Below are 144,179 nucleotides of genomic sequence, written 5' to 3'. Positions count from 1 at the left end.
CGCCCCAAGAATGCACTAAATATATAGACTTAGTGGTCCAATTGGATCACAGGCTGCAAAACAGAAAAGCAGATCTGTCCAAGTTTGAAACCCGGGTGTTGGCCAAGACCCACGCTAACCCCAAGGGGGCTGATGGCTCGGAGCCTATACAAATCGGAGGGGTTAAAGGACGCCTAACTCAAAAAGAACGGGAAAGAAGACGACAGATGCAATTATGCCTTTATTGTGGGTCCTCTGGACACTTTCTACGAGATTGCCCGGTTAAGCCGCCCAAGAAGGTGGTAGGAGCCACTGATAAAATCCATGGAAACTCTGTATCGGGAAACGACCATGCCCGGCAAGCGTAGGGGTCCGCTTGCCGAGCTTGAAAACTAACTCTCAGACCTTGCATTTCATTGTGCCAATGGTCCTCGTAGATCCGGAACAGCCTAAACGGTTGCATGCTATAAAGGCATACATCGATAGCGGGGCTATAGGAAACTATGTGGATCGAGAATTGGTCTCTAGGATAAACCTCCCTCTGCGTCCTAAAACCAACAAAGATGTTATCACCACAGTAGATGGAACCGAAATTGCCTCTGGACCGGTAACACATTCCACAGCTGAGGTGACACTTGTAGGTCCGGATGGCCATCAGGAGGCAGTTGTGTTTGATGTAATCAAGGCTCCACAGTTTCAGCTTATTCTCGGAATCCCTTGGTTAGAGACACATAATCCTCGAATTGATTGGCGAGCGAAGAGAATAACCTTCCCGGATTGTGCACAAACCTGCTACCCAGAAAATCCAAAGATTAATCTAGCATCAGTAACCTCTGTCCCTGTGCAACTACCTCCAGAGTACCAAGGCTTTCAGGACGTCTTCCAAAAGGAACAGGCCAACACGTTACCTCCCCACAGATCGTACGATTGCCAAATCGATCTGGTGCCCGGTGTACAACCCCCTTGTAGCAGGATTTACGTCCTTACTGAACCAGAGAATCTGCATTTGAGACAATATTTAGATCAATACCTCGCCAATTGTTTCATTCGCCCGTCAAAGTCCCCGGCATCCTCAGCTTTGTTCTTCGTGCGTAAAAAAGAAGGCGACCTTAGAACTTGTATCGATTACCGCGCATTGAACCAGATAACTGTTAAAAATCGTTACCCTCTGCCTCTGATCCCTGAACTCCTTGACCAGCTGAAGGACGCTTGCGTATACACCAAGTTAGATCTCCGGGGGGCTTATCATCTGGTACGAGTAAAAGAAGGTGACGAATGGAAAACGGCCTTCCGTACAAAATATGGACTATTCGAATACCAGGTGATGCCTTTCGGGTTGTGCAATGCGCCTGCAGCCTTCCAATTCTTCATGAACGATGTCCTTCGGGAACTCATAGATGTCTGTGTTGTCGTGTATATCGATGACATTCTTGTGTACTCCTCTTCGGAATCTGATCACAGAAAGCATGTCAGGGCCGTCCTAGAGAAACTGCGCCAGCACAAACTGTTTGCCAAGCTGGAAAAATGTGTTTTCCATACCACCGAGGTTGAGTTTCTCGGATTCATCCTGACACCTAAAGGGGTCCGAATGGATTCACGGAAAGTGGATGCCATCCTCAAATGGCCATCACCTAGTTCGGTGAAAGGTGTCCAAAGCATGCTTGGTTTTGCCAACTTTTATCGCAGGTTTATCCCGGAGTTTTCACGTGTGGTGCAACCCATCACTGCACTCTTGCGAAAAAATGAACGTTTTGAATGGACCGAGGAAGCCGAACAGGCCTTTCAGGAGTTGAAAGCTAAGTTCACGTCCGCACCTATTTTGAAGCACCCGCGTCCCGATCTCCCATATATAGTCGAAACCGACGCGTCCTGCTTAGCCATGGGAGCTGTCCTGTCTCAGAGAGACCCTGAAACCAACCAACTGCACCCAGTAGCATTTTGGTCCAGAAAGTTCTCGCCGCCGGATATAAATTATGCGATCACCGATAAGGAACTTTTAGCCATTAAGTCCGCCTTTAAGGCTTGGCGGCATTATCTCCTCTGCGCCGGGCATACCATCATCCTGATCACTGATCACCGAAATTTACAATATTTAAAAACTGCCAAGGCTCAATCGTCTCGACAGCTCCGATGGGCTTTGTTCTTTGCTGAGTTCGATTTTGTAATCACCTACCGCCCCGGCTATAAGAATGGTAAGGCGGATGCTCTATCCCGAATTGGAATGGAAGAAATAGACACAAACTCAGAACCTGTGCCGATAATTCCCGAAAAAAGAATTTTGGGGATAACCACTTTACAAAACCTTGAAGACATTCAAGCACGAGTGAAACAATTCCTGGACTCTTCAGCCTTGCAGGATTGGATCAAAAGGGGGTCTAGCTTTTCAGTCAAGGATGGCTTACCTTACTTCCAAGGATGCTTATTTTTGCCAGAAAAGGAATTGCAAGAACTGGTTATTTCCCGTCATCATGATACCCTGAAGGAAGGACATCCTGGCATTGCCAAAACAGAGGAAAAGGTTAAACGACAATTCTGGTGGCCTTCCTGGCGAAAGGATATTAAATCTTTTGTGATGTCCTGTGGAGTTTGTGCCCAAAACAAAGGTCAAAAGACAAGACCCGCTGGTCTTCTTCAGCCCTTAGACATTCCACCAGCACCTTGGCACACCCTGTCACTAGATTTTATCACGGACCTGCCCTCTTGTAATGGTTACAATACTATTCTGGTCGTGGTGGATTTATTTTCCAAAATGGCCCACTTTATTCCGATGAAAGGATTACCTTCAGCCTTTGTTCTTGCCAAGGAATTCCTCGAAAATATCATCCGTTTGCATGGATTCCCGTCCATACTAGTCTCCGATCGGGGAAGCCAGTTTATTTCTCATTTTTGGAAAAAGTGTTGTCAACTGGCACAAATCGACGTAAGACTCTCGACCAGCCACCACCCACAGACCGATGGGCAGATGGAGAGAACGAACCAGACCCTTGAACAATATCTGCGATGTATGTTGCACCAATCGGAGGGTAATTGGAAGGACATTTTATGGGTGGCTGAATATGCATACAATAACTCGATACACTCTGGAACTGGTCAGAGCCGCTTTTATACCCTATATGGACATCACCCTCGTACTTCAGACTTGGACTCACCTCTGAGCCTTGAAATGCCGGCAGTGGACCATTTGCATTCTACGATTACTCAAGCCTTCAAGGATGCAACTGCACATTTGCAACATGCGAAAGGGAAATACAAAAAGAATGCGGATCTGCATCGAAGAGAGGCGCCTCCTACCAAATAGGGGATCAAGTATGGTTGGCTACCAAACACCTATCACTCAAGGGGCCTTAAACTTTTAATCCAAGGTATTTAGGCCCTTACTCAATCAAAGCTATAATCAACCCAGTGGCAGTCAAGCTCGATCTACCAGTTAACATGCGGATTCACCCCGTTTTTCATGTGTCACTTTTGAAACCAGTGCACCCAGGAACCAGATTAACAAAGCCACCAGAACGGATTCAGATAGATGGGGAGCCTGATTTCGAGGTGAAGAACATTTTGGATTCTAAGATCTCAAAATCAAAACTTTTCTATCTAATTGATTGGAAAGGGTACGGGCCTCAGGAAAGGTCTTGGGAACCCAGTGATCACGTACATGCACCTCGGCTGGTAAAAAGGTTCCATCGGAATTTCCCAAACAAACCGAAACCTCCAGAAGGAACGACCTTGGGAGGGGCCTTTGGGGGGAGTGCTGTCATGATGCCTACCCCCGGAGCACCAGGCCAGGCCCAGCACCCCCGGAAGCAGGCATCATGCCCTCGGGTAAAAGCCCAGCTGCCCCTTATAGGGGCTCTTTGGACTCAGTCCTGGCGCCTTTGGCACCAGGCTCATGTTGGACATCAGTCCTGGCGCCGTAGGCGCCAGGCTCATAAAGGGAGGTGTTTTGTGCACTTACCTGATGGAGACCATGCTGCACGCTTCAGGCCTCCCTGAGACCTGTAAGGGACTATTTTTTCATAGGGACTATTTTGTCACTCGGGCGTGGCCAGGGAAGGATACATACCTAGTTGGGGAAGGATACATACCTGGGACTTCTTTGGAGGCTATTTAAGCCACGCCCAGACAGCAGCTCATGCTTCGCGTTGTTCTGCTTCCTGCAGCTTAACGCTCACCGTGTCTGCTCCTGCTCCTGGACTCCAGCCACGCCCGCCTCGAACCTGGAAGACCTGCATGGAAGGAAGAGAAGGGAAAGGCGAAAACCAAGGACTATTTCAAACTTCTTACCTGCATCCGGAATCTTCTCGCTAGCATCCCTGAAGAAAGACTTCCATTTAAAAGCATTGCGTTGCTTGCTGCAATGCCACGCTTCACTCACCTGTCCTCGAGACATCTCCCGGCTCCATCGCGGCTGTCAGCATCGGACGCCACATCTCTGCACCTAGGGGAGAGAGGATGAAACAAAAGGTGAGCAGAAGGAACACAGAAGGAAAGCCTGATTAACAGCCATAATACTTACCAGCTTTTCTTCCACATTTCGGGTCGGCGCCGCCCCGTTGGCAGGTACCGTACCCCGGCCCCTATGGGGAAAGGACAAGAGACATTTCTGGGGAATGATAAGGACATTTAGAGGGATCGCCCTCATCACTACTGACCTCGGCAGTTTAACCCCTTGACGCATCGCCTTCATTCTGCACCTGAAATAAAGGACAGATCACAGGTTAGAAAGACAACATAAAGGGGGCCTCACTTGAACTTTGAACTTTCATACTTACGGCGCATCGCTCAGGAAAGTCAAGTGGATTTTTCCAGCGCCATTCTGAAAACCAGTGAAGTAACTGGACGAACGCGCGCCCCTGCACCAGAAGCAGGATGGAGAGTTCATCCTTCCAAACAATAAGGTGAGCTTAAACCGGGGTTTGGAGGAAGTTAGAGAGGAACGAAGGGGGAAAGGGGGAAGCTAGCATACTATTCTGCAGACTGTTAATCCCCTTTCTCATCTGCAGAAGGATATTCCTACGGGCCAGGCAAGCACGATTTGGAGGTCCTGTCCAATCGGTGTTCCGGGTCCTGCGCATCATGCTAGAAGAGGCCACAGTAATCCAGACTAGACCAGCGCCCCCGTGGGAACCCAACTGATTGCTGGCGAAGCACTCTGCAGGAGAAACCCATATCCAAGACGCCAGAACTTTTGAAAGCAGAAAGGCCCATTTCCAAAGCTGAACCCTTCTCAGCTTGGCCTTTTAAAATCCTGAAACCAGATTTTACCCCCAGACTTCCAAGGGGAACACCAAAAAGAACAGCCTGGCTGTGCTGTTTCTGCTTTCTTGCTAAGAATTCTTGCTAGAATCCAGAGATCCAAACCAGTAGAGCAGAGCTGTAACCAGATAGCTGCAACCCAGAACCAACTAGTCAGATCCAGTCCAGAGTGCCGTGCAATGTCCAGAGTGCCGTGTTGAGTGCAGAACCCAGGCGCCTTGAATCCTGTCCGGTGGGCTAGCAGAATTCCAGTCCAGAAATCTTTCACCAGATCCCTGACGGGCCCTTTCCAAACATTAGTAGTGAGTATCTTTAGCATAGAATTGTCACTAGCAAGTATCTTATCCTTAAGTAATCCTATCCAAACCCATTCTATCATATCCAGAACTACATTGTAGAAAATCATTTGTCTTTCCTGAATCGTGCTCTCATTCCTATAGTCCTTTTGTAATGGTAATGATAATATCATCTTTGCGCTAATATATTTGCTGAAGAAAGACAAGTGTCTCGGCAGGCAAAATCCAGACAGAAGCATCACTGATCTGGTGGCTGTACCGTTGGGTATCTTGTATCTTGATAGACTCCCTAGTATAAGAAACTTGTTTGTAATTTTAAAAAAGCGCAACCTTGTTTACAAATTTTGACTCTTTCTGAGAAAAAACAACCTCTACTAAAACCTCCGTAACTTCCGTACTGTGTATGCTAGAAACGAAATTCAAGCTTTAACAAGCTAACATCCTCAGCTTTCCAATGAATCCAAAACTGCATTCCAACTCCTTCTGGTTTTTCCGCAATCGCGCTTCTTGCGCGCGGAAAAGTTTGCTGCAAATGTTTCGTTTGGCTCAATTTCTTCACGTGTAAAACAGCTGTTATTTGCATCCAACCTCAGAATTCAGTTTTCAATCTGCTAGTGACTCATTGCTAGTGTTGATCTGAAACCATACAAAGCGGCCCCCACTAGTTTTGACTCTAATTTAGTGAATTAAATCAATTTTTCAGTGTTTTTACCCATTCATTCAAAGCCACATTCAAAAGCATTTGACCTGTTTGCAATCATTCCTGTTTCTCTCTGAGTTTGCTGGGAAATTGGGGATTTAAACTGTATTTGTTGAGTTTATATCCCTGAAACCTGTTTTCTCTTCTTCCATCTCTTTATCTTGCATATTGGGGAGATTGAGTAGTGTGCAGGGGGAAAGAGCGACATTGCATTTGACTGAACCCACACAAAGTTTTATTCTATGCTGCATTATTTTTCCTATCCATACTCCTTCTGATTAAAGAGATTGTTGATTTTAACATCAGCCCATTGGTGATCATTGTATAAATATTAAATAGTGTGATATATATATAGTATTGTGAAATCCTTCAAATAAATCTTTTAACTCTGCAAAACAGCCTGCTTCCTGGTTCAGTGAGACTGGGGGGATTCAAAGAGAGAGGCGTGATATAAGGGTACATCATTCAGAAATAAAATAACTTATAGATACAAATATATAATTAAGGGTTTCAATTGTGCATCCCACGCTAGGCACTGACTTAGATGAAGTGCTGGGTTGAAATCACTTAGGAGCACCCTGCTGCAGAACTTTCCATCTTCCTTGCTCCAGACTCCAGAAACTTGGCAAAGCAGAACCCATTGCATAGCTGAACCACTTTCAGCTAGGCCTCAATTTCTAGAACCAAAACCAACCCCACAAACCTAAGGGGAACTAAAATACAGCTGGGCTGCGCTGTACTGCTTGCCTGCGGAAATAATTATCATCAGAACCAAAAGGGGCAGATCCATTCCAGTACTATGCCGTGCTGTGACCAGAGTGCATTGCAGATCAGATCCAGTCCTGTGCCGTGCGGTGTCCAGAGCGCCTTGACGCTGCCCAAATCCGATGTGCCCAGCAGTCTGTCCTGACCAGAATCCCTGACCAGAATCCATGACCAGAATCCTGACGGTTCCGTTTGAAACATATCTGGTGAGTATCTATAGTAATAACTGTGGCACTAGCATGTGTGCCTTGCTTAGTTAATCCCTATCTTAAATCCATCCTATCTTGTCTTCAGAACCTGCATTGTTAGGAGTACTTTTGAATTGCCTGAACTCTCTATCCAATCCCTTCTATCTTCCTCCTGTGCTAGTATTACTAAAACTATATTTGCGCTGATCTTTTCTCATCTGAAGAAGGCGAGTCCCGGGCAGGGAGTCACCCTGATCAAGTGGCTGTGTTCTTGTGGGGATTTGTTTTATTCATAGTCATTCTCTCGTGTTAGAAATCCCATTTGTCACTTTAAAAGCGCATTCCCGTTTTCCCATTCTTGCACCTATCTTGAAAAAACAACCTCAAGTAAAACATCTATAACTTCCTCAGTTTTTGTGCTAGAAACAACTTATGCTTGTAGCTAACATCCACAGCTTTAAATCACATCTAAAAGCATCCCAAATCCTTACTATTATCCCGTTATCGCGATTATTTCGCGCAGTGAAAAGTTTGCCGCAAATTTCGTTTGAGGGAAATTCTCGCATGTGTACAACAGCTTATGATTGCTCCAGAGACCTTAATTTTAAGATTTAAAATTGTTTCTTGGTATTGAATCATTGCTTGTGTTTGTGTGCAACTATCCAAAGTGGCTCTAATACGAATTATAACAATTTCAGCAATTTAAACCGTATTTGGTGTTTTTGCCCAATTAATTTTCAAGATAGCTTTAAAAGCCATTCAGACAGCTTGACAGTCAATTCTATTTTCTCTATTTCTAGGGGAAAGTGTGATTGTTATGTTGTTTGAATTCTGCCGTTCCTGAATACCTGCTCTCTCCTTCTATCTCTTTACATTGCCTATTGGGGTGTTGAGGGGTGTGCAGGGGGAACCTTTAACCACAGTGCTATCTTTTCTGAACACACACACAAAAGTATTATTTTGGTGCTGAATTGTTTGCTCACTATTAGTCCTTGTGTATTAAAGAGATAATTCAGTGTTACATCGCCCCATTTGTGATTATTGTATTCCCATTAAAACATTGTGTGATTAAATTGTAAATACATAAATATTTTAACTTTGCAAACCAGCCTGATTCTGTGTGACCGGGGGGTAGGGGGGGTTCCAGGAGAGGGGCGTGATATGAGTGGTACATCGTTCAGAATAAAGAACTTTTAGACAAAAATAAATAAGGATTTCAGTTGTGCATTTGGGTGTGTGCCGGATTGAAATCACTTACAGCAGAAACTAAACATATAATTTGTATTAAGTTAGCACAGAAGAGTCCGAAATTATAGCATAAACACAAGATTAGGTTCTCTTCAGAAAGAGTAAGTACTCGCCATCTTTTTGGCCATGTGGAAAACAAACCACTCTTCTGTGACAAAACATGACACATAGGAGAGAGGTTTAGAAGATGGATGATCGAAGATGAATTTGGGTAATGAAGATTCAAAAGGGGGATGTACTGGAGACTGGAAAGAAAATGGACTGATTCCACCCAGAAAGGGAAGACTGGTCCATTGAGAGTGGGGAGCCAGAGCAGCCTATAGAAGGATGTCCTATCCCTGCAGAGGAATCAACTTCCAAAGTAGCCACCTGAATTGAGGGTTTTGATAATAGAATGATGCCTGTCTGGCTGGCTCCCTGTCTGTTTATCCCAAAATAAGAATTGCACCTTAAAGGTAAATCAAAAGCAGCCCCTACTCATTCTCCACAATTGTCCGACTTTGATCAGGGATACGGACTTGGAATGCAAAGAGCGTGCACTTTAAAAATTGAGACATTGGTTTTGATAAACATTTCTTCATTTTTATATTGAGTGCTAAGTGAAAGATTGTTATTTAAGGCCCATTCCACTTTGCAATTAAAAACAATATTAACACTAAAAACATTTAAGCTGCCATTTTAAAGTGTGATTTCCTTTGTAAAGCTAAGTGTTATTTGCATTTATAGTTAGTCATTGAAACTAGTGGGGTTCCACTATGGGTCATAGTGCAAAACTAGCAGTATTGCCTGAGCTGATTTCATGCTTTGATGAAGCTAGTCTAGGCCATAGTATGGTCTGGATGTTCCTGCAACAAAAAGTCTGTTCAAACAATTAATTGAATTCATTAAGAACTGGGCAAAGTGCAAATCTTCTGCATTTCCGGTCTGCCAATGCCCAAACCCAGTCAGATACAGTGTGGGAGGGAAGAGGGTTGTCAACTACATATCTGTTACTGGAGAATAGTAAATATCCAGCCTAGTAATATAAATAGAATGAAAGACTTTCATGTTGGCCCCTTTTAAAACTGTGCGTTTTTCTGGATAGATAGGGATCTATTCATGCGCAACTGAAAAACAAACACACAGACACACACACACAGACACACACACACACACACACACAATAAATGGAAGAACAAATCCTGGTTTAATGACAGTCACATGCATTTTCATAGAGAACTGGTCCCAAACAAGCAGGTATCATGGTGTACATGTAGGTACAGAACCCACAAAATAGATTCCCAAGGACAATATTTTTTAATTAAAATGTACATGAGCCAATGCACACATGTTGCCTTTTGCATGTAAATAACACAAATTAACACATAGGGCCTCATTACACGGAAGGCGGTGATCCAGGGTGCTATTAGCACCCTGGACCATGCCGGTAAATTACCGGCACCGCCTTGGCGGAAAGGGGATTTACCGCCCCATTCCAAGGTCGGTGGGGTGGTAAATCCCCCTTCCGCCATTGCCCTTCCCCATTCCCATTTCTGCCCCATAGGGCTCTATGGGAATGGGGAAGGCGCTAATTACGGCACCACAATTTTGCGGTGCCGTAATTAGCTCCGAGGTCCCTTAGCGGGTTGGTTTTTAACGCCTGCAAAAAGCAGGCGTTAGAGCACCAACCCGCAAAGGGACCTCGTAGTACGGCGGTAAGGGTTAACGGTCACCGTTGCCATTAACGGTGACCGTTAACCCTTACCGCCGTCCGTGTAATGAGGCCCTATGTTAGCCGGTCCTTGCCAATATGTCAAGTGTCCTCTAAATAGCTAATACATTCACTTCTTTCCATGTAGACAGAGGAGTTGGTGCATAGATATGTTTGAACGTGAGTGGTGTCAATTTACCCAGCACCTTACTTGTCTTGATGTTGGAGAAAATCAAATGCATTTACCTTTTTTGTTTTATGTGAAATGTTCCATTGAAACATTAGTAATAGAGAAACCCATGCTATGTCGAATGTTAGTCTGTTTAGCATTCATTAGAATATTGCAGATTTATATGCAGTGGTGTGTTTGAAATGAATGCCTTTTAGGATTTATTTTTTATTTGTTGTGGACTTATAATAGTGAGATTCATATAGGTAGGTAACATTTTGTTTTGTATATTTGTATATGTCCCATGTTTTAGTGGGCTCGAGGGTAAAGCTGGAGGACCAGTTTTTTTAAAATGTTTTGATCTAATGCTTTAAAATAAATTTAGATTTGTGAATACCTCACTGTCTGTTCTTTGCCCAGGAATTGTGTGATAGGATTGTATGAATGGGTCGGGGTAGGCAGGATAGGCATGAAATTGGTCTGGCACGTATATGTGAAGCCAGCCAAAATGTATCAAAAAATACACTGCACTGCACTCCACTGGCAATTCCTGTGATATCACAACACTATCTCAGACCCACCAATACATTTGTGAATATGCTTCCTGCAATGTCGTTGAGGGGTCAAGGATAATTTTGATTGTGTTGAGTGATGCCAGAGACATAGCCCTAACCCAAACAATAACAAGTATTTTAGCAAAGGTATAATTGTTTGTCTAGCCCATTAACATGATTAAACAAATCTAACAGCTTTGTCTGATGTCGCACCTTGTCAGAGCTTTCAAGTGGCTATGCATGAGAAGGCCATACAGTCCTGTTTTATTTTTTCTCCTTACATTCTGGGAATGGTTGTTCTTATCTTTCCTATTTGAAATATGGCAAACTACAAGTCCCAGAATTCCAAGCAAATACAAGGCTGCATGCTCATCACGCATGGTCACGGGAAACCTGAGTGCCCTGTCCTGTTATTTTGGTATGTTGGCATTTATTCTGCTCTTGGGAAGCATGACAGGTTGCCATCTGGCTAGGGTGTGAAAGCTCTGGCTTTTTTTATTTGTATTAAATAAGCACAATTATGCAGGTAATTCTGTTTCAGAAAGTGGAGTCTGCTATTGAGACCCCCTTTAATTAAGCTTTGTGTCAAATGTATTGTGCATGCATGCACCCTTGCTGCACCTATATCCTGACAACTGCAGTTCCTATTCTTCAGTGGAGCAGGACAGGATCAAAATTCACATGTGCATTCCTGACAGCTATTATGACCCAATGTCAGTGCACAGAGATGCTGCATTTTAACTTCTGCACCTCTGATGGCAGGATAATCTCTCCAAATAAGCCATACCTGATTATGGTATGGTGACTGATTAGAGGAAACCGTTATTAAAGCTACAACAATTTGATTTCATTCAAGTGTCAATCATATGAGCCTAGAGCACCTAGGTGTGGGCAATTTGTATTCATGATTAGCCTCTATATCTACATTGCTCCCAGCAAGACAATTAACAGGATGCTTGCTTTCTTTAATTGCCTGGGAGGAAGTGTAACACCTCCCCTCCAAAAAGGGTGTTTAACACAGAAGGGCCTTTGAAGTGCAGGCTTGGGGAAGAGGCAGGATTGGATAGCATGTGTGGGAGAACTGGATCTCAGAAAGTGGTCCACCAACTTGCTTTTCTGTGGTGCTGTATTTCCTATCCATCCCCTCCATTTTGTGTAGGACAAGGCACTCTTGGAATGATACATGCATCAACAGGTACTTTTTTTTTACAGTGACAGGAATTGGATACCTTACTGCAGGCTTTATTTTTTTTTAATGCCCTGTGGCCTTCTACCTTTATATGGAAGGGTTTTCCCACTGGTTCCTAAATTCATAATTTGGACACCACTTTTGGATCCTTGCTCAGAGTACAGACCATTCCAGAATCCTCTGTCATAGAGGTGAAGGCAGAAGGCATATGAGGCTGAGGAGAGATTGTCCCCTAACCATCCGCTGGGACTATTGGAAGTGAACTGCTGCGGACCTCAATTGCTGGCTGCTCTTGAACAAGGCTCCTTCTCACTGTAGTTGAAGGATGTCCGGTAGATGCCAACTTAGCTCTCTGGAGAGGGACTGTAACAGAAGGAATTACTTTGTCCAGGAGCTACTGGCTTGGGATTCACAACTTCAAAAACAAAGGAAGTTATCATTGGCCCCCTTAGCATCTCTGAACCATATCGGAGCTGGTTTTGGCCCATTCAACATCAACAAAACTGCTATGAGGGAGCCACCAAAGTCTTCTTTATCCTTCAATTTTCTCCGTCTCCACATCAGATACCTGCTTATTCTTACAGCAGTCCAACTCGATGCGGCCGCCTAATCCCCAGCTTCTCTGAGTGTCAGTTGAATTCACTGCAAGACCCCTACACTGTGTTGGGCTAACGGATCCACTCGTTGTCAAAGTCCAATCTCCACTTCTCCGCACCCGAGGCCGCCCAAAGTCTTCCTGTGCCACTGACACAACATTGCATGCAGCATCCAGCCTCTTCAATGTGCAAGCCATTACTACTGCTAAGCCGCACTGTATCATGTGACCTGGCACAACCGCTCCTTGACTTGACCCTCACCTTGTGCTAAAAGTGTTCAGACACAGTTTTGATGCCAAGAAGCCTTGCTCAACACAGTTAACCACCAAAGAAAGAAAGAAAGTACTGTGAAGACGGCGTGTCCCCCTGGTCCATTTTCTTGCACCATAGTTTTTAATAAGCCCTTTTTTGCACCTTTTTTGTAAAGACAGATGCTAGTCATTGGGCTTGATTTTCCTAGATCTGGGATCAGGGAAAACATTTCAGCCCAGATCCGGGATATTCATTTGCACCCTTCAAGTGTTTTTGATCTCCTTTTGTTGTTGCAGCTCCGATTCAAATCCACGGCTTTAGGACCAAGGTCGAGAGACACACTAGAACACTTTAACATCTGGTTAGGATACTTTTGAATATGCTTGTAAGGATCATACTCTGCAGGAAATATTTAAGTACAGAAATGTAGGTTCAGAAAGTGTGCACCTTTTACACTTTCTTGCAACATTAATTGAAACTTTCCTTCTCTTTCTCCATCCTTGGGTTATATTCCAGATGTTAATAATGTAGTAATCTCCTGAAATGGAAATTTTTATTCATGGGGGGTCTCTGAAATTTCTCCAGAGCTGCCCCCTAACCAGACAACCCAACAACACTCTCCCTCCTCCCCCCGCATTCCCCAGTCACTGCAGGGATCCCACAGTTAATAATTACCATCTCCAGCACTTGCAACAACGTATCCTGTAACGTGGCATTGCTGCAATTGTTTGTCTGCTCTCTCCAGCTCAAGGATGTGTTCCTTCAACAGGGATGAGGATTTGTTGGGTGGATGGTTGTTTACATTCTTGATGGTTTACTTCAAAGCATATATTTATAGAACCTTGATTGGACATTTTTTTATGTTGGTTTCTTTGTAGTAATGTTGTTTGGGTTGATACTTTTATGACTGCACACTGCTCCTTAGATTATAGCCTGCTCCCAGTCCACATTACCAACAACGCTGGAGGAGGTATACCCATCAGGCTGTGTTTGTTTTACCTTTATGTTTGGGATCACTGCTTGTTTAGTAATGAAGAGGAGGAGGGGCCTGTCTTCTCCCTAGTCCCCGCCCCATGCCACCATCATATTGGGATGACAGACAAAGAACCATTATGGTGAACCCATGCCTGAGTAATTGCAATAATTCTCTATCATGTTGAGTATCTGAGAGACGATATGCACTGAGACAACCCTTCAGAGTGTATCTGCAAACTGACACCGCGGAGGAAAGTTACCAAGAAGGATGCACTTTGCAGAGCTGTCGAAATGAAGCCATGAACAGAATGGAAGTGCGGTAACACAAAGTCTGATGATATCAAAAGAATGTCATAAAGAAGATATAAGAACCTATGCTGAAACAATGTGAAAATACTTAAGAATGACAATGTAACTGAAGCACTAAGAGAAGCATGTGCCCTACACTACAGTAATCACAAACACAAAGAAGAATTATGTAACTCACCGGTCAATAACTGTATATACGCTGAAACGCAAAGTAGAAAGAATACGTGGAAGATTGCTTATTAGAGGTATAGAGCCAACGTTTAGGATGACCATCAGAAGAAGAAGAACGACAGCTTACGCCAATCAACACAGCTAACTCAAAATACGAGTCCAGGAGTGAAAAGATGATGAAGAAGCTGTTTTCCCTTAAAAAATAGAGGAGTAGATTGGTTTAGAACCAATCATACTATTTCGAGAGATGAAGGAAAAGCACAAAGGGAGTCTAACAAGCAGACCACGAGAGAGGACATATTTCCCAAAGATTAAGAGGAACAAGAATATTTTCAGATGCCAACTTTATGACATTTAAAAGGGCATGAAGATGACATGGGATAGAGTGAGCAAGTCTCTAAAGGCCAAGAGGAGCAACTGCCACCAGAATAATTGTTAAATGCACTGGTGACATGGACACATTCAGGGTCTTGTAACACGTGAAGAAGATCTTGTAAACAAGTGTTATTCATTAAGTCTGAAGCTAAGATAATGGTGTGTCTACACTCCCTTGAATGTCCCAAGACAGTGCAGACTGGCAAAGTCAGCCGTCAAACAGAAGACACTGGCATGAAGCCTACCGATGAGAGAGGGTAGACTAATTGGGAAAACAAGAGGAAAGCTGACGTATCTCCAAGCACCTGACTTTCATTTCTATCCAAATGCTGCTAGCAAGCTGAATGTCCAAGGTTGGATTTTGGTTGCCAACCAATCAGAAAAGCCTGCCATGCACTTTTACATCCAATGTTACAAAGTATTATTCTGCTGCCATATTCGACACCAGTAGAATATATTACGCCACGTGTACATTACCCTACATGCATAGAGGTAGCGCAGGGTGTGTCTCACAGACAAGAGACCACCAATGAGAGATTAAAACACATACTATCTTTATGTAGACATGTTCCCCTAATCCAATCCCACCCAATGATAGGTTTTACAGTTTTCCAAGTAAGGTGACACCATAGATGACTCATCTAGCATTACATAAACTAAGTATTATCGGACAAATGAGTGTTTATTCACCCTGCTTTACTTCTTTGAGACTACAGCAGTATTTTACCATCTCCTTGAGTCTGTCCGGATAATTTTGTCTGAGACATTTTATTGGTAATTCTATCAAGCACACAGATGCTTTAAGGTGCTAGAGCACAGTAGTATTTCAGGGCTGCAGGCCCGGCTGAAGATGTGTGGGGGGCCATTTCAACATGATGGTTGGGGGCCCATCTTACATAGAGCGAAAACAGTCTGAGACACCCAAGGGATAAATAATGTATAATGGTGACAAAGATAAGGTTAATAGCCGCTGATTATCATGAGATGGTCAGCCAGCAGGGAGCTTAAACTCTAAACGCCCACTACAAAGATATACATCCATCTTTGTCAGTAAGGGGTTGATGTGAAGCAACCGGTGCTAAAAGGCAACAAAGTGATAACACTTCTGTATTCCCCAAGGGAAGTGACGGTTGGAAGGGCTCCAGCAAACGCAGCTTGTAAGGAGACCACCACCAAGCACACATTTAAATCCACAGATTGAAATACATATATGGATTAAAGTACAGCCTACCATATATTATAAGGATAAAGTCACCAAGTAGTTCGGTGGCCATATTAAGGCTTAAGGCCACATGCCGAGAGCTTTATAAGATCATGGCCATCCAAGGTGACTTGCAGCATCGTTATACTGTACAGTAAGGGGTACTTTATTTCTTACAATACCAATGTATTTTTTAAGGAGAAAAGCTGATGATTTTAGTGTCCTTGAAACCAGACAGCTTTCTTTATTTGTTTAAGTTTGCAGGTTACTTCATTAAGGATAGGTTGTTCAGTTTCCTTTTTTATTACTGTTTTCACTGTATGCCTTCAAATAGCTTACAGAGCTTCCTAAAAGAAGACGTGTGTATTACTTTAAATAAGCCAAAGAGAGTGTGGACACGGAAAGTGCGCATCACTTTAAATCAGTCACAACTGTGCACAGAGGCCTTTCCAAGAACCTGTGCTGCTGGCTTCAGAGTTGCAAACAAGATGTTGCACTGACTTTTGAAGAGCAGATTTCTGATGGTGAGATGCAGCCTGTTGGAGTTTAAGCCTGTGTTTGTGACACACATTCACAGCAGCAGGCCCTTTCAGTATACATGTATACACTGCTGTAGTGGAGAAGAAACGTCTTTCCAAGGCCGTTGCACGTTTGTTTTACCCTCTTTTAAAGTATATAGCACTCGTTCAGCTCAGTGCTTGAGGAGCAAAAAGCTCCCTCGTCTGACAGCTGCGTCAGATGAAGTGGCAGACCAAGTCAAGTCACTACTCGTAAATAATAGTCTATTGCAAACGAGAATATTACTGCCAGGAAATCATAAGAATATTACACTGAAATTGATATTATAATGGAATATATTTCTGTGTTATAAAACTGCTGACTGGCAACATGGGGGCAGTTTCTGGGGACCCCATGAGGTTCAAGGCCCCTTTTATTTCAAAAAGTTGAAAGGCTGTGATGCTAGGGTGGTCAACTGTCCCGTATTTTGCGGGATCGTCCCATATTTGGGTACTCTGTCCCACAGTTTGCCGAGGGGCTGTGTGGGGTTGTAGGTGAAAGGTTTGAAAACAAAAGGCTCAAATGCCTTTTTTTCGACATCAAAAGGACCGAAAAAAAGGGTTGATTTTTTTTAATTTTTTTTTATGGGGGGTTCCTCCCCCAATCCCCTGTTTTCTTTTTATAAAAAACATTTTCTGTACACTAAACTTAAAAAATATATAAATAAATAAATAAAAAACATTTCAACCCTTTTTTTTCTGTCCTTTTGGATTCGAACAAAAGGTCATTCGATCCCTTTGATTCAAACCTTTGACCGGACACCGCTGTGCGGGACGCAGGTTGTTCCAACTTGCTTTGTTCCCTGGAGTGTGACTCTCGGGGAGACAGCAAGTCGGGACAACATGCGTCCAGCAGAGGCATTCTGCAAATTGAAGTGGCCGTCTACTTGCAGTTTGCTTTCTCTAGGCAGCTGCAGTTCGAGCTGCTGCCACTGCTGATCCAGGCTTGCGGCTCACGCTCTGACACCTGTCTTCATTCCAATGCTAAAGCATTATTCCTGGGGTCATGATAGTCATGTTCACAGTTAAAAAACGCGACCATCACCTCCCAAGCATAAACCGTTTGCATTGCAATTAAGCCAGGTGTTAAGAGCCATTAACACATTTTTTAAATTACAAATGGGGCAGGCCGAACATGAATGGCGCTGTGACATCATCACCGCCTTTTGGGCAAGTGTCCCACAAAAGGATTTCAAAAAGTTGACCACCCTATATGACGCTGTCCATGTAAGGCTGAGTAGATGGTTTGGCTACTACTCAGCTCTGTAATTCTACAGAGCAGTGCTGTTTGTCACAGGAAGAGGCTCACATGCCCTTGGAGGTTGCAAAAATATCCTTTTAACAGAAAAGCAACGTTGCCTTATTGTCTCCATCTTCCTCTGACAAGAAAAACACTGGGCGACCGTCCTCCATTGTCGCCCCTTATGGCAAAACATCACACACTTTCATGATTCATCAATGCTTCCGGTTGGGTCAAAAGGTGCAATCGTCAGTACAGTGAAAGTGGCAGCCTCCATGGCGTGCTCCCTAATGAGGGGGAGGCTTCAATGCTGCGTAATTGCGTGGAATTTGCAGAGATGAAAGCCTAGGGGCTCTTGACTGCGTGGTAGCGGCCACTCGCCTCCTCCATTCGCTGCTCTGTCTCGGCGGGCAGAAGCTTTTTATTTGTTGAAATGATGCATATTCCTGGTTGACCTCTCTGTGTTGGCTGTGTCGGAGAAGCACATCAAAACCCAGCAAGCACAAAGAGCTCTGTCTAGGGGAGCGGAAGGCGGTATCCTCGTGTGAAGGGAGATAAAAGTCTGTTTTGTGTCTCGCAAAGCATCACACTGGTGCAGGCTCTAAGTGAGCTCTTAGAGATGGCCGCCGCAAACCGAAATGCAATTGTAAGAAAAATGGTTGTCCCTTTCAGAGGAAGAACAGTTGTTGTTGACGACCTTAGCAACTACAATAATGACATTAAAACATAAGAATAATGACAACAATAATAATAGCCTGTTACGGTGATTCCTGCAGTCGTTTTTCTCCAAATAACAGGTATCGTTATCAGTTATTCGCACGATTCTTCATTTTACTGTTGGCTTAGAGTGAAAGGATGAGTCTGACTTGCGACGTCCAGTTTAAACGCACATTTTACTATCTGGAAGTTTACACAATGAGCGGCATTGTAAATTTAAAAATACAAATTGCTGCTTGAAACATTAAAATAGCACAGAACTTTGAGTATCATCTCATCTCGACACTTTGATTTACTCACACAGAGAGAAGATAGAACTTTTAGATCAGGTGAGGTTTTCGAAGTTTATATAAACAAAGCCCCGTGCGTTGTTGGTGACACAATGGGCTTCTTTACCGGTGCCGGAGTGACGGTGTAAACCCCCATTCATGGAGTCCCATACTCCATGAGGGGATTTGCTGTCATGATGAGGGCTTTTTTGCGGATAGGATGCCTTGGTAACCCAGGTGCCCCATCAGAAAACCCATAATCGGCCTGAGGCCCAATGTCCCTTGCTTTCATTGAACCATCTAGGCTGAGTGTTTTAGGAATGATTCTCTGCCATTGAAAAACACAAGGACCGTAAACCACCTGAACTTTATGATGTGTAGACACAAAGCCCAGTACTGGAAAACTTGTGTTCTGGAAATTCAGAGTGATTTGGTCAGTCTACTACAGGATAGCTGTCCAGAGAGGGTCAGTATTTCCATATCTTCAGCCAACCTCAAAGTTTGCACGGCCGTCTTTTAAAAGACAACAGATTCTAAGCTTATCTAACGTAAAGAAGAAAATACTTTGTGACCAATGTGATACTAGACATTGATAGGGGAGGACTCAATCTGTCCTTCGTCAAGCAAAAGATGCTCATAGGATAGTGTGCTGGTGTACTACCTGTCAAAAAGCCACTGATATGTCTGCATACCTTTCTAGCCCAGGATTTCTAAGATGCAGTGTTTTAAATGGGCCAGCTCTTTCCAGCCCCCAGTACCTACAATTCTTATTTGCGGCCTTATTGAGGGCCGGGACTTCTTCAAGCTTTAGGAGAGTACCAGTAATGCCCTGTGAAATGTCAACGGGCAAGAAAGAATGGCTGCGCCCCCTGAAATTTCGCTTTGTGTCAACAACGCATTACAAAAAGGATTCTTAGAGGTTGTTAGTCCAGACACAGGAGTGCCTGGAGAAGGACTGCAGCGCGTTAGTATCCGGCGCACCGCAAAAACAAAGAAAGCCACTTACCTATTGGTCCACTTGTGAGCCTTACCTTCTGGTAATCCTGCTCTTGTTGTGCTGCGTCCCTCGCTCCGGTCCCCCCTTTCTTCCATGTTTCTTCAGGCCGCCATGGAAAGCAACTGAAAACAAAGACCATAAGTACCCCGATCTAACTGGCCGGGGTACTAATGGCAATAAGTCCCTCGCTGATGGGCCATTACCACATCAGGTCATTCCCCTGGGGCCTCCATTTGGGTAATGGACCGCTTATTGCCTAATTAAGAGTTGTAAATGGGGGCAATAATTAATGTGAGGAAATCAACAGTTGCATGTTGTTTGAAGACTCTAGCAGATGACAATACATTGTGTTGCATTTTCTTTCACTGTCAATACATTTTTAAAACCCATTAACAATAGATGGGAAGATATGTGGCCAAGTGCTTAAATCACCAACTGGGCCCAATTCTTGGTTTCAGAACTTGGGTAAAGTCTGTGATTTTGGGCAAATCATGTATTCTCACTGCACCTTACCTGCAAAAATTGGGAGTCCGGAGAAATAAATCCTCTGTAATATTCAGCCAGATTTAGGGGCTCATTTTCCAATCTCCGAGGGTGGTAAAGGACGAGTAAAAAACATATGTAAAAGATGTAAACATTTTTAATCACATTTGTCACTCCAGGGGATTTTCAAGGTTTTGACTGTGGTGGCTACCCAGAATAAAGCATACGTTGCCACCACCCAATCTAGTCCATCCTTCAAAAACACATTCATATCAATCAGCATCTGATTCTGATGATGGCATATATGCACTCAATTCTATGGAATCTGCCAGCTTTTAGCAACTGGTAAAAGCTGGCAGATTCCATAGGAATTTATGAAAATGCCTCATGCCTTGCACATACATGGCAGGAGGCATTTACAAGTGCACAAGGAAGTTCAAAGAGAGCAGTGAATTTCCGGTTCACCTGAATGTCCTTTAGTTCCTTGTATTTGCACTTTGTGGGGCCAGAAATCAATAGGGTCAGCACAGGGAGATGCAGTTAGCGAGGTAGTGGGATCAATGAGTTGCACAGGGTCAGCACAGGGAGATGCAGTTAGTGAGGTAGTGGGATCAATGAGTTGCACAGGGTCAGCACAGGGAGATGCACTTAGCGAGGTAGTGGGATCAAGGAGTTGCACAGGGTCAGCACAGGGAGATGCAGTTAGTGAGGTAGTGGGATCAATGAGTTGCACAGGGTCAGCACAGGGAGATGCACTTAGCGAGGTAGTGGGATCAAGGAGTTGCACAGGGTCAGCACAGGGAGATTCAGTTAGCGAGGTAGTGGGATCAAGGAGTTGCACAGGGTCAGCACAGGGAGATGCAGTTAGTGAGGTAGTGGGATCAATGAGTTGCACAGGGTCAGCACAGGGAGATGCAGTTAGCGAGGTAGTGGGATCAATGAGTTGCACAGGGTCAGCACAGGGAGATGCACTTAGCGAGGTAGTGGGATCAAGGAGTTGCACAGGGTCAGCACAGGGAGATGCAGTTAGCGAGGTAGTGGGATCAAGGAGTTGCACAGGGTCAGCACAGGGAGATGCAGTTAGTGAGGTAGTGGGATCAATGAGTTGCACAGGGTCAGCACAGGGAGATGCAGTTAGCGAGGTAGTGGGATCAAGGAGTTGCACAGGGTCAGCACAGGGAGATGCACTTAGCGAGGTAGTGGGATCAAGGAGTTGCACAGGGTCAGCACAGGGAGATGCAGTTAGCGAGGTAGTGGGATCAAGATCATTGATGGATTCATAGAGGAGTAGCAGGAATTTAAAGAGAGTACTTTTGCATTGAGAGCCATTCAACATGGAGGCAGAAGGTAGAAGTGGAGGAACATCTAGGATGCATGTCTCCTGAATGTGTAGAGCATTCCAGTGAAGTGGGGCAAGTAGGGAATGCTGTACCCCATTCAGGAAAGCCATGTTTTCAGTTGAACTAATTAAAACAGGACTCGAACGCAACATGCTAGTGGTGGAATTGCAATCCCTACAAGCCCTCCCCCTCCTCTCGATACAAAACACCTAAGTCACATCTCTTGCATTGTGCCCTCGGGCCCACTCTATGTAAACTGTAAATATGTAAATACTGACTACAGGATGTGAGACTTTAAAACAGTTATGTCCTGTATTCCCTGAACTTGGTATATGTCTCCACTCTTATCCCTTCACCCCCTAGTATATGTCACCCATTCAAACAATGCTGTTATATAAGGGCATCCTACTGTAGAATGCCTCAAATATGTTTTTGCATTAAGTCATTGCTGTTCAAAATGACCGTGTTCTTCAAAAGATACAAACAAAAATTAGTTTGAGCATATTTGAAATGTCATTGTCCAGAACAATTTTAATCAGATTTAATCCAGATCTCCCAGTCCACACCTCTTTTAAGATGTACACTCACTCATAACATGATTGCAATAGCTTAATATAATGCTGTGTTGAAATCGTGGATGGTCTTTTCACTACTTAGATTGTATTTGAAGATGTTTTAGAGACATTTGTTTTCCTTAGAAGACAAAGGGCCTCATTACACGGATGGCGGAGAACCATGGCGCTATTAGCGCCATGGTTCATGCCGGTAAAATACCGGCACCGCCTTGGCGGAAAGGGGAATTACCGCCCCATTCCAAGGTTGGCGGGGCGGTAATTCCCCCTTCCACCATTGCCCTTCCCCATTCCCATTTTTGCCCCATAGGGCATAATGGGAATGGGGAAGGCGCTAATTACGGTACCGCAAATTGCGGTACTGTAATTAGCTCCCTGGGTCCCTTTGCGGGTTGGTTTTTAACGCCTGCAAAAAGCAGGCATTAAATCCCCCAACCCGCAAAGGGACCTCGTAGTAAGGCAGTAAGGATTTACCGTTACCGGTATTTTACCGGTAAATCCTTACCGCCATCCGTGTAATGAGGCCCAAAGTCCTGTTTGGTAATAGTTTCCTTTTGAGCTTGTTTATAAACACGACTTCTCTTTGTGAACTTGCTATGCACTTTTCATTTCACATCATTTACCACCACTTATGGCGATCTGCGATATTATGCAGTGCTGTGGATATGGTTTCGTGAGAATGTCGTTCCCGCAGTGACTTGGGTCTAGAATCTCAAATGTTTTCCTTAAATGGAGTTTTGCAGCTTTTCTTCAGATTGTGTGTCATTTGCATGAACCAGTGCAGCCAAACACGAATGCATGTGTGAAGAGGGCAGGGTGGAATTTCCTGGTGGATACACAGATGCTAAAACCTAGGATGCAGCCCCGTCCTATCAACACTCATACTATCAATACATTAATGGGATATGCCCCCATAGGGCAAGGTCAGAATCTGACATTAGCCCCCCAACATGGTCATTAAGACGTTTGAAGTGTTCACTTTTCACAGAAGTTCTGTGGCAGAGCTTTATCTACTCTGGTCGCATTCATTTGATTTGTGCTAAGCTAATGTGCTGAAGAGTGTGCGGTGTAAAGTGTGGACAGTCTGCTGCAGTAGTACCTGTTGATTTCAGTGCTGGAAGGAGGTGGTGACAGTGAAACTGTCGTTACGTGCTGTTTGGTGTAGGGGAGGAGCCATTTTATGGCAACACACTTTGGCACGTAACGCAGCTGCAGGCGTGGAGCACTGTGTGGAGTGCGGTGTAGAGTGTGGTCCGTCTGCGGCAGTAGTACCTGTTGATTTCAGCACTGGGAGGAGGTGGTGACAGTGTTTAAAAAATATGCCAGAAAGAAAGTAGTGATCACTGTCTCCTTTGCCCTTACAAAGACACAAGTCTGCGTTTGTCATTACATGTAGGGTAGATAATAAGGAAACATTTTTTGCAGTGGTGTGGCGACTAAATGTAGCTTCAAGGTTGAACGATAAAATAGGTAAATGGATTATTGCTATTAAAAAGGATTTTAATTAATTAATCCTCCCAGCAAGTTTTATGATCAGTTTTCAGAATATGCTGTATAGTCTGTTTGTAGAAAGGAAATACAGGTTAAATATATGAAATAGCAATTACCCTGCTATGCCAAGGTGGTACAGGAGAAGAAAAGGTTATTACGTTGAGAGATCCGTTAAATGATAGAGATGGATCAGGAGAAGAAAAAGGTGAGGATTTCTTAAAGCGTTGTGATGAATCCAATGGAGTTATCATGGATTCCCGGCGGTAACCTCCTCCCGTGTGACCAGGGGACGACAGCCACTACCAGATGCTGATATTGCTGGTGGCTTTATTAGGGAGGATCACATGCGAGGATATAGCCACTGGTGAGATCATGGCTTCATTGAATTAAATGTGGTATCCCCCACTTTCCCATGAGGGATAAGATATGATATAGCATTTGTAACGCGCCTATACACAAGTGTTTCAAGGCGCGACGAGGCAAGGAAGGGGGAACAGAGGGAGGACAGAGACAACGATCTTACTAGGCCAAGTGAAATTGAGATGGTGCAAGTGCAGGTGCTGCGGAGGGGAAAAGTGCCAGGGGAAAGGGGAAGGGGCAGTGCTGTACATGGGATCAAAACAATAACAAGAAGTGCTGCCAGCAGGTGGCAGGTGCAAAGGTAAGTGCAGGCAGCAGGTGTCCAAAAGTGCAGGTATGCAAACTGTGGGGTTAGAGATACAGACCCACGTGCATGGGTTGCTAGGAGGCAGTGCGGGTGTGCAACTGGGCGGGTAGGGACCTGGGCGAGAAATCAGAGAAATCAGAGGGTAGCCAGGTGACCAGTGCAGTATCAGACAGAAAATCAGCAGGGGAGAGGAAGAGAGAAGGCAGAAGCAGAGAGGAAGATCTTGAGGTGCTTCCGGACCCGGAGATGGTTCTCCTCGAGTTTCAGTTAGGTAGGGAGGCTGTTCCACAGGCAGGCCCCAGCAGAAGAAATAGATCTACCACCAACTCGTTGCTTGGAGAAGCAACTAACCCTGAGAGAGTTGGAGGTGGAGGAGTGAAGAGCTTGAGTAGGAAGGTATTTATGAAGAGAGAGTTGGAGGTTTTGAGGACCCAGGCCCCAGAATGCCTTGTGGACAATGCAGAGGGTCTTGAACCTAATCTTTGCAGCCACTGGGAGCCAATGCAGAGATGTCAGTGCTGGAGAGATACAATCCCTGGGCTTGAGGCCAAGGACAAGTCTCGCAGTCCTGTTCTGCATGAGCTGAAGAGGGCAGAGAGTAGAAGCAGGCAGTTTTAGGAAGAGGCTGTTGCAGTAGTCCAGCCTAGGGAGAGCCAGAGCTCTAGAGGCAGCAAACTTCTGGGGGAAGGAGAGGAAAGGAAGAATACCTCTGAGGAGGTGCAGTTGGTAGTTTGACTTCTTAGAGATGTCAGAGATGTGAGGAGAAAAGGAGAGCGTGGAGTCGAAACTGTTAAAAAAAGAAAGAACAATTTAAGTGGTCGCGGGGGCAAACAAGACATGAAACCATTTAGTATTTTAAGTATTTGTGGATTGATTTGCTAGCAGCACATCACAGTAAACTACAACACACCTAACGAGTGAGGGTTTCTGCTAAAGCTATATCTGCACAAGTGAAAATGATTGACAAACGTTTTGGGCATTTCTCACTTTTACCGTACATTACATTTTATAACTGAAACATTTTATCAAAATTAATGAATGCCACTGAATTGTTATCAAAAGGTATTTATTGGGGTAAAATAGAAGCAGAAATATGGCACAGTGTTTTATTTCTCCCGAAAGGAGTCCTGATTAGCGCTATTAGACACAGGGCCTCATCAGAAGTTTGGTGGTATTCTAACGGTAAATCTGCCGGGGTTAGCGCTGGATTCCGATTTGTGGTTAGGCTTTTAATCCCCATTTTTTATGCGTTCATAGGACACTATAGGGCAGTATTGGCATGATTAACTCTGGCGTTAATAGCGCTGTGTTAATAGCACCGAAAATTGGTGGAAAGTGACAAGATTTACCTCCAGTTCAAAGTATTGTAAGGTGCTGACCCATTGGGTTAATGGGTGCTAAAAGATCCTGCAGAGAGTTGATACTAAAATTAACGAGTTGCTGGAGTATAAAAACTGTAGCGTTCTGATTGAATTGTACATACAGAAACCCTTTTAAAATTTCAAATGTTTTATAAAGAGTGCATGGACGTAAAACCTTTTAATATTGCCTCACGTTAAATGATTCGATACACCTCTCATGACTTTAGAAATAGTTTTATTAGATTAAAGTTGAATTTGTTTTGTAACGAATGAAGTGCCCGGTGCAAAACCAAATATTCCACTTGAGAATAGATTGTGCCGTTGCTGTATTAAATCATTGGAATTCTTAAAACATTTGATTATGCAATGTGGTGACCTGTCCTTGATATGAAAATGATGGTTGAGTAAATTTGTGTGTTGTGAGGAAAGTCTGCAGATGGATAATTAGTGTGTGGATTTTTAGCCGGGCAATAAACTGCACGCTCATTCGCGGCATTAGTGTTTATGAGAGAAATTCATATTAACGGTGGCAATGCATAATAGCATGGGAGTGAGCACGAAACAGGAAGAATGTTATTTCTTTTGTAACAATTTTATGATGTTTAATGTTGTGTTTTAAGTATGAATTGTATTTTCTTGTTTTACACTCATTTATGTATGGAACAAGTATGGATTGTTGTGTTGTGAAAGGTTTTGATAACACACATCACATAAATACATACAGAAATATCAATTTGTCGAAGACATGTTGCAATTTTAGTTTGCTGGCTCACCTAACTGCTCAGATAAGTAATACACCTGCTATTTTATTATTTTTCATTAGATGCTGAAAGGTTCTAACCTTTTTGGAGGTTTTAAGGATTCTGCCATTTAGCCGGTGAGTCACAGTTTAATGAAATAGAAACTGCTTGTGAGAAAGAATGAAGTTTCATCAAACGGGTTCGTATTCATGTTCTGCTTTGCAAGTAGCAGCGATTCTTTTCATTCGCTGGATAACCATTTTTTTTAAAAAATACGCATAGGAGGGTGCTTGCATTGCATATAATGTGACTTGACTTATCTCAGGTGATAGGTCACATTGTAATTGCTCACTTCTGACACAGGCACACCCTGTAAATGGCAAGTTTGAATCCTGGCAAGGCAAACTCAGCCCTTCATCCTTCTGAGTTCAATACAGTGAGTAACAACACATTAGGTAACAATATCCACTATACTTACAGCGCTTAGAAGTGGTGGGAAATCCAGCATGACGTGCAATAAAACCCCCTGATATCACTAAACACTTTTATATGACAGGCTATTCAATTAGGTGACCGTTTAGCTTTATTTTCTGTCATCTGTGTTCAATAAAGAATCACTCCCACATAGGTACATGTCTGTCTTTCATGAAATACATTTTGAGTATGTCTGGAAAGAGCACATAGTTACTTTTTTAATAGAACGCCTTTTTGTCTGAGAGCACGTTTATGGGTTGTACATATGCGTGCTCTGTGTTTTCTGAAAACACCGTGGACCAGGTATACGTCAGCATGTGCAACTCTGAGATGCTCCAGTGCAAAACATGTGTTAGTTAGGGCCAGTTCTTACATCATACGTGTGAGTTCTAAGCACTGGATTTGAAAATATATGCTTAATACTTTGGCCTTCATATATCGTGGCGTTCATAATGCTTCTGCATATACACTAACATGACATGTTTAATGAAATAATATCTTCGAAAGAAAGAAAAGGCGGCCTGATTTACAAAACGCTGTTAAGCGGTATGGCACCATTGTAACGCTTTTGTGAATCAGCCCCAACGTGTTCTATTGTCAAATTGGTTCTATTGTCGCTTGGGAACAGTTGGCATCCATTGGCGGAAAATGTACTACTTCTATGATTACTATTTAATTTACAAACATGTTTCGAAAACATGGCGGGCAATCCTTGACGATACTTTGCAATGTAAGGTCGTGCATCCCTTTTCCTCGTTGAGTTTCTAGGTTATGACGCATAATGTTGCTTTGGCAGGATCTTATCACTTGAACCCACGTTTACTATTTTGGCTTACAAGCCTGTCTGCAAAAAAGACATGCAGGTGCCATAATGCTGCTGAACGCTGCCACGTGCGGGTGGGAAAGTCAACGTCTCTGCCACGTGCGGGTGGGAAAGTCAACGCCTCTGCCACGTGCGGGTGGGAAAGTCAACGTCTCACCCCCAGGGAGGGGAAGAGCAGTGGATTCTTGCATTGTCCCCACTCCACAAACAGGCAACCTTGGGAAAGCTTACTGACTCCCACCGAGGGGATTAGCGAATGCACCACTTGCCAACGCAAGCTTCTACTACTGTGATGAGCAATTAAAATGCTAATTAAAAACCAATCTGAAGCTCAATACTCAGAAGGTTATGAAATAATAGGCTCTTGTACACTTACTGCAACTGGGAGGGATGAGAAGGTCGCAGTACAGATGGAGCAGCAATATGTTGCAAGCCTTCTTTACTTCCTTAATTATAATGCCTCTCTAGGATGCAGGGCTAATATAACTGCTTCGGAGACCAGCTGCTATTGCTTGCCTTCTTCTATGAGCGGCCCTCTTAACACACTGTCATTAAGATGCCAATGGGCATCCTTTTAGTCTCGGGAGGATAGCTCAGGGGCAACATGCTTTCCTTGGAAGCAAGACAACACAGAGCAACACAGATTCGATCCTCGGGTCTGCGATTAGAAACCTCTAAGCGCGTTATAAATAACCAATCATATCACATCATTTTATTCATGAAATTGCAGTTGTAGCCGTGGTTAGTTTCTAGACACTCAGCTTCTAGGGAACCTCTTCAGCAGTCCGCTTTGAGTAATGTGGCACTCCCAGGACTCCATTTGGACTGCCGAGAGTGGAAACATCAGGAATGGGTCAGACACATCCTCTACATGGCAGCGTAAGGGTTGTAGGAGTAAGACTCAGACACAAGACTTTTATTATGAACAGAAACAGCTTTTTTGGAGGAAATCCTAACTAGCCCTATCTCTGAGAGGGGTTTCCCTGCATCAACAAAAGTACGTAATGAAACTGTCTGTGTCAGAATGTCCTTAGTAAAGTTCAACGTCATGTGTGCAAATCCTAACCTATCACTCACAAACTAAACTTAACATAAGGTGAAAAGGGAAAATGTCTCTGGGCTGATCACCCGCAACCCTGTTTTATAGTTCTCCATCAAAGTTCAAAACAGAAACAAATATGCTCCAAATAAATAAAGTTCTGCAAAGTTAAAAAGTGTTGTTTCCCTCCACTTTTAGTCTCTTCAGGGTTCATAAAATGTCTCCCTTCTCTTGGTTGAAATGAAACAGGTCCCAGACCCTGTTGAGCCAACTTGGTTGTCGGTGCATTGACAAATAGAAGCAACCTTGATACTCTCTCTTATAATCTGTGTTGAGGGTCCCAGATCCTCAGAAGCAGACTTGACTTCCAAGTACAGGGGATGAAAAAATGAACAACATGGATGCCTTTCCCAAGCTGTGTTCAGGGTCCCAGACCCTTGTAATCAGACTGGGCTTCCGGGTAATGCAACAAAGAAAACAGCATGGATGCCTTCCCCAAGCTGTGTTGAAGGTCCAGACCCTTGAAAGCAGACAACTTGGTTCACTCTCCTGCCAAATAGGTTTCTTAACACTTTCACTCCCAGAGTTCTCTTTACCTGACATCACTTCAACCCAGCCTTGGTTTACTCTCCTCATGGGTCTATGAGTACCATTTGTACATGCAAAGTTTGTATTCCTCTTTATTGCTGTTAGGGATGTATTTCCCCAGTATCTGTCCCAGACCCCCTTGCAATCGTGCTGTGCTGTCCTGGTGAAGGGACACTCAATACTTTTGTTAGGGCATCATACACCCTCTGGGTCTCCCCAACCCTGGGCTTAGCCACCCTTGCCGCAGCAGGGTCTTTTCCATCACCCTCTGGTTGTTTGTGGGTCTGCCTGGATATTCTGCAACTTTTCTGGCTCACTGATATCTTCCCCAGTATTCCGTTGGTCTCTTCAGCAGTTTGGCATTGGTTTTTCTGTGCTCCAGAACCCTCAGTCACCAGTGAGTTCAGCTTCTCTGTGCCGGTCTGCTTCTTGCTTTGTAGGTCTCTCGTGGTTGTGCTGAACTTCTGGACGCTGCCTGGTACTCTGCTCTTTCCTTCTGTGCATAACCTAACGATTTCTCTGTCCGTGCTGAGATGAAGAAGCCACTGTTCTCTTCCCTTTCCTGTTTTGAATGACAGCTGGCCAATCGGATCATTCGAGAACTAGAGCGGGTGCGTTGGTCCACATCAAAGATCTTCATTACACCATGCCTCTGACTCATCTCAGTGGTACCTACTTTGGATATTCAGCAAAGATACAAGGAGGCACTAGGTAGCGTGGTATGGAAAGGTTGATACAGTGAGGTTGGAGGGGTCAAAGGGGTAACGTGTTCTCCCAGGATCATCTGCATTCTCAATGGGGTTCTCCATCCCCATGAGATCCTCCCTCTGAGTTCCAACCCCAGGGGGACTCTCGGGGTAACAGTCTCACCTCCGTGGTGTCATGGAAAGGGACTCCCCCATTAAAAGCAGCAGCCATCTCTCAAGATTCGTCACAGCAGATACACTTCATGTATATTTTGTTTTATATTATTTATATAGCGCTGGGAGACCGGGCTGAATGAACTACATTGGGGTCAAGGGGTACTAGAAACAAAATATATCTGAGGGGAAATAAGATTACCAGGTGATTTGGTCCATCAAATTGCTGGATAGTTGACGAGGTTATTTAAACAAAAACGTTTTGATGGATTTCAAAAAGTGGACAATATCAGAAACATTGTGGGGATTCATGAGTAAAGAGTTCCACATTTTGGTTCTGTGCACTGGGAACCATCGATCACTTCTAGAAGAGCAGTATGACAGAGGGACAATGAGCAACTGTTTATCAGCAGATCGTAGGTATCGGTTGGGGGGATGCCAATTTAATTTACTGGCCAGGTAGGCAGGTGCAAGATTATGCAAACAACTGAAGACCAGACAGAGGATCTGAAGATGTATTCTCTTCTTATCTGGAAGCCAGTGTAAAGACCAGCATAGGGTTGAAATGTCTGTTCTTTTAGAAACTTTGCAAACAAGCCGAGCATTGGCATTTGGCACTCTCCGAAGTATAGACACGTATGTAATGACATCCTGCAAGAAGACTATTGCCATAATCCATAAGGGAGTTGACAAGTGCGCCCACTACTGCGACAAGGTTGTTCAAACCCTTGTTGCTCTGCGCCGTCTTACTTCCAAGACAAGCACGTTGCCACTGAGCTATACTAGCTGTAACTTTTGGTTAGCTCTTTCCTATGACCCTGCACTCAAAAGGCTTAACTAAAAAGAAATATCAGGCAATGACTAAACAATGGCACCATTATGTGAGAAGGCAAACATTCACACGGAAGGCAGCAGCGAACAATACAGCGAAATAAAATTATTTGTCTAGGATCCTTGCATCGTCCAGTGACACAGCCATGAAATGGCCCTAAACACTTTTGTTCCATACTTTTGACTACCCAATCACCTCTCTGAGTAACACTTTTTGCGCTTTATTGTGTTGGTTACAAGATTTTACAACCCTAGTTTGGAGGAATCAAGCTCTAGACCTGCACAGTACATATGCTATGTTACTTTGTATAGATAGTGCTGTCTGGTGGGATACTTTGTTTTGATGCAATTAGGAGTTATCATCACAAAAGCACACACTTGAGTTTATCAATCTTAGTCATGAGTCTACCTTTCTGGAATGTAATACTGTGTTCAAGCATATGAATGCAAATCTCTGTAATGAATGTTTACCACACTGAGCTATCTTCTGAAAAATCGTGGCACTCAAATGTATCAATATGCATGTTAACCTTCAAGATTTCACGTGATCAATATATTCCCCACAGAAGAGTGAGAGTGCTTCAGGAGTTGTGTTATAGTGAACAAACTGCGGAAGACTCTTAAAACGGATTGCAAATGAAAAAGGGGGACCAACGCATTTCAGAGGTGGCTGGGCAGTAGTACAAACATGCGCAGCCCGGCACCATTCAATACAATGTTGGGAGCGTGCTCCTGACACTAATGTATTACAGGTCCCCAACACCCATCTGGGTGCCTGGAGCGTATTTCAGAGTGACATCCTCTGAAAAGGCCGGATAATGTTAAATTCAGTAAAACATAAAAGTGCATTTTTATTCTAATTAGAAGGCTAGAAATTGAAGTGTACACCGCTGTTATCCGACCTGAAAGAAAGTGCATGAAAGGCACAGAAATTAATCTTTTGTGCATTGGGCCTTCACCTGCACTTAGTGCAAACAGATACAATGGAGATCTTCTATGTCTGCACATTTGAAAGTGCATCCCATTTGTGCATTCAGGATTGAAATGTGCAGACATGTCCCCTATTTGTGCAAATGAGTTAAGCGAGTGATTGAATATGTGCATTCAGGATTTATACATTCAAAGACCCTGTATGGATTCGGGTGCATACATTTTTGGCACAAGTAATGAGATGTGTTAGAGCATTTCATCAATTGTGCCAAAACCCATTTTGAGAATCATGCAACCTGTGTGTTCTTCCATGAAAGCAGAATGCTTTACAGGACTAATCAGAACAGAATGCAGCTGTGAACACCATTCAGGCAGCAGGTTTAGTGCTCTAGATAAATAATGAGTACCGAATTCTTTGAATTAGGGAGCCATTTCGCCCCCCCCCCACACAAGGTGTGCACCCAAGGCATAATACCTTTTTGCCCTCCCATAAAGATGTTTCTGAGTGGCACCAGATGCCATCAACTAGATGGTCCACGTTTTCAATAATAGCAGCACAACCACTTGTTGGTGGTGATAGAATTCAGAGTTGGTTCCATTTGGTCAGAAAAGGTAGGACAAAGCAATGAGGAATGAAGACACAAACTGGGTTCATTGTCAGTTGGTGTTAGTTTGTTTGACGAGCTAGTGGGAAATGCCCTGGAGAAGCACATGCTGCTGTACCTCCCTACTGTCTTCTAGACTACTAGTCAAGAGGGTAGTAAATAGGAAGGCGTGGAAGAGACTGCAGAAAAAAGGCATTAGTGGCTCAGCTGGTCAATAGAATCAGCAAAATGGCGGCAGAACCTCCAGTTTGTGAGTAACGCCAGGATTTGGAAAGTGCCTACACTGGTTGTAGAGGAAAAAAATGTAAGGCAGAATCACCACTGGATCCAATGTTCTTGGTAACCATACTGACGAAGATGTATAGAATGAACATATTGGTAGCTTTGCTGGAACCAAATAAATTGAGGATGAAGGAAAGACTAAAAATGTACTTTTTTCTTTTGCAATGTGCCCAACCACTACTGCCATTGTCTCCACCAACTTTAACCAAGCTGTTGCATCTGCATGACTGTAGCATGACAGAACACACAGCTTTATAAACTGATGAACTTGTTTAGTAGTCTTGCAAACGATGTGCCTGGTGGAGATAGCGACCCGTGCCACTGCACCTACTCCTCTTTCCATCTTTCCATCTTTCCATCTGAGGAGCAGGTGAGTGCGCCCCCATCCGCGACCCCATTCCGCGTGTTTTCTTTTTGTATTTCTCCCCCCCCGGCCCCGCGTTGACCCGTGGTTCCCTGCCTCTCCCTTCGGGAATCCTTCGCCCGCCCGCCTCCCAGCCCGCCCCCCACCCCTGATTGGTCACCAAGTTTGGCCTTGCTGGGTCTAGCGACCCGTGCCACTGCACCTACTCCTCTTTCCATCTGAGGAGCAGGTGAGTGCGCCCCCATCCGCGACCCCATTCCGCGTGTTTTCTTTTTGTATTTCTCCCCCCCCGGCCCCGCGTTGACCCGTGGTTCCCTGCCTCTCCCTTCGGGAATCCTTCGCCCGCCCGCCTCCCAGCCCGCCCCCCAACCCTGATTGGTCACCAAGTTTGGCCTTGCTGGGTCTAGCGACCCGTGCCACTGCACCTACTCCTCTTTCCATCTGAGGAGCAGGTGAGTGCGCCCCCATCCGCGACCCCATTCCGCGTGTTTTCTTTTTGTATTTCTCCCCCCCCGGCCCCGCGTTGACCCGTGGTTCCCTGCCTCTCCCTTCGGGAATCCTTCGCCCGCCCGCCTCCCAGCCCGCCCCCCACCCCTGATTGGTCACCAAGTTTGGCCTTGCTGGGTCTAGCGACCCGTGCCACTGCACCTACTCCTCTTTCCATCTGAGGAGCAGGTGAGTGCGCCCCCATCCGCGACCCCATTCCGCGTGTTTTCTTTTTGTATTTCTCCCCCCCCGGCCCCGCGTTGACCCGTGGTTCCCTGCCTCTCCCTTCGGGAATCCTTCGCCCGCCCGCCTCCCAGCCCGCCCCCCACCCCTGATTGGTCACCAAGTTTGGCCTTGCTGGGTCTAGCGACCCGTGCCACTGCACCTACTCCTCTTTCCACATGAGGAGCAGGTGAGTGCGCCCCCATCCGCGACCCCATTCCGCGTGTTTTCTTTTTGTATTTCTCCCCCCCCCGGCCCCGCGTTGACCCGTGGTTCCCTGCCTCTCCCTTCGGGAATCCTTCGCCCGCCCGCCTCCCAGCCCGCCCCCCACCCCTGATTGGTCACCAAGTTTGGCCTTGCTGGGTCTAGCGACCCGTGCCACTGCACCTACTCCTCTTTCCATCTGAGGAGCAGGTGAGTGCGCCCCCATCCGCGACCCCATTCCGCGTGTTTTCTTTTGTATTTCTCCCCCCCCGGCCCCGCGTTGACCCGTGGTTCCCTGCCTCTCCCTTCGGGAATCCTTCGCCCGCCCGCCTCCCAGCCCGCCCCCCACCCCTGATTGGTCACCAAGTTTGGCCTTGCTGGGTCTAGCGACCCGTGCCACTGCACCTACTCCTCTTTCCATCTGAGGAGCAGGTGAGTGCGCCCCCATCCGCGACCCCATTCCGCGTGTTTTCTTTTTGTATTTCTCCCCCCCCGGCCCCGCGTTGACCCGTGGTTCCCTGCCTCTCCCTTCGGGAATCCTTTCGCCCGCCCGCCTCCCAGCCCGCCCCCCACCCCTGATTGGTCACCAAGTTTGGCCTTGCTGGGTCTAGCGACCCGTGCCACTGCACCTACTCCTCTTTCCATCTGAGGAGCAGGTGAGTGCGCCCCCATCCGCGACCCCATTCCGCGTGTTTTCTTTTTGTATTTCTCCCCCCCGGCCCAGCGTTGACCCGTGGTTCCCTGCCTCTCCCTTCGGGAATCCTTTCGCCCGCCCGCCTCCCAGCCCGCCCCACCACCCCTCCCTAGTCCAGCTCCCGCCCCCAACCCGCCCATCCCTCCCTTCATCACTGCTCCGTCCAGGGCAGCCCTCTGCCCAGCAACCCATCGGCTAAGGACCCGAGGCAAAGGACGACTCCATTATTGGCGGCTCCAAGATGTGTCTGCAGGTGTCCGCAGGGGACGCCAAGGAAGCCAGCAGCTAACAGACACCACCAAAACCGTGAGTGTGGGATGGGTGGGGAGTAGAGCAATCACTCCACTCCAGAAAGCCCATGCCACTCTATCTTACCCCCAAATAACATAGACTGCCATAATACTAGCATGTCCGCACCTAGACAGAAATGTGAAATATTAGCATGTCCACTCTTAGATGGAATTGTGAATGTTAGCATGTCCGCACCTAGACGGAAGTGAGAATGTTAGCATGTCCACTCTTAGATGGAATTGTGAATGTTAGCATGTCCGCACCTAGACGGAAGTGAGAATGTTAGCATGTCCACTCTTAGATGGAATTGTGAATGTTAGCATGTCCGCACCTAGACGGAATTGAGAATGTTAGCATGTCCACTCTTAGATGGAATTGTGAATGTTAGCATGTCCACTCTTAGATGGAATTGAGAAAGTTAGCATGCCCACTCTTAGATGGAATTGAGAAAGTTAGCATGCCCACTCTTAGATGGAATTGTTAGCATGTCCACACCTAGACAGAAATGTGAAATATTAGCATGTCCACTCTTAGATGGAATTGTGAATGTTAGCATGTCCGCTCTTAGATGGAATTGTGAATGTTAGCATGTCCACTCCTAGATGGAATTGTGAATATTGGCCTGCGCCGCATCTAGATGGAATTGTGAATGTTAGCATGTGAAAGTTGCATTTAGAAAGTGTGCCCTATAGCCTCTCCTTGAATTTTAGAAATGTGCCCAATAGCCTCTCTGGTAAATAGAATTTAGAAGTGTGCCCAAGATCCTCTGTGAAAGTTGCATTTAGAAGTGTGCCCAATAGACACTCTGGAAAGTTGCATTTAGAAATGTGCCCAATAGACAATCTCGAAAGTTGAATTTTGAAGTGCGCCCAATAAGCTCGCTGTGAATTTAGTAGTGTCCACAATAACCACTCTGTGAAAGTTGCACTTAGAAGGGCGCCCAATACCCCCTCTGTGAAATTTAGAAGTGTACCCAATTACCCAATAACCTCTGTGAGAGTTACATTTAGAAGTGTGCCCAATAGCCCCTCTGGTAAACTGAATTTAGAAATGTTCCCAATAGCCTCGCTGGAAAATTGAATTTAGATATGGGCCCAATATCCTCTGTGAAAGCTGCATTTAGAAAGTATGCCCAATAGCCACGCTTTGAAATTTGTATTTAGAAGTGCTACCAATAGCATCTGTGAAAGTTGATTATAGAAGTGTATCCAATAGACATTCTGGAAAGTGGCATTTAGAAGTTTGACCAATAGCCTCTCTGAAAACTTGAATTTAGAAGTGTGCCCAGTAGATGCTCTGTGAAAATTGCATTTAGAAGTATACCCAATAGCCTCTGTGAGAGTTACATTTAGAAGTGTGCCAAATAGCCTCTCTGATAAATTGAATTCAGAAGTGTACCCAATTGCTTCTGTGTGGAAAATTGTACCTAGAAGTTTCGCCCAGTAGCCTCTCTGGGAAAGTTGCATTTAGAAGTTTGCACATTGAAAAAGCATACAACCCATCATATCACACCACCACGCTTACTCTCTCCTTTACATCACCACTCAACTAGAACACAGAGATACTATGACACCATTCGGTATAACTGTTCTCATACGAACATCCGCCGCTTACTACACATCATTCTATGTAAACACTGCTGGTCTCACACCCCCAGCCAGGCGTTTTCCTCAGGCCTAACGCAGCCACATCCGTTCCGGATAAATCCTGCCAGAACGAACACATTCTCCTGATCTCTCAACCACCACACCTACCGATAAGAAGCAGCTATTACACAAGTACCGCACGAGCTGCACACATATCCGGTGCTCACACGCACCTTTTGACTCTCCCTACTCTCTCTACTGATCTGAACTGCGGTTCCCAAGGGCGTTCAACCTACCAGCGCCTTCAGACCATACCAATGGTATATAAGGCGCTATATAAGTGCAAAATAACATAACATAACATAACAGATGATGGTCAAAATGTGCTTGTATCCTGCAGTTGAGGGGTGGGAGTCTGCCCTGTCACACTTTCATTTGTCCAAGCATGTGGATAATGCCATCTCATGTTGGCCCACAGGAAAGAGATCCCCACATTATCACCCCACTTCCATTGCAAGACACATTTTATGCATGTATACTAGGTGGTAAGATTCAATTGTTGTTTTTCCACAGTTGTATAATTCCACTGTTTTTCGGGAGGGTTGATGCAGGCCTTTACCTCTCCCCCTTCTTGTGTTCTGCTCAATTTACTTTTTAGTAGATCCTGTGTAGATGATATTGACTGAGGAGCCATGCAATTAATGTGACTGTCGACAAAACTGTGCTACCACTAGGTTGCGGCTGTACCTGGAAAAGAATAAACACTGGTACACGGGAAGGGTCTGAAGCTTGCTTACTGGGTGAAGTTCTTGCACTTGACAATTGCATGGGTTTGTCAATGCTTGCACACACTTCTTCTGACTTCTTATTTTCCTTGTTGTTTGTAGTGTTATGCAAGTAGAGGTGCCCCAGTCTCAATATTGAATCAGGGTTGGATATGTTTCCAAGGAAATCAGATGAGAGGGATGAGCAGGAGTTAGCTCAACTCCCACATCCATGGAATGCACTCTTTTCTGCATAGGTGATGTCATATTTTCTCCCTCTTGGGCTTTGTTTGGTGGTGGCTTAACTTCTTCCTCCTCTTCCAAAACGCCACCCTCTGACAGCATATGCCTGTGCAAAATCACTCCATGCACAACTACGTTTCTTCCCAATGCAACAGATTCTTTTGAGATTGTTACCCCTGTTCTCTACAGAGGAAGAAATCTGTTGCTACTGATTGGCCGGCAAAGAAAGCCACAGACTACCAGGGCTTCTACAAAGTAAACAAATGTTTCTTTTGAGGGTGGAAAATGTCCAACAGATACATTTCTCTCTGACCGCAATCCCAACCCCTATCACTTTTGCATCCTGAAGTAGTTTGAGATAATTTGTATAATATTCATTTCATTCACAACTTTACATTGATAAATGCACATGGAAGTTCCAAGTACCTTCTCCCCTGGTGGATGACACAATGACCACAGGGTTGTAAGCACTTTGGACTTTCATCATACCTACTAAAGTCATGTGGGACTCTCAAGTTCTCAGTTCTTTGGTGCTCCCCATACCTGTTAAATGCATGCTGTATTCTCTGGTTTTCTCATCTGCTTGAAGGTGGGGCTCTCAGAGCTTTGGCCTTCTACAATGCCTAAAAAGCAGATACGGTTCTCCTGTGACTATTAAGTACACAAATAGTTATCCTATGTTTACTAAGGGCACATGGGGTTATTAGCGTTTTGGCCTTCTCCACCTACAAAATGTGCATGGGTTCTCAGTGCTTTGTCTTTCTCACTGCCTATAAAATGCTTGTGGGGTTCTCAGTGCTTTGACCTTCTCAATGCAAGTGGGGTTTGCAATGCTTTGTCCTTCTCTGATGCCTCTTAAATCTATGTGTGTTACACAGTATTTTGGCCTTCCCCTATGCCCAGTAAATGTATGCATGTTTCTGAAAGCCTTGACCTTCTATTGCTTCAGAAGGCATGTGGGGTTCTTAGTGTTATGGCCTTCTCCTTTGACTGCAAAATGCATACATGTTACTCTTTTATATGGTCTTCTGTTATGCCTAGAACATGCGCATGAGATCCTCAGTACTTGGACTTCTTCTATTCCTACAAAATGTTAATGGGTTGTATTGTCCCTCCACCCAACATTCAGACTGTCACCCAACCAGAAACCATGTGCCCCAACCCCAAGCCACCCAAAAGAAATTCCAACCCTATTCCCTAACTCTACCTAGACCTGAATATTGAATGAATTATACTCTAACCTAGACTATACTTTCTACTACGCTCTTCCATATTAACAGCTGCTCATACCCGATCGAATTAAGCAATAAGCCCCGAGCCCCGGGTGCATTACCGAGTCAGGTAATGCCCAGCGGCCATAGTTACAGGCACGAGCAAAGCGAGGGCCTTAATGAAGGCCCCAGGGCATTACCTGACTCGGTATTGCCCCAGCGGCGACAAGGTTATTGCTATTAGTACTGAGGCCCATAAGACGGTGGTACTAAAAGTGTTTTCTTTTTGTTCCGAAATGCTCCGGTGTTTCGCAACAGAAAAAAAAAAGAAAATGGCCACTGGGTAAGGGAAAACAAAGTCCATTTTCCCTTTCCATGGCAGCCATTGATAAAAATAGAAAAAAAGTAAACAAACAAAATGGCCACCATGGAAAGGAGAGAAGGGACTACTGTTGTCCCTTCTTCCTTTCCATGACGGCCTGTTGTGTATCACGAGAGGGCGCGCTGGGGTTGGGAGGGCGGGGAAGAGATTGTTCGCATTGGGGAGTGTTGGTGGGAAGGAAAACACTTACCTCGATCCCCGGCGGGGGAAGATGGCAGCCTCCAGCCAGGTGGTGGCACGAAGCGGGGATTACCCCATTCCGAGCCTCCTTATTGGCTGAGTTGCTGCCACCCCCTCCCCTGCCGGGGTCATGAAGGAACATAGTGGGGAGAGGGATTCCCGGTCAAGAAAAGACCCTACAAGGGCCAATGAGATTGATTGTTACAATCTGATTGACCCTCGCCGGGTGGTAATACCAATCATTGACTATTCGGAGTTTCAACTCACGTATCTTTTTATAGATGGAATGGTGAATGCAGTAGAACGCTGTACCTCAAGCCTCAAGCCTCAGGCATTGGGAGGGTGGTAACCTATTGTGTTCAACATGCTAGAAGCCAAGGCAATTCTAAAAGTTTGAGCTTTGCACAAACCATCCCGGCCAATCCGACTATACACAGAATAAGCCATTTTCATCCTAGAAGTCCCACACTGATTGTGATATGTTCAGTGGTACTGATAACAACGCACTAGGTACTTAAGATGTAACATTCAGAGATACCTTCTGGAAATAACGGTACATCCTGTTTGAGATCTGGCACTCAGCCCACCTTTCTTCTTTATTTACCAACTTTCTAGGGGGCAGGGGGCCTGTATTCATCTGAAATTCCTGCCAGTGCCCCTATACAACACAGACATCTATGCACTCTTTAGAAACCCCGTGAAAACACATGTGTTTGCCAACTGGATTCCTAGACTTTATTACTAACGTCAGCGATTTCCTACCTTGGACCATGTCCGCATGTTTTCTGCTGCAGCATCAGCAATGACATGGCTATGTATGAATCCTGACGTACTATTGGACTCGTTGGCCAGATAGCACAGCGAGTAGAGTGTTCGCTTGGACACACAGGTTTGAATCCTGGCAAGGCCAATCTCAGCCTTCCGTGCTTCCGAAGTTGATATATGAGCACCACATGCCTGAGGGTTCGTAGTGCTATATAAATGCAAATTATTCTTAACATGGCAATGCCCCAGCTTCTTGTAAAGCTACAGCATGTTCTACAGATGTGAAGAAGATCTTGGCTGTCTAAACAATACGCGTTTTAATAAAGTCATTGGGGGTCATTACGAGGTGGGCGGTAAGGGATTACCGGCACCGGTAAGGGCACCGCTGCCAGTAATCCCTTACCGCCCTACTACGAGTTCTCTTTGCGGGTGCTTCCTTAACGCCTGGTTTTACCAGGCGTTAAAGACGGGACACGCACGGGGATACCGGGGTCAATAACGTTACTGCAATTTGCGCTACCGTTATTGCCGCCTTCCCCCTTCCCATTGAGCACTATGGGGGCTCAAATGGGAATGGGGAATGGCTCTGGTGAATGGGGAATTACCGGTCCCGCCGACCTCGAAATAGACCGCTAATTGCTCCATCCACCAGACCGGATTCGGAACGATTTTGGAGGCAGCCATGACGCTAATAGCACCATGGCTACCTCCAACCTCGTAATGACCCCAATTGGCTTATTGATCTGCTGAATTATTTGGATGCTTCCCAGTAGTTTTATTTTTGATTGAGACTGGGCGTTTTGACAGGAATTCTAGCATTCGTGGGGAGCCAAAGAAGGGTGTAGAGTCCAGAATGGAAGTGCATGATTGGATACACATGTGGATTTATGAAGAGCGGAGTGTCTTGTTTAGTCAGGGGTTAATCGGGACATCTCATTGCATACGATGTACCACAAATGGATATTAATGGGACTCATTGGAGAGAGACTATTCGTAATATAGGGGAAGAACTAAGGTAGATTAAGGTAGAATTCCATTAACGGTTGATGAGGATCAATACCTGACCAAGGACTAAATTCCAAAGGACACACATACTGACGCACACACCTCAACTCACAGTACTGTGCTACTGTTAAAGGAAGCCAGCCCAAACGCTGGCTACTGCACGCTGTACGGCGCCCCACAGCTCTAATTGTTTAACAATGCAAGTACAAATAAATGAATAAAGGTTCAATTCTGATTTGGAAACTATCTTCGAGGGACTGGTGGCCATCCACCATCAGATGGAGGTGGGCAGGGTTCCAGGGCTTAGTACTGATCATGGTTTTCAGTGATGCAAAGCTAGGCCTTATTGCTGTCAGAAAGAGGTGTTTTGATTGCCAGGGTGTCAGTGGAGGCACAATGGAAAGGGGTGAACCCTGGGGGTGCCAAAGAGAAGAAGTGCCTCAGTATAAGGATGCATTTTTTCAAAGGCACTGTGCGTCCCTATAGGGCTTTCAATCTCTGCTAATAGCAGTTGCTATGTGGTTCCCTGATAACAGTCTCATGGTCTATGTATGGCCTTTGTGAGCCTGATGTTCATGCATTAGGATGAATGTCCTTGGTAGGGTACATCAATCAGTATTGGTATTTTTAGCAGGGTCTGCTGGTCTATGCATGTCCGAGTTCGTGTTTGCATTCCTGGCGTATTTCTGTTATTGATATTGTAACAGATCACATATTCTGCTGCTCAGTCAGTGCTGGTTCCCTCACTAGATATCTGCTCTTTACTTCATTCGCTCCTTCGCTCTCTTTCACTCCAGGTAACTCTCTCCCTTTCACCTTGCCAGTCAGTCTCTCATTTTGTCATAGGCTGCCTTGAATATCTGAACCACCAACGTCTAGCCTCTTTCAATCAGCCATGGTCGCTCGATAAAGACATTGCAACCTTTCGACACAAATCCCTTTGGTTTGCAATATCTCCTGTGTTATTCGAGTTCCGTCTCGCTAACACCACCTTAATCCTCTTAATCCTGCTTTTTTTTTCTTTCCCCACATTTGCATTTTTTATGCTAATTTGCCAACCAGTGCCAGTTGTTTTACATGAGGGATCTCCTGGTAGCCGTTCTGCTAATTTCTATTACATTCGGCCCATCCAGCTATTAGGATGGCAGCCGACAATTCTCAAGCGAATCCTCCAGATGAAAAAGCGAGTCAGTTCCTTCCTCTGGGAGGGATAAAGGCGACGAATTTCCATAATTGGAGTCATTATGTCAACCAGTGAAAATGCTGACCTTGGAGAATTCTTGAGATCGCCTAATGGTCATGTACCCTACTTTACATTTCTTTAAAAAAAATAAAAAAATTCTACATCAGAAAAAAAGTACAATATGTTTCTCCATGTGGCCAGACCACAGTTTATGATAACCGAGTCACTTTGAGGATTTCTGGGGTGGGTACATTATCATGTGCACCAGTGCTTATATTTAACATGAGAGAGCATTAAACAACTGACAGAAAGATAAAGGGAACATTGGAATATAATGTCCAGAATAGATCATTGGAGAGAAAAAAAAAAGTTGAAACATCATGTGTGTGTCTGATATGCATGCCCATTGCTTCATGGAAATAATAACAACTCCAGTAATAATAGTAAAATGGTAGTATTATGATTATGATTATTATTATTACTATTAGTAGTAGTAGTAGTCGTAGTAGTATCATTATAAAGAAGAACCAGTTACACAATGCACACCACAAACATATTATCTATGCAATTTGAACAGTAGAGGTTATTATTGAATAATGCAATGTCATGCATTTTATTGATATGAAAAGAATGAAAGGCTGAGTTGGCTCAGCATGGATACGAATCTTTACCATGCAGATTATGACTTCGCTTTTGTACAGAATGTACTACTGCAGATTAGCCATTTCATTGTGCTGTGAATAGCATTGATTGATTGATTATGATTGCACAGATCAATGCTCCTCAGTGTAGCGACCACGGATGGGCCAAAGGTGGTGTCATGCTCGACAGATTTTTAAACCTCTGACTTGCACATTGAAAACACACCTTCACAGCAAGCACTCAAATCACGGATCGGAGCAGCGGGCACCTAACCCACTGTTTACCTAACCAATTGTTCTGAGCAGAACAGGAAGCACACTTTTTAAACATTTTGGGGAAATAGTACTTTTTAAAGCACAATGGGCTATAATATTGTTTGCGATTTAATCTATTGGCCTATGGAACCATTGAGTCTGCTTAATACAATAAAAGAGACTGACACTCCTCAACAGAGCTTCATTGCATGATTCAGACACCTCATTAGTGCCAAACAATTCCAGTTTTTCATGTGCCTCTCTGGCATTTATTCTCCAGTTTGTAGCTCTGAATCCACACGGGGATTACAGAAATGATTTGACAAGTTGTCAAATGACCCAGCCACATGTCCCAGCCACATTTAGGGGGCCAGCAGGTTTGTCAGGAACCAAGTCCAGTAGGAAACTCATGGGAAATGAGTGAACAACCACCTTCTGGATGTGCCCTTCCCCAGAATTCTTAGGCTCCTTGTCTGTGAACTGGTCAGGGGTTCTGCCTTATACTGGCTCCTGATTTTTGAATAGTGCAAGGCCATTGTTCTGCACCTGTTTCTTTTTAAGGAGTGGTTCACGACCTCAACCCTGCACCTGCTCCTGTGTCTGCCTCAACACACATGCCACAATGGGACAGTCCCTCTGTTCCTGGCAAAAGTCAACCTGACCTGGGCCTCCAGCTGAAGGCAACTCTTTCAGCTCTGACAGGCCCTTCAGGTATGAAATCCCCCTGTCTGCCATCTCAGGTATCGCCTCTATGTGCGTAGGCAAACCTGAGATAACTAATCTGGTGCTATCTCCATAGTCACCTCAGTGGCCGCTAAGTCCTCTTTCGCCAAAGTAGGAGCCTCAGGGGACTACAGGTCTGGACTAGGAGCTACCGGTGAGACTGGTCTCTTGCACTCTCCAACTGATGAAGCATCAGGCCCTCGGCCCTCAAATGCTTCCTCCTGCGTTGCTCTTCGAGCTTCTACTCTAATTACTGCATCAACTATATCTGGTTCAGGGAGGTCATTTCCTAACAAACACCCTACTCGAATTTAGTTCTTGAATGCAACGTGGTGCATGGAGGTGTTACCCCTTCAACTAAGCTATACTATTTCCAAGAGAAAGTAAGTCAACACTTAAAAACCCTCTTACCAATTGTTTTGGTCCTGTAATGTACTGCCCTTCCTTCCCCCATAATCGACTGACAGCTATGATACTTGCAGCAATATCACGCAAAGCAGGATACCTTTCCCATTTATGGACATAATGTCTAGAAATATCTTTTCTTCGGGTCTTAATCCATTACTTTGTTTACAATAGCCACCATTTTTTACATCTGGTTAACCTTCTTTTTGTGACTTTTCTACTATTTCCATGCACCGACTGACCCTGCGGTTTTCTGTTTTTTGGGCATCAATCCATTCAATTTTTTCTTTTTTATATTTCCTTCGCTTGGTTCCATCTTAATTGTTCATTAATTTAATTTACCACGCTCCTGTTTACATCACCCCCATGACGTATGCGGTAACCGCGACACTACCTATGTGGAGAGAGGCCTTGTTTACATTATACGTCACTTCTGCGACGTGCACTCCGCCTGCTGCTGCCGACGTCACTTCACAGACGTCTCGCTGGAATCTTCCTGTTATTGATCGTACTCGCTTTAACGAGTAAGTAGGGCTTTCTTTCTGAACATGTGTCTAACACAGTGGCTGTCTCTTGTTGGTAATTCATCCACATGGTGTCAACATTACTGATGGTATTCATTATTTTACAGGCTATATATTTTGCTTAGCCATTACGGCGTTTACCACATGGAGATTTTCTCCGCATTTTCTTTCCTGGTACCATCCGGCAAACATTTGCATGGTATGTGTTACCACTTTATTAGTTGCTTCAGTATTGTGTTTTGCTTATTTATATGACATCTGACATAAGGTCTCCTTTTAATAGGATAACGTTGTTTATACCTTAACTAGATCCTGCTATGGTAAGTGTGTCTTGGTTTCTTTATTTTACTACCCACTCTTAATTGGGTTACGTTATTTCACCATATATGGTTGTATTTGCAATTTTGCAATCCTTGAGTCTCTTTCAGACCTTGTGCTTGGACTCTCTTGTGTTGTGGTGCCATAATGTCCGCATTTTCATATAGGGTATCAGTGATGAACTCTACACTATCTTTTTGGTTTTCTCTGCCTCTAGTACGTTTACTAATATTTTATTTACATCTTGATTCTATCCAACTTATCATCCTCTCGTTTTTGCTGGTGGTTGATTAACATGGTGGAGGTCAGGAGCGTTTTGAGGCATACTCAGTACACCGTTGTGTATTTAATGACATATATGTGCATGCAATTGTATTAATGGACAGTTCACCTAATTTTTTGTATCTTCTGTTGTATGCCTTCATTTCTTCCTTTTCTGCAACTGCTGTTCTTCCCTCCCAACCTGACATGGAATGTCTTTTGATTTTTGGTTTCCTTACACCAAATTGTATTCATCATGTGGCACTTTTTTCATTTTTTAACACCTATGTGTGATTTATGTCAATGTATTTCACTGTTATGTTTCACATTACTGCTACTTTACTTTGTAAATTCGGTTTAATTATTCAGCCTTGAAGACGACCTGAGTGTCGAAACACGTGTCGGCTGTTTTCTACATGATTAAAAATACTATACTTTGAATGTAGTGGCTTACTCTAATGGTGTAAACGCGCAACTCCGCCCCTCCTTTTATTTAAAAATTGTATTTGTACCAACTTGTGTGGGTAGGTTGGTGGGAGCTGGACTGCTGCGTACACCTTCTTTCTTATGTGCTTCATTACTCGGCCCATTTTTGATAGTGATAAATAGCGCACAGGCACATAGTTGCGAATCCACAACTGGTAATGTTGCCACTCAGAATGTGGGAATTTACAGCCACTCCTTTGCCTAGTGGGACTTCATCAACTAAGATGCCCACATTAACTACACCCTCCCCTTGCAGGAGTCCAGGAATTATGATTGCTTGCATATGTCTCCCCTTGAAAGCAGAATCTTTGTGTAGCATATCCCCATACATGTTTTTGGGGACCTTTCTCTGATGAAGGGCCATATCCTCTTTTCTTTCTTTCTTGGGTTTGTTATCATTCCCCATCTGACTTAGCTGAATTAGCGTATGCCTTTTTCTGGACGCAAGTACTCACATACCTCTCAGCAACTTCGGCATGCTCCCTAGGGTCTGTGATATTTTTGTCCATTAAATGCTGGTGTAACTCCATCTCACATTTTTCAAGGATGCTCTCACATGAAATCAGATTGAACATGACCTTAAATGTGTCAACTTTGCTAAATGTTACCCATCCATTCAGATATGTCCAGTACTGATGTGCAAAACACCTCAAATGTGTATCCTCTTTTCTTGTTCAGCTCTCTAAAGCTCCTAAACTACTGCTCGGGGACTTTCAGAACTTCCTGAGGATGGCAGCCTTCATGTTCTTATAAATCTGCCTCTCCTCAGGAGCCAACAGAATGATAACATCAGTTGCAAGGCATCTCTAGACAGCTAATAAGGTCTGCACTTCACAACTCCTCTCCCACATCATGCGAGCAGAAGGTGAGGTCCAGTCCCTCAAACCAATCAATTATGTCTTTCCCCACCACATAAGGATGGATTAAGGTCTTGAGGATGTTGCACCTAGTCTTCCCTTAGGTGCCACCACTAGAGGTACTCCCTTCCCTTTTGGAAGACCTCCTTTCTTCCCCTTTGCTGCTGTTCTCCATCTTGAGCAGAAAGTACTGCTGTTTCAGCTCGTCTTGTGCCACAGCAGCTCTCTGCTTTTGCACCTCTAGAGCAGCAGCAGCCTTCTTTTGCTGTCTCTCCAGAGCATCTGCTTCCCACTGATTCTGTACCTCTAAGACCCACTAAGTTTTCACAAGGAAGAGTTCCCTATCGGTTAAATCTATTCGAAGTTGGATAAATCTGGATTTAACGGAAATCCTTGACCTTAAATATGTTTGGGAAATAGCTGAGGACTGGGACATGTGAGACCTGTGCAATGGTCGAAGTGTACGAAAAGAAGCAGTGGAACTATGTTCCCTGCTAGCCTGCACCCACTCTCCACAAACCCCATCATCACGTCCCCTCCCACACACAATACACCCCACCAAACACTTGCACCTGCTGTTTAAGGGAACATTCAGTGCAGAGCACTGAAAGGGCAAGTTTCAACTTCTTCCTACACTTTTATTTTAAAACAAAACCCTTCCGGAACAGTTTAAAATAAAAGTATAGGAGCTGTAAAAGGTCATTTAAAAAAGTAGAGGAGCACCGCTTCCGACTGCTCCCGCTCACTTCGACCACTGGACCTGTGAACCTCTTGCAGACTACGCTACCTGCTCTCTGGGGGAATGGTGGGACGCACTATCACTGTCTCCCTCCACATCCACTTCTTCAGCCTACAGAGCAATGTGAGATTGAGCTGGAGGCGTAGCACTGCTGCAGACCTGTGGGGAAACCTCCAGCCGCCAGCATCCCCAAAAGCTTGGAGACTTTTCAGCAGTTCAGTTTTCATTACCTTACTGCCATACCGGAGACCGCTGGGTGACAACACTCTCACAGTTCAACTACTGACAGGGTGGCTGCGGAGCTCATATCAAGTTCCATCATGCACTTAAAGAATATATGCCTTGGCGGTGAAACAGTAGACTAGTACCACATAACGTTCTGGGACTGGTTAATAGCAGGGCACAACCAGGCTCTTACAATTGCAGTGGTACAGGTGCTGAAAGGTGTTATTCTGCTGTTTTAGAGGGATTCTACCATCAGAAAATACTAGATGCCTAATCAGAGGTTCATCCTCTTAGATGGGAACGATGACGATTGAGAATGTTGCATCACCTGCTGTAATCCATCCATATTGAACTTTTATAATTGCATACTTCTGCTCCTATCTCTGCCCTTTATGTGGAAAATGGTTTAAATGAATTAATTTAAATACATTGTGTACAGCTGTGTTGATGGTTATGTCAGCTTAACTGTTTTTCCTTTTTATTATTTTGTATGAAGTAGGAAGAAATTCTGTTTGTAAATGGAATTGTCTTTATATTTTATATTTTTATGTAAAAGGTTAAATTAACCAAATACATCAATAAAAATAATAAGAAAATAGACTAGCATTACATATACACTCCTATTTTGGCAGACTCAGCTGTAGGCACAGTGTGTTCCAAATACCACAGCTACCAACAAAGTGACGGATTGATTCCTGCCCTGCAGGAGTACAAGGATGAATAGACGCTATAATGCCCACTCTGCTCTTACACTTCTAGAAACCAAGAGCCAACACAATCATAATTGTTAAACATGCACAGTCAACTTATATACCTTCTTTGCCTTTTCTGGTAATGTGGACCGAGGGAAGGCTATACTCTTAAGGGGGTGTGAATGTGGTTCAGTAACAACGCAAACAGTGAAGTATAACAGTCCAAAATGAAGGAATGTCCTATCAATGTTCTAAAAAAATATATACATTAATCATACACACAATGTACAATACTAACTAGAAAAACACTAAACAAAACCCACCCCTAAGGAAAGGACACAGATTAAGCAAAGATAGTAGATGCAGCACTCTGAGTAATTAATTAGGGGGGAAAGGCAAGCAAATGCAGCAATGCTCTTGAAAAGGGATACGTACTTGAGAGCAAAAAGGGTTCAAAGTGACATATCCCATCTCTAAGGCCCAAAAATGGACCAAGGGGGCAATTAGCAGTCAATAACACATGCATTACAGTTCTTGGTGATTCGGCAGCACCAAACAAGACTTTTTTTCTCATACTGCCAAACACAGGAAGGCTGACACACAACTATAACTGTCCTCCAACATGGTGAGATCCCTGGTACTGCTGTGGCTGGAAGAGAGGCAGGTCCTGTGCTAGCAGCAGATTACCCCCAATGGTTAAAACATTTTTAAAAAAGTTATTAAGAAAACAAACAAAAAAAAGATGCAACCTACATTCCCTTCATTTTCCCAAAGAAAAAAAGGTACTTTTTTGCTGGACTGCTGAACAGGTTTGGACCATGTCAGAAACAACTTGGCACGCACTCAGGTGCGGTCCATCTTAAATTCAGGAACATGGCCACCCCAATGGAGGGTGGTGGCTTCAGTGCTCCTGACTTCTTCAGATACTGGCTGGTAACGCAAGCCCAATTCACTTCGCATTGGTTCAACACATTGGACCCCCCACATGTCAGGCTCGGAAAATTGACGGTTAGCGACCGGGACATTCACTCCCTAGTTATTAAACCCATGCCGACAGTCCTGGATTCACTTGACCCGGTGGCCTGCCTGTCCCTGGCCCTAATTAAGACATGGAAATTACTAGGTACCGCCCACCCCTTCCACGGTAACCTCCCACTTTGGAACTTCCTTCCGGGGGTCCCACATGTACCACCGCTCATAGTGCGCCGATGGGCCGAGATAGGATATGAGCTGATCCGAGACATCTTTGAACAGGGCAACCTCATTGAATGGCCAGACCTCCCATTGTCCCTGAGATGGAAACATCTATATGGCTCCAGTACTCGTCCCTTCGGAAAATCCGTAAACGCAAATGCCCCACTTTCCCAGCGATACCACCTGATGACCCTGCACTTGCGGAGCTAATCTCCCCCACAAGGGGTAAAGTATCCAGACTCTATACCATGGTTCAAACCAGATTTACCCCTGTATTCACCAAATTGAAGCACGCGTGGGAGGACGACCTTGGGGTGGAGATGACCGACGAACATTGGGCCCATATGTGAGCACGCATACATGGGGTATCCTTCAACTCCTGCTTCAAGCTAATTCAATTTAAGGTACTCCATACATATCACTACACCCCGAACAGTCTTCATCACATGTTTAATGGCCTCTCCCCAAGACTTCCCAGGTGTGGCTATGATAATGCTGACTATATTCACATGATCTGGTCCTGCCCCCGCCTCATCCAGTTCTGGAGTTTGGTGTGCTCTACCATGTCAACTATTCTTGCACATCCTATCACCCCCATCCCCAATGAGATGTCTTTTCCATGACTTCCCCGAACTGCGCCGAGACTCCAAAAAACTGGCCGGCGTCTGCATGCTACTCGCAGTATGGTCCATCTTAGTTTGCTGGCTTCGGTCTACACCACCTATTCACGCGCAGTGGCTCAGGGCGGTCACATGGGCTTCAGACACTGAAGAATCCTGGGCTCTGCTACTGCCAACTCACTCAAGACCCAGAGATATTTGGCTCAAGTTTTGATCCTATATGTCCTCTATGGATACTGCGTCAGACACTGCATCTCCAGCTCCCTCCCCCCATCCTCCCCTTTCCCCCTCTTCAACTCCTGACTCTCCAGCCCCGCACCCACTCTGTATATACCCCCCATGTGCATAATCAAACTGTAAGCTTACTCTGTGTACCTGTACCTGTATTATCTACACTGTTTATGTATTTTACCTGCCTTGTATGTTGCTCACCTGTTCCTGTGCTGCCAAGCTAAATAAATAAATGTTTAAAAAGAAAAAGAAATAACTTGGCACGAAGCATTGACTTGAGGCATTTTTGTGGTTTGGGTTTTTTCTGTGGAGTAGTAGTTTTTTAAATATTTGACAGAGAAGGGGATGGCCCCTTCTTCAAAATAGATAGCTCTATCTCTGGTAAATTGCCAAAACTGGGTGGTTTTAGAAATGAAACAGCCGCCAACTTGTTTTTGCTCAATGTGAGAGATAGTCGCGTCTATGGCCGAGCGTATTTGTGATGAATCCTACAAAGTCATCACTGATCCCCAGCCTAGAGAATCTGCCCATGAGACAAGGGGAAAACATCTGCTACCTGATCCTGACCCTGGGGGTGGGAGGATCACATGGGAGGAAATAGCTATCAGGGAGAGGTGGTGACTCCCTTACGAGAGGCACAATGTTCCTCTTTTTGTGAGGATGAAAATCATAGAATCCCCAAATACATGATGGCATGCTGTCACTGTGTAAATTCCTCCCAGGTTAAAACCCAAAGGACAGTGTATGAGAAACCACCTAAACAGAATACGTTATACACCTTAGGAATCTAGTGGTCACATAAGATGTGCAATGATTTGAATGGTTCTGTCTTGTTTAAAAGTCCTAACCCCAATATCACTTCACATGCCATCCATATAACATTTCCTCTTTCTGATAGCCTTCAGTTCAACAAAAGGTTGAAACAAAATAGATGGACTTCAAGATTCACAATGCCTACGGAACTGGGACAAGGAAGAGGAGCAAAGAGTTAATGAGGATTAATAGTGCTGCTAAGAAGACTGCAATTTAGTTGTTTCCATTCCAATTCCAGTCACTGAGGCGGGGCATTTAAATGTGGAAATCACCTGCAGGTGACAAAAGTAGCTGGGGAAGCAGCCAGGGAAGCAGCAAGAGATGCAGCCTGAGAAGAAGCAAGAAAAACAGCAGGCAAGGCAGCAGAAGTGGCATTAGATGCAGGGGAAGCCGAAGTAGAAGTGTAAGTGACTGCCAAAGTGGAAGCTGGAGGCAAAGTCATGTGGTGCTGCAGAGCATGCAAAGCGGGATTGTGGAGGACGGCCGAAGAAGGGAAAGAAACCCAACTGAATGGGAGATGTTCTCGCGAGCTGCAGAGAATAACTCTGTTGTGCCGGAGTATCAGGAAGTTCACAGGAGCCTTGTGAGTTCATGGGAAGTGCCACATAGACAACAGCAGCTGCAGGAGAGCTGTCAACAGTGTTGTCAGACCAAAAACGGTCTGACAGTTTGCCAAGGTCCTGCCCGCATTGACACCACACCATAGCACCAAGAGATGACACAGAGACACTGAAATAAGCCACTGAATTGGCCTACAGAAAGAGGTAACACTGGGGCATTCTGCAAAGAACGCTTACAATCAAAAAACTGTTTTGAATACTGACCAAGTATTAAAGAAGGGCACAAAGGGCACAATTCTTCTTCCATGGGATATCAGTTTAGGGAAACCTCTAACCCGCATTACCACCAGTCAAGAGACTATTAAGAAGAGATAAAATGGCAAAAAGGGCACAATTCTCCTTCAATGGGATATCAGTTGTGGATACCTGCAACTCGCATTGCCAAGAGACTATAGAGAAGAGATAATAGCTAAAAGACGGTACAATTCTCCTCCTGTGATATATCAGTTTGGGGAAACCTGGAATCAACAACCAGGTTGTGTATAGAACCACTTTATACAACCTGGAACAAGTTGTATAAAGTAGAGGTTAATCCTGCCCGGCAAGTAAACCAGGAAAGGAACAAGGTGTATGAAGTAGAAGTTAATCCTGCCAAGCAAGTAAACCACGACAAGAATTATTGTTTCATAGAAGGAAACTTGGTTATGATAAAGAGTGTTGTGGGAGGGGAATATATACTTTATCAACCTGACAAACTCTTCTGATAGAGACAATTGCTGTGCTATCTTGACAAAAGTGTTCTAAGTGTTCTACAGAAAGGATGATTGCTACATCTGTCTAAATAATAATTGTACACCTTGGGAAGAATTATTTGTTGAAGAAATAGTTAGTTTTGGACAATGGGCCTCATTACGACCCTGGCGCTAATGGGTTAACGGTGCCGTAAAAGGCTGCAGCGCCGTTAACCCATTAGCGCCTAATTACGAGGTCCCTTTGCAGGACCCGACCTTAACGGCTGGTCTAGACCAGCCGTTACAGTAGGGACCCGCAAAGGGACCTTCGCGGTAAGTATGGTACTGCAATTTGCAGTACCGTACTTAGCGCCTTCGCCATTCCCATTATGCCCTATGGGGCAAAAATGGGAATGGGGAAGTGCCATGGGGAAATGGGGAAATACCGCCCTGCCAACCTTGGAATGGGGTGGTATTTCCCCATTTCACCATGGCAGACACGTTACGATACCGGCACCAACCATGGTGCTAATAGCGCCATGGTTTAGCGCCGGTATCGTAATGAGGGCCCATGTGTTTTGTGAGAGAGAGACATTTATTTCACCAATATGAAATACATGTTGGATGAAAAGATATTTTCCATTATACTGAATAGAACACTGTTGAAAGCAATATTCTCTCAATAGTCTTCCTGAATTGATTATGGGGGAGGGAATGAAACCCTGGTCACAAGGATTGTTTTGTGGGAATTATAAGTTTGAACTTTTGCACATTTTGCTTGTATACGTTAGTGTGAGCGTCAGAAACACTTGGACATAAGGTATGTGCACTAGGACCCCAACCGACCCATAAAGCTGGGGGTTGACCAATAGCACTTTAGCATGAGTAGCAGCACCCTTGAGATGGATGGGGATGCAGATTAATACGCTAGCATCAAATCAATAATGACAACTTAACGGTTTTGCAAAGGGAATCAGTTTAATGACAAGTACAAAAAACGGGGAGTTCATGAATATTAGCAATCGCTTGATCTTCCTTCTCACTTCAACAACTCCCTCAAACTTCATAAAAAACACATAATTTATACTAAAAACTCATCATCACTGATGTGTAATGCTTAAAATGTTGCATACAATTCTACTGGTTCTAGGAAGTTAACTTTAATATAGGTACTATATCTGTATATGTTAATGGACTGAGGGGATTGGACAAATACTGTCAGATGGGGCATCTAATCTCTACCTTCAAAATGGCTACTGTAAGCATCAGTAAAAGTACAAAGTCTCATTGGTTCTACTTAATATAGGACCCTAGATTACTTGGTCCTATATGATTGCGTTGGTACCAACCCCACTCATACTTTTCCACTTGCTTAGCAGCGTGCAGAATAGCCGGCCAGGTGCAGGGAACTCGTCTGCACCCCCGGCTTTCCTTTAATTATTGTTACAATCAATCATCACCTCACTGGTCATTTGTCAATTATTTCTTTGTAGTTGGCCTCGAAACTGCTTCTCGGTCTGGAAATGTTAAGATATGTGTGCATGGCACAAGGCCATGCGTAGGTGTGAATGTTTCATCCCTTCTCGCTTAGCTGGTCACGTGATGCAGACACTGTGAAATTATCTAATTCTTTGTGAAATTTGTGTATTTGATTTAATGATGCCAGCCATCTGCCTTCTGTGGCTTATCTGGACCTTTCTGAATAGATACCCTGTTCTTCTTTCATAAATTATATCCACTGTTGGTCTATTTCAGCCGACACAACCTTGGCTTCTTGGCACAATTTGTATGCGGCTCAGTTTCACTCTGTCTTTAGTTTTCTATTTGCTTGCTGCAGGGCTATTCTCTTGAGACCTTTAGTAACCTTTGGTTGATTCTGTTCTTGTGCATAGTGGAAGTATACTTATATACAGTGCTTCTTTTGAGGTAGATATGTATAGGTGGCGCTGCCGCAATCTATTTTACTATTAAGCATAAGCAAGCCTCACAATTCTTTGCTTCTTGTGGTTCCATGCATATGTACACGTGTAAACTAACTGAATATCTTCATTGTGCTCATGGCATAAGATTCTGACATTTTGACATTGTTATTTCACTTTAGGTTCGTGATGTCCCTTGTCCATGGTGTTTCGTCTCTTTTCATCATTCACAGGTCATCATATCTTCTATATGTGAGTCAATCCGGGTTCTTATGATGTCCCCATTTGTCTTCCTTCAGTATCTTTTTAGCTTCTTCAGGGACTGCGTTCTGACAATCTTCATTCTGTTTCATTTGTCAATATGGTTTTCTCAATGGGTACCTTACTGTCCAGGTTTACTTAGGTGTTGGTACTTCAACAGGTGCTGTTCTTTTGATAGATACTGGACAGAGCCCCACTGCAGCTCTCTGCTGCTTTATTTGCTCATCATACGTCACATATTTTGGTGTGAATGTTCCTGATACTTAAAAATGTATGGTTGGAGTGCAGGTCGTGCTTGCGACCTCCTCTACACTCCCCCCTCTGGGCGATTCATCGACCACTTTCGCTTCTTCTGTGGTATCCACTTTTATTTAATCCTCTGGATCCACTTTTACTTCCTCCTCTGGATCCATACATATAGGTTTGAAGAAATACATCTTTGGGGTCCCTATCTTTATGACTCCCTTCAAGCTTCCTGCTGTTCTCACGTGTTTTTCTTTGTTCCATGTCATTAGTTGACATTGTCCACTTGGGCTACAATAAATCAATTTACCCACATAGTTCTATTCTTCCTTGGATATCGAAACTTTGTTCCTTCTGGTGCATAAATGCTAGCTTTCACAAAGACCCTTATTTCTTCATCAGTCAGGTCCTTCTGTTTCCATCCTGGTTCGACATCAATCATGATCTTCATCCCTGTGGCCTTTTTTGCAGTTTTCTGACACTGAGAGATTATTATCTTGATAACACAGAATCCGAGCATTCATCACTAGCAGGGCTCCTAGGAATTTGAATGCGTCTGCCATCCATTGTGGAACCCATGAGAATAGTATTCCAAACCAACTGTCATCATCCACTTCATCAGTTTCATCAATCATTTGATTCTGTAATTTCGTCAGCATACCTATGGCCTCAGTTAAGGGTCCATTTTCTTCATTGTGAGATGGTGTAAATGTCCAACATGATTCTCTGATTTTTGCACGAACACCTCCATCCATAGCTGTGATCATCTCAAGGACAAATTTGTTCTGGAGAGTCATTAGCTGGATTGCCCTTAACTCTTCTTTGATTGCGTTGAATCCTTTTATGGTCATGCAGTAAGTCTCATTGGTTATCTGCAACCATTTAGTATTTGCTCCAACTTGAACTCTTGGCATAAAAATTGTTGTGAACACTGATAAGGTTAGGCTGAACAGTCTGTGTTCATACGCGATTGCATGAAACGCTTCTTCTGATTTAGCTAAAAAGTAATTCTTCCTCTTCATTCGATTCATCAGTTCCAGAGATCTCTTCTTCCTCAGGTGAGCATCTGCTTTCAGGAAGCTGTCAATATTCAGATCACTTTTTGGAATCACCAGTGCTGCAACATAGACATTCACTATTGTGCATATACCGCCCTAGTTTCTTGGCAGCCTGATATATGCTTTGGATCCACATGCCCAATAATGATCCATGATCAATGCAGTACCATGTACCATTCCTGGAGCATTAAAAACTCATCCACAGTTTTGATTCTCCCCCATTTTCCTTGTGCCATTATTCCTGAAGCAGAATTTTGGGCTCTCCAATAGCACTTTCTTTAAGGGCCTCCCCTGTCTTCCACCCATGTCAGTAGTTTATCAATTTTTGGCCCTAATGGCTTGCATCCATTTCACACTATGTTAATGGTGGGCTTGTAGTGACCAAAGACCATCCATGCTCTGCAGATCACCACTCATTCCTCCCATCCATCTGGTGAAAGCACTGTTCCCCAAATTTGCATTTGGCCTCTGTTCTTCCACTTCCGAGCTTCTTCTGGAGTTTTTCCTTAGATGTTTAGTTTTTGATTTGCCTCTCTTCTGATCTCTGCTCCGTTAACTCCAGGCTTCTCATATCTGATCACAATGTGCTATGTATTTCCATTGTTTCTTGTCTATTTGTCTTGGACATAATCGTCTTCATTTGGATCAGTTGCTTCAGTTGCCCATTTCAGTGAGTTATCACTTCCCATGAACTGGCCTCTGGTCTTGCACATTGCCACGTGTGATAAACAGTGTGCTGTCTGCACATCTATTTCAACAGCTACAAAGATCTTTGATTTCCCCATGCTGTAAGGTACGAGTGCACAAACAAAGCATTCCTCTTCTGAATTTCGTCTTCTTTCATATGTTGCTACCAGATGTTATTTCCCTAGTGTGCTGTGCTGTCCAGGTAGTCGTTTAGTTCATTATCATCTCCATGTATGCTTCTCTTGATTCTCAAGGTTCTCATGTAGTTTGCTATTATCACATCTTTTATAGCATCCATGTAACTTCTTCTCACTGGAGGATTCTCAGGTCCTTCCATCCATGATTCAGGTCTCTTTATCTGTACCATTTGGGTAGAAGATAGTCTGGCAATTCTTTCCTTGTCCTCTTGTCTTTTCCTCTCTCTGGCTATGAACGGCCATAATGATTCTGCTACCATCTGTGCACGTGAGAGTTTTGCTGGGCTTGCACTTGCCTCTTTCAGTGCTGGGTCAGGGGTGTTTATCAATGCTGTCTCTGTTGGTTTCTTCCCCAACTCCTTTTGTTTCTTTAAAAGTTCAGCTTTATCCATTTGTCTTTTCACTTCACTTGTAGTAGAGCTTCTCATCGTTGGTTGTCCAACCTTCTCCCATTCTTTGGATTGTGGTTCTGCAGTTATTGACACTAGACCTGGTGTATGTGCACTCATCGTATGCTTGCGTGTGGTTGTCAGTAACATTTTCTCATTCTTACTCTGCCGACCCTGTCTCCGGCTTTTCAACTTCCTTGTCACTACATGTGAGTCATTGCTAATCATATCCATTTCAAGTTTACTCACTCCTTTGTCAGACCTTCTAAGAACTGGAATCACTATAAAGGGTCTGGGTGCTTTTGTGGGTGTCATGGGTGCATCATTAGGTGGGTGCACTGGAATCGGAATACTTTGTGCACCAATACAAAATGCAGTTTGAATCATCACTGACAGTTAAACAACAAGGAATACAATGCATAGATACATTATAGCTCTATAGGTTAGTCAGCAGCACTTAGTTCTGGAACAATAAGAGTGTCTCTCCTCCTGAGGGATGACAATGCTTCTGTTTTGGTTGCCCATCTCGATCATCTAAGGAAAGAAGACTAACTTTTAATACATTCTAGGCAATAATATCTCTGGATTCAGCTGTCTCTGCTTGTCGGCTGCAGGTACTGAAACAATTGTCCTCCTTTGCCTGGACAATGGATTGTCTATTGTCTCTGGATACAGTTCTCTTTTCTGTATACGAAAAATGTCAATTAAGACAATAAGTTCACCAAGTCCGTTTTTAATGTACGTGTTCAAAATACACACGCTCCCAATCAATTCCTTTTATCTGTTTCACTCCTGTGTTGTGTCCTTGTCAGTATAAACAAGAGTGAAGTCTCTGGCAACACTTTCTCCATCTGTCCCTAGGTGGAAAGTCTTACAGTCTCCTCCGGAAATTCTGATGATGATTAGAAAGTTCAACTTGCATCACAATGCCATGCAGCAGCATTCTCATCTGTGTAGAATTTTCTGGGTCTCTGATGAAAAGTGAGGACGTCAAAACCGGCGGGCCTCCCCAAAAGTTCTGGAAAGTCCTCAATCAGGCAAAAGAAGACATTGCTCGCCAATCGGCGATCTTCTGGTGACAGGGACATTTGTCTTGCCCTTGCTGTGAAAGAAACTGTTCGGCACTTACTGTGAGCAGCTTCTGTGATTTCAATGAGTGTGAAGAGAAACCTGAATTATGATTCCGTTCAGGATTACACTCAAACATTCTCTGTTTGCTGGATCTCGAAAAAGTGCAAGACATCAGAGTGTCTCCCGAGAAGATCTGGGCAGTCTTCAATTAAACAAAAGAATAGCTCAATGGCAAGCCTATTAGCTACTTCTTCTGCTTGGGACATTTGTTTTTTCCTCTCTGTATTCCGGAATCAGGAGGAACTGCTCAGCGATCACGGTGAGCAGCCTCCTTATTGTCTTTTCGTGTTCATGGTCTTGAAGAAATTCAGTGATCCTAGTGAGCCTTCCCACTAGCGACGGGTACAATCTCAAGAGTAAGTCAAAGTAATTTAGAGCGTCTTTAGTGATGTCACTGCTGTGGGACACCATAAGTGAGTCCAAACAATGCTGCTGTTTGGAACGAGTCTGGATACTGTATTTTCTTCCAATTTGTGTGTCCTCGATCAAAACTTGGCATATCCTTTTCTTATCAAGGTTTCAGTGTGCCTCAGTCCAAAGTTCAAAGTTAATAACCTATGTTGTGGCTTATGCATGCAATTCTATTCTTCACCCTGAAAATAGGATGCACAGAGTGTCTGTTTTTATGTCCTTATCCCCTTTTTTGCATAGAGGAAATGTCCAAAATTAAGTCACGACCTTGCACAAAAGTTCTTTGTCTTTCCTTAGCTGGTCATGCATCCTTCTTCGTCGTCATGGATCTTGTCTGCACGTGCTGCAGTTCTTCCCTGTCCTCTGTAGTCTCTATACAATGGGGTATGGGCAGAGAGCCTTCTCCGTTGTATGGCTTGATGTCACCCAGGAAGAGCCAAGCCCTTCTTCCTTGTAGCTTCACTGCAGAGGGTGTAACGTCTTCCAAAAGGGTCAGTTGAGCCTCGGCTTGTCCCACTTTTTTCTCGTGTGGTTCCTCACCAGGACTGCGTCTTCAGGAAAAATTGGTGGTAGACGTAAACTTTGAATCAGGTCTGTTGCAGTATCTCCTTCTGTGTTCTGTGCTGCCCTGCACCCTTTTTGTCGTCGCTGCTGCTGTCCAGAAATTACATCAAGACAAGATATCATGCAATTCAAGTAATTCTGCATTTCTGATCCTAAAATTTCACATGTTGGCTGAGCATCACATCTAGCTCTATCTCAGCGTGTCAATGGAGTGTGCATCCTTCTGCTTGTTGCTATTTCATGTGGCGTAAGATGATGGTCAGAACCAGGTTGGTTTCTGAGTGTGTACAGTGCCAATCGAAGGCAGTGCAACCATCCTTCTTTAGAGAAAGCTTCAACTTGGCTATCCTTTCCTTTAACAAAGTTATTGAGCTTCTCACATATTTCATTACCTTGCGGATGATACGCTGACAAAATTGTGTGCTTTATACAAAGCAGCAAGCTGATCTGATCAAATAATGCATTAACAAAGTGAGGACCATTATCTGACCTCATGACCTTGCATACTTCCCACCTGGGAAATACCTCCCACACCAGAAATTTGGCCACACATGTAGAGTCTGGGTGTGTACATGGACTTGCTTCTATACATCTAGAAATCGGACACACCACAACAATTAGATACTGGTACCCATTACATACTTGAATCATATCGACCTAATCGACATGCAAGTGCTGAAAAGGTCCATTGGGCCTTGGGATGACTCCTCTAATTACTCTTAGTGTATGCCCAGCCGTGAACTGTTGGCAGATTATACAGTTCACCATAAAAAATGCAACGTGCTCTGCTAAATTCGATATAAACTGGTCTTCAGCGATCGTTGCTGCTAGATTCTCTTTTGACATGTGTGCTGGATAATGCAATTTTTCCAATGCTATTTTTAATAGGGCTATAGGCATCATTGGTTTACATGTGCTGTCTTGTCACCACAAGCTTTCAGAGGGGTTTAAAGAACACCATCGCCGCCAGAGATTATTTTCCTCCTGTGGTGCTTCCCCTTGGAGTTCCATTAACTGGGGTTGCCCCATGTTATTATAACCCTCAAGTTCACTTCATGTAACAATCATGTTTTCATGTACATCAGTTATTTCCACATTCATTATTGTTTCGCCCTTGATCGCCGTACGCTTGGCATCCGTGTCTGCTTCTTGATTTCCTCATGAGATAAAATCTGTCCCCTTTGTGTGGGCAGCGCATTTCACGACCACTATGCCCACTGGGAGCTGTAGCGCCTTAATGAGCCTGTCCAATAAGACTGCGTGTTGTACTGGCGTGCCGTCCGCTCGGAGGTAGACCCACCTTTTCCAGCGTGCTAGGTCTGCGTGCACTGTTAACGTCACATAGGCGGAGTCGTTGCACACTGTCACTTCCTGGTCTGCGTGATTCTTAATAGCTAATATCAACGCCAATAATTCTGCAGCTTGTGCTGAATAATGAGATGGTAATCGGGCACTAATGAGTAGTCAAAATTCTCCATTTGTTGTGTGCTTTACCACAGCAGTGCCTGAATATCTTTGCCCATCATATTGATCGATTCTCGAGGAACTGTAAACAAAGACAATTTCTCCTTCTGCCAATGCATTTTCATTCACTCTGGGAATCTCATCATATAATTCTTCATAGTTTACACTGTCATGGATTGGCTCTCCGTCAGTGATTGGCTCTGCTATAAACATAGCTGGGTTCACTATCTTACATCAAATTATCTTAATCGATAGATTAGATATGATCACTTCATAAGCAGATGTTCTCTGAGATGTCAATGTGCCTTTAGGTTTTTCTAGAATGGCAAATAATGCATGCTCAACGAACAACATCATTGAGCATCCCATCATAATTGTTGTAGCCTTTTATATGGCGAAAGCTGCGGCAGCTAAACTTTGTTCACAAGGGAATTGACCTCTCATCACTGGGTCCAAATTCCCACTGTATTATGCCTGGGGTTGTACCCCAACGTGGTTCTCTGTGTGAGTACTGCTGTCATAACACTGCCATTCGTGTTTGAAAACAGGTACAATTCATAATAGGGAACCCCTAAAACTGGTGCAGTGCAAATGGCTTTCTTGAGTTCAATAAACCCATCTTCCATGGTCTCGGGCCATTCATTTTTTTCTTTTATCACCTGTTTAGGGCCTATAATCAGGGCTTGGTATATGAGCTGTTATCAAAGACCCATGCCCTGACATAATTGCAATGATCTAGAAAACTCTGCATCTGTTTTATCGTGTGTGGCTTGGCTGTGTTCAATATGGCCTCAGCTCTATCAGGGGTAACCCTTTTCCCCTCATGTGAGTTCAGATGGCCCATGTAAAGCACTTCTTGCTGACAATATTGTAACTTTTCTTTATCAACTTTATATCCTTTCTCAGCCAATGTAGTCAATAGATGAATAGAATTGTGTCTGCACGTCTCCTCTGCCGTGCTGCAAATTAAGATGTCATCCACATATTTCAAGACAACACTCTCTAATGCAATATTGCTCAAGTCCATCTGCAGGACTCTGTTGAATACCGAAGGAGACACACAGTACCCCTGGGGTAACCTTGTGCTTTTCAGACACATTTGTCTGAATGTGAATGTCAAATCTTGTGAGTCTTTGTGCAATGGGATTCAGGAAAATGCATTTTTCAAGTCAATCACTGTGATATATTTTGCCTCAACAGGTATATTACATAGGATTGTGGACAGGTTAGGCACTAAAGAGAACTCGGCCTCTACAATATCATTTATCGGGTGTAAATCTTGAATTAGTCTCCATAACCCTCCCTTAGATTTTTTGATAGGGTACAGCGCGGTATTGCATGATGACTCTGACATCACTAAGATGCCCTGTTCCATCATGGCAGAAATTGTCTTTTAAATCCCCTCATCTGCTTCCCTGCCTTTTGGTAAAATTGCTCCTGGTTTCAATTTAATCCTCACTTCTCTGACTCCTTTTAGTAAGCCTACGTCATAGGGGCCTTTGGTCCACACTGAGACAGGCATCTCGGCCATGTCATCATCAAAATATTCAGGACGGTTTTGTGCCAGCATCATTCTCTGGGGCACCTCTCTTTTGATCATTCTCATCCAAAAAATGAGATTTACCTCAACTGTTGTTTCCTCAACATCTGTTTGTTTGTCAAACAGATTGTCATCAGTGATGTCAGTCAATCTGTACCCTTCCTCAATGGCGATTACTGTGCATCATTGTCTGCCTTCATCATCACAACCATCGATCCATGCCTATTTCCCTCGCACAATGGCTGTGCATACTGTCAAGGGAAATACTTGTCCCTTTTCTTCATGCATAGGTATTCTTGGCCTGAATAGAAACTCATTGGGGGTCCTCATGGTTTTGCCTGCAAGGCCTGGTGGCCCTGCCATTAACACATGCACTCCATACAGGAATATTTCTGGTTCCAATGGGACAGCCTTCATAATTGTTTGTCCCGCGGATGTTCTAATCATTTCGCATACGTTCAAATGATGCATTCCTGGAGTCAAACATACTATGCCCTTCTCCATCAAAAAGATTGTCATGTTTAACTTAGTCATTAGGTCTCGTCCCAATATATTTACTGGGGTTTGCCTTGAATATAGCAGTGGCATATTCATGTCACATTCTCCTATAGAGATGGGAAGTTCATTTGTAAAAGGAACATGACTTGTTGCTCCTGTGAAGCCCTGAATATTTATGGCATCACCGGACAAGGAAAACTTGCCTTCACAAATACATGACCATGTTGCACCTGTGTCAACTAAGAAGGAATATTCTTTATCACCTATAACAACATCTACCCTTGGTTCCTCGTGAGGGTTAGGTGTCACTGATAGGACAGAACACATCAGGCTTCCCAGGGAGCTGTCCTAATCCATATAAAACTTTGTCCCATGCTGAGTGAATGGACTTCCTCCATCACCAATGTTATTTCTCATTCCAGAATTCAGCACCTGTCCTGCACTTGTTGTCTGTGACAGTTGCATAGGTGACTGTTGAGTCTGTTCTTGTGGAAAATGTGTCATATTCTGAGGTTTCAAGCTTTGTTGTGCTCCCAGCGCTTGCTGCTGCACCGTGTGATTTTGTGCAACTCCATTTCCACCCTGTTGTAAAAACACAGGTGGGTTCACCATTCCTACTCTTGTTCCTTGGTCATTTTGCATCATGCCTTGACTTCTGCATGTGCGTGCTAGATACCTGTCATCCTACACGACCAACATACTGGTGGTGGTCTGATTATTTGCCCATTGGACATGCCATTTTGCATGTTTTGAAATGCTCCCTGATTACCTTGGAAACCTCTCTGATTACTCTGCCATCCTCTTCCTTGAAAGCCTCTCCCTCTTGGGTAGAACCCATTACCCTGATTTACCTGCTGTTGATAATTGACCTGATATATGTTCGATCCATCTGTGCTAGTTATGATTGCCCCCTCAATGGCATATTTTCACTATTTTTCTGCAATAAATTTGCCTCTTCAGCTTTTAGTGCATCCCATGTTTTGTGATTCTTCTCTTGCAGCCATCTGCAATAGTGAGCTATGGTCAACTGTATTTCAGACCAGGGTTTGGCCTCGATTCCTACCAATTGACCAAAGAATTTTGCTCAAATCACTGACTCTTACTCACAAATGTGTCAACAACCAGGCCCCTAACTACTTAACTTCCCGCTTCCCTCAATACATTCCCTCACGGACTCTAAGATCTGCCCAAGCACAATCGCTTACTATTCCTGAATACAACCTGCAGACTGCCGTAGGCGTCAGCTTCCCAGTCCTCGCGTCCAAACTCTGGAACTCCTTGCCATTATCCATCAGAACCCTCCCTTCCGCCACGCTTTTCAAACACAAAGCCAAGCTCTGGCTATCCTCTACACCGCACTTATTACCAGCCTAAGCCACCTGCTCCACTACTCCTGTACTACTGGCACTTTTTTCTTGAGAATTTAAAATGTTGTGCCTGTACCTATATCTATGCCACTTTTGTACCGTTGTGCCTTAAAATATGCACTTGTGAATTTAATCTTTGCCTGTAACTGTATCAATGCCATTTCTTGTACCCTGTGCCTTAAGATATGCGCCTGGTTGCCCTTGGGCTTAGCGCGCTATACAAATAAATAAATACAAATACAAATTTCTTGAGCTGCTTCAGCACCTGATCTGGCAGCCCTTTGCATAATATATGTTAAAACACGATTAAGATTTCCCCCAAAATTCACAATTCTCTAGCACCCATGTGTCTTGGAAATTCTGAATGTACAGCAAAGGATCCTCTGACTCCTTCATTTTTCGTGTCATTATAGCTCCCATGTCAGGTGTTTCCGGGTATAGCAATCGTAATGCTTTCCATATCGTGGCTATGCAATTGTTAAATGGAGCTCAGTATTAACTGTAGTCACTCCAGGATAACCTGCACGTGTCCACACATCGTCAGCTCTATCCCCAAGTATGGCGATTAAAAGACCCTTGATATCCCCAATAGCTAATGTGTTCCCTCACGTCATTTTTTCTAACTTATGTATCCATTTTCCAGCTTCCGATGTCAACATTGGAAGCTTATTTGTCAGATTTTCTCGATCCATGTGTGGCCATGGAATATACTGTGACCTCCTTCATCCTTTTTCGAGCAACGGGAATTGTAATACATGGCACTCTTTTTCCTCTCTTCTCATTTTTCTATCCATTGCAGGGGTGATAGTCCCGCATCGCCGTCTACCTGGCAATGTCCTTAGTTGGCTCACATAGGGTGGTGGAGACACCCCCCTCTTACCGTAAAACCATCTTATCCCTTTCCCTCCAGAGAAGGGTTTTTCGCGTCTTCTCTCTTCTTCCTTTTACTCATATTCCTCTCTTTCTGCATCTGATATTGTCTGTGCCCAAGTCACACACCTTCTCTCATCCTCCTCGTTCCTGTTTAGCATCAGCCTATCTAGGGACAGCTCTCTATTTCTGCTACTTCCATAGGTGTCCTCAGTATCGTACAGCTGAGTGCTCTCAAGCCGCCCGTCCTCTCCTCTCCCTTGGGGTACTTGTTCTAGCCCCATTTCATCATATATTCTATCGATCGTTTCTCTGATTCTTCTGGTGTCGAAGTCATCTTCAATATTTGCCCTAGACGTGCCTGGTACTGAATCGTACTCAGGAAATAATTCTTCTATGTCTTCCTAGTCACTACTGGATCAGGTTTTTTAACCTCTCTCTCCAGATATTCAAGATCACGTGCTCTCTGTCTTCATTTATGCTCTATGTCATCATCAAACTCTCTGCACTTCATCGCTTCCTCTCTGACCCTATCTTCTTCCTGTTTCTTCGCATCTCTACGTTCATTTGCCCTTCGTATTTCCTCATCCCTATGTCTTTTTATTCTCTTCTCCCTTATCTTTTGTTCTTCTTCCTCTATTCTCCGCTGTTCCTGCCTGCTCTGATCGTTAGCTGTTCTCTGCTTATGATTGCATTTCCTTTCTTGCTCCTGACGATACAACTGCTCTCGTCTATGTCTATCTTTTTACCTGATCCTTTCGTCTCTCAATCCTTTTTCCTTTTCCTTCTCTTTTCCTTTTGAATCGCCTGGCTCTCCCTTTTGCCTCGTGTCTTCAGTGCCTTTACTATCCAGTTTCAATAGAATCTGACCTCCCATCCATTCATTCTGTGTGAATGCTATCTCATCAGTTCTATCCTCATCTCCTTTCCATCTCTTGCCCTCTTTATTTGTATCTAGAGATGTACTTGCTTGTGTCTGATCTCCTTTCTCTTTCTTGCGCCTCTTCTTGTCCCTCAGGACTTTGGAGGTGTTATCTCTGTCTCTATCTTTGTCTGGGATTTCGTCACTAATTTGCGTAGGTGACTCATATGCCGGGTTGCTATATCCCGTGGCTGCTTTAAATTCCCTCAGCGGGTATAATCCTTTGTCTTTACTGGCTTCGATTTTAGTTTCAGGCGGGGCGGGTGGCGCAGAAGGCGTCTCACCCCCCATCTGTACATATGTTAAGTATCCAATCTAACAGCGGCTCCTCCTCCTCATTCTCTTGGTACATCTTCCAAAGTTCTAAACTCGCTAGCCCTTTGTCAAACTTTTTGTCCGTGTATGTGGCCTGCAAATATGTCATCATGTGTTGCAGGACCGTTTTAGATTGCGATCAGCCCTGGGGCCATGGCATAAAAATTTTGTGAGCGGATCCTTTAACCCATTCTGCAATGTACTTTTTCAGTTTAGGGCCATGTTTTGGCAACTGTTTGCACACGTGTATTAACGGTGTAACATCTTCCATGTTTAAATCTGTTCACCTTCTACGCATATAACACTTTGTTATGCTTTTAAGCTTCGTAAACAAAACCAACAATATGAGCGAGCACCGATCGTCACAAGCTCCAATCCCGTTTTTTCACCCAAAATTATTTTTACTTTTCTGAACAACAACCATCAATTCATATTATACAATATACTAGCTAAACAATTGTTCAATTTAGGTGCTAATTCCTCCCAAAAAAATGTATTATTCTATGACGTCAGAGAAAAAAAAAGAAAAAAAACACAAGACAGAATTGACAGACTAGACAGACTCCGGCCGGCTACACAAATCTCCTGCCCCTATCGCTATTCTGACATGGAATGTAAGCCCATCCCTTTCAAATCGCCTCATTCAGTTTCCTACTGCGCCCCATTTTTTCAGGACTTCAAATGCAGGATTCTTCTAGCACTATATTAAAGTGCAGGTATCTGGGCAAATCCTCTCTCTGCTCAGGTATCCTCCTGGTATCCTCTCTCTAGCTCGGGTAACCTCCCGGTATCCACCTGGTACCTTTAGCTATTGCTAGGTCACCCTTGAGTCTCTATTTCCTTCCCCTTACATTCTAGTCTACCTCTGACTTTATTTGTGTCCCACCTCCCTCTGTTACCTTCCCTTACTTGTTCTATGGCATGCAACTTTTTGCCAAAGCATTTAGTCTTTTTCACTCACTGTTCGCATGTTTTCCTCTGTGGATGCTCGGGATCACCAGCTACGTTACCGCCTTGCCTGCTTTTCTCCCGATCGGCTGCTCGTAGAAGTGGGAAGGGGCTTGTGGGAGAAATTACAGGTTCCTTCAGACCTCAACCTGCAGGTTTTACACTTTAGTCTAACCACTATCAGCGGGTAGCTTCTCAGTCTACTTAGCCAGATGGCAAAGGACTTGTGATATTGCCGGGAACCTAGAGTTACTTATGTCGACAGTCAATGCGTGTCTTAACTAATCAATAGTCGATAAACCATCCTCACTCTGCTACCAAGTGTGCACTAGGACCCCAACCAGCCCATAAAGCTGAGGGTTGCCCAATAGCACTTTAAGATGAGTAGCAGCACCCTTGAGATAGATGGGGATGCAGAATAATACTCTAGCATCAAATCAATAATAACAACTCAGCGGTTATGCAAAGTGAGTCAGTTTAATGACAAGTACATAAAAAGAGGCGTTCATGAATTTCAGCAATCGCTCGATCTTCCTTCTCGCGTCAACAACTCCAACGAACTTCATAAAAACACATAATTTATACTAAAAACTCGTCATCACTGATGTGTAACTCTTAAAATGTTGAATGCAATTCTACTGGTTCTAGGAAGGTAACTTTAATATAGGTACTATATCTGTATATGGTAACGGAGTGAGGGGATTGGACAAACACTGTCAGGTGGGGCATCTAAGCGCTTCCTGCAAAATGGCTGCTGTAAACATCTCTAAAAGTATGACGTCTTATTGGTTCTACTCACTATAGGACTCTAGATTACTTGGTGTTCTATGATTGGGTTGGCAATGACCCCACTCATAGTTTTCCACTTGCTTAGCAGCGTGCAGAATAGCCGGCCAGGTGCAGGGAGCTCGCCTGCACCCCCAGCTTTCCTCCAATTATTGTTACAATCAATCATCACCTCAGTGGTCATGTGTCAATTATTTCTTTGTGGTTGGCCTCGAAACTGCTTCTCGGTCTGGAAAATTTAAGATATCTGTGCATGGCACAAGGCCACATGTAGGTGTAAAAGTTTTATCCCTTCTCGCTTGGCTGGTCACGTGACTCAGACACAGTGAAATCAGCTTATTCTTCATGCAATTTGTGTATTTGATTTAATTATGCCAGCCATATGCCTTCTGTGGCTTATCTTGACCTTTCTTAACAGGATACCCTGTTCTTCTTTCAAAAATTGAATCCACTGTTGATCTATTTTAGCCGATACAACCATGGCTTCTTGGCACGATTTGCATGCGTCTGAGTGTCTCTCTCTCTCTCTTTAGTTTTCGATTTGCTTGCTGCGGGGCTCTTCTCTTGAGACCTTTAGTAACCTTTGGTTGATTCTGCTCTTGTGCATAGTGGAAAAATACTTATATACAGTGCTCCTTTTGAGGTAGATATGTATAGGTGGCGCTTGCCACAATTTATTTGACTTTTAAACATAAGCAAGCCTCACGATTCTTTGCTTCTTGCGGTTCCATGCATATGTACACGTGTAAACTAACTGCATATCTTCATCGTGCTCATGGTATATTTTACCATTGTTAATTCACTTTAGGTTCATGATGTCCCTTGTCCATGGTGTTTCATCTTTTTTCATAATTCGCAGGTCATCATATCTTCTATATGGGAGTCAGTCCGGGTTCTTGTTACATCACCATTCGTATTGCTTCAGTATCTTTTTAGCTTCTTCAGGGACTGTGTTCTGACAATGTTAATTTTGTTTTGTTTGTCAATATGGTTTTCACAATGGGTACCTTACTGCCTAGGTTTTCTTAGGTGTTGGTCCTTCAACAGGTGCTGTTCTTTTGATAGGTATCGGACAAAGCCCCACTGCGGCTCTCTGCTGGTTTATTTGCTCATCAAATGTCACATATTTCAGCATGAATGTTCCTGGTACTTCAAAATGGACGGCTGAAGTGTGGGTCGTGCTTGGGACCTCCTCTACAGGTAACTTTTCTTTAGTTGTAGTTTGCTAGGTAGGAACATTTTCATTAGGATAGGGACAGACAGGTGCTCATCGCAGCCCCAATTAATTTCAATTAAGATGGCAAATACTGAGAAAACTACAACTTTGTGTCCATCTCTCATTTTTGACCCCTCACATATGGTGTGAGGAGTTAGATCAGAATCAGTTGATAGAAACTGGGGATCCCACATGGGTATAGTATATACTAACCCCACATATGTAATGTCTGAAGAAGAGTGGAATGTTTACAATCCTTCCATTGATAGGACATATGATCAAGCACCTGTCCCAGATTCTATTTCTATCACATCTATAACTGGGGGGAAATTCTCACAAGACCCTTTACTACCAAGGGGAAGGGAGCAGTGAGTGAAGATAAGGGAAATGGTTTGTCTTTGCATTGCAATGTAGGGGTGATTTGTTTAAAGGCTATCCAATCAAGCTATTGTTGTCATGGCCACAGGCCCTAGAACACAAAAACCACACCATCTAGTGAAGGGGGCAATGGGTCACTTGGACTCACTTATGTCCCTTTGGGACCCATAAACAGAGGGACCCTGGCTGGAGTCAGTCCTTGCGCCTTTAGCACCAGGCTCATATAGAGATGTGAGCAGGAACACTTTATTTCAGTGCAGGAGTGCTTTTACTTTACAAGAACTTTCCAGTAGCTCAAAGCCTTTATTCCAGAGAACATCCTCATGTGCTGACTCATCGGGTGTGGCTCCCTAGGCCTGATCTTCATGTGCTAACTCATCAGGTGTGGTAGGGTGTGGCAGGCAGGCTGAACCTGGTGGCCATGGCTTCAGAAGGTCAGGTATATAAGCTGCTCCATTCTTAAGGCCGATGCTTCGTGTTGCTGTGCACTCGCGTGCATCGTGACGCTCACCGCCACTTGGAGCAGTTTACTTACTTTTGAAATCAGGCGTTCTCCTCCATACTCACCTCCAGGAAACCGGTGCTTCATCGCTACATCTGCAGACTCATCTCCTGACATCCACTGATCTTGATCCCGATGCCGCAGCACTGCACTCCGCATCTACGAACTCGAACCCTGTGAAGAAGAAGAAAGACAAGGTTAGAATATCAGTCCTAGGGCCACGCCACGTTTGAACCCTGTGCACGCCCTAGTTAACAATTTACCAGCTACTATACCATTTCAGCTTCGTTCCTCATTCCCTCTGGCTGCCGCCTCGAGCTCTGCAGCTTCTGCCAGGCCATCAACATCACCTGCAAGGTAAGAAAGCAAAAGAGCACATCAAAAGTGGAATGACAGCAATACAAGACAACAAAATTTACAATACAACAAAACAGATGAGGAAAGACAAAGGCAAACAGGAACACTTACCTGAAGTATACTGACTTAGTGACAGCAGGACTGGACTACCACGTGCAAGGGACCAGTGAAGGAACTCAGTCCAGATCATACAAGCACCCCTGCAAGAAGCAGCAGGACGGAGTGCTCGCCAAATCTAATCAACAGGTGAGCTTTCCAGGGACAGTGCATCCCACAGGTACCACGGTTTGGTAGAAGGGGTCTGGAAGGGGATCAGACGCTGAAGCTGGCATACTCACACCCCCTATTCTCCACACAGGACCAGTCCCGAGCAGCATCACCTATTACCACCAGTCACCAAATAAGCATACAGGGTGAAGTCAGAACCAAGCGCCTCAGCCCCGGGAGGGCTGCAACCGTGCTCCAACACCTCCGCAGAGACCAGGTGAGTGTAACAATTGTCTCTATTAGGAAGACTGTTGAGGGTAATATGTATCATCTTTTTTGTCTCCAGGACTGTATATTCTCAGGAAAGAACAAATCAATAGTGTTCTTACAATTAAGGACTAAATACTTTACCAATACATCCCTCTAAATTGTTTCTTGTCAAGAGAAAATACAGAAAATATTTCCTCTCATTTCTTGTGAAAAAGAAGTGAGGTTTGTTTTCCTGAATCTTTCCCCAGTCCCTGTTAAAATCAATAAGCGTGGTAAAATGGGAGATTTGCTATTTGAAATAGCATGGGAATAATGAAGCAGAGATACGTCTAAAAATCATGTAGATAACAACCAAACAGATGTTTCCCCATCTTGTTGTAAAAGAAACTAATAGTAAATGAACTAAAGAAAAGACTGGAAAAGAGGAAGTTAACATGTTTTGAGAAGGCCTTGCCAGCATCCTTAAAGGCTGACCATCAAGACACTGACGTTTTAGATTGTGGAAACTCACAACCATCTAAAAACAAAACTGTGGACTTTGTAAAGACTCATATCTCAGAAAAAATTCTCCTCTATGATATGGCCAGAGAAGCCGGTTGTCGAATAAGCAAGCATTGTATTCCAAGCCAAGACGCCATACCTCTTGAGCTATCAGACCATCTGAACGGGACTTCTCAAAAATCCTTAAAATCTGAAGACCAAAGTACTGAAGTCCCATATTTTGAGAACTCAGATTTCACTTGGCAGGGTCCTAAATCTTCTGAGAATTTCCCTCCAATAGATGTGGGATGCTTTATCTGTGGGAATTTCAAACATTTTGCACATCAGTGCCTGTTGCATTATCGGCAAATCCCTAGGAAATTGTACAAGGTGGGAAAACATAGGCATTAAGCTCTCCTGTGAAATCACTATGGGGCTGATTCATGGAATTTGTACACTGAAAAACAGGGATTTATGCTCCATTCTGCCCGCAAATCCCCATTTGTTAAACAGGGATTTGCAGGCAGAATGGCGCACAAAGCCCCCTTTTTCGGTGCACAAATTCCATGAATCAGCCCCTATATCTTTTCAAACAGAAGAGGCAGCATCTTGTCAAAACCCTGAGATGATGCTTTCTACTGGGGAAACAAGTCTGTGTCAAATCCCATTTATGTTTCAGGGGAAAACGGTTTGGGCCCAATTGGATATGGAAAGTAAGGATAGTGCCATAAATGCAGATCTACTTCCTCAGGGCAGGAAATCCACAGGATAGCGACTGTAGGTTGCCTTCATGGTTAAGCAAAGGGACACCCATAGACTCAGATTCATGATACCATGTTGGGGGGAGAAGTGCAGATATTAATGGCAGCAATACCTGAACATCTAGTCAGTTGGTTTTGGGCAGTGAAGTAAACCAATTTGATTAATGGGTCTTTCAGTTGTCCGAAATTAAGGTTAAAACACCTCATAGGACCAAAAATGAAAATCAGAAAACATTTACTTCCTGTTCCCCAGTCCAGTCATGGTAAAAGGGGCGATTCCTCTCAATAGACGCTGTTCGGAATTGGGAAACCCAGGAACCTCCTTCTTATATGGGGGAGGCTATTGGTTTTGATCAAAACAATGTCCCTATAGTGGGAGGCTGGATCTTTAGGGGAAACGTATGTGATGAATCCTACAGAGTTATTACTGATCCCCAGCCTAGAGTCTCCTCCCATGTGGCCAGTGCAAGACAACCACTACCTGATCATTTTGATGGCATTATGGGGGAGGATCATATGGGAGGCGATGGCTATCAAGGAATGGTGTTGACTCCCTTAGCAGAGGCACAGTGTTCCTCTTTTTGTCAGGATGGAGCTCCTATAATCCACAATTAACTGATGGCATGGTGTCACTGCGTAAATCCCTCCCAGGTTAAAACCCAAAGGACAGTTCATGAGAAACCACCTAACCAGAATTAAGTTTTCCACCTTAGTAATCTGGGGGTCACATATGATGTGTCTTAATTGTAATGGTTCAGTCTTCTATAAAAGTGCTAACCCCAATATCACTGCACATGCCATCCACTTAACATCTCCTGTTTCTAATAACCTTCAGTTCAACAAATAGTTGAAAGTAAATAACTTTGAAAAGTCTAAAACCATTCTGGACTTCAAGATACAAAATCTCCATTGTACTGAGAGGAGGAAGAGGAGCAAAAGTTAATGATGATCAATAGTGCTGCCAAGAAGACCGTGCGGTCTAGTTGTTCGAATTGCAATCATGCAGGCCAGACAATGAAATGTGTTAATCATCCACACATGAAAAAAGAAGCCGGGGGAGCAGCTGGAGAATGAGCAAGAAAAACAGCAAAAGAGGCAGCAGAACAGGCAGAAGAAGCAGGGGACAACAAATCAGAAGTGACCACCAAAGCGGATGCTGGAGGCCTAGTCTTGTGATGCTGCAGAGTATGCAAAGTGGGATGCAGAATCGTGGAGGAAAGCCAAAGCAGGGAAAAAATCCAGATCCACAGAGAATCGCTCCAGTGTGCCAGAGTATCAGAAAGTCCGCCGGAGGCTGATGAGTTCCTGGAAAGTGTTGCACAGACAACGGCAGTAGCAGGAGAGCTGTCAACAGTGTTGTCAGATCAAAGAGGGTCTGATAGTTTACAGAGGGCTTGCCCGCATCGATACCGCACTGCAGTACCGAGAGACGACACAGAGATGCTGAAAGAAGCCAGTGAATTGGCCTAAAGAGAGCGGTAACCCCGGGGCATTTTCAAAAATTACAAAGTAAAAACACAGCTCTGAATACCGGCCAGCTAGTAAAGAAGGGCAAAAAGGGCGCAATTCTCCATAAATGGGATATCAGTTTCAGGAAACCTGTAACCAAGGCAGAACTAGTGCTCATAGTTCCGATGTGGAAGTCCCAGCCGTGCTTTCCAGTAGTGATGGAACTTTCTATGGATTTTCCGAGAGTGCTCCCTCACAGGGTGGACATTCTTCGGAATCTGAACAGCCAGTTTCAACCTTTAGTAGCGGAGGGCACCCTACGCCTGATGGCCTGCAGGTTTTCAGGTGACGATGGCAACTGCCAGGCATTTCTCAGCTCACTGCCGACAGCAGGACCTTGGTTTGAGAGATATAACAATTAAATGGTTTGGATTGCAGGGAATGAGTTGTTTGCACGTTTTTCCAAAAATGTTCAGTATGAGAAGTACAAGGCAGCCAGACTCATATTACTTAATTGTGGAGGCAATGATTTAAGGAATGTATGAGGTGTGTCCCTTACTTTAATGATGAAACAAGACATCGGAAAATTAATGAAACTATTTCCTCACACCATCTTTATCTTTTCCAATTTGACTCAGAGGCAAAAATGGAGATCGACACCCAGATTTAATGGTAAAATTGAGAAACCACAGAAAAAATGTAATGAAGTAGTTTCAGCATTCATGGCAAACCAAAAACAATTATAGATTTAAACAACAGCAAACTTCTTCATTGCCAATTTCCATAGACATGACAGAGTAAACCTAACCGATGAAGGAAATGCAGTATTCCAACATAACATTAAAACAGTACTGCAGATATGCTAAAATACTACACTCAGTGTACCCCAAAACAGCCCTTTTAAGGACTGCTTATCATAGATGTAAATACACAAATACAATAAAATAAGCACACATATTTTGTATGATACCCGTGAGTACAGTTCATTGACTTTAATCATAACCGCGGTTACAAAACATTTGTTAAAAGGGAGGGGGGGCTCACTTCAGGTTTTATACGACAATGATCTTAAAAGATCAATGCAGTACAACACTACTCATGTACTTATGTAAAGTAGCTGAAGATAAATAAAGAAGAGAATAAGACATAACAGTAAACTAAGTAGGCAACATTTCACTGCCACAAAATATAATACCATAAGTGTGAATACACATGTTAAAATACAGTGTATGGGCATCTAAAATTACAGTATGATTGCTCCTTTTTACATTAATTTTGTTAAACTATTTCCTTCTGTTTTTCTCCGAAGTCTCACATGTACGAAAGTCTGAAAACACACAGCCAAAATAAAAAAGACTCCCAAATACCTATTGTGGCACTGACCATGACTTTTGGCCACAGACAGTGATGTTTCACCAGCAACATCACTATACCTACACAAATAACTTTCAAAAAGAAATAAAACACTGACACCTCAAAATATATAGCTACGGGCACAGAACTACTCATATCCGCATTTACCTGTAGTCTTACTGTATCCTCATATATAACTGTGGATAATGCAAGAATGGCTGTAAAAATCAAATGTTTCCTGCCACCCCAAATACTCACCATGTGGCCTCCTCAACTGTGCCAGCTCCCCCACTCCCAAGATGGCCTCCACACGCCCCTAACCTCTCCCTTGCCTCCCACAACACACCCTGTTTCTGTGATACAGTTTGCTTTCAGATGGCTATTTATGGCTTTATCCGAGGCAACAGAAAACTTTGTCTTGCAAACTCAGTCCCTGGACCTCCTATAACTTCTGATTTTCACTTGCTGTCCTCAACAGACCTCCCCACCTCTAGACTAAAGTAATTTGCAATTATTTTAACCTGCAAATAGCTTTTTAACTACTTTTATTTTCCCCTTATCCTCGACTATAACCATGGTTATCGCTCTCATCAACAGAAAAACAAGATGGCAGTCATTTCATTTTTTAAAAACCCTGGTTTTGGGTAAATCCCTGAGATATCTCTATCTATTTTAGGGAAGAGGCACCCACTTCTCCATCAAATATTTAAAAACGACTGCACAGAATAACCCCAAATGCATGGGTCGCAAGTCAATGCTTCGTGCCCAAGTTGTTTCGACCTGATAAAATCCATTCAGAGTTTGGGCTCTGCGCTTTGGCAAATATTGGCCTTGTTTGTCTATGGGAAAAGGCATGGGAAGTAAGCCGCACTTTTGACACCTAGGGCCTAATTCACAGAAGCGTCTTATAATGGCAAACCCCCATTGGAAAACACTCTGTGAATAAGGGCCTTAATATCTTTTTGATTTATTAACAAACCTTTACGAAACTTTGCAGTCTGGGGGGACCCACAGGTTTTTAATCACTTTCGAAATGTTGTCAAAAACCATAATCTAATCAAAGTTATGAATGATAGGAGGGGTTCCTATGGGAGTCCGACTCATTTTAGCTATTGGGTGGCTATTGCTGCCCTATAATATATATAAATAAAACAAAAGGTTATTCTAGTTTGCCTTGCCCATGCATGCTGTATTTGCTATTCTCCAAGTATTACCAGCTCCTTATTCAGATATAGCTGCTCTTTTCATGTGGGCCTAATGGCAGTTTGGCCTTTAGAGTGCAATACTTTTAAAGGATGACAGTAGCACGTTTTAACAAAAAATAATGTGTATGCTATGTGCTTTCTTAATGTGTTATGCGACATTTAAAACTAAGAAAATGCACTGCAACAGGGACTGTGGACTTTCTCCCATCAGAAACCTGGACCAACCCTGCTTAGCTTCAAAGTGAGGAAGGATCCGGTTCCCTCAGGCCATGTTGCTCTAAGTGGTCTTGCAACTTGTGTTCATTTATTGGGCAACATGACCAGAGGGGGCATCCCCTCCCTTGCTTTGAAGCTATCTTAACCCCCTTCCTTGGTCCGGGGGCTTTCCCGGGGCCTCCAATGCTGTGGCATCCTCCGAGGGTCCAGCATTCCGAGGATCCTGCCCTGCCAGGCAAGGAATTAGTTATATAGAGTAAAAAAAAACAGATTAAGTACCTAGCATAAAACAATTTTCTATCCCTCTTCTGTTACAAGGCCTGAAAGTAAAATTGGGATCATTGTTAATACATGGTGGTTCCATGGGTTTGCCACAGTGGAACACATGGAAATAAGCTCATTAACACAATTCAAAACAACACCCCAAATCATGCAACCAAAATAATTTAAAAAATACACCCCCAATGTATTTCTTCATCTTAAAAGTCCTTACAATTCCCCATTATATCCACTGAAAAGCAGATTTGTTTACCTTGATTTCTTTGTTATCTTTATTTTTACTCCATTCATTATTTTCATTCACCCAGTCTCAACTTGCTCAAGCCTTCTCAGCTCATACTTTGGGTGGCAGGGCTTAATCTGATTAACATGGACAAATTGCTCCACTGATACTTCCCCTTCCTTTTTCGACAATTGTATAGACCACAAGGGAGACATTGTCTTTGATTTCAAATTGCCCTTGCCAAGCTGCCAGAAATGTATTTTTATGTTTTTATGTTTATTTATCCCAAGTGATACTTATAAACCTCACCACCTACCTTGCATTCTCTTACAGATGTCTTCCTATCAAAGCACATCAGCAGCCCTCTCCAGATTTTGCTGCACAAATGCAAATGCATGTTGTAGATGCTTCCTCAATTCTTCCACATATTCTTGAATGGTGGACGCATTCACAAGTGTTTGCTCATGCGTCCTGTACAATAAATGTTCTGGCAACACGGTTTTTCTCTCTGTCAATATGTCATGAGGGCTGATATTTGTTGCTTTAGCGGGAGTAGATCTAATAGCCATCAATACTAAAGGCAGCCGAAGATACCAACTAGAGCCTGCCTCATCTAAACATCATTTGTCTACTATAGATCTATTGTTTCTCTCAACCCCACCCGAAGAATATGGCCGATGTGCAGCTTCCTTTTTACACCCAGTATCTGGCAACCTTTACACATCAATGCACTAGTGAAATGACTTCCCTAGTCTGCTTCTATTCTCTGGGGTAACCCAAATTTTGAGAATGTATGATTTACCAGTAACGTGACTCGGGTTTGCGCACTGCAATCCCGTGCAGGAATGCATTCCACCCACTTGGACATCAGACACACCACAGTTAATAAATATTTATTTCCCCTAGCTGATCATTTACAGGCCCAACATAGTCAATTGGCAAACCTGACCATGGAAGGGTCAAACCCCTTTTCATTAATGGAGCTCTAAGCATAGGTGAAGCAGGCTGCAATTGTGCACATACCAAACAAAAATCTAACCCTAACCCTAATTATCCATCAAAATGAACCTTCAAAATTGATACAATGAATATGCTTTTCGATGGAAAAGCAATTCAATGAATACATTTCGATGGAAATGTATTCGATGGAAAGTCCAGATGCCCCAAACAACCTCTGGTGTATAGTTCAAAATCTTGGGACATATGTGGCCAATAAACATAATCTTTTACAATTTCCAAAGTTTTTTGTGATTCCTTGTGTCCTGCAGTTATCGTGTCACATGCATGATGTAGCATCAGTCTCCGAAATGATAGAGGCACCACTGATTGCATTTGACCTGTTAACAGATTCCCGAATCATCAGACCATCTTGTAACCTAATTCTCTTTTTGTTTTTTACCAGGACCCTCAATTCTTCTTTCCCTTTGCAAACATTTTCAGACACAGGATTTTTTTCTGCATCTACCAAATGATTATAGAAAAGGCCTAAAATTGGGTCTTCTTGTTACGCTTGGATCAGATCCTGATCTGATGCATCATAACTCCATTGGAATACAGGCTGTACAACTTCTTTTGGATATTTAGAGCATGTAATCTGTAAGAGGATTCAATTCAACACTACAGCTAAGTCAACGCCTAGTCTATAATACTGAATGAAAACCCTTATTGATATATCTTTATGTCCAGTTCATGCGTTCTGGATGACTACCCCTATATAACACCCCTCTCTTGGAATCCCCCTGACCCCACTGAGCCAAGAAGTAGTTCTGTTTTGCAAGTTTAAAAGGTTTATTTGATAATTTAAAATATATATATATCACACTTTATAATAAATTAATAATTGAATAGCACACTTAATCTGATATGATAAAGATCAACAACGGAGAATCTGGCACTAGCACACTTCTTATAATCACTAATGAGTTGACATGAAATGGATAAGGTAGCACACTGGTAAATAGGAACAAAAGTATAATGTGGTAGAGGATGCTTTATGTAAGCTCAGGTGGATGCAATATTCAATGAATGCAGTACAGAAAATACTCAATATGATTTCAACCAAACAATGTAATCACTTTTCTCTGGCAATCCCCTCCCCCCTTGATGCAAGGCAAGGAAATGGAAGGAAAACACACAGTTCTCAGAAATGCAATCAATGTAAATCAGTTCACCCCAGCAAGCTTACACTACAGAAAACAGATAGGAGTTTTGAAAACACAGGCAAAATGCTTGGATATGTGCTAGCAATGGATGAGAAATATGCTGGAAATGCTTTTAATTCCCTTTCAGAGGTTCAGGGTGAGTGGTATCTAGTTAATATTAGTCCAGGCTCACACTAGCAATGATGCAGGGATAGTTAGCAGGTTAAACGAATTTCTGGCAAATGGAAGGCAAGCAGCAGCAGTTTTTACATGTGAAGAAATTTGCAAATCGCGGTAAAATTCGTGGATGCGTGTTCCGCGATTGCGGTAAAACTATAGGGGGTAGGAATGCGGTTCTAGGTTCGTAGGAAAGCCACGATTCTAAGCTATCAGATAAAAGTTACTGCAAGTCTCTAGCACAAACGGTTGCGGAGATATGAGCGATTTAGTAGAGGTCGTTTTTAGTTTTGCAAATTTTAAACGCAACACTTTTTCAGCTTTAAAAATGATGGCAGAATAACACAATTTCTAAGCTGCAGTTCTACTTAGATTAAAATAGGATTGAATTATATTATTTTAACTAAGAGATTGGTTCTGCACAGTTTGCTATGTACTCACACTATATTCTTGAGTGAAATGGGCCTCATCACGGATCTGGTCAGGGTTTTAGACTGGACTCTGGTCTGGTCTGGTCTGGCCTCTGCACTTCACAGTGATCTGGGTCAGCTCTCTCTGCTGGTCTGGGTCTCTCTGGGTACAGCACTGCTTTCTCTCTGGTTCTCTGGTCTGGGTCTCTAGTTCTGGATAGATTGAAGTCTCTAGTTTGGCTCTCTGGAGGTTTGATGGAGGTAAAGCATGGATTTTTCCGGCAGAGCGTCCCGCTGCAGATGGATTTTGAAGGTCCCTATCTGTCCTGTCTGTCTGCTTTTATGTGTTTAGAATGTGGGTGTGTTCTAGTATCACTGACCCTACCTCTCTCTCAGCTTCTAATTGGTCAAACTTCCATTTATCATTTGATTGGGGAATGAACTGTGAGTCAGAGGGATGTCATTTTATGGCTTGCAGATAGGACACTCCTCTGTCAGATTGCACACATTCTATATTTGATAATAAAAGACATATTTCACAGTTACACAGTTGCTTGAAATTACATATACATGGTGTGGCTGAATTTAGCCATGTCTCTGTCCAAATCTGTTGTTTCTAAGAGCTTGCATTCAGAAATGGCAACTTCTAGCACTTTTTCATGTGCTGAACAACATTGGATCTTCATTAAATTTTATACAACTGTTCCTCACATATCTACCCACATACCAATGCATTTTCGTTTGTCTAGCTGAAACAGGGAGTCTGTAATATTAATAAACAATGGGGTTTTGCCCCAGAACATCACACAAATTGGAGTTTGGGCTTGAATTAAAGGTACATTTTTTAAATTAAAGCTCTCAAAATTATACATTTCTGTCATTTGATTACAAAGAGTTATCAGTGTTTTTGTAAAATATATATTTTACTTTCAATTCAGTCCTCAGAGTGTTGAAGTCCGCCTCCAAGACTTGGGTGAGTCAGTCACAGATCTCTGCTGGCTGGCAGATCTTTGTTGACAGCAAACATTCAGAATTAACATATTCCTTTCAGAGGAAAGGGTCCTTTGTGTGGTGTCTGGCAAGCTCACATCAGGAGGCCAGGGGGCCACTTTGCATTTAATTAACAGAACCCTGTTATTTCCTGGCTTCTTGTGTTGAGTTCTGAAGTGTCGAGAGTTTTCAGGACAAGCAACCCCTTTGAACCTTTGATGAAATAAGACCCCTTTCTTTGCACTCATGCAGTTTGCAAGACAGCTCTCCTGTCAGAGTTTAGACCGCTAGCGCCACCATCAGGATTTTGTGGTTACTGCATCCATCCTTGGGATTTTTTTCTTTTTAGATTGATTCCTTTCAGCAAGTGATATTATATGGAGTAGATTGTCCATGTTCAGGACATGGCATTGGTGTGTTTCTGCAGTAAAGTAATTCTGTGCCCATGATTTTGCCATATTTGACATTCAAGAAAAACGAATTCCCAACAGTATGGGTTTGCTTTTGGCAATCAGCATTGCATCTCTGAACTCACAATATAGGCAAAATGGGATTTTCCTGTGCATTTTCTGGGGAGCTCTGGCCATTATGATGTTTTCAATGCCAGTACTGCACAGTTTTGAGGTAGGGCCCGGATGCATGGGTAAATACATCCCACAAGCCCCCCTTCTTGCGGTGGCCATCTGATCCTTCACTAATGGGACCCGCAAGATCTGGGATGTAGTTCTCATCTTCTTCCGATAAATGGCACAGTTCAGCATCTTTTCCTCCATCCGGTCGGATCGATCGGTTCTCCTCGCCGGTCCTGATGGGAATATTGGGCGGTCCACTGGGCCCATCGGATCTTCGTTCCCGGTCTCCGGATCGTCCTTCTTGGTCATTCTCAAGGTCTTCTTTCTCCTAGGACGACAAAGGAAGAGCGGCAATACCTACTCATGGACGTTTTTCCACCACTGTTGAGATAGTGGGGCAGCATATGCATTTCATCATAATGAAACATTACATTCTTATTTTGAAAAAACAACAGTATAACTAAGAGACAGTTTCATGCAAATCACAGTATTTTTAGAGACTAGATGTGGTATGTTTTATGATTGGAACTGAATTAGTCTGAGACAGTACCCGCTAGGATTCCAGAGGATTCCTCCAGTTGTTGCAGAGTGTGCCTGGGATGGCAACACTTCAACTGGTTTATGTGGACCCACTTGTCTTCCCCCTCTGCCGAACCGCCTTTGGGGATGCGGATCTTGTAGGCCACAGGGGAGATCTTATCGACGATCTCAAAGGGTCCTTTCCATGTAGGCAAAAATTTGCGCTGCTTGGCCTGGTTCCTTTGGAAGTTGTATAGATAGACCCGGTCTCCCACCTGATATTCCTTCCTGGAAGTTTTCAGGTCATAATGGGTCTTCATGCTATCAGCCGATCTTTCTAGATTCCGCTGAGCATAAGCAAAAGCATGTTGGAGGTGTTTCCTTAAATTCTCTACATACTCATGAGTAGTGGAGGCATTTATCAGTGTCTGCTCTTGGGTCCTGTAGAGCAAATGCTGAGGAAGCACCATCTTGCGTCCAGTCATCAACTCAAATGGTGACATTTTGGTTGCAGATGAAGGGGTAGATCTGATGGCCATTAGGACCAGAGGTAATCGGATATCCCAACTTGGCCCAGAATCTGCCACAAACTTCTTTAATATGCTCACAATTGTCCGCTTATATCTCTCTACTGCCCCAGAAGAAGCTGGTCTATAAGCAATATGCAGCTTTCTCTTGACCCCCAGTATCTCCCACATCTTTGTCATTACTTCACTGGTGAAGTGGCTACCTCTGTCTGACTCAATCCTTTGAGGTAGACCAAAACGGGAAAAGATGTGGTTAATCATCAAGGCAGCTGCAGTTTCTGCCTTGCAATTTGGGGCTGGGAGACATTCCACCCACTTGGTAAACAAGCATGTCACGGTCAACATGTACTTATTCCCCCTAGCCGAGCGAATCACAGGGCCTACAAAGTCGATTTGTAAATCTGACCATGGCAGTGTCATCCCCCTCTTTTGTAAAGGCGCCCGGTGCGTAAGGGATGTCGGCTGAAATTGTGCACACACAAGACAACCCTTCAAATATTGGTTGAGGTCCTGGCCCATGTGTGGCCAGTATGCAACCTCTCTTAAGATTTCCAGTGTTGTGTGAAACCCCCTGTGACCGGCAGTGGCCGCATCATGGGCGTGACTTAACATCAGGCTTCGGAATGAGGTAGGAACCACCCACTGATCGTGGCCAGCTTTGGATTTCCTTACCAACAAACCGTCTTGGATTTGGAACATTTTTGGACATTTCATCAACACTCTTAGGTCCTCTTTCCCAATGTAATCAGTATCCGTCAGGGGAAAGTTCTCAGGGTCCTCAAGGTGCTGGTAAAATTTACCAATAATTGGATCCCCCTTCTGAGCGGTAATCAAATCAGCATCAGGGGTCTCCTTACTCCATTGTGCAATTGAAAGGTCGTTGTGAGCATTTGTCTGGGACCTAGTGATTGCAGTGACCTGGATTTCCCCCAACAGGGACTCAATCTCAATTAGATCCCCTTGGATGGCCCCGGTTTTGGCCAGCTGATCAGCTAAGTCGTTTCCAGTTTTGTCTGGTCCCTCTACTTTGGAATGACCCTTGATCTTTTTCCAATAGATGGTCATCTCATTCGAGGTGACCAGATCATCAATGTTTTGGATCAACTTCCCATGTTTCAAGGGTTTGTTGTTAGCACATAACATGCCTCTGGTTTTCCAATTAACCAGGTGCTCCACGAACCCGTTCCGTACATAATCCGAATCTGTGATTATGACCAGTTCGTGGAGTTGATGCTGGACAGCAGTGAGGATGGCCTGATGCACAGCCATCAATTCTGCCACCTGACTACTTCGGGGACCAATTTTGTATCCAGCGGAGGGTTCTGGGGACTCATTCACCCATGCATTCCCTACGCCGGCCACCAGTTCTTTCTCCCCGTTGTTGTCAACATGGTAAGAGCATCCATCCACATAGACAGTGGGCATTCCCTCACACTTGTCCTCTTCAAAGCCTTTGTGTGGGGAATTAAGGTATGCCTCCGTGTTGTCCTTGATTTTTAGACTTTCGTCCTCGAGACAGTTTTCTCTGGCACAATCATGCAAGTCAGCCAGACCTTGCGCAAGGGGACTCTTCTTGTTTTGGCCATATCTGACCTCCACAGGAAAGCCTTGCATTGACAGAATCCAGGAAGTAATTCGGGAATTACTCACATTTCCGGCCCGGATTCTGTCACTTTGGAGATATTGCAGAGGCTGGTGTGGAGTCTCCACTATGATGTGTTCCCCCTGGATAAACGGGCGGTAATTCTTCAATGCCCACACCGTTGCCAGGAGTGCCTTCTCACAATCGTTGAATTTTTCCTCCACAGAGGATAAAGTTTTGCTCGCATAGGAGATTACTTTATTGACCTTGTCATGCTTTTGGTATAATACGGCCGTCAAGCACGTATTAGAGAACCCTGTCTCCAGGAAGAACTCCTTGTTTCTGACAGGGTAAGCTAGGCAAGGCGCTTGTGAGAGGCTTCTCTTGAGTTGTCTTACTGCCTCGGATTGTTCTGGACCCCATTCCCACTTGACCCCCCCCTTCAGGAGATGAATCAGGGGTCTGGTGATCTCTGCGTAGCCCTCAATGAACTTTCTGCTGTAATTAGTCAGTCCAAGGAGGCTCCTTAGTTCCCGCCGAGTTGTGGGGTCTTTCAATTTTTGGAGGGCTTCCACTTTCTTTTCCTGGGGACAAAGACCCTGAGGAGTAATCTCATGCCCCAAGAAGTTAACACGGGTTTTACACCACTGTGCTTTCTGAAAGGAAAGTTTTGCTCCAGCGGCCCTCAACTGTGTCAGAACATAACGGATCTCCGCTATGTGTTCCTCAACAGTTGAGCTTTTGATGAGGACATCATCTACATAAGCCAGGTTACCCCTTGCACCCAAGTCGGGCATGGCCTTGTGTAGAAAAATGTTGAATTCATTGCCTGAGTTGAGGTATCCGAAGGGAGTCCGGGTCCATGTGTACTGCTGGCCCCCAAAGGTAAAAGCCAGCTTGTATTGGTCCTCCCTACTGACAGGCACGGTCCAGTATCCATTGGTCAGGTCTATTGCAGTGAATACCTGTGACCCCTGAATCTGGGCCAGACCTTGGTCAATGTAGGGCAGAGGCCATCGGGAAGTATGGACCCGTTTGTTGAGCTCCCTAAGGTCGGCGCAGAGTCTCCACTGGCCGTTTGGCTTCAATATTCCCAGCACCGGATTATTGAAGGTGCTGTGGACGGGACGGATTATTCCCCGGGACTCAAGGTTCTTAATTATTTCAGTAAGGGACTCCATTGATGCGAGAGGCAAGCGATATTGCTTCACAAACACAGGAGTCATGCCAGGGTCCGTGGGGATTGTTGTTGTGTGGATGTCAGTGCGACCACAGTCATATGAGTCTACCGCAAAGAGATCTTGGAAATCCAAGAAAACTTGTTTCAACTTTTGCTTTTGTTCCAGAGTCACACAGGCATCAGCTAGGTTGACTCTCTCTTCCACCATCTGCCTGAAGCCTGGAAAGACTTCTGGTTTGGCTATTTCCGCGGCCTCCTCCAGCTGGGTGGAGAAGTCCCTGGTCAGAGTGCTGATTTGGACCGGAGGCTTCAGGTGGGAAAGGCAGCCCTCATGGACCTGGAAAATCACCTCATCCCTCCTGAAGTCACAAGTCACATCTTCCTTACCATAGGGGCAGGAAGTGTACACCAGGAAGTTCCCCCCATGCCGGGTAAAAATCCTGTCTGGTGTTGTGTTGTCCTCACTGTCACTGTCAAAACAGTCCTTGGGGATTGGTCCTAACAGTTCATTACCTAAATCAATGGAAAAATGTCGGTCATCAACCGCCATTCCAATAATGGTGCCTGCGGCTAGAGTAATACTCTTTAAGTCGCTGTTATCCACCTCTATTAGAATGGTGTCATGTTCTATGTTGACTAATGGAGTTGGTTTTACCCCCAACCCTTGCTGTTGGAAAGAAGCATTTAGATGTATGTAAGCATCAGGGTTTTTCAACTCTTGTCCCCTTTTAACTTTCACTTCCAGGGAGAATTGTCGGGTCCTTTCTGGGATGGTGACTTCCTCTTTAACCTGAATTTCAACTGCATAAGGTAGCAATTGAGCTGACCTAAATGCTTTTTCTGGATCATCAAAGCCCATGGGATTATCCGCTAATCGGGACCAAGCTTTGAAGTTTATGAGGTCCAAACTAATGGCAAAGCGATTGAGAATGTCACTGCCTAAGTAAAAGGCGGCAGTGACGTCTCGCACGACCCAACAATTATGGACTATGCTCTTGTTGCCAATGGAGATTTTGAGCATACACCTGCTTGGCAGGAGATGTTTTGAATTGGGTGCTTCCAGGTCCATTTCCCATTTGTCTATCAGTTTGAAGGTGGGAATGGCTGGATCTTTTGGAAGTTGGCGAAACATGGCTTCGCTGATGAAGCTCTTACCGTTGTTCACACACACTCGAGCGAGAACAGAGTCCTTCCCATCATTTAACTGAACAGGGATGAACAACTGCTCTCCAATTTGCTGAATATCAGCCAGGCTTTGAGCTGATTTCACATCTTTCTGGACTATAGGAGTGGGAGTTTCAGTTTGTGGATTGGTATAGAATTTCAAAGTGTTTCCTTCCAGCGTGGAATACCACTTTAGACTGGAAGGAAGGTTGATTTTCAGAAATAGAGAGGACCCCCCATCACCAGTCTGTTGTCCTACTGCTATGACTGTCACGTCTGGAATTTGGTTGTTCTGGAAGTGAAATTCTACTTGGTCAGATTTTTGTTCAACCATGTGGCAGGTGCCGTTTAAACTAACATGGTTGACACTCTGTTTTAATTTTATCGGTCGGCTAGTCTGGGTCCAGAGGACCTTGTTTACGCAATCTATTAGGGGTGACAACCTTCTCAGGAGGTCATTCCCTAGTAAACAAGGGGTGCCCTCTGGGGTCACAACTATGACCGGGTGTTTCAACTTATGTCGCCCAATTTTAATGTCCAAATCTGCCGTCCCCTCGACGGGAATTTCCTTCCCGTCAAAGTTCTGTAGTTGTCCAGGAAGAGAGGTGAGAGGAATTTGGTAATTCTCTCCCCTTCCTGCATTCAGTTCGTCAAAGGCCCTTCTGGACAGAAGGGTAGCTTGAGATCCCGTGTCCACCAGTGCCGAGATTGTACCCTGCCCCTGTACTTGTACCGGGGCATAATATCTTCCCTCCTTCTCCTCAAGGGGGCACAGATAATGCACATTTTTGGACAACTGGTGGGCTAACTTTCTGGTTTTGGACATCGCGAGAGAAGAGATTTGGGCAGAATTCTGTGGAGAGTCTTGGGAATCTGAAAGAAAAAGTTGGCAACTGGAGATCAGAGCCATTGTGGGTTCCCCTGGTTCCGGTTCTGGGCCGCCCCCCCCTTTTTGGAGGCAGTCCCCAGTATGGGTTTGAACCCGGGGATTTTCTTGCTGTTGGTTCTGGGATGAGATGGTGGGCGGCGGTAGCTCAGTCTCCACATCTCCCCAGTCTGGATTTGCATCCCTAGGGACCCATTTTTCTTTGGGAGGAGTTCCCCCCTCTCTGAAGGAGAAGATCCTTTTCCCAGGATCCTCTGAGGATCCCTCTCCCTCAAATTGGAAGATCTGTACCTCCTCCTCAAACTGAGTCTGTTTGGGTCTTTTGTTTCTCCTACCCCCCTCTGCTCCTTAGGAGGCAGACTTTCAGGGGCAAGAGATTTCGTTTCCGGTTCCTGGGTTTCCAGGGGCTGTTTACAAGTGAGGAAGGAAGCTTCCTCCAAGGCTTTACACCCCCTTCCCTTTGTGCCTCCTCCCTGGGAACCGGTGTGTTATCGGGGTGCTGCCCCCGTCATTGTTCTGGAGCACCAGGTCCAGAGTTGGGTGCGTTCTGCGCCGGCACGCCCATCTGAGGGTTCTGCTGAGCCCTCAGTATGTGACCCAGGTCCCGCGCCATGTTTTGAACCTGGCGCTCTAACTGGGAAACCCGCTCAGGCTGATACGGGGCCCTGTTTTCTCCCCTGGGCTGATCCCGGGAAGGGTAGCTGTCCCTCCTCTGGTAATACCCCGGGTTGGGAAGATTTGGGTACCCCTCCACCCTTGGCCTCCCCTCTCCCGGATTCAGTGGTCTGGGCTCAGGGAATTGGGGAAAGAAGGATGGATGGTTTTGGGGCTGAAAGTCGGGTGGATATCTGGGGAAAAAGTTCTGCCCAGGGTTTGGTAAATTTCTGCCCTCCTGTGGGAAGTTTGGAGGGAAGTTCCCTGGGTTAGGTGCTTGGCTGGATCCCCCCACTTGGGCTGGAGGAGTCCACACATAACCCAGGATGGGTCGATTTCCCTTGTAACGGGGACTTACATAATCAGGAGAGCGAGGGACCCCATTTGTGGGGCTGCCTCCTTGGCTCCCTGTCTGTGACTGGCCCGAGGACCTTCTGGGCCTAGCATTATTAGGTGCAGGTAGGTTTTTAGGCCCCCCCATCTCCAAATCTAAAACGGGGGTGACCTTTACTTCTGCCACCTTGGCAGCAGCAGGGGTGGTGTTGGCTTTGGGGTTTTTCTGGGCATTACTTTTGCTATCTACCGGTTTCTGCACCTCATAGATCCGGGTAGCCTGTTCAGTGACCCAGTCTAAAGATCTTTTCTCGTGAAAATCCCTCACGAGCTGGGTCATGATATATTTGGGCAAGGCATGGAAAAACGTATTTATAAATTCCCTGCTATCCGTGCGCACCCTTCTTGTGGTCTGTGCAAAAGCCCGCTTTAACTCCTGCACAAATTCTTGTGGGGCCTGATCCTCCCCACATTGCAAATTGTAGGCTGCCTTGCGAGCCTCTTGAGGATTTCTGTGAACAGAAAAATGTTTCAAGATGGCCGCCTTATAGGTGGACCATCTTAAATGATTTTGGTCCTCCAGCCCCGCAAAGAAACTGGAGTATTCCGGGGAGAAGGTCCACTTTACATATTGAATACAGCTTTGGCTGTCCTTCAAATGGAAAGTCTCCATCATTTGTTCAAACAACTCTAAGTGCTCCCAAACAGAATACTTAGCGTTCTTATGGTAAGGCGTGATGACGCTCCTGATCGCCTTAATCTGCTTTAAGGGGTCCTTAAGCAAGGCCCTTTTTGCCTTATTGGCCTTTTTGGTTCGGGTAACCCTTGTCCATTCTTCCTCGGACTCAGAGGCACTGCTCCCAGAGGTTCCCGTCTGTTCTTCCAGGTTTTCCCGGATTCTGCGAGCCTGGGAATGGCTGGCAGAATGTGGGGACCTGGTCTCCTGTGTCCTGCGCAGTTCAGAGGAGTCTTCAGATTCCTCCTTGCTGCCAGGATTTGATGGGTACCCCCTCCACTGACCTAACTGGGCAGAGGTTTTCAGGATGCCCTTAATGGGCCTACTCTCCTGTGGTTCCCCATTGAACTGTACTGTACTTGGGTGCCCATACCCGGATGCCCACCCCTCCATTCCTGAGTGGTACTGGCCTATGAGCCCCATACTCTTAGCTGGATAGTAATCTGCCATCCCTGTGGCCCTGTGCTCATGTGCGCCAGGGGACATGGGGGTGGTAGAGTCCAGGGACTGGGGGAGATGAAGGCCCCTGGTGGTAGGGCTCCTGCGGTTATGGTCAGGAATCTCTCTTTCCCAGCGGACCTCATCTCTATCCGCCCCTGCTCCCTGTTGCAATGCAAGAGCCTGCATTTGTGCTTTCAGTTCCTCTGTTAAGGCCTTACTCGACTCTATCAGTTTCTCCTGCATCGCTACCTGTTGTTGGAGCCTATCATTGTGTTGACAGAGGGCCTCATTTTCCCTCTGTGCTTCCTGGTTGGTCCTGGAGAACTGGGCCAGTCTTTGCTGCAGGAGGGTTACCTCCTGAGCTGTGTCCCTATTGGCCTGCTCCTTTCTTGCTAGAGCATCCTCCACCCTCCTGGTGTGCTCTAGCAAGTTCTGGTGTTCTTTTTGGAGGTCACCCAGTCCCTGGTGGGCCAGGTGATTTTCTTCCATTTTTCTTTTTAAATGGCAGACTTCCTGGCCTAAGGCGTCTCTTTCCTGACTAAGAGCCTGCATTTGTGCCGCCAGGTCGTCCCTTTGCCGTTGAAGGGCACCAGCTTTTTGGCGCTCCTCATCAAACTCTGCCTGGGTATCCAGGTCTTTCAGAATTAGTTTGTTGCTCTCTGCCTTCGCTCTATCTAGGTGACTTTGCAGGGTGACTACCTGCTCAGCACATGCCCTATTGAAGTCTAGCTGTTGCTCCAGCTTTTTCTGGCTTTGCAGTAGGGAGTCCAAACCTTCTTGGTGTTCCTTCTGCAAGGCCAGAAACCTGGTATCCTGTTCTGACTTTTCCTTTTGCAGCACATCCATATCCTCCTTTATTTTAGTGATGTACAGTCTGCTGTCATTTTCTGACTCCTGGCTCCTCTGCAGCCTCTGCTCAGAAGAGACCAGGTCAGATTGGACCTTCTCTAACACCATCTGTTGCCTATTTGCCAGATTTTGGCTTTCAGCACATCTATCCTGCATGTCTCCCATATATAGGTACAGGTATGCTGCTATCCTGGCAATCTTATTGTGTTCCTCTTTGGCTTTAGGAGCCATATATAGTTCGCTCAGGGCCACATGTAATGGACCCTGATCTCTATATATATCTGACCCTGTTTCAGTGACCTGTTGTGTGATTGCCTGCAACCACGCATCCTGGCCCTGTTCGGTCCATTCACCTCTCACAAATATCTTATGCAAGAGGTGCTCTCTGGCCATTTTCATGTCTACTAAGGTCGTCATTCTAGAGATTGGTCTCTGTCCTGACTTACAGAAGTTTGTATTTTATTTTTGCAGAACAGAACTTTTCTTGGGGTGTCCCTTTTGAGGAATGCTTCACAGCGTAATGCAGCGTGGTGATCTGACCGGATGTATGTATCCCGTCAGTTAGCACGCTGTATTAAGCTGCACAAGTGGTAAATCTAACCCAAACGTCCGGCCCGAGCCCCCAATTTGTAAGAGGATTCAATTCAACACTACAGCTAAGTCAACGCCTAGTCTATAATACTGAATGAAAACCCTTATTGATATATCTTTATGTCCAGTTCATGCGTTCTGGATGACTACCCCTATATAACACCCCTCTCTTGGAATCCCCCTGACCCCACTGAGCCAAGAAGTAGTTCTGTTTTGCAAGTTTAAAAGGTTTATTTGATAATTTAAAATATATATATATCACACTTTATAATAAATTAATAATTGAATAGCACACTTAATCTGATATGATAAAGATCAACAACGGAGAATCTGGCACTAGCACACTTCTTATAATCACTAATGAGTTGACATGAAATGGATAAGGTAGCACACTGGTAAATAGGAACAAAAGTATAATGTGGTAGAGTATGCTTTATGTAAGCTCAGGTGGATGCAATATTCAATGAATGCAGTGCAGAAAATACTCAATATGATTTCAACCAAACAATGTAATCACTTTTCTCTGGCAATCCCCTCCCCCCCTTGATGCAAGGCAAGAAAATGGAAGGAAAACACACAGTTCTCAGAAATGCAATCAATGTAAATCAGTTCACCCCAGCAAGCTTACACTACAGAAAACAGATAGGAGTTTTGAAAACACAGGCAAAATGCTTGGATATGTGCTAGCAATGGATGAGAAATATGCTGGAAATGCTTTTAATTCCCTTTCAGAGGTTCAGGGTGAGTGGTATCTAGTTAATATTAGTCCAGGCTCACACTAGCAATGATGCAGGGATAGTTAGCAGGTTAAACGAATTTCTGGCAAATGGAAGGCAAGCAGCAGCAGTTTTTACATGTGAAGAAATTTGCAAATCGCGGTAAAATTCGCGGATGCGTGTTCCGCGATTGCGGTAAAACTATAGGGGGTAGGAATGCGGTTCTAGGTTCGTAGGAAAGCCATGATTCTAAGCTATCAGTTACTAAAAGTTACTGCAAGTCTCTAGCACAAACGGTTGCGGAGATATGAGCGATTTAGTAGAGGTCGTTTTTAGTTTTGCAAATTTTAAACGCAACACTTTTTCAGCTTTAAAAATGATGGCAGAATAACACAATTTCTAAGCTGCAGTTCTACTTAGATTAAAATAGGATTGAATTATATTATTTTAACTAAGAGATTGGTTCTGCACAGTTTGCTATGTACTCACACTATATTCTTGAGTGAAATGGGCCTCATCACGGATCTGGTCAGGGTTTTAGACTGGACTCTGGTCTGGTCTGGTCTGGCCTCTGCACTTCACAGTGATCTGGGTCAGCTCTCTCTGCTGGTCTGGGTCTCTCTGGGTACAGCACTGCTTTCTCTCTGGTTCTCTGGTCTGGGTCTCTAGTTCTGGATAGATTGAAGTCTCTAGTTTGGCTCTCTGGAGGTTTGATGGAGGTAAAGCATGGATTTTTCCGGCAGAGCGTCCCGCTGCAGATGGATTTTGAAGGTCCCTATCTGTCCTGTCTGTCTGCTTTTATGTGTTTAGAATGTGGGTGTGTTCTAGCATCACTGACCCTACCTCTCTCTCAGCTTCTAATTGGTCAAACTTCCATTTATCATTTGATTGGGGAATGAACTGTGAGTCAGAGGGATGTCATTTTATGGCTTGCAGATAGGACACTCCTCTGTCAGATTGCACACATTCTATATTTGATAATAAAAGACATATTTCACAGTTACACAGTTGCTTGAAATTACATATACATGGTGTGGCTGAATTTAGCCATGTCTCTGTCCAAATCTGTTGTTTCTAAGAGCTTGCATTCAGAAATGGCAACTTCTAGCACTTTTTCATGTGCTGAACAACATTGGATCTTCATTAAATTTTATACAACTGTTCCTCACATATCTACCCACATACCAATGCATTTTCGTTTGTCTAGCTGAAACAGGGAGTCTGTAATATTAATAAACAATGGGGTTTTGCCCCAGAACATCACACAAATTGGAGTTTGGGCTTGAATTAAAGGTACATTTTTTAAATTAAAGCTCTCAAAATTATACATTTCTGTCATTTGATTACAAAGAGTTATCAGTGTTTTTGTAAAATATATATTTTACTTTCAATTCAGTCCTCAGAGTGTTGAAGTCCGCCTCCAAGACTTGGGTGGGTCAGTCACAGATCTCTGCTGGCTGGCAGATCTTTGTTGACAGCAAACATTCAGAATTAACATATTCCTTTCAGAGGAAAGGGTCCTTTGTGTGGTGTCTGGCAAGCTCACATCAGGAGGCCAGGGGGCCACTTTGCATTTAATTAACAGAACCCTGTTATTTCCTGGCTTCTTGTGTTGAGTTCTGAAGTGTCGAGAGTTCTCAGGACAAGCAACCCCTTTGAACCTTTGATGAAATAAGACCCCTTTCTTTGCACTCATGCAGTTTGCAAGACAGCTCTCCTGTCAGAGTTTAGACCGCTAGCGCCACCATCAGGATTTTGTGGTTACTGCATCCATCCTTGGGATTTTTTTCTTTTTAGATTGATTCCTTTCAGCAAGTGATATTATATGGAGTAGATTGTCCATGTTCAGGACATGGCATTGGTGTGTTTCTGCAGTAAAGTAATTCTGTGCCCATGATTTTGCCATATTTGACATTCAAGAAAAACGAATTCCCAACAGTATGGGTTTGCTTTTGGCAATCAGCATTGCATCTCTGAACTCACAATATAGGCAAAATGGGATTTTCCTGTGCATTTTCTGGGGAGCTCTGGCCATTATGATGTTTTCAATGCCAGTACTGCACAGTTTTGAGGTAGGGCCCGGATGCATGGGTAAATACATCCCACAAATCGCATCTACACAGATTTTTCTCTAGTAAATGATTAAATCATTTTCTGACACTAGTTTTTCTATGGCTTGGATTATCTTGCCAAGTTTAAGAGGTCTTTTGTTATATGTGAGCATACCTTTTGCCTTCCAGACAGGCAAATACTCCACAAAACTGTTTTGCGCATGATCAGAAACGGTCACCAAAACTATCTCTTTGAGTTTATTTTCAATTGCGGTAGCAATTGCCTTATATATGGCAGCCAGCTCTGCTACTTGGCTACTCCTAGCTCCAATCCTCACGCTTGCTCTTGGGATGTTGTCACATTTAAACAAGATATTTCCTATTCTTGCCACAAGTTGTTTTTCCTTATTATCTTCCACATGATATGTGCACCCATCAACACACACTGTTGGTTAATTCCTGCACACATTCTTATTAAAAGCTTTGTGTGGTTAAATGCATTCAAATTAGATTCTATTTCTGTTTCATCAGGCATGCATTCAGCTGTGCAATCATGCAGATCTTCCAGCCCTTGAGCAACTGGGCTCTTTTTTTTCTGCCCATATTTTACTTCTGCAGGGAATCCCTGCAATGCCAACATCCAGGAAGTAATACTGGACTGTGCCAAATTACCTGATCTAATTCTTTTACTTTGCAGAAACTGTAGGGGTTGGTGATTTCTTTCAATAACTACCTTTTCCTGTTGAACGATGGGTCAGAAAAATGCTGCAATGCCCACACAGTGGTTAGGAGTGCTATCTCACATTCACTGAATTTAATTCCAACCTGAGATAATGCATTGCCCGCATAGGCAGTGGTTTTGTGCTTTAAATCATGCCTCGGAGATAACACAGCTGACATACACTGATCAGTGAATCCAATTTCTAAAAAGAAATCCTGGTTCTTTATGAGATAGGCCAAACATGGCGCCTTCATGAGTCATTTTTTCAGTTTTGCCACTGCTTCAAATTGCTCCTTCTCCCACTTCCAGGGTACACTCAGCTTCATTAATTTGGTTAAAGGTTGAGAGATATCTGCCTAATTCTCATTAAATTTCCTGTTATGTTCTGTCATCCCACATAACCTCTTCAATCCTTTCAAGTTAGTAGGATCTTTCAACTTCTGTATTGCCTCCACCTTTTTCTTTTGTGGATTCAACCCATGCTCAGTCACCTCATGACCCAAGAAATTCACTCTCTCTTTGCACCATTGTACTTTCTGCAAAGATACTTTGGCTCCCGGCTTCTGTAATTGACCAAGCACATGTCTAATCTCATTTAAAGGACTCTTCAGGTTTTCATTTTAAAAAGGACATCATCTACATAACCTATTGTCCCCCTTTCTGCTGCATCAGGGAGTGCCTTCCTCAAAAATATTCCAAATTCACTCCCACTACTGACATAGCCAAACAGTGTTCGGGACCAGGCATGTTGGGTTGTGTCGAACGAAAATGCGAACACAATTTGAATGTCGTCAGCCAGTGGCACACACCAGTATCCAGCTGTAAGATCTAATGTGGTAAAGACCTTTGACCCGTGGACCTGTGCGAGACCCTGATTAATGAATGGAAGTGGCCACCTGGAAACAGGTACCCTTTTGTTTTACTCTGTTAAGTATGCACACAAACACCATTAGGTTTCAATACTCCCAAAATGAGAGTGTTTGAGGTACTATGAATGGTTTAATAATTCCTTTGGATTTCTAAGTTTTTTATTATCTCAGCTAATGATTCCAAACATGCCAGTGACAACCGATATTGACGCACAAACACCCGTTCCCTACCATGTCCCTCTGGCAATGTGGCAACATTGTTAAACCACGATCATATCTGTCCTTGGCAAAAACCTCTTTAAACTGCATGAATATTTTTCTCAACTCACTCCTTTCCTCTTCATTCATGCATGCATCTACAGTCTGAACGTGTTGCTCTACCATTTTTGAAAATTCTGGGAGATCCTCCAGTGGAGGAACCTCTGTGCTCTCCTCTAACTGTGTGACTGTATCTCTTTGGAGAGCAGACACATTTAAATATTTTGGAATCTTGACTTCCATTTCAACATGCTGCTTTTCCATCTTATTTTCGTTTAGATCAAATAATATACAATTCTCTTCATGACAGCACACTGCCTCACTTGACTCATAAGGATACACAGACTGAATTGTAAATATTCCTTTAGGGTGGGAGTCTAAAGACTCTATCTGCTCACCCTGCGCATTCACATATCTTTCAGGGATATTTCCAATAACTGTATTACTAAAATCTGCAGTATAATAAGATTGTTGTATTGCCATTCCTAATGATGAATTATCTTCTAAATGAATATCCTGGCATTCTTTGTTATCCACAAGTATCTTAATGGGTCCATCCCTAATCTCAACCAGTGGCATATATTAACATTCTAGCCCTTGCTACATCCTGAATTCATTTAGGCATACAAATGCATCAGTATCCCTCATCTGCTATCCCTTTCTGTGTTTTAAAGTTATGGTAACTTGTCTGGTGAATGCAGGAATGGTCACATCCTTCTTCACCTGTAGCTCAATTGCATATGGTACCAACTGTGCACAGTGAAAGGCCTTTCTCTTCTCTTCAATCTCAGGTGTAGGTCCCCCTAACTTGGACCACACCTTATGATTTAGCAAGTCCAACACCATACACATTCAGTGCATGTCATTTCCCAAATACAAATCATTCTGTGTCCCACTCACTAGCCACACATTCTGACAGATAGCTTTCAGGCCAATGGTCATTTTTAACATTCATCTTCCTACGACTCTTTTCCTTGAGTCCGGATCATCCAATCCAAACACATGTTGTTTTTTTATTCTGAATTTAGGGATATCCTCCCTGCAATTATTTGGTGGATAATGTTCTCATTAATTAAGCTTCTTTCCTGCTCAAGTGCTAAAGTGGCATTTATTATTTTAGAATGACCATATACACGTATAGTGATCCATGGCTGCCCATCTCCCATTTGTATTTCAGAAAGGGTTGAAATGTGTTTCTCTATGCTCATCTCTGGGGTGACAAATGGATTGCATTTTTCTTCTCTTAAGTAAAAACGTAATGTATTTTCATCTATTTTTGTTTGCCATTTTTTCTTGGGATCCAAATAAATCTCTATAGACTGTTTCTCTTCATCACCTGACATTTATCCCTGACACATTAGAATGACAGTGACACTAGTCACACTGCCATTCTGAAGATACACATCTACTGCATCATCTGATTTAGCCACAGGCTGGCATTCTTTTATACTGTGGTTTTGTGACCTCACTTTTTTAGGCCTCAATGGCTTTTTGGCTAGGGACTACAAGACCCTGTTTACCCCATCAATGAGGGGCGACAACCTTTTCAGGCAATATGTCCCCATCAAAAATGGAATTTCACCTAGAGATGTGATCAACACCAACTGTCTCATCCTGTGTTTTCCTATCTTTATGTCAACATCAGTGACCCCTTCGATAGGTATCTTCTCACCATTGAAATTGTGCACTGGGCCTTCATTTTGTTTCACTTTGATATGATTTTGTGGGGATCTCCCTTCATTGATACTTGTCAGTAGCTCTTTGGACATGATTGTGGCCTGTGCACCCGTGTCAATCATTCAAAATGCATTGCATTTCTCTTCCACAGCAATGGGAGCATAATTCCTGGCCTCAAATTCTTCCAGCACACACAAAAAATGTGAATTTCTGCTGATTTCAGGACTCACCGTTCTGAGGCCCTTTTCCCTGCTTGCCAAACACATGGGCAAATGAAATGACATCTTTCCCTCCATTTTGACAATTTCATTTTGGGAATCTGGTGTGTAGCCACCCTCCGCCCCTCAGATTGGGACCATCAGTGTTTACACTGCAGATCTTTGGATGAACATCCTCACAAAAAACATGTGGTAGCTGGTCATTTTCTGGCTCAGAACACTCATTTGCATCTTGCCTGGTTCCTGTGCTCTCGGTCTCTTGGAATATGAGTGGCTTAAAGTACTTTTCAGGTGACTGGCCTGCACCCGCCTTTTGAGCACTTATGTATCCTGTCTGCATTTCATCAGTATTCTGACTATCAATGGAGGATATTTTAACAACTAATCCTACCTCTTTTTCAGGTGTTTTATCATAGCACATGATGTCCTTTTTAAATCTGTCTCTCTGTACTTTTGGAATTTCTTGTTTATGTTCTCCTTTCTGTCTTCCATCTGCACACACCTCAATGGTTTGATTCAACTCTAAATTGAACCACACTCCCCTTTTTTGTGGGTGTATTTCACCTTCATTGGTGTGTATTTTCATGTTTGAATCAATAAGCAATTCAAGACCATTACACACAACTGGTTAATGGGATTCTGTACCTTTATCATTGCAAGGGCTATTACATAGTCACTTGTTGTCAGAGTGCACAAGATCACTCCTCTGACATATCTGCACCCTCACTTTGTGGCTATTTTTGAACTGCAGACAACATTTTAACCTGGGCCTCAAGGCATTGAAATCTGGGCATATCCCCCGATTCCTCTCTTTGCGGACTAGGCCGGTACTGGTTAAATTCACCCTGGTTGGATCTGTTCTGGTATCTCTCAGGAGATTGATTTCTATTTGAATTGTTTTTAAATTCTTGGTTGATAGGAGGTAGCGAGTGTGGTGTTACCATCCTTTGGCTGTGGTCGACAGGTTGTGGTGACTGATTTTAATGGCGCGGGACCCAGTTCATGTTTTGTATTTCATTTTGTGAGAACTGTCCCCAATGCTGATTTCCATTTTCAATAAATCTATCCACACACCGTGGTCTGTCTTGATTGCCATACACCACAGTATTGGGATCAAATCTTCTGTTCCCCCAGCATATGACATGGACCATTGTGTCTTTGATTTTGATTATTATTCATGCCTGACATTTCGGGTCGGTATCCCACCCTAGGTCAATCTCCCAAATATCTAGGACTAGGTGGGGCGCCCTTTTGATCAGATGTCATGTAGTTCCTTGTCAGATTTTGGGCTGATTCAAGTGTCATTTTGGCAGACTTTATCTCCATTACCGTTGGGGTAGAATATTTAGATTTTGATTTTGTCTCTCTTTTACTATAGATTACCTCATATAATTTAGTCCCCTGTTCAACAATTCACTCTAGTGAATTCTCCCAGTCAAATTTGCGAATTAACTGTGATATAATGGGCCTCATTATGCGATTTGCGCTAAAAATCTGTCATTATCGGCATGCCGGTAACAACATGTCCGTGTAGCCTAGATCTCGCAAACAGCGGCTTGAGTATGTGCATAGCTGCATGCTGGTAATGCTTTTACCACCATGCCGGTACCGGCCCTCAAACCCTCAGATAGCGGCATCATGAAATGCACAGATACCTCCTCCACCATCGGCATCCCCCAAATAGTGGTACCGCTAATAACACAGTGGTATTAATGGGTCCGTTACTACCGGCACCGGAAGCAACGTCATCGCGCCGGAATGGGAAATGCTCTGGCGGCCATCTTCAAAAACACAATCCATTGCCATCCTCTACAGACTGGACCTGTGCAGGCAAAACCCCAAACACACCTTAGATAAGATGTCGAAAGCAACCCAGAAAGGCACTGCCCGCTTGCGCAAACTCAGATTCAAGGATGAGGAGCTCAACATGTTAGCTGACACGCTAGTGGAGCATGCAGACGTGGTCTTCTGTGCTGACCTGAGATGTCCAGCACAGCTCAGGAGGAATGAGATTTGGGAGGATGTAGAGAGGAAAGTGAGTGCGGTTGGCACCACTGCACGCACCGTGAAGGATTGTAGAAAGCAGTGGGATGACATGCGCCCGGGCTGGCAACAGGCGGCGATGCCCACTCACCCATAAAATTGACAAGGTGGGAAGAGACCTGCAGTGCATTAATTGATGTTGAGTCCATCGAAGGAGTTGTTCGAGCAGAGTTCAGAGTCCCATCATCAGCAGATGAAGGTGAGTGTCCCCACAAGCACCTGACATCCAGTGATCATAGTTGTCCAACAAATGTGATTGTGATGTGAGCCAATACATGGCCCATCATACACACATTCACATATCCCTATCCAGATGCTGGCCCCACCACGGTCACATCAAAATGCATGCTGCATGCTTCTCAATACCCAAATACACACCCGATACACAGATGAACGGCACGTGTCACACAGCACGCAAGACACAACACACCCGTAGGCCCCACAGCAGACACAATGGTGAACATGTGAACTCCTGAGGGATCGCAAAACTCCCCCCTCAATCCTTGTATGCACCCTGTCCACTGGAACAACAAGCATGCAATGATCCACATGGCACTAACTGCACAAAGACCAATGCATGCATGATGCAAGTACTACCATCACTGATGCCCTGCCTCTCTCTGTCCCCCACAGGAACGGATGGAGACAGTGATGAACACTATGCAAATGCACAGGCCAGGACACCTGCCAAAAGGCTCAGTGGCCGGGATGATGCCACCAGACCATCCACGTCGAGGGGAACAGGGATGGTCCAAGTGCCACACAAGTCACTCACCAGTTCCCAACCAGCTCCACAGCCACCAACACAGGACCAGCAGACACCTGCCCCTGCACCCTTGGAGACACAATCCACGCAGGGTGAGGCCATATCTGTGGACACTGAGCATGAAAGCTCACAGTCCACCGCCACAATTTTGGTTGGGGAGACAGCATCCGCACCTCATAGTGGCGATGAGGAAGAGGGCCATGATGACAACATCCATGTAGGAGGCATCTTGTCTGAGGATGTTGGACAAACCCCAAGCCCCCAGGTCACCCCACAGGGCACCTCACAGGGCACCCCACAGGGCATCCCTCATCATGATTCTGAAGGACAGGGCAGACATGGAGAGTGGTCTCCAATAGAGGATAGCCCCGTATTGGCCACATCCACACCTGCAAACCAACCATCAACCTCCACCACCGCAATATGGGATGTCAAGGGACGTCTGTCAAGGATGGAGGGCCGACAAGAGGAGATGCACAGATTAGTCAAACAATATGTTGCAGATGGCGAGGCTACACGCTTTGCAATGCATGAGAACACTGTGGCCGTCATCAGGGCCATCAACAGGAATTCAAAGCGGGTCAATGATGGATTTGCAGCTGTGGCCCAGATCCTCATGAGAGTAGCCAACACTATGCAGCAGCGGCATACAGCGGCATTCAAGCCACAACCATCGACATCATCATCTACCATGCCTGCCAGTTCTACTCAGACCAGCCTGCAACCCTCTCCTCTGAGGGGTGGTCCGTAGTAGCAGGGGCACTCTGCACATGTTGATTCGCAGTGCATCTGGACACCTATTGTGCCATTGATGTTTTGGGGTGTTGAGGGGAGGGGGAGGGGATGTGGGGGTGTTGGGGGGTAGGAGGGAGGAGAGGCATGTTTGGGGGTGTTGTGGGTGGGGTGTGTGGGGTTGTTCGGGGGAGGAGGGTTGGGAGGAGAGGTGTGTGGGGGTTGCTGGCGGAGGGGTGTGTGGGGGATGTTGGGGGAGGGTGGAGGGTTCATTCACATTGTAAATACCATCTGTACAATACACCCTTTGTGTAAAAGAAAAACACACATGACTGGATATTGCTTCTTCAGTGTGTGTCAGTTTATTGCATGACAGTGCACAGTGCCCATATACCCCAACACCCAGTGCCCAGAGTCCCACATACATAGCACCATCTGCATCCCAGATCATCAGAAAGAATGGTCTGTGACTGATTGGCACCCAGCACATCCCTCAAGTGTATCGTGACCTGGCCGATGTCCAACATCTACTCCTTCCTCATCTTCAACTTCACCTGGTGGTGGCTGGTCCATCTCAGGTGGCAGAGGTATGTTCTGCCGGATGCACATGTTGTGCAGCATGGCACATACCATGATGATCTTTCCCACCTTCTCAGGCCCGCAAATGAGGGTGCCACACGACCTGCTGAGGCAGCGAAACCGTGCCTTCAACAGGCCAAAGGTCTGCTCTATGACCACACAAGTGCATGTATGGGCACGATTGAAGTCCTCTTCGTGCCTGTTCTGTGGATTCCTGACAGGGGTGAGGAGCCACATCTTCAGGGGATAGCCAGCATTACCTGCATGGGAGCACAATAAGGTATGTGTAAAGGTATTTCTCAATTTCATTTGTGCTCGGCCTGTACAAGGTTCATGCTCACATGCAGTATTTTGTCAATTGCAGCTATTGACTTCACATCTGCACAACTATCTGCCCTGTACACTACTTGGCAATCCATGGTGCTGGTCTTGGGTGACGTACATGACTTAGGGGCCTTGAAATTGGATTCACCAGCCACCCAGATGGAGTGACAAGGTCCATTATGTATACACATGTGAGGGTTGTGTGGCAGGGGATGAGACCATGTTGCATGTTGGGCAATGTTTGATGCATTAGGCTGATGGACTACATGATACTGCTTGTTTAGACAATGATGTATATGGATTATTGTTGATGCCATGCACATGCCCCTCAATGTCTTCACACTAGTCACAATGGCACAATGTGATTGTTGGTAGTGTCCTCCAGTGTAGGGAAGAGTACCTTAGATGAAGCAGGGTGTCAACTTGCATGCTGGTACTCATGTGCTGTGGGTGATTCCCGCACCAATCTCACCCATGTAGGTGTTGCTCACTACTTGATGGGTTCAATTTGAAGCATCCTTGTTGCATGTGTTCTCCCATTTGTATTCATCTGCACATGTTGCCATGGTGTTATGCAGTTTTATTGTCGGCGAGGGGCAATGACAGCGGAATTGCCTGAGGTGGAATTCATACTGCACACTCATGGATACTTGACCTGCGAGGTGCTTCAATGCGGTTATGTGTATTCAGCTTTGTGAACATGTGATGGTGCATTGTGGTGCTGAGGGTATGGTCAAGTGATGTCCAGAGGACATGTTCAAGGGTGAGCGTTGAATGTGAGTCTGACATGTTCACATTGGTGTGCAGCCAGAGTACGTCGGCCTCCATTGTCTGTTTTATGCATCTTACTTGGTTCGCTATGGGCACGGTGTTTGGCAGCATGGACAGTGCCCAGACACCCCATTGAGGGCACTCCCATGGACCAGAGAGCAGACTGCTTGCATATGCATGTGCACCCCCCCAAACACTCTCCCATGGCCCAGTGAATAGACTGCTTGCATATGCATGTACAATCCCCCAAACACTCTCCCATGGCCCACAGAGCAGACTGCTTGCGTGTGCATGTAACCCCCCCAAACACTCTCACATTGCCCAGAGAGCAGACTCACCCAGCAGGCAGCCACGTTGTCTGGCATCTCCTTCCATATATCGGGGTAGCGAGGAGTTCCACAGCACCATTGCATCATGCGTGGATCCTGGGTATCTGGCACAGCAATGTGTTATCATCTTGCTGGCCTTACACACACACCATCTGCACATTGATAGAGTCGAATAGCTTCCAATTGCGGTACACCACCTCCACGGCATGTGGGACTACCAACTCCATGTGGGTGCAGTCGTGGGCACCAATGACATTAGACATGCCTGCCAGCGCATGGAATGCTATTTTGGTGTCATTCACCGCCTGTGGTATCCGTGGTAGGGATATGTAGGCCCTTGCATGCTTTAGGAGTGCATCCAGCACTTGGTTTAGCACGCCAGAGAAACATGGATGCAAGATGCCATGCAGCTGGCCCACTGTGTCCTGGTAGGTGCCTGTGGCCAGGAAGTGGAGCACAGATGCCACCTTCATCAGAGGGGGGATGGCAGTGCAAGTGTTGATCAGGCTGACCAAGTCTTCATGTATTAGTTCCACTATGGTGGTGATGGTGTCCCTGTCCAGGCAGTACACGGTGTGGATCTGTGCTGGGGTTTAGTTGAATGGATTATATGTGGGATTGGTGGCTGCCTGCGTGGAACAACTGCCTGCACTGGTGGGATTTGCTGGTCCAGTCTCGCCCTCCTTCTCCTCCTGTGTCTCCTCCATGTCCTCCAGCTCCAGTATGGCGACTGCAAGTGGTATCATTTTGGTCTTAGATGGGGTATGGTGTGTGGGTGTGCTTCTTTTGTGCAGTGCCAGGCTCCATTGCCTCCATCTGTGCTGATTGTGCGCACCTATAGCAGTTGGGAACACAGTAGTTTCCTATTAACGGGTGATCCGCAATGCCGGTATTGCCGGCATCATGGTGGCCCTTCTTACCGGCATCAGGATGCCAGTATGTTCATGTCCGTGTGACTCGTAATGTCCTCTTCCTTGCGGCATGGCGCTGTTACGGGTACGGCGCCCGCGCACACATGCGCATGCTGGTACGGTGGTGCAGGGCCACAGCGGGTCCCTGTCGATGGCGGTAGGACCGGCATTGCAGTTTGTGAGTGGCCGGTCCCGTAAACGATGCCGGTAATGCCTTACCAGTATCGTTATTACCAGACTGCCAACCTTGTAATGAGGCCCAATGTCTTTTTCCAGGCCATAAAAGTATGCAGTCTTAAATTCTGCCGAATTAGGATCAAAACACACCTCAAAACGAGAAAACACTCTTTTTAAATCTTGTAGAAACCTGCGAGGTAACATATCTGGCCTTGCTGTCATTGTATATACTGCTTTCTTGGCATCTTGCATCGACTGATATGGTCCCAAAATATTGTAAAGGCTTATGAATGTGGTGCCATTTGTCGAAAGTGCACACACGTTTGCAAAACGATTTTAAATATAGATATAAATGTTTGTGTAAAGTCTGGTGGGATTTTCACAAGAGGGTGCTGAATTAGAGAGGGGTCGCAACATTTTTAGATGGCTTTTAACGTTGTTGCCATTTGATGAATATGGGCAAATGTTTTCAGAAAGATTACATACCCAACCTTCAATATTTTTGTAAAGGCTGAATGGATTTTGTCAGGTGGAGGCTAATTTATATCACTATTGTGTGTACATACATTTTGACACTTTTGAAAAAATAAAACATGGGCGGATTTCAAGCACACTTGTGTAAGGAGCATTGGCAAGGACCTTAAAGCATGGTTTTGCAAATGTGCTGTGTTTTATTTTTTGACAGGTGTCATAATGTAGGTACGAAAAAATAGTGATATACCTTTAGTGACTGAGGTATAGCCTATGGCCATGGGTAGGTGCTAGATTGTACAGGTCATAGTATAAGGTCATTACCCGGACATTCTGGCTACTGCCCATGACTTTGAGGGATGATAAATGGGGTTAAAGTTGCCATGTCCACATGGGACTGGCTATGTTGTAAAGTTATTCGAAAGAGGGATAGGTTTGAAAGGGAAAACAATGTGCTTGTGGTAATATGGTTATAGGGTTCTGTCTTCGCCTTCTGTAGGCTGCCATGGAAAGGGAAGAGGGGCTCTGTACTGAGCCTCACCTTCCCTTTCTTTGGTGGCCATCTTGTAAAAGGATGTTCCTTCCTACAGCGGTATGCTGCAGGCGTCCCACTGTACGAAAAAAAATCTATTTTTTTTAGCACCCCGGATTCCTGCTTTGGGAACCAGGGGTGTTAATGGCCTTTATCCCTCCTGCAATGGAGGATAATGGCCTGGAGCCCTTGTTGTTTATTTATTTACAACACGCCGAAGCCCACAGTCATCAGTGAGCATACAGACACACTTTGCTTGGGCCGATAACTTGGTCTGCTGGACCGTTTCCCCGGTTACAGACCCTGTTAAAAATGTGTTAAAAATGATGCTAGAAGGTGGGAAATTGCAGCGTTTTAAGGTGGAACTGTGTCATTTGGACAACAATGTTGCTATATTGGGGTAAGTATGATATTAGTAAGTGGTAGGATACTAGCATGCACTGGTAAAAACCCATGACATTCTCTGAAAAAAAAACTCTGATAAAGAGACGTTATGGTTATGTTGTACCAATAAAAACCTATAAAATTAACTGAAAACCTTTGTTAAAGGGAAGTTATGTTTAAGTTGTACTAATACAATCCTGTGAAATTCAATGAAACAACTTTGTTAAAGGGACATTATGGTTAAGTTGCACTAATGAAAATCTATGAAATTCAAAGAAAAAACTTTGTTAAAGGCACGTTATGGTTAAGCTGCACTTAGAAAAACCTATGAAATTCAATTAAAGAATGTTAAAGGGACATTATTGTTACAAGTAAAACTGAACAACATCAGGAATTCACCAGTTATGGTAAGCTAAGCAACCATAACTTGGGCCACCACTGTGCACTGCTAAGACTAACACCTCCGGCCACCACTGTGCACTGCTAAGACTAACACCCAGGACATCAAAGATGACATCACAAATGTCGTTGATGACATCAGATGTGAAATTAATTTTGACGAAAAGACCCTACGAGGGGTTTTGTTTATAATGTTGGTAACAAGATGTCAGGGGTGATTGTGTAGTGTTAAACATGTAATAACTAGCTAACAATTCAAGACTTACCACACACTTGTGCTAGTAAAAACAATGCATATGAGGACCCACAATGCATACAAATCAGAGACACATGTAGGGAAACTAAAGTAAGGAAGAAAGAAACGGCATCATCAGAAAATGTTAATAGCTTTAACATTTATCTGCATGTACGCAAATGAATTGTGTGCTTGAACCCTGCCTATTTCCCCAGGTATGTGCACCATAAGCTGAGACCAAACCCTAAGGAAAGTACTTTAAGAACATATGACAAGGTTAACGTCTAGATATACAGCACCTTTCGAATTTTTATATTCTGATTGTCAATGAAATAAACACCTGGCCAAGATATGTCAATGAACAAAAACAAATGGGAAAGATATGTGCTATCATCAGTGATGTATTCAATGACATTTGTGATGTCATCTATGATGTCCTGAGTGTTAATCTTAGCAGTGCATGGTGTTGGCACGAGTTATGGTTGCTTAGCTTACCATAACTGGGGAATTTCTGAGGTTTTACGGTTTTACTTGTAACCCTAACGTCCCTTTAGCAAAGCTTTTTCATTGAATTGCATAGGGTTTTACTAGTGCAACCTAACCATTTCCCTTTAACACTGTTTGTTCAATTAATTTCGTAGGTTTTCATTAGTGCAACTTAACCATAACGTCCCCGTAGCAAAGTATTTTCATTGAGTATATATATATATATATATATATATATATATATATATATATATATATATATATATATATATATATATATATATTCAGTAAAAAACTTTGCTAAAGGGACGTTATGGTTTCAAGTAAAACCGAAATCCCCCTGAAATTTGCTAGTTATGGTAAGCTAAGCAACCATAACTCACGCCACCACGGTGCACTGCTAAGACTAACACCCATACATCAAAGATGACATCACAAATGTCATTGCATTGTCATGGTTGCTTAGCTTACCATAACTGGCGAATTTCAGGGGTTTTCCGGTTTTACTTGGAACCATAACATCCCTTTAACAAAGTTTTTTTACTGAATTTCATAGGTTTTTAGTAGCGCAACTTAACCATAACGTCCCTTTAACAAAGTTTTTTTACTGAATGTCATAGGTTTTTAGTAGCGCAACTTAACCATAACGTCCCTTTAACAAAGTTTTGTTTTACTGAATTTCATAGGTTTTTAGTAGCACAACTTAACAATAATATCTCTGACTTTATGTACATGTAACATGGAACATACTGAACCCCCTCTACTGAATTTGATGTCCGCAAACTCTTCTAATGTCCGCAGACATATGCGGACAACAGCAACACTACCCAAAAAGTCTGGGGGGTATTTTTAATTGTTATGTGATAACATATGAACATTGTACAAATTCACAAACCAGCACACATACACATTATATGTAGTAATAAATAAGAAGTGTAACCCATATATATAAAACATTAACCGTTCATTTAAATACAATATGTTCCAAAATGGAATATACCAAAAGAAGAAAGATAGGCTTCCAACAACGATTACCTCTTAGAAACTCCACAACTAAGAGCAACAGCAGATTTACAGACCAGCAAGAGCACACCTTACCAGAAGCTAGTATATATTGGGGTAGCGAGGAGTTCCACAGCACCATTGCATCATGCGTGGATCCTGGGTATCTGGCACAGCAATGTGTTATCATCTTGCTGGCCTCACACACCATCTGCACATTGATGGAGTGGAATAGCTTCCGATTGCGGTACACCATCTCCACGGCATGTGGGACTTTCAACTCCATGTGGGTGCAGTCATGGGCACCAATGACATTGGACATGCCTGGCAGTGCATGGAATGCTATTTTGGTGTCATTCACCGCCTGTGGTATCCGTGGTAGGGATATGTAGGCCCTTGCATGCTTTAGGAGTGCATCCAGCACTTGGTTTAGCATACCAGAGAAACATGGATGCGAGATGCCATGCAGCTGGCCCACTGTGTGCTGGTAGGTGCCTCTGGCCAGGAAGTGGAGCACAGATGCCACCTTCATCAGAGGGGGGATGGCAGTGCAGGTGTTGATCAGGCTGACCAAGTCTTCATGTATTAGTTCCACTATGGTGGTGATGGTGTCCCTGTCCAGGCAGTACACGGTGTGGATCTGTGCTGGGGTTAAGTTGAATGGATTGGCCCTTATATGTGGGATTGGTGGCTTCCTGCGTGGAACAACTGCCTGCACTGGTGGGATTTGCTGGTCCAGTCTCGCCCTCCTTCTCCTCCTGTGTCTCCTCTGTGTTGCCTGTTGTACTGCCTGCTCAAGGCGTAGCATTGCAGGCATGTCCTCCAGCTCCAGTATGGCATCTGCAAGTGGTATCATTTTGGTCTTAGATGGGGTATGGTGTGTGGGTGTGCTTCTTTTGTGCAGTGCCAGGCTCCATTGCCTCCATCTGTGCTGATTGTGTGCACCTATAGCAGTTGGGAACACAGTAGTTTCCTATTAACGAGTGATCCGCAATGCTGGTATTGCCGGCATCATGGTGGCCCTTCTTACCGGCATCAGGATGCCAGTATGTGCATGTCCGTGCGACTCGTAATGTCCTCTTCCTTGTGGCATGGCGCTATTACGGGTACGGCACCCACGCACACATGCGCATGCTGGTACGGTGGTGCAGGGCCACAGCGGGTCCCTGTCGATGGCGGTAGGACCGGCATTGCAGTTTGTGAGAGGCCGGTCCCGTAAACGATGCCGGTAATGCCTTACCAGTATAGTTATTACCAGACTGTCAACCTTGTAATGAGGCCCAATGTCTTTTTCCAGGCCATAAAAGTATGCAGTCTTAAATTCTGCCGAATTAGGATCAAAAGACACCTCAAAACGAGAAAACACTCTTTTTAAATCTTGTAGAAACCTGCGAGGTAACATATCTGGCCTTGCTGTCATTGTATATGCTGCTTTCTTGGCATCTTGCATCGACTGATATGGTCCCAAAATATTGTAAAGGCTTATGAATGTGGTTCCATTTGTTGAATGTGCACACACGTTTGCAAAATGATTTTGAATCTAGATATAAATGTTTGTGTAAAGTCTGGTGGGATTTTCTCAAGAGGGTGCTGAATTAGAGAGGGGTCTCAACATTTTTAGATGGCTTTTAACTTTGTTGCCATTTGATGAATATGGACAAATGTTTTCAGAAAGATTATAGACCCAACCTTCAATATTTTTGTAAAGCCTGAATGGATTTTGTCAGGTGGAGGCTAATTTATATCACTATTGTATGTACATACATTTTGACACTTTTGAAAAAATAAAACATGGGCGGATTTCAAGCACACTTGTGTAAGGAGCATTGGCAAGGACCTTAAAGCATGGTTTTGCAAATGTGCTGTGTTTTATTTCTTGACAGGTGTCATAATGTAGGTACAAAAAAATAGTGGCCTATGGCCATGGGCAGTGGCCAGATTGTACAGGTCATGGTATAAGGTCATGACCCGGACATTCTGGCTACTGCCCATGACTGTGAGGGATGAAAAATTGGGTTAAAGTGGCCATATCCACCTGGGACTGGCTATGTTGTAAAGTTATTCGAAAGAGGGGTAGGTTTGAAAGGGAAAACAATGTGCTTGCGGTAATATGGTTATAGGGTTCTGTCTTCGCCTTCTGTAGGCTGCCACGGAAAGGGAAGAGGGGCTCTGTACTGAGCCTCACCTTCCCTTTCTTTGGTGGCCATCTTGTAAAAGGATGTTTTTTTAGCACCCCAGATTCCTGCTTTGGGAACCAGTGGTGTTAATGGCCTTTGTCCCTCATTACAGGGCCTGCAATGGAGGATAATGGTCCGGATCCCTTGTTGTTTATTTATTTACAACACGCCGAAGCCCACAGGCATCAGGGAGCATACAGACACACTTTGCTTGGGCCGATAACTTGGTCTGCTGGACCGTTTGCCCGGTTACAGTCCCTATTAAAATGTGTTAAAAATGATGCTAGAAGGTGGGACATTGCAGAGTTTTAAGGTGGAACTTTGTCATTTGGACAACAATGTTGCTATATTGGGGTAAGTATGATATTAGTAAGTGGCAGGATACTAGCATGCACTTGTAAAAACCCATGACATTCTCTGAAAAAAAACCTCTGATAAAGAGAAGTTATGGTTATGTTGCACAAATAAAAACCTATAAAATTAACTGAAAACCCTTGTTAAAGGCACGTTATGGTTAAGCTGCACTAAGAAAAACCTATGAAATTCAATTAAAGAATGTTAAAGGGACATTATTGTTACAAGTAAAACTGAACAACATCAGGAATTCACCAGTTATGGTAAACTAAGCAACCATAACTTGGACCACCACTGTGCACTGCTAAGACTAACACCTCGGGCCACCACTGTCCACTGCTAAGACTAACACCCAGGACATCAAAGATGACATCACAAATGTCATTGATGACATCACATGTGAAATTAATTTTGATGAAAACCCTACGAGGGGTTTTGTTTATAATGTTGGTAACAAGATGTCAGGGGTGATTGTGTGGTGTTAAACATATAATAACCAGCTAACAATTCAAGACTTACTACACACTTGTGCTAGTAAAAACAATACATATGAAGACCCACAATGCATACAAATCAGAGACACATGCAGGGAAACTAAAGTAAGGAAGAAAGAAACGGCATCATCAGAAAATGTTAATAGCTTTAACATTTATCTGCATGTACACAAAAGAATTGTGTGCTTGAACCCTTCCTATTTCCCCAGGTATGTGCACCATAAACTGAGACCAAACCCTAAGGAAAGTACTTTAAGAACATATTACAAGGTTAACGTCTAGATATACAGCACCTTTCGAAATTTTTATATTCTGATTGTCAATGAAAAAAACACCTAGCCAAGATATGTCAATGAACAAAAACAAATGGTGAAGATATGTGATATCATCAGTGATGTATTCAATGACATTTGTGATGTCATCTATGATGTCCTGAGTGTTAGTCTTAGCAGTGCACGGTGGTGGCGCGAGTTATGGTTGCTTAGCTTTCTGAGGTTTTTCGGTTTTACTTGTAACCCTAACGTCCATTTAACAAAGTTTTTTCATTGAATTTCATAGGTTTTATTAGTGCAACCTAACCATAGCGTCCCTTTAACACTGTTTGTTCAATTAGTTTCATAGGTTTTCATTAGTGCAACTTAACCATAACGTCCCCGTAGCAAAGTATTTTCATTGAATATATATATATATATATATATATATAAATATATATATATATATATATTCAGTAAAAAAACTTTGTTAAAGGGACGTTATGGTTCCAAGTAAAACCGAAAAACCCCTGAAATTGGCCAGTTATGGTAAGCTAAGCACCCATAACTCACGCCACCACGGTGCACTGCTAAGACTAACACGCAGGACATCCGTTCAACAAAGTTTTTTTTAATGAATTTCATAGGTTTTTAGTAGCACAACTTAACAATAATATCTCTGACTTTATGTACATTTAACATGGAACATACTGAACCCCCTCTACTGAATTTGATGTCCGCAAACTCTTCTACAGGGTAATTCATAGAAATTCGCACAAAAGTGGCGCACGCGGCTGGCGCACAGTGTCCCCGTGCGATACACTGCGCCAGCCGCATGCGAAAAAATCCTTTTCATCACACAGCGTATTCATGGATTTTAGCCTCCGAAACCAGCCATGGCGCAGAGTGGCGCAGCGACCCTATATCAGCGCCAGTTACGCCCCCAAGAACGCCCTCGTGCAAGGAAAAGCCTTCAAAATCCCCAATCATCGCAAAGGGCTGCGCTAACCCTGGACCAGTTCACATGGCTGCCAAATAGCAAACGCCAAGCGGGGAACGTGTATTTCAGTGGTTCGCGGGAAGTTTCACACGCGATTGTCCTGGGTACGTGTACATCAGGGGTGCGTGGGAATTAACACACGCGATTCCATCAGGGCACATGTATTCCAGGGGTGCACGGGAAGTATCACACGCAAAAACAGGAGGGTACGTGTATTCTAGGGGTGTGCGGGAAGTATCACATGCAAAAGCAGCAGGGTACGTGTATTTCAGGGGTGCGCGGGAAGTATCACACGCGATTCCATCAGGGTACATGTATTCCAGGGGTGCGCGGGAAGTATCACACGCGATTCCATCAGAGTACATGTATTCCAGGGGTGCGTGGGAAGTTTCACACGCAAAAGGAGCAGGGTACGTGTATTCCAGGGGTGCGCAGGAAGTATCACACTCAAAAGCAGCAGGGTATGTGTATTTCAGGGGTGCGCAGGAAGTATCACACGCAATTCCATCAGGGTACGTGTATTCCAGGGGTGCGCGGGGAGCACCACACGTGAATTGCATGTGTGGGTCCTCCCAGGTGTTCCCTCTACACCCTCCACGGCCCCTGCAGGTGGCCCACACCACAGGGGCCTACCCTGCACATGTCCCGCAGGCACCCCATCCACCATGGCCATGCCCCCCAGCCAACCCACATGTCACCTTGCACTACTGCCCACCAATGCATGTTCCCCTGCACCCCCAGCCACCAGGGGCACCCTCCACCAGGCCCCCACTCATGTCTACCACCACCCCCACACCCCAGCATCCAGGGGCACCCTCCACCAGGCCCCCACTCATGTCTACCACCACCCCCACCCCCCAGCAGTGCAGGGGCAGCCTCCACCAGGCCCCCACTCATGTCTACCACCACCCCCACCCCCCAGCATCCAGGGGCACCCTCCACCAGGCCCCCACTCATGTCTACCTTCACCCCCACCCCCCAGCAGTGCAGGGGCACCCTCCACCAGGCCCCCACTCAAGTCTCCCATCACCCCCACCCCCAGCATCCAGGGGCACCCTCCACCAGGCCCCCACACATGTCCCCCTGCACCCCCACCCCCCAGCATCCAGGGGCTCCCTCCACCAGGCCCCCACTCATGTCCACTCATGTCTCCCATCACCCCCACCACCCAGCAGTGCAGGGGCAGCCTCCACCAGGCCCCCACTCATATCCCCCACCACCCCCACCCCCCAGCAGTGCAGGGGCAGCCTCCACCAGGCCCCCACTCATGTCTACCACCACCCCCACCCCTCAGCAGTGCAGGGGCAGCCTCCACCAGGCCCCCACTCATAACTCAAATTCCAACGAGGGCCCCAAACAAAATAGCCAGGGTAAACCCCAGGGAAAACCACAACCGAATAGTGTACCTTCTGGCCACAAACCAGAAGGAGGTCAGAGCAAGCCACCATTCCTGAGAGCATTTGGAACATGCTATCTCTGTGGGGCAACTGACCATACCAAAGGAGATCCAAAATGTAAGGGTAAACCTACTGAGATCAGCACAGTCTCCTTAGCCTTCACTCCTGAGGAGGAAGTCCAAATGACTAGTGCTCACTTTGAAGTATTTGCTGACGAACCTTGGGCTCTTCAAGCAAGTGTATCAGTAGAGTCGATGGACCGACTCTATACCAGAAAACTCTAAATGTTATTATCTGGACAGTGTTCCTGTCAATGGCCAGGATACTCCTGCCAGGCAAGACTCTGGGGCCAGCAGAACAGTAGTGGACGAAAGCTTTTTCAGGCCTGAGGATGTTGCTAAGGCACCCAAAGGTCCCGCTAAGATGTCTGGAGGCCCTGTCCAAACGGTTCCAACTCTACCAGCCCTCATTCAGTGTAATGACATGACAGTGTTGATTCCTGTCAGTGTTCAGACTGAGGTGCCTGGGAGAGTCCTGTTGGGGAATGATCTAAAAACTCTAGGAGTAGTATCCAGTACCCCCAGGCCTCCCAGTATGGAGACCCAGAACCGAACCAAATTGGCTAGAGAGGCCACCTTAAGGAACCACTCTAGGCCTGTGGGAACCTCTACTGAGAACCCCACAACAAGCCCTGGTGTTGGTAAATTGACCTCTGACCCAGGCAAATTTCAGGCTACCATGTTAGGGAAATGGGAGCCCCAACCAAGCTCCATCATTGTTCCCCCAGTTATAGAGTCTGTGACTCCCCCTGCTTCTAAGGAAGAGGTGGATGGACCTACTGGAGCCCTAACTAGGCCTAAAAGAACTGGTAATTCTCAGTGCTGGTGTAAAACCAGAAAAGAAAAGTCTAAGGCCAAAAACCTTCAGACTGTTGGACCTTCCACCGAAGACTCCAACCCAATTCTTAGAATTAAGGGGGAAACTCCTAAAGTAGGTAAGGTAAGATCGCAGAGGAAGGAGAAGCATGTACCTTGCTTATCCCCATCCCCTCCAACCAAGAGGCCTAAAACTCAACCTTCTCTCAACAGAGAGGTAGGGAAGACCTCTGGAGGCCCCTCTAGATCTAATGGAATCCTTTATAAGGACCCCTTGAAAAAGCCTAACACAGGTTCAGCAGTTGTAACAACTTCTGAGGGACTGGTCAACCAGATCCCCTATAAACTTAAAAAGACTGATGTTCCTAGGAAAGTTTGTGGGTCATATAGCTTACAAAGGAAAACCTGGAAACCCATTGAACATAGGTCAAGGTGTCACCACCAAAATGCTGATGGTCTCTCTAGGATGTATGTCATCGACTAGAGGTATGAGATTCATCCAGGAGTGGATTAAATCCTCCTATCCCTTAGTCTTGGGGGGGCGAGTGTTAGGGAGAATTCTCTGTTTAGGCTGAATTTCCGAACCTAGTGAGTCCCCAGCAGCTTTGCTGGATTTCTGGAGTTTGTTTTTTCCATCCTGCCAAGAGTGAGACTCTTTTTCTCCCACTCTTGGACATGTATGTGTGTGTAATTCCTTTGAATGCCAATGTGTTCTATGGACTATGGAGCTTTCCCGCTCACCACTTAGCATGTGTTGATTGACAGCTAGGCTGAATGAATGGGGGTTTTCTGCATAAAAGCAGGGCTTTTGGGACTGGATCTTGAGAAGTCACCACAGGACCTAAGCATCCGACGAGGGTAACGCTGAGCCGACCTGCACGACGACACCTCCGGTGGAGCCCTGCAGAACCGACTCACCACTTCCCGACGACAGAGGAGATCTCCCTGCTGGAGAGTCTCTTCTCCTGACTGGTTGGAACAACCAGTCTCCTTTGCTTTTTATTCGCCTCAGGACGCAGTGGTCGAATTTCCCGTGCAGAGCACCTCGGCAACCGGATAGCCACTACCTCTGTACCGCGACCAAAAGGTGGTGCCTTGTGACGGAGCACTCCGCGGCTGGTCTCTTCCCTGGTGGTGCACCGGACTTCACTTTTCTTCGACGACGAGACCATCTCTACTCTTGGCAAAGACCCGACGTGCATCCACCACCAGGAACAACTGCCCCCGCTGGAGCTGCCCTCCACAACAAGGTACCGTGTCCGCCTGGCTTCCCTTTTCGATCGGTTCGAGTGAGGTGTCTTAATCCTCCCCTTTCCGTTGGGTCGCCTCCAAGCTTTTCTCATTTCTTGTTCTGAACTGGTTCAATCTGCTAATAACAATTTGCTACAAAGACTTGAATGCACCTCCACTAGAGACTTTTTGGGACATCGCGCCTTGCCTCTCTCCGAGTGGGCCTGGCCTCTGAACTTTACGATCTATTGTGATTATTGCCTTCCTGCCTTGCATTTTATCCGCATAGGATTGAACTGTGATGATTTCATAACCAGCCTATCTTTTTCTCTCCCGTCCTAACTAATATTAGAGTGCCATCTAGGTTGAGGTATACACCTCTGTCTGAAAATAAGTGATACCGGTTGAACCTAGACTTGCCGAAATATTGCTAGGGGGATTGATCGTTTTCTTCTTCGTAGAGTAATTGTGTTTGATTTGTTTCCCGTGAAAGTGCCATAGTGTTTTTGATAGATGTTTCGTTATAAATAAATGCCTTAATATCTTTACACTAAGCTTCGTTGCGTGTTTGCTTGTCTTGCTGTGAAAAATTGCCCTATTTTGTATACTCCACATACTGCTCAACTCTTCTTGAGGGAAGTCTGACTGCTCAGCCACAGCTACCAAGTGAATCTGTGTGGTACAGACTGCTACCAAGTGGGTTCACCGCCAAACACCTGTAGTCCTAAATCTTTTGCAGTGGTCCCAGAGGAAACTGCACAGGTTTCCGCCTAACATCTACCACCACCCCCACCCCGCAGCATCCAGGGGCACCCTCCACCAGGCCCCCACTCATGTCTCCCATCACCCCCACCCCTCAGCAGTGCAGGGCAGTCTCCACCAGGCCCCCACTCATGTCTCCCACCACCCCCACCCCCCAGCATCCAGGGGCACCCTCCACCAGGCCCCCACTCATGTCTCCCATCGCCCCCACCCCCCAGCAGTGCAGGGCACCCTCCACCAGGCCCCCACACACGTCTCCCATCACCCCCAACCCCCAGCAGTGCAGGGCACCCTCCACCATGCCCCCACTCATGTCCAACTCATGGCACCCTGCACCCCCACCCCCAGCAATGCAGGGGCAGCCTCCACCAGGCCCCCACACATGTCTCCCACCACCCCCACCCCCAGCATCCAGGGGCACCCTCCACCAAGCCCCCACTCATGTCTCCCATCACCCCACCCCCCAGCAGTGCAGGGGCCGCCTCCACCAGGCCCCCACATGTCTCCCACCACCCCCACCCCCCAGCAGGGGCAGCCTCCACCAGGCCCCCACTCATGTCTACCACCCCCCCATGCACCAGCATCCAGGGGCACCCTCCACCAGGCCCCCACTCATGTCTCCCATCACCCCCACCCCCCAGCAGTGCAGGGGCAGCCTCCACCAGGCCCCCACTCATGTCTCCCATCACCCCCACCCCCCAGCAGTGCAGGGCACCTTCCACCAGGCCCTCACTCATGTCCCCCAGCCAACCTGTCACCACAATGTAGATCCCTGGCCCTTATGGTCAGCCTCCAAATGCCAAACACCCACCTGAGTATTGCATCCACCCACTTACAAATTGCAAAAACATGATAGAACCCCAATTGCAAGTTTGGAAATGAACACATGTCCCTCACATACACCAAATGGGTGTCCGTGAATGTCAAAACCCATATCATGATATGCATGAAACCAATGAGATGATACTACACATTGAACTTTGAAGAAAATATATGTATTAAAAGCAACATAAATTGAATCAAAAATAAACAAACAATAATGGAAATTAAAAAAAAAAACAGCTGGTCTGTGAAATAGTGCAAAACCACAAATCATAATGCAAAGGAAAGGTGTCCAAAGTCACAGTCCACAAAAGTAAATCCAATGGAAAATTAAAATCGAAAACCATTGCTCTATGTGGAAATCATAAAAAAAATTGAAAATCCACAAGTCAACTATATACAGCTAAACAATCCAGGGTCCATGATCCCAACCGAAGAAATGAAACCTATCTAATAACACTGCCTAAAAACAAAAACTATATACAAAAATGTGGCCCATTGTCCAAAAGGTCCAAAAAAATGCTAAACCAAAGGAAACCTAACACTAACTACAGAACTATTTACAAGGGCAGCGGGCTAGTCCGACGGCTCACTTCAGGATGTTCGGGCCAGGGCATCATCGAACTCCTGCTCAATGTCCCGGAGGCGGTCCTCCTCCATGGCCCGAGGGTCCGCAGGGCTGTCCACATGTTCACCCCAAACTCCCTGCGGATTGCCTCGAGGCACTCGGCCCGCCTCAGGGCCCTCCGCATGGAGTTCTCCGCCCTGACCATCGTGAGCCGTGCCTCTTCCGCCCGCTGCCGCTCTGCATCTATGGCGTGGTCCAACCGCTGCCACACGGAAGACACTTCCCGTCCTTGGTCCTCCTGCCCTCCGGCCGATGCCTGCCCCTCCGATGTCGAAGGCCCCGAGCCATCATGGCTGCCACCACGTTGCTGCTGCTGCTGCGCCTCTGCCCGTGCACTGCCTCCTGCTGCCTGCACATCCTCCGCTGGCTGGGGTGCAGTCGTTGATGTGGCCACCCCTGCTGGACGTCTGACTCCCAACTGTGGCAGGGATGCCTCCTCCACCAGCCTGGCCGCGCCGTCAGAGGCAGCTCCACACTGCACCCAGGTGACTGATGGGTGGGAAGATGGCACGGAGGACGACTGGCGCATAGGGGGTTCAGTAGAGGAGGGGGTCTGAGCAAGCCCCATCAAACAGAGGAATCCGGCCTGGGTGACCTGTCCCAGTAGGCTGACGCGGTCAATGAGCCATTCGAGATGATGTGCAGTCTCCTCATGAAAAGACTGCAGGTCACCTTGCATGGCCCGTTGACGCAACGCCACACCAGTCAGGACAGGCTCAACCCAGATGCTTTTGTTCCTGGCAGACGGTGAGTCGCACATGTATTTAACATCTGTGCTTGCCCCGTGTGTCGCATACCCCTTCAGAGGTCATTCTAGGCTGCGTGTGACAAGCATACGTTCATTCTTGTGTTTCTGGGTGCCACAGCGTAGTGCAGGTTTATTTTTTCACACACGTGGTCTAGGAAGGGTTACGTGCACCTTACCTCCATTTTTTGGGGTGCCTGTGCGTTGCGTGACCCGTCATCTTTCCCCAGGGGTGACATACAGCCTTGCTAGAGCACTAGGGTACGATTACCATCTGGTACCCAACCACTTTGGCCCCCAATTGCCAGGACAATAGTTTGCATCGACTCCCATACGCACAATAACATCAGTGCCATAGCTGGGAGGCGAACAAGCCGTAAGGGTGGCAAAGGTGGGCGAGCCCCAAGTGGTGGCCATGGTGGATCCGGTAGGGGACGTGGCTGTGACTTGCAGGGTGCCCCTAGCCCCCCATGTGTGGAGGACCAGTCAGGGACACCCATGCCTCCCCCCCTGGTTGAGGGTAATGTGGCTGACACCATCCATGCTCAGCCCTTGTTGGACCAGCCCACTGTGGAACCAGACCTGGCACAGGGTGACTCAATGGCTGACTTCCAGGTCAGCAGGTCTAGGCCACGTGTGCCGGTGCATGTTGGTGTCATCAGGCCACGTGGATCAGGGGCAGAGAGGTCATCTGCTGCCCCGCGTAGGCAGGCTGGGGAGGCTACAGGGGCAGCTGTGGCTCCATCCACCCCACCTCTCACACACCCAGCCAGGACAGTGTCGGTCCAAGTCCATCATGCTGACATTCCCCCTGACACCATCACACTTGAGCTAATGCCTGCACCAACTCCCATGCTGAGTGTGCAATCCCACACTCCTAGTACAGAGTCCACCGGGCTCCTGCCCCTAGTGTCCAGAGCGGCGTACGACACTCAGGATCCCTACCACCTTCCAACCGGAAGAGGAAGAGTGCTCGTCCAGTAGAGGCTGATGCCCCAGACACGGCTACACAGTGCGGCCCGTCAAGGAAGCCCAGCTTCAATGAGGCCGAACTGAATGCACTTGTAGAGTATGTGTCTGCACATGACCGTGAAATGGTGATTGTTGCAGGATCCAAGACAGACACCTGCACAACGTCAGGCACACTGGCAGACCATCGCGGACATCATAAGTGCCCTTGGAATCGTGAGGCGCACAGCTACTGAATGCTACAAGCGCTGGAATGACCTGAAGCGCAGGGCAAAGAATAAACTGGCCTCAAGTCATACCGCAACTCTAGTGACTGGAGGTGGGTCTCCAGCAGAGGATATAGAACTCACTCCACATGAGCAGGTTGCTGGGACCTACGTCACAGAGGAACAGATCCAAGGCGTGGGAGAACTGGCAGATTACGAGGCATTGTCCGGTGAGTGCACATGCATGTGTGTCTCATCCATGTGCATGGTGTGTGTGTGAGGGCTTCTGTTTGGGTGCCAGGTGAGGGTGTGTGTGCCTGAGTGGTTTGGGTCACCCATGTGCCTCATCCAATACATTCTGCGCACCAGCATTTGGGTATAGCAGTATCCCTTCTGCCAACATTAGACATCCAGCCCAACACCACGCCAGTTGCCCTTGAAGTGTCATCTTGCCACAACATTGTTGCTTATTTTCCTCTGTTCGTTCAGGCAGATTGTTTGCATACCACCACTTTTACTAGGCATTTCTCAGTCCTATTGTCACATGTCTGACATGGCTATGGTACAGTGGACTGGCTTTGTTCCCTGGACATGATTTGTTTAGACATGTCCCTGTGCTATAGGACCATTTTGAACTGCCAGCTCCAGGTTAAACATTTGAACCATTTCAATGAAAATATCAATGTCATGAGCAAACTAGACTGAATGAACAATTGGTGCCCTCCTCTCCCTCTTCACTTTATGGCTAGGGTACATGCCATCTGTGTGATGGCATGTGTATTTGACCTGCCAATCACAGCCCAATGTGTGATGCCACTGCTAGGCCGCATGCAGCAAATGTGTTGATCTTCCATCTTGGTGTCATCAATGTGTGCCATCTGCCTCCCCTTCACACGCAGTGATGGTGCATGCATGGGAGGGTTTTAGTCATGTGGGACATGTGTCAATCAAGTACTGTTTCTGTAGCTTCTCAGCCCTAATTGTGCCGTAGTGCTAATGCCTTTTTCCATTTGTTTTCTTTTATGTCTTTGCAGGGGATGACGCACTTGATGCTGCTGGGGTTGTGGAGATGGTGAAGACCCAGGAGGGGTCTCAGGCCCGACCGACCACCAGTGAGGGACGTGGTGTGGTGGTGGGTGAGAACCCACAGCTGCTGCAGGTCGTGCTCTCAAGGGGTGTCTCTGGCTGCACCTCCCCCTAGCTGTATTCAGGTGTCGATTCGGATGATGAGACCTATGTGCCGTCGCAGGTGAGTGTTCCTGGGAGGGATTCTGTTCTGTCCGACCCACCTGCACCAGGGTTAGAACCCTCAATGGGGATATCAGTGTTGGCAGGTACGCCTTTGGTGGTTACGGATGAAGGGTCACACTCTGCAACATCTGATCCTGTTCCTGGGCCAGCAGATCAGAGGGGGAATGCAGTCCTGCAGCCTCAGGCAGTGGCGGCACAGCAAGGCGCAGTTCGCCTTGCCCCAGACAGGTGTGGTGCCTGCCAACGTGGTGGCCGTCCGCCACCTGGCAATACTGCATGGGAGCAATCCATATACGGTATGGCAACCCAACAGGCAGCATCATCAGAGATGATGGCTCAGGCCATGGATAGGGTGGCCACTTCCATTGTCCCCCCCGAAAGGCTGATGGAGCGACTACAGCAGGCAACAGACTCCATCTGCCAGTCACACAGGGAGGACATGTTGGCGTCCGACAGGGACAGGCGGGCAGCACTGGTGACTCTGCTTGAAGCCATAGAGTCCCAGGGCCACAGGGAAGCCCTGAGGGTGGAACTCCTTCACCTCAGGACGACTCTTGTTGAGCTTGAAGCTTCAACAAACAGAAGGACAGAACAGCAGCTGGAGCGTCTCACACGTACGCTCTCAGCTGAGATGCAGGCAACTAGGGCGGAGGTCCGGGCATCCCGTGAGTTGTTGCATGGGGACCTACGCACAATTATCCTCCAGAACGAGACCTTCCACACCCGCATGCTTGCTGCCATGGAGGAACAGACTAGGGCTTTGCGTGGGCTGCCTCCCATAGTGCCACCACCTCCTGATGCAGCTGCAAAGGGTGAGGAGAGCGACAGCAGTGATTCTCTCACAATAGGGTAGCCGTGCAGGCCATGAGCCCATGGAGGTGTTTTTTTTTCGCAAGATCCACACAGGTGGGTTTTGGTGTGCACCCTGTCCTCGGACCTCCATGGTGGCCTCCCCCATCCCCCTGGGCCCATTAATGGCCATTTTTGATTTTTATTTATTTTTTTATTTTATTTTTTTATTTTCATTTTTTGGACAGTGTGTTGCCTTGTGTGGCTCCCGTGGGCATTCGCTGTATTGTGGCTGGGCACATGCAGGCTTGTCATGAATTTGGTTCAGATGCTTGGGTTTGTGTGACACACACCCCTCCTGCTTCCCGTTTCCATGGGCTTGCAAAGAGTGTGCCCAAGTGACATTGACGTACATGGTCACGTTGGACTCCCATTTGATGTGTGGGCAGTCTGTAGTCAATACTGTGTATACATTCATAGTGCATATTGTTGTTGTATTGTACACTGCATGGTGTATTGATATGTGCCTCTGCATCCATCTCATCCTCCTAATTTGCAGGTCCATTTCTCATGTCTTCACAAGGCGGTCCACCTTGGAACTGGAGACCATGTTGTGAGCAGTGCACCTACACTCTTGCGTGGCACTAACACTGTATACTTGGAAGTGTTCGAAGTGCTGGCATTATCAGGTAGTGAGGCTACCAATTTTTTAAGTCTGTAATGTCATGTTTAAGGTAGGTTGGAGGTTGTGTAGGTGATTGGTATTCTTGGTAAGTATTTGGTAATGTGTGTTGTAGGTCCTGCATTACTGTGAGCATTTCATGTGAGGCCATGTTTCCATTAGGGACACTGTATTTGGTGACACTTGGGGCATGTTGTGGGGATTAATTTGTTTGCTCTCACATTGCATGACATGCCATGGTGTGTTGTGTGGCCGTGCCGGGGAGGGGTTGGGTGACATGGCACTGTTCTCATGTAATATTTTGCAAGTGGGTATTCATTTCTGCAGCATGCAAGTGTGTCTTTTGATGACACTGCATTGGTGGTGTTTGTGTAGGTAGGGGTGCACACATTGTGAAACTTCCACATGAACAATCTCAGGCTGCTATGGTTCTGACAGTTGACTGTCCCTTTGTTTGTCATAATTGTCAGGTCGAGTCATCATTGCTTATCAGATGGTATGTGCCAGGGCTGTGTGCACTCCACAGGGGTGTGATTTCTATGTGAAGTAATTAGCCACCAGCTGCGTACGGGCTGCCTCACCCCATGCCCTTTCCCCTCCATGCGCAGCGGGCGTGCATGTGGTTGGGAATGTGGGGGCACCACCATGTCCACAGCCAGGCCCCGGCGTGTTGCAACATTGTGCAGGACACATGCTGCCACTATGATCCTGCACACTACTGGGGGCGCATATAACAGCTACCCGCCAGAACGGTCAAGGGAGCGAAAGCGTGACTTGAGCACTCCGAATGTGCGCTCCACTATGCCCCGGGTTGCAAAGTGGGCTGTGTTGTATCTTACCTCGGGAGGCGTGATGGGGTTCCGAATTGGCGTCATCATGTGGGTGCTCAGAGGGTAGGCACTGTCCCCTGGTGAGGGGGTGATGGGTATCATTAGTGGGGTAGTGGCATAACTCTACATCTGACATGCATGCATGTGCAGTGGCATTCATACTCACCAAGCAGCCATGTAGGTCCCGGCTTACGGTAGACATCCGGTAAATGAAGCTGTCGTGGGTGGACCCTGGATAGTTCGCATATACTGAGGTGATGATTCCCTTGGCATTACATACTACCTGCACGTTGATGGAATGCCAGTGCTTGAGGTACCTATAGATGTGCTCAGATGCCCTGGGGGGACGTAGTGTCACATGGGTGCAGTCAATGGCACCTAGCACTTTGGGGAATTGTGCCACACCGTAGAAATCGAGGGCGGCAGCCTGCCTTTCTGCAGGTGTCCTGGGCAGGTATATGTGCCTACGGACTGATGGGCGTGCAGTGATGATGTTCAAGACCTGGTGTAGGCAGCGTGACTGCGTGGCCTGTGGCACCCCACCCACTATGGCTATTGTCCGCTGAAATGATCCTGTGGCCAAGAAGTGCAGTACATTGAGGACCTTCTCCAGGGGGCTGAGTGCTTGGGAGCACAGGGTGGGAGTTGGACATGAGTGGGGGCCTGGTGGAGGGTGCCCCTGGATGCTGGGGGGTGGGGGTGGTGGGAGACATGAGTGGGGGCATGGTGGAGGCTGCCCCTGCACTGCTGGGGGGTGGGGGTGGTGGGAGACATGTGTGGGGGCCTGGTGGAGGGTGCCCTGCACTGCTGGGGGGTGGGGGTGGTGGGAGACATGAGTTGGACATGAGTGGGGGCCTGTTGGAGGGTGCCCCTGGATGCTGGGGGGTGGGGGTGCAGGGGGACATGTGTGGGGGCCTGGTGGAGGGTGCCCTGCACTGCTGGGGGGTGGGGGTGGTGGGAGACATGAGTTGGACATGAGTGGGGGCCTGGTGGAGGGTGCCCCTGGATGCTGGGGGGTGGGCGTGCAGGGGGACATGTGTGGGGGCCTGGTGGAGGCTGCCCCTGCACTGCTGGGGGGTGGGGGTGGTGGGAGACATGTGTGGGGGCCTGGTGGAGGGTGCCCTGCACTGCTGGGGGGTGGGGGTGGTGGGAGACATGAGTTGGACATGAGTGGGGGCCTGGTGGAGGGTGCCCCTGGATGCTGGGGGGTGGGGGTGCAGGGGGACATTTTCGGGGGCCTGGTGGAGGGTGCCCTGCACTGCTGGGGGGTGGGGGTGGAGGGAGACATGAGTTGGACATGAGTGGGGGCCTGGTGGAGGGTGCCCCTGGATGCTGGGGGGTGGGGGTGCAGGGGGACATGTGTGGGGGCCTGGTGGAGGGTGCCCTGCACTGCTGGGGGTGGGGGTGATGGGAGACATGAGTGGGGGCATGGTGGAGGGTGCCCTGCACTGCTGGGGGGTGGGGGTGATGGGAGACATGAGTGGGGGCCTGGTGGAGGCTGCCCCTGCACTGCTGGGGGGTGGGGGGTGGGAGTTATGTGTGGGGGCCTGGTAGAGGGTACCCTGCACTCCTGGGGGGTGGGGGTGGTGGGAGACATGGGTTGGACATGAGTGGGGGCCTGGTGGAGGGTGCCCCTGGAAGCTGGGGGGTGGGGGTACAGGAGGACATGTGTGGGGGCCTGGTGGAGGGTGCCCTGCACTGCTGGGGGGTGGGGGTGGTGGGAGACATGAGTTGGACATGAGTGGGGGCCTGGTGGAGGGTGCCCCTGGATGCTGGGGGGTGGGGTGCAGGGGGACATGTGTGGGGGCCTGGTGGAGGGTGCCCTGCACTGCTGGGGGGTGGGGGTGATTGGAGACATGAGTGGGGGCCTGGTGGAGGCTGCCCCTGCACTGCTGGGGAGTGGGGGTGGTGGGAGACATGTGTGGGGGCCTGGTGGAGGGTGCCCTGCACTGCTGGGGGGTGGGGGTGGTGGGAGACATGTGTGGGGGCCTGGTGGAGTGTGCCCTGCACTGCTGGGGGGTGGGGGTACAGGGGACATGAGTGGGGGCATGGTGGAGGGTGCCCTGCACTGCTGGGGGGTGGGGGTGGTGGGAGACATGAGTTGGACATGAGTGGGGGCCTAGTGGAGGGTGCCCCTGGATGCTTGGGGGTGGGGGTTCAGGTGGACATGTGTGGGGGCATGGTGGAGGGTGCCCTGCACTGCAGGTGGGTGGGGGTGGTAGGAGACATGTGTGGGGGCCTGGTGGAGGGTGCCCTGCACTGCTGGGGGGTGGGGTGGTGGGAGACATGAGTTGGACATGAGTGGGGGCCTGGTGGAGGGTGCCCTTGGATGCTGGGGTGTGGGGGTGGTGGGAGACATGAGTTGGTCATGAGTGGGGGCCTGGTGGAGGGTGCCCCTGCACTGCTGGGGGGTGGGGGTGCAGGGAGACATGAGAAGGACATGAGTGGGGGCCTGGTGGAGGCTGCCCCTGCACTGCTGGGGGGTGGGGGTGGTGGGAGACATGTGTGGGGGCCTGGTGGAGAGTGCCCTGCACTGCCGGGGGGTGGGGGTGATGTGAGACATGAGTGGGGGCCTGGTGGAGGCTGCCCCTGCACTGCTGGGGGGTGGGGGTGATGGGAGACATGAGTTGGACATGAGTGGGAGCCTGGTGGAGGCTGCCCCTGCACTGCTGGGGGGTGGGGGTGGTGGGAGACATGTGTGGGGGCCTGGTGGAGGGTGCCCTGCACTGCTGGGGGGTGGGGTGATGGGAGACATGAGTGGGGGCCTGGTGGAGGCTGCCCCTGCACTGCTGGGGGGTGGGGGTGATGGGAGACATGAGTGGGGGCCTGGTGGAGGGTGCCCCTGGATGCTGGGGGGTTGGGGTGGTGGGAGACATGAGTTGGACATGAGTGGGTAGCCTGGTGGAGGGTGCCCCTGGATGCTGGGGGGTTGGGGTGCTGGGTTGGTGATAAGTAGTGCAAGGTGACATGTGAGTTGGCTGGGGGGCATGGCCATGGTGGATGGGTTGCCTGTGCGACATGAGCAGGGGTGCAGGGTAGTCCCCTGTGGTGTGGGCTGCCTGCAGGGGCCGTGGAGGGTGTAGAGGGAACACCTGGGAGGACCCACACGGCCAAATCACGTGTAGCATTCCCCGGCACCACCGAAATACACATACCCTATTGAAATCGCGTGTGAATCTTCCCGCGCACCTCAGAATACACGTACCCAGGCCAATCGCGTGTGGAACTTCCCGCGCACCCGAAGTACACGTACCCAGGCCAATCGCGTGTGGAACTTTCCGCGCATCCCGAAGTACACGTACCCAGGCCAATCGCGTGTGGAACTTCCCGCGCACCCCGAAACACACGTACCCAGGCTAATCACGTGTGGAACTTCCCGTGCACCCCGTAGTACACGTACCCAGGCTAATCGTGTGTGGAACTTCCCGCGCACCCCGAAGTACACGTACCCAGGCCAATCGCGTGTGGAACTTCCCACGCACCCCGAAGTACACGTACCCAGGCCAATCGCGTGTGGAACTTCCAGCGCACCCAGGAACACACGCACACGCTATTTTTCACACAGCGGTGTCCGTGTTTGTCGGTACCCCTTTGCACCTCATTTGTCCTAGAGGGCCACTGTATGGACCATTCATCATGGCTGTATATGGGTGCTTTTGGTTAGCGCACATTTTGGCGCACATTTTTTTCAGGCGCAGGGACGCTACCGAGCTGCTTTCTTGTGGCGTACTTGTTTGGCCCTGTGCGCGTCTTTGGCCGTGCGCTGGTTTGCCCTATTTGATTCCATGAATACGGGTTGTAGGCGAGCGTGTGGGCGTTCCGCGCACTTGGCTCCTGTACTTCCCCCGTGACACCCATATTTTCACGCGTTGTTCCCCATTCCGAGTGTTACGCCCCGTGTTACGCCTACTTTTGTGAGGTGTGCCGCGCTATGTGTGATTTCGCAGTGGCCGTGGCGCACGCTGTTGGATGACCTGTGCGCCGGCGTGCGCGGTGCACTTTTTCAGCGCACATCCAATGTTTTTCTCCTGCACGGACTTCCATGAGTCGATGTGCGCTGGTTTCCCTGTGATTTTCGCACTTTTACTGCGATTCGCATGTTTTGGCACCTCTGCGCGGGAATTTTCGGCGCACATTAATTCCATGAATCGACACCCTAATGTCCGCGGACATATGCGGACAACAGCAACACTACCCAAAAAGTCTGGGGGTATGTTTAATTGTTATATGATAACATATGAACATTGTACAAATTCACAAACCAGCACACATACACATTATATGTAGTAATAAATAAGAAGTGTAACCCATATATATATAAAATATTAACCATTCATTTAAATACAATACGTTCTAAAATGGAATATACCAAAAGAAGAAAAATAGGCTTCCAACATGATTACCTCTTAGAAACTCCACAACTAAGAGCAACAGCAGATCTACAGACCAGGAAGAACACACCTTACCAGAAGCTAGTAAGTGTACTGCATTTTACTTATATATTTCTAAACTTTCTGTATTAGATACAAAAAAAGTGATTTTTTTTTCTCACAGACATGTCTAGTACTCTGGAGTGGCTAGAGGAGCATTTCCCACGTGAGGAAATGTCTGAAGATAGTGAACCTAATGGTAGACACTTTACTATATAAACCAATTAATAAATATTATTTTATATACATTTAACATATAAATTATTTTTGTACAGACCATACAAACATTTAAAATAGTAAAGAAAAATAAATATCTGATAAGACTCTCCAGCACATGGAAGAACAAATTGACCTACTCATGGCAAATTTCAACATGAAAAGTGCCCATATGGCATAGTTAAAATGTTTGACTCTATGGGTGTGATATGCTTTGGTGGTTGTGGCCATGCTCTCAAGACTCTATGCCCTGGGCACAAACACCGCAGCATAGCACTCCCATAGTGGCTTATCCAGTCTTGGGTGCATGGACGAGATCAAATTAATAAGCAGCAAAGTTATAAGATATTATGGGTGTGGTATGCTGCGGTGGTTGTGGCCAGGGCCTAGAGTCTTGGGTGCATGGCCAAGACCAAATTTATAAATAGTGAAGTTATAAGTCACTATGGGTGTGGTTTGCTGTGATGGTTATACTTATTATAATATACTTACTGTTTGGTTTAGTAACTGGAGTACACGTATTCCTTGTTAATTTCTGTGATAAAAGAAAAGATCATGTTAGTATTGGTATTTTGTAACGATTTATAACATGGAATAATCAACAATTTTTTTTACCCTCATATTTAGTAGATTACAAACCAGTGTACTGTGCAATTTGCTCAGTTTCTGTGTTTGTTGCTAAAATCATTGGGTCTGTGGGAAAAAAATCCATGTTGGATTAAAAAAACCTTTTTTGTTATGCTACAGTCTATTTGTTTGTTTGCTTCCAGTGTTCACTTGTTGTTTCTGGCAATGTTCTATCTGTTGGCTTGTTGCAGATTTTTGGAGCAGTTAGATATCTGTTGACATATTGTAACTGTCTATTTTTTGTTATAATGAAGTGGTATTTGTTTATCTGTTTGTTTATTGTAAATCTTGGGGTAGTTAGATACCAGTTGGCGTATTCTAATTGTTTATTTTTTTTATATAATTTAGTGGTATTCATTTATCTGTTTAGTTGTTGTAGAATCTTGGGCCAGTTAGATACCTGTTGGCATATTTTAACTGTCTATTTTTTTTCTAATGAAGTGGTATTGATTTATCCGTTTGGTTATTTTTAAATCTTGGGGCAGTTATATACCAGTTGGCGTATTCTAACTGTCTATTTTATGATATAATTTAGTGGTATTCATTTATCTGTTTAGTTTTTGTAGAATCTTGGGGCAGTTAGATAGCTGTTAGCATATTTTAACAGTTTATAGTTTTTTAATAAAAATTCTGTTACTGTTTAAGTACAGTTTAGTTAATACATTTTGGTTTTAAGAAGATTAAATAAGTGTTTGTAAGATTTGCAGGTAATCTCTGCTTTACAGTATTGGTACTATCATTATATTCGAACCATCCACATTTATTTTTTATGTATGCAGTATAGTGACCTGCGTTGGTTGTGTCTCCTGTGTGGTCGATTATACCTATTGTTGTGAAAGGTTTTTGTTACCAAGTGATACTTGACCATGTGGGAATCCAGTCAGCTTGCAGTTGTTTTTGGTACCATCTGCATTGTAACATAGAAGCATTAGTATTACGTATTTGCTATGTGTTTGTACTAGTAAGGTGGAGCGATTATCCGAATTGCAGGTAGTACATAATCTACCATGGTTTGCATTTTGTACAATTTGTTGAAATGGAACGGATTCACAATTAGGTATTGATTCATACACGAAGCGCTCATTGGGGATTTGTTCTTGTGTCACATTGTTGCAGAGAGTGCATGTATGTTTCCCCATGTATGAAATCTGGAAGATTTCATTTATAGGTATGTTTTTTTGTTTTCCAGTACTTGTAGTAAGTACATTAGAAATTCTTGTGGATCTTCCTGTGAGTTTATAGTGAATTTCACCATTCCAGCACAGTAGTCCAATTGCTGTCTTATTCCATAAACACTATACGTGTTGTCAGGATTGTTTGTTACATTTCTATGAAGTACTAACATTTGCAAACACAATTGGTCTGTACTGTGTAAGTAAATGTTGTCAACAATTGGTGGTAATTGAAATAGAATATTCATTGCTACATTTGCGTAGCAACTTACACCAATTACATTTGAAAGTTTAAATGGACCAGGTAGTTCTGTATCTGAGTGCTTTTTTTGAGTTTGTCTTCCTTTTTTGAAGAAGTACCAGGTTTACTTTCCCTAATAGTTTCTTTTTTGTTTGTGATACTTGATGAAGTATTAGTTTTTTTTATTCTCTTTGGAGGATTTGCAGTTACATCCTGTTGCATTTCTGTTTGATTTGGTTTTCTTTTAGAACATTTTACTTTTTGTGGAACAGGATATGTTTTTAGATTGGGGTGTATAGTGAACGAAGTCTATTGTATTCTAAAATGCAAGGAATATCAGTGTTTACTTTACTTGCATCAAAGTTGATTAAAAATAAACCGTCAAGTATAGGTAATCGTGATAATGCTTCATAGCTCATGTCTTCTTTAAAGACTGTGTTACCAATTTCTATCAATGCTTTGTCTAGGGGAAGACCTTGTGATTTATGAATAGTGACTGCATGTGCACGAGTTAGAGAAAATTGTTCTCTGCGTACATACATGTCTTTGAAGAGAAGGAATCGAGCTGTTGAGCGTCCTATCTTTTTCACTTCTGAAAGTTTGTCAAAGAGAATAATGACAGACTGAATGTTGTTGTCACGTGGGTATGTTTGAAAGCCAACAACTGTACCCTTTGCTCCATTAACTAGTCCTTGATCCACGTCAAGGTTACGTTTAAGCATTACTCTGCAATTGAAGGATAATTTTAATATATTTTCCAAGCCTGCTGTGTTTGAGATTGATTTTTCTAAACTATTTAGTCTTGTTGTGGCTTGGTCACACATGGGTAGTGTCATACCATGTATGTCTAGTTTGTCTGTGGCGCTAATTTCAATTATTGGTTGCATTCCTTTTTTTAACATTGTTTCATTGAATTTGAAACAGCTTGCAAGAGTTGGCATTAAGGCCATACAATTGACATTTTTGTGGGCTAATTGTTCCACAACATCTGTAGCACATGCATTATCGCCATAAAGTGCATGAATGTACAGGGTTTTCAATATTGTTTGTGCTTCTTGAGATAATATACCAACTCTAATACTTTTTAAGATGTTGGGATAAGTGAGATCTGCAGATTACTGCATGTTTTCTGTTAATTCTCTGCATTGGAAATGTTGCCAAAGGTTGACATTTCCTATCCTGCCAACAGTTTTACGGCAGAGTTTGTGTCCTAAGGTTTTAAAAATAGGCTCACCTTTCACTGGTGTCAATTGAAGAAGATCTCCGAAAACAATAATGTGTTTTCCTCCAAAGAGCTCTTCGTAGTTTGTTTTAAGTACTTCTTGTAATCTGAGGTGAATCAAAGCCAACATTAGGTTGGAGACCATGCTCACTTCATCTATTAGTAGAATTTTCATTTGTTTTAATACTCTGCGTAGTTCCATTGCAGCTTCTGTAGAACGTTTTTAATAGTCTAATTTGTTTTGGTGTTCTACTGGCAGGAGTAGTAATCGGTGTAAAGTGACACCACCTATGTTGTAGGCAGCTAAACCTGTGGGGGCAGTGACAACAGCTGACAGTTAGTTGTTTGTCAATTGTTGAAGGAATTTACTGATGATTTTGATTAAGAATGTTTTGCCAGAACCAGCTTCACCACTGACATACAGTAGTATAGGTTTGTAATTTTGACAGGTGCATTCTTTGTTTTCATGTTGTACACCATGTGCAATTTCTTTTGTTACTTCTTGAAAAATGCTACGTTGCTCATTGTTTAGTTTTGATTGTAGTATATTTATGTGTTCTTTATCTTCATACTGACACATGGTGTTTTCTACTTCCATCATAGCTAATTCTGCCTCATTTGTTATTAGTGGTTCTCCCAGTGGTTCTTGGCTTCCTGTTACAGAAGGATGACTACTGTCAGGAGTGTCCTTATCTAGTTGGGCCTGGAGTTCTTCTTGGTGTTGCTGTTCATTGTGCAACATTGTTTTGTACTGTGTAAAGTTTAAATCGGTTATAGTGCTTTCATTTGCTTTGAAAGCGTCTTCATAGGAGTCATAGTTATCTAGAATTTCTTCTTCTTTTCTCCATGGTTTAAAGAGTTGTAGCAGGAACATGTAATATAGTTCTTTAGGTTGAGGAGTCTTTACTGACAATTTGATATGATTAATTAAATTTGGTTTGGTGAGTTTTACTAAGCTGCCTTCACAATTTGACACTCTGTATCTACCTTTTTTTCATCGGTTTTATATTATTTTTGTATGTGAGGTTTTGGGCTATGTGGTATAGACACATAGTTTCCAAAGTGGTACTTCTGTTTGGGTAGTATATGTCCAACAAATTGTTTTTTAAAATGTCTTGGCTGTTGGGATCATGTTTGGCTATTGTTTCTATATCATCATATGATTTCAGAACTCGTTTTCTAGATTTAGCAGGACCAAGATTTAGCCATACTATATTTTCAGATTTTCCATACAAAGCAGTACCGGTTAAACGATCTGCTGCTTCATAGGAGCCACATTCTATATGGGAGAGCATTTTTATGCCCAAGCTGTATAATTTCTGAGACAGTGTTTTGTCTGATGACAGGTCATTCCAGAGGTCTTGGAGCTCTGTTTTTTCTGCTTTGGTTAAGTATGCTGTAACATATCGTGCAACTGCAGGAGAATTGTCTGCAATGTACTGCACACCTATGTTTGCATCCCATAAGTGGGCAATGATTGCATTGTAATCATTGATATATTTTTCTTCTTCTGTTCTTTTTATGTAATATGTATTTTTAGGTGATTTACCTTTAACACTATGTCTAACTGAAGACATGAAGTTATTTACTTGACCTGTTTTTGTAACTGGTCTACGGAAACCAAAGCAGCATTTGGTGTAGTATTTCCCTTTGTTTTTGTATTTGCGACGACAATATTTGCCACATTTGTGTCTTTGAAATTGTAAAATATATGCATGAAGATCACTATTTGTTGCTTCTGATGGAATTTCACAAGTGAAATATTTTTTGATAAACTGTAACACAGTGGCATCATTGTCTTGACCAAATTTAGGAGCATCTTTAATCCATAAAAGCATGTGGATATGTGGTGCTCCTCTGGCTTGGTATTCTTTTCTCCAAAAGAAGTGTTGCACTTCTCCGAGGGGAAGAACAGTTTTATTACAAAATATTAGCAATGAAGCAATGGTGAAAATATCTCGAAACATTAACAGGATCTAGAGAACAAAGTTCTCCAGGTGTTAGTATATCTATGTTTGTTTTGTTTTTGTTTGATATGGGTAGGAAATCATGTAAATCTTCCCATGCATATTCTGCACAACTTAATGTAACAAACCAAGTGGGGGGGGCAAGGTTTCTTATCATACAATGTACATCTCAATGACGTTGGAACCAGTACTCTTTAGTAAAACGCATGTTTGCTAATAGATTTGTAATACTTGATTGTAAAACCTCATCTTTTTGCTGCACTTTTTGTAATAATTGTGTAGCAGACATATTTTGAAAGTGGGCTCCTGATGTTAATGTGTGTGCAACTCCGTAACATAGAGTTGCTAGTTCACTTTCAAAGAGTAGGTGGAATATGTATTCCACATTTTGTCTAAATATGGGATCTTCAGAATAAATCCGTAACTAGCGGTATTCTGATGCTGTTATTTGAATAGGTCTATCATCGTACCTTCCTCCTTTTCCAGTAGGAAAGAGTAGAGGAAAAGCATGTGCATCTATACTTTTTTCACATATGCTGATTGGTGATCCTTTTGTTTGTCGCATTTGGTACATTTCTAGTGCATCTTCTACGGTGTCATTAGAGTGCAATTTATGAATTGTATAATGGTCTAAAGTAATGGATACTGTAGCAGGATCTATAAGCTCAATTTGACCAGCTTCTGCTGACTCTTGAATTATTTCAGTGGTTTCTTTCAAGTTTTCTTCAATATCAATTTCTTTGTAGTATTCAGTATAGTCTTTTAGATATTGCATGGATTGTCTAACTTTATGTAAATCTACCAGTTGTTGCCATTTTTTTTTGGTCTTTTGTAGGTAGACCATTTACTAATTAATTAAAGATTGCTCCATTGGATGTTGCACTCCAGAGTGTGCACATTTTGTTTTAGATCTAATGGTAAATACACTACTTTTCCACGAACACCTTTCACTAATGCAGAGGGAGGTAATTTTGCTGTTTTTGGTTGAAGGCGTATTATTGCTTGAAAGAGGTGCACTGTTTGAATTATGATGCTCTCATATAAATTGAGTTGTTGTAGGGGTGTTGGTAGTGGACATAATTCCAAATTATTTGTGATAGCACGTAAAGGAGTTTGGTTGTTGTCAAGTTTTGTACTGCAGTAATTGCAAAGTATTAAGCGGTCAGTTATTTCGTATTTGTTTTCTGCTATAAGGTAGAGAGCTAATTCAAACCATTTAGCATCTTCATTGTCTTCTATTTTGTATGTTAGGTCTACAGTTTTTGTGTTACTTTTATAAAAAGTTCTGCGGCAACATACACACACATGGTTTGGTACTTCAGCAGATGTACTTTTAAATTTCAGTATTTATTTTTTGTATGTGTGTAGTAGAAGGTTGCCATGCATAGAATTGTTGCTAATTTGTTTTAAAGCTATTTCATTCTGTAAGTGGCATTCACTTCGAAAATATTTTTTTGGATATAGTCGATTTCTTCAAGGAGGTCTTTTGCTGTACCATGTAGAAGAATTGTATTTAAATTGGATAGTGCTAAAGCAGGACTTTTAGCATAGTACAGTTTATAGACTAGATTTCTTATAGTTGAATGATGTGTTGATATCATTTTGATATGATGGAAGATGGTTTTGCAAGTAGGTACTGACATGCAGGCCAATGAATGTCCTTGTAGTCCTGTGTACTTGCACACTCGACAGGTATCCATATTTTGCAGTAGTTTAATTTTTGATTTTGTCTTTGCTTTTCACATACTGATTGAGGAATTGGCATAAAGACTTGAAAGATTTTTTGGGAATGTTACACATTGACGTGCATGGCCATTTGTATACTAAACGTTCTGATTCAGTTGAATGGAGACGTAATTCTAAGTTTTCTGGGGATATTTTTGTAAGCAGTTCTTGTTCCATGATGGTATCATTAACTTTTTCATAATCTCGTCCACTGCTATGTATGGCAATTGTATTTGTTTGCTTTTGTTTGTATGCTTCTTCATTAAAATATGGTTCTGTGCTTGTAGTGTGACTATACTCACCTCCACAGATATTTAAGAAGTTATTTCTGTTGACATTTCGTTTATTGTGAAGTCTTTTTTGTAATTTAGTCATTAGTTTTGTTAGTGGTTTCAATTTGTTTAACACTAAAATAAATAACTTTCTTTTGAGAAGGATTGCACTGTCTATCAAAGCTTCTAAGATTAATTTCCTACGATAGGTTTTAAGGGTTGTTCCTGATTTCTCTCCTGTTTTTATACGATTTTGAAGGACTCTGTGACGGAACACTTTTGCTAAAATACTTTTTTGGTATGCTCACTTGGCACTATATCAATTTTTAAAGGAGCAGTTTTATCAGAAGTGGTAGCTGAATTCTTGTTAATTGTTTTCTGTTTCATTTAACATTTTGATAGAGGAGGCAACGTTTCTGTACTTGAATCTTGTTTTGTTTCGCTAAATGACTGTATTAGCTGTTTTGTTTGAACTTTTTTTTACAAATTCTGCTAGAGATGGATGCTTATTTTGGACACTTCTATTTTCATTCGCTCTACTTCTGCATTGCTTTCTACAGACTTGATATTTGGTACGCATTCTTTAGGGCCTGTTGAAAAAAATAAAGAAGGTATGGCTTGGGTTGTTCTGCAATGTATGTGTGCTGTGTGCATGAGTTTCTGAGTATGATGATAAAGATGTATGTGATGGTGTGTGATTGTGCATTGGGCAACTTGTGAAGATACTGGTGGGGGATGCCTATACTTCCGCTCTCTATATGGTAGAGGAGAGGCACAGAGGACACCAGCCAAGATTCTCAAGCGGTAGCAATGGACAAGCAATCAAGGCCTAGCTTCTCAGGAGGTGATGCGGGCTGGTTCTTAAGTACAGTGTAGCCCCCAACCCCGACAAAGGAATGTCCACACACTGTATTACTGAAAACACAGTCTTTATATAATTAATATTCAAAGGTATGTACACGATCACAATAACGCACTTTGTACTCGGAAATCAACAATGATAAATATATACAATTCTAAAGTGGTACCACCAGTGTTATCAAATCTCATTAAAGTGCATCAACTGTACGGTTAAAATGTCACACAGATCAATAACAAGGAAACCAGCAATAGAGAGAGGAAGGAACGTAAGATGGTTGAAACAATAGGCAGAATGCGGGCCTATAACGATAGGCACAGTGTGGAGATCCCCCCACCTGGGCAACCTGTAAAATAAAGATATATAGCACAAGCCCAGTCCATATATTGTTAAATAACCTTGTTTCCTCCTATTAAGGTTTTACCCCCCAATGTATCTGGTGGAGTAGAGTTCTTCGAAAACGCGTCGAAGGATCCTTCTTGAGTGACTCCCTTTAAATCAGGAGCCACGGATCGTCGAGAGGCGTTGAAGATGGTGAACTTGTCATCGACGGCAGTGATGAGAAGTTCTCGAGTGTCGAGACCCCGATGTCGATCCAGGCGGTGCTCGTCAGCGACATCCTGCGAGGATGAGGTGTGCGGGGCACCTCGGCGATAGATTGTTCAGGACCGCAAAGAGTTTCAGAAGAGCTGTGGCCCAACGAGGGCGTCGAGTCGTCGAAGTCTTTGTGGCCTTCAGGTGGCGAGAAACCCACCAGTGGATTCTCCTCGGCGCGTTGGTCGTCCTTGACTTTCTCCGGCGGGACAAATCGGTCGACGATGCGGACAAGGGAGTCCTTGGATTCAAATGTTCGTAGGCAAAGGAGTGGGCGGCTCCGGTCGTCGGCGGCATGGCGTCAAGTGGTCCCCACGGCTGGGCAACACAACTTCGACGGGCCTCCAGCGGTTACACAAACCTGCAAACCCTGGTCGACGGCAATGGACTTCGACAGTGGCGAAGTCCGGAGCTTTGCTTCGTTCTCCTCAGCGGTCCCATCTCAGGTCGGCAGCCTTTCGAGGGTCTGACTTCCAGGGAGCTTCGGCGAAGGTTAGCGGTGCTCGATGGTCCCTCGGAGCACGGGAAGAGGGCGGCTTACCAGGTCCTCACTCGGATGAGTCCATGACGAGTTTCGCAGCTTTCAGATCAGGTCGAAGCAAATGCAACAGCAAGTCTTCATCTTCCAGCTGGGCGTCGAGGATCAGCAGTTCCTGTTACTCTTCAAGTGTAGACACAGCTTCTGAACGCTTCTGAACAATTTCCAGTGGTGAGAATTCCCCAGATATACTATCTTGTCTCTCATCCACACTGCTCGGTCACTCTCAGCAGCCAATCATACAGAAGGGCATTCATGCAGTCAGTCAGCCAATCAGGCACACAGTGCATTCAGGCCATCCTCCTCCCTCTCAGACACTCACAACAAGGAATGTGGATTGCGATGAGTACCCAGCCATTCAACACTACACACTGCATTCAGGCCAGTTTCAGGCAGGGCTGTCTCAGTCTTGTCTCATACCAGAAACCAGACAACCACAACAAGAAGTGCATATTGGTCACACACTCCATTCACCCAGGTCCCACCCACAGGAGGTACCCACAACACACAGTCACTGGGAAGGCTCCAGCTAGTCTGGCCGGGTCTTCACAACAACACCATATATGGCACTTCCACCCAACAGCCAGTCCGGGGGAATGGACAGAGTCAGAGCTTCCCAGGACTTTGGGAAAACAAGGTAATAGGTAATAGAAAGCAAGAGGCCACAGGGGCCATCTTGTTTTCCATCAGGAATCAACTGATTCCAATGGCAGGTCCTGGGGATCCCCAAAATGGAGGATACTCAGCGCACCTGTCAAATTCAGCATGGAGCTTCCACCAGCCAATACCCTGCTCTGCGGGCCACACACAGGTGCCCAAAAACATACACTAGGGGCACAGGATTGTACCCCCACCCATGGGTGCTGTAAGGGTATCCCACGGGTCTGTTCACCAAACCAAAAGAGAGAGAGCTGCACCGCCAGGAGTCCCACATGAACTCCTGCACGGAAAATATGACAGAACACACGATAAAAAGGCAGTAAAGGACAAGGATACGGAGGCCCTGTCCCTCCGATGCATTTCCAGCATCACACAACTACAGCTAGTTGGGATGGGTATTCTTGAATTTATGTGCTACTAAACTGGTTAAGATGAAAGAAAGCTAGTGAAAGTAAGCTAGTGGTGTGGAGAAGTACAAGTAGTAAATCTAATGGTATACAATTAAAACAGTTGTTTGTTCTATAATATCAAAATTGTAAGGGCTGAGTTGGGAATTTGTGCGCCATTCTGCCTGTAAATCTCTGTTTAATAAATGGGGATTTGTGGACAGAATTGTGCACAATCTCTATTTTTAGGTGCAGAAATAGTATGAATTAACCTTACAGTGTGTTTGAGTAATAGTACAACTATTATGGTGGTATTTAACTTACTTTTATCTGGAATGAGCAGGTTTCTTCTTAGTTGTTTGTACTTCAAATTCTGCTGCTTCTTTTCAGGAGAGTGGTCTTCACTGCAATTGTAAAGGAAGCAAATTAGTATTTTGTTTGTATATAGCACTGATTTTAATTTAGACATTGATTTTTATGTTTTTGTACAAGTATTGTTGTTTGATATTTGAACATAGTGTGTGCATGCTATTTTGTTTGAGTATGTTAACTCTTTATATTGTACTTTAGACATGTTAGTTCAACATGCTTTGCAAATGTGTGTGTAAAAAGAAATTAAATAGCAGATAGGTTTGGAAGTGACAGTTGATTATAGGAGATGGGAAAAATGACAGTAAGTTTATTTTATAGGTTATACAAGCTAAACGTCATTTAATTTGTTTATATGAATCTATAAGAATTGTACATGTACTATACAGAAAATATGCATACCTGTAGTTTGTGTTCATGCATATGGATATGCATGCAGCTGCAAGTAGAAATCTTGGAGACTTGTACAGTATTTCTTGTAGAAGGTGCTTTCCAATGATATGACACTTGTACTCAGAGAGATTCACAGTACATTTGAAGTACTGATCTATGATGACGCAGTTAGATGTAGAGGTCTTGGATGTGATTGGTGGATGGTCGTGTGACTGCTTAGCTATATCCAATGAGGGAATGACACAGAAAGTGAAATGGAAATGGTAGAAGTACTGTCCATGTAACGATATGTCCGCGGACATGGCGGTAGTCCGTGGACATCGCGTGTTACATCCGGGAATTCTGGTGTGGGGAGGCATGCAAATGAGAATGAGAAGAGCAAGGGATTGGTCAGTAAAGTTTAGTGGGTGTGTTCTGCCAGGAGAGAGTTTCTCAGATACTCTTTTTGCTGAGAGAAGAACACATAGCTATAGCTGTGTGTTTCAGAAAACAGATTGTTTGGATTTGGGGAGTCTCGTGCATACATTGGTTGAAGGTGCATGCAGAAAGCTGTGAAGTAGCTGTAGATCTTGGATTCCCACATGATGAAGTGCACTGGCATGAAGTACGTGGAATGAAGTGGTTGGACTTGCTACCTCTCTGTGCTACTGTGGAGACAGAGCAACATCCAGACATAATTGTAGTTCATTGTGGAGGGACCAGTTTAGGACATGTGTCTGGAAGTTCTTTGCAATTTGCAATGAAAGAAGGACTTGGGAAGGTCATGGACATGTTTCCAAATTCTCAAGTAATTTTTTCACGGATTGCGCAGAGACAAATGAGGCTTCGTTCTTCTTCATTTGGTCCACAAATGGAGAAAGCAAGGCACAATATCAATAAGGCTGTTTGTGCTTTTCTAAGAGATGTTGGCATGTCCTCTTTTCACAATGAAAATATTATGTTTCGTAGCACATGCATTTTTCGCAGAGATGGAGTCCATCTTACTTATGCTGGCAATCAGATTTTTCTGAGAAATGTACAAAATGCATTGCAACCTTTTTTGGAATTACAGCATCCATTTTGTAGTAGTTGTTGAGCATTTCAAATTTTTCAAACACAAACAAACACCACCAAAAGGCTCTCTTCAGAACCACCACTTCCTCCCAGACAAAACTGCAATGGTTATGATAGGACAGCACCCCAAAATGTTAGATGTTCGCAGACTGTCCGCGGACTTCTAAAAAATCTAGAAGGCCCTGCTTCATTTATTTTCACTTCTATTTTTAAACTGTGAAAGGCGGCTCTGAAAAGAGCCTTTTTTTATTTTTGTTGTTTTTTTTTGTTTTGTTTTTTTTTGTTTTTTATACATGACACACTAGGAGAGGAGGAAAAAGGAGAGTAAGGGGGGGACATCGACCACGGGGATAAGAAAGGGCGGGTGGAGAGAAGAAGATGTAGAGTGGGCCTTACTTAGGTAGTGAGCAGGTCTTCTTGTGATCTGAGACCAGAGTCTCAAAAGCACTTTGAAGTCTCTCCCCCTTGCAGAGTACTGCGTCACAGTACATACACACAACTGTGACCCTCGAAAAGTAAGGGTCATCAGCATTGTAGATGGCCTATGAGGCAGCTGGAGGAATACGCTGTCCCACAGGAGTGTTTCTTGTGGTGACAGGATCGGAAACAGAAGATGTAGTAGAGGAAGTCAACCTACTACGCTCTTCGCAAGGTACTACCTTGCGAATGGCCCCAGAGTGGAACGACCTTAGGTGTCGCTTCATAGTAGTCGTACCAAAGCTGTCTGAACCAGGCCTCCTACCGACTGAGCACCATTTTGCACACTTTGAGGGTGACTTGGTTCGCACGACCTTAGGTCCGTTACCATTTTTGAAGTATAAGTGTACAAATATAGGACTTTTTGAATTTTTAGTTCCTAAGTGTTTCTTGAACTAGATATATCAGTAAAGGAAAAAAGAGTGAGCCAGACATGTGATGTCATCAGTGATGTCATCAATAACATTTGTGATGTCATCTTTGATGTCCTGGGTGTTAGTCTTAGCAGTGCACCGTGGTGGCGCGAGTTATGGTTGCTTAGCTTACCATACCTGGTGAATTTCATGGGTTTTTCGGTTTCACTTGGAACCATAACGTCCCTTTAACAACGTTTTTTTTTACTCAATTTCATAGGTTTTTAGTAGTGCAACTTAACCATAACGTCCCTTTAACAAAGTTTTTTTACTGAATATATATATATAAATATATATATTTGTTTTAGTGTACATAATACAGAAAATGTATAATTATATAAAATAAATGTGGGGTACTTACTACTTTTTTACAAACTTTTGCTTTTACAGGTGTGCAAGTATGATCTTGCTTCTTGCTGTGCGATTTCTGTGAGGTAATTCAGTTGGAGTCATATTTATTTTGTTTTGGTATATTCCATTATATTGGAAATGCGACTTCAGTGGATGTTTGGTGTCTTACATATATAGTTTCACTTCTTATTTATTATTAAACGTCATGTATTTATGTGGTGCTTTTTGAATATGATACCCTCTAAGTTTTTGGATAGTGCTGATGGTGACTGCATGCGTCTGCGGACATGCTCACGGTCCGCGGACATCAAAATCACTAGCGTGGTAGGGGTTTAGTATTTTCTATGTTACATTAATGTAAGGTAAGGGAGTCTTAGTAAACATTTGTCACATTTCCTTTATCTATATTTATATTCAGTGAAAATAAACATTGTTAAAGTGACGTTATGATTAAGTTCTGCTACTAAAAACCTATGAAATTCAGTGAAAGAAACTTTGTTAAAGGGACGTTATAGTTAAGTTGCGCTACTAAAAAACCTATGAAAATCAGTAAAACAACTTTGTTAAAGGGACTTTATGGTACAAAGTAAACCCAAAAAACCCCTTAAAGTTGCAAGTTATGGTAAGCTAAGCAACCAAAACTTGCGCCACCACTGTGCACTGCTAAGACTAACACCCAAGACATCAAAGATGACATCACAAATGTGATGCCAAAAACACTTATATCTAGATCTATTATCAGTTTCCCAAATTAAGTGTAGATTCATCAAATGGCACCTCATTTATAAGCCATTACATTATTTTGGGACCCCTCTCTAATTTTGCCCCCTCATGACAGAATCCCACCAAACTTTGTAAACTCATTCGGAATCAGGTCAGAAATATCCCATCCCATCCTCGAAACCCCTCACCTCCCAAGAGAATATTTTATAAGTTTGACAAGTGAAATGCTCAGAAAATATTATTGTCCCGAGGGTTCGGGCATGTATTTTTAAACATACGTTGATCGATCGCACAAACATTTCCAATGCACCTTACCTTAGTTTTCCTCTTTTGTACACATGCAAAATCTGGCAGCAGGGCATGGCCATCTTGTGCTAATCTTATCCGTTGCTGCATCGGCCTAAGGTGAACTGCCCTGATGGCACTAAATCAAATGCCCCGCCCCTGAACCTCACATCAACAAACCTGGTGATATCCTCTGCCTTTCTCGCTGACATTCCTGGGCCGCGTAACCAAACGCGCCCAGTCATCACCTACGTGACATGACGCAGAACCCGGAAATCAACACACATCGTCTCACAACACAGCACGTCACAATTCGGAATATCAAACCAACTTCAAAAGCAAACAGCAAGACTGTACAATTTGTAAAGTACTTTTATTTTACAATAAACGCTCCAACAACATCCGGCTATTGCCATATTCAATCAAATTGGAAATGTGTTTCTTCGCTCGCAATACGAAAATGTTTATCGTGAGTAACCCGTTGTTTTTTTTTGCGTACACAAGGTGTTCGTTTTGGGTAAAAGAAGCGCTTGGGTCACACAGTGAATTCCAGGGCTTGTGCATCAACTTGGGGCTACACCACTATAAAGGATGTCATGTTGCTCCTAATCGCTAGTACAGCGTAAGGGCATATCGGCCCTTGGCGTTTGTCCCAAAAAGGAGTCAAATATATCCAGTTGTTCACAAGTATCTGCAGCTGCCGGTTGAAGAAACCGTCAGTTGGCATCTGGAATCTATGACAATCGTGGAATGGCAGGATGTACCTGTTTTGAAAACATAATAGACATTTTTCTCAGTAGCCGATCTTTATTACAATTTATCTATTGACTTATTAATTCAGCATAGAGTTTAAACTAACGATTAGCACAGACATGAAACAATGTCAACAGAGAGAAAACAACGTGGAAAGTACTACACAATTTGCTTCCGAGGACATTGCTATGTAGTATGTTCAACTCTAAACGGGATACGGAAGTTGACGCTACTATTCGAGGTGCACATAGATGGCATTTTAATAAAATATTAGCGTTGAACCTGGGAGAACCGAGTAGTGGTCTACATGCATCTCAATGCTGGCCTACCCATGTGGGCTGTAGAAAGAACATTACACACAAAGGTTATACTTGCGTTTCATTGCAATATGCCACACAGAACAAACGAGTAGAATGTAACCCAGAAATAAAGGTCAGCTAATAATAATTTGATGCTCGTTCAGGTATAAAATCGCTGAAAATCAAACTTACATTATATTCGGCATTTCCATTCTCTTGGCGTAACTCAGACCGTAACGCAGACTTCGTTCGCACAAACGATTTTTCATAAACTGAATTTACATGTTCCTTAGTCCAGTTTTGGAATGCACAACCTTATCATATGTTACATTATTACACCCCTCCTTTCATTCAATTCCTTTCTGAATGGTCCCTTTCTCTCAAGGTCAAAAAACAATTGAACCTTATACTGTGTGTCCCATGTGTGGGCTCCCTTAGCTCGCAAGCAAAAATTAAAAGCTGGTGACCTTCACTCAGAATAAACATACATTCTTAGTTTGCAACATCTTGGCTCGCCGCATCCATGAGAACTGTAATTGTGATGCACGGTAACAGGAGGAAAAATGTGGGGGCTGTCCTTGCTCGATGATTGTAGTGCTGCTGAGGGGTACAAAATCTTTGCAATGACAGAATGCACCCTACTCCAACATTGGAGTAGAGGGTACACAAAAAAGAGCCAAAGTGTTTTTAGCAATAGCCCCATCTTTGCTTAGGTCACAGAATCCTTCACTTATGTAGCCTGGGTCCCATCCCTTTTGTGGGATTGTAAGGCAATTATAAAAACTGCAGTAGTTGAAAAAAAAATTAACAAAGAGGATACATTTTAACAGATAAATTGGGTGCTTTATTTGGACACTTCTTAAAAATATTGTTGATCAAAAAAACAGATGGTAATCATTTGTACCTGGATTTGAATTGTTCCATGAGCTCTGTTTTAGGTGGACAGGGCACGCTGGCAATGTTTTCTGACAATGGGCCTCATTAGGACCCAGGCGGTAAGGGGTTTACGGCGGCGTAAACAGTGCCGACCCTTACCGCCTGATTCTGAGGTCCCTTAGCGCCATGGAGGTTTTAACACCTGCTTTTAGGGACCTTGTTGTTAATTACGCCACCGTAATTTACGGTGGCGTAATTAACGCCTTCCCCACTCCCATTATGCCCTATGGGACAAAAATGGGAATGGGGAAGGGTA

This window comes from Ambystoma mexicanum, chromosome 11, assembly GCF_040938575.1.
Source record: "Ambystoma mexicanum isolate Mex_15411 chromosome 11, UKY_AmexF1_1, whole genome shotgun sequence".
NCBI lineage: Eukaryota > Metazoa > Chordata > Amphibia > Caudata > Ambystomatidae > Ambystoma > Ambystoma mexicanum.
Note: the sequence above shows the minus strand (reverse complement) of the source record.